This window comes from Populus nigra, chromosome 17 (assembly GCF_951802175.1).
Source record: "Populus nigra chromosome 17, ddPopNigr1.1, whole genome shotgun sequence".
NCBI lineage: Eukaryota > Viridiplantae > Streptophyta > Magnoliopsida > Malpighiales > Salicaceae > Populus > Populus nigra.
Genome location: NC_084868.1, coordinates 4617727 through 4750825, shown reverse-complemented (window position 1 = coordinate 4750825; position 133099 = coordinate 4617727). Strand labels below are relative to the sequence as shown.

The 133099-nt window shown below is 32.5% G+C and overlaps 6 protein-coding genes and 1 pseudogene across 10 annotated transcripts; 3 read left to right on the top strand and 4 right to left on the bottom strand.

The window, feature by feature from the left end:
* Positions 1–28796: 28796 nt before the first annotated feature.
* LOC133677225 (uncharacterized) lies at positions 28797–34275 on the top strand (annotated as a pseudogene).
* An 11571-nt stretch (positions 34276–45846) lies between these two features.
* On the bottom strand, positions 45847–58158 carry LOC133677203 (uncharacterized). Of its 3 annotated transcripts, none has more exons than XM_062099091.1 (21): positions 57069–58158; positions 56888–56965; positions 56573–56777; positions 56367–56475; positions 52283–52375; positions 51973–52047; positions 51624–51716; positions 51355–51447; positions 50275–50356; positions 50126–50199; positions 50001–50053; positions 49739–49789; positions 49297–49507; positions 49065–49122; positions 48746–48802; positions 48376–48621; positions 47047–47111; positions 46903–46959; positions 46726–46819; positions 46360–46500; positions 45847–46272 (listed from the first exon to the last, which is right to left on the bottom strand). In XM_062099091.1, the coding sequence occupies exons 1-21, from the start codon at positions 57804–57806 to the stop codon at positions 46141–46143; spliced, it is 2805 nt and encodes a 934-aa protein (XP_061955075.1). In that variant the 5' UTR covers positions 57807–58158; the 3' UTR covers positions 45847–46140. The 3 variants fall into 3 exon arrangements, with proteins under 3 accessions (XP_061955075.1, XP_061955072.1, XP_061955073.1); XM_062099088.1 differs by having other exon boundaries at positions 49739–49905; positions 50140–50199; XM_062099089.1 differs by lacking the exon at positions 52283–52375 and having other exon boundaries at positions 49739–49905; positions 50140–50199.
* A 12205-nt stretch (positions 58159–70363) lies between these two features.
* On the bottom strand, positions 70364–72220 carry LOC133677085 (UDP-glycosyltransferase 73D1-like). The gene has a single exon (XM_062098923.1). The coding sequence runs from the start codon at positions 72073–72075 to the stop codon at positions 70594–70596; it is 1482 nt and encodes a 493-aa protein (XP_061954907.1). The 5' UTR covers positions 72076–72220; the 3' UTR covers positions 70364–70593.
* Positions 72221–83007: 10787 nt separating this feature from the next.
* Positions 83008–84306, top strand: LOC133676807 (expansin-A4-like). The gene is made up of 3 exons (XM_062098553.1): positions 83008–83239; positions 83564–83882; positions 83997–84306. Exons 1-3 carry the CDS (start codon positions 83008–83010, stop codon positions 84304–84306), a joined length of 861 nt encoding a protein of 286 aa, XP_061954537.1.
* A 4803-nt stretch (positions 84307–89109) lies between these two features.
* On the bottom strand, positions 89110–95075 carry LOC133676644 (uncharacterized). The gene is made up of 6 exons (XM_062098358.1): positions 94789–95075; positions 94540–94709; positions 90941–91080; positions 90311–90388; positions 90138–90212; positions 89110–89713 (listed from the first exon to the last, which is right to left on the bottom strand). Exons 1-6 carry the CDS (start codon positions 94938–94940, stop codon positions 89324–89326), a joined length of 1005 nt encoding a protein of 334 aa, XP_061954342.1. The 5' UTR covers positions 94941–95075; the 3' UTR covers positions 89110–89323.
* Positions 95076–119493: 24418 nt separating this feature from the next.
* On the top strand, positions 119494–122945 carry LOC133676852 (ras-related protein RABC2a-like). The gene is made up of 6 exons (XM_062098628.1): positions 119494–119954; positions 120408–120476; positions 120838–120903; positions 121667–121788; positions 121954–122082; positions 122481–122945. The coding sequence occupies exons 1-6, from the start codon at positions 119825–119827 to the stop codon at positions 122589–122591; spliced, it is 627 nt and encodes a 208-aa protein (XP_061954612.1). The 5' UTR covers positions 119494–119824; the 3' UTR covers positions 122592–122945.
* A 6526-nt stretch (positions 122946–129471) lies between these two features.
* Positions 129472–132604, bottom strand: LOC133676945 (uncharacterized). Of its 3 annotated transcripts, none has more exons than XM_062098762.1 (7): positions 132491–132604; positions 132078–132319; positions 130803–130894; positions 130631–130709; positions 130416–130510; positions 130010–130105; positions 129472–129928 (listed from the first exon to the last, which is right to left on the bottom strand). In XM_062098762.1, the coding sequence occupies exons 2-7, from the start codon at positions 132244–132246 to the stop codon at positions 129866–129868; spliced, it is 594 nt and encodes a 197-aa protein (XP_061954746.1). In that variant the 5' UTR covers positions 132247–132319; positions 132491–132604; the 3' UTR covers positions 129472–129865. The 3 variants fall into 3 exon arrangements, with proteins under 3 accessions (XP_061954746.1, XP_061954745.1, XP_061954744.1); XM_062098761.1 differs by lacking the exon at positions 132491–132604 and adding an exon at positions 132450–132465; XM_062098760.1 differs by lacking the exon at positions 132491–132604 and having other exon boundaries at positions 132078–132421.
* Positions 132605–133099: the final 495 nt, after the last annotated feature.

Sequence of the window (133099 nt, the reverse complement as noted above, 5' to 3'; positions counted from 1 at the left end):
GGAGGCAATTTATTCAATTCAATTTATCTTCCTTTCCATTATTTACTTGCTTTATCTATATATTTTCTTAATTTCTTTCTTTAATTTCCATTACATTTTATTTCTCTATAATTTTTATTTTTCTTAAACACTATCTTCTTTTAGGTGTGGTGGTAAATAAAATAAATAACTTTTTTTTAAAATTTTTTTTGAGATCTTGGTATCCTGACACTACGCTTGATTTTGTGATATTACTACCTCTCTCCACTCAAGATTAAATTACCAATTGTAGTTTCTCCTCGTTAAAAGAAAGAAATAAAAAAACATTTAGCTTGATTTATTTATAAATATCTAGATTGACAAAATAAATAGACCTATTTAGTGGGACAAGATTCAATATTTTTTTCCATCAACTAGCATATATGTTGTCAAGGAAGAATACATGTAAACTTGTTATTTTCACACTTTGATAAATTATCAATGCAAGTAATATAGAGGGCTTAGTTTTTTAGGCATGAAGAATTAAATATTCCTTCATCACCATATATTCTTGTAGGTCATCTAATTATTAGACATTATAGGAGAAGCATCTTTATTTTCTAACTCACCCCTATACCATAGAACTATTTTTGGACACAACCCTAACATTCCTTGGTAGTTTGTTCATGTTTCCACCTTTTCTAACAATGCCATCACCAACCATGGATTAATAGGTGGGTGTATATGTATTTCAAACCCAACCATCAACGAATCCCTTCAATAGGCCATATAATGTTTAAAGTGGTCACAACCATATATGAAAACTACTAGCTAGTAAGCTATGACAGCTCCTAAAGAAACATCTTTCTATAAGCTTTTAAAACTATTTAATTCTAATATGAGGGTCATTTAGATGGAGATGGAGAACACAATAAACACAACCTATCATAATTGTCGTGACATGCAAAATATTGAATGATGGATCTGCCTCCTGAAATTAAAAGGTGTTTGGGTTTAATCATAAAGTTTGAGGGAGTCACCACCTAGTATCACAATCACTAAAAAAACTATGGTTTGCGAGAGTTTAAGTAAGATACTAGTTGTGTAAGGAAAAGACGCATCAACCTCAATGCACCGTACCTCAAGTAAGCTACTATGTTGATTGATTGTTATTCTAAACGATGTTTCTATTTGTTGGTCTTATTTAAAGTTTAAGGTAGATCTCCCTTTATGAGAAAGCTTATACTTTATCAAGTTAAATCCTAAGCATTCTACGACCTAATTTTTAGCATCACATTTATTTTCGATTTTGTATCATTAATACTTGAGGGTATACTTTACAATGTAATTTTATACTCCCAAATATTAAAGTGTACAATTAAATCCTAACACTCCGAATACTAAACAAAATAATTATTGTGGGATTTTTGACATTTTGGGCAAACCCTGATGACTAAATAAACTAGTTACAATATTCATTTTGTATTTAGAACATGATAAAAATGTGATTTTTTTTAGAAGATATTCATAAAAAAAAACTTTAGCATATAGCCGTGTACATGAAAAAAAACATATTTGTTTGTGTTTTTGAAATAAGAGAATTTTTTGGATTTTTTTTGAAATTTTAGAGAAAAATCAAGTATTTTTAACACTGAGACTTTATCTTATAGTGTAATTCTACAACTAATATTAAATGAAACTCTTAAAGAAAAAAAACATATTTTTGAGTTTTCTTAAATAAGGGAAATTTTTTTTATTTTTTAGAAAAATTAGGTATTTTTAATATTGGATTTGTATCTTACAGTGTAAGTCTGTATCTTAATGTTATGCAAAACCAATAGGAAAATACACGAGAGACCCACAAATAATTCCAAAATGGTCCCTAAATCTTCCTAGAATTTTTTGAAATTTTCCAAGGGCTTATTTGGCTATGCACACAAATAAAGATAAATTAAAACTAAAGGGAAATGACTTAGGGTGTGTTTGCCAAATATACCTTTAGCCTAAAGTCAAAGACATTAAAAATTATTTAAGGGTGTGTTTGACAAATACGTCTTAAAGACCCAGACAAAGCTTTATTTGTTAAGGAAAAATGAGGTGTGTCAAACACGCTTTTAAATCTAGGTTGGACTTGTGTCAGCGACATGGACTAGGCCTATTGGGCCTGAGGCCTAAGCTCATGTATACAAGTTGGGCTTAGGCCCAACCCAACTTGTTTTGTTGGGCCAACAGACAACCTAACAAGCTAATCATTCTTTTTTGTATAAATGGCCTGGGCTTGGTCTAGCCCATACAACTTGATTACTGACCCAGCCTAGTGACCTTGTTGCATGTGTTTTATAGAAACGTGAATTATTCATTCATGTTCTGCCAAGGTTGCTGCTGCTGAAAGGGTAGCTTGTGCAAGCCATAATTCTAAGGAGAATAGTTGGAACAAAAAAGAAATCTGTTAATAAAGCAAGTCCCTGATGGTGGTGGATTTGTTGAGAAGTCTGTTGGTCACAATTTAAGAAGCTGATGTAGCTGAGGAGGAGTTATTACTGGCGTGGCTAATGGAGGGTGACGATAATAGTGACGAAGATGGTTTTAAAAGGAGTGGTGTACTATACCAAAAAGGTTTTGGTTTTGGTTTTGGTTTAACCACTGGTTTGGCACCAAAAGGGATTACTGATTTGAGTTGGATAATGTTTTTTAGGTTGGTGCAGGGGTCTTCTTTTGCTAATGTTTTTTCTCCTCCCGTTTGCATGAAATTCATCCCTATTTATAAATGATCAAAGAAGGACATGAGGTGTTTCATGGGCATGGTTTGTGGTCATTGATTTGCTTGGGAATCATCTTAATTGTTGGGCACAAACCAGCAACCTAATATTACAAAAGTAGACTGTAAAAAATGGGCAAATAAAAGGATTTAGTAGTTTATTATAGCGATGACATGTCGTCTGACACTAGTATTAATTTGTTTTTTTACTTTTGATAACCAAAACGACGTTGTTTTGATCCAAAACACATTGTTTTGGTTAAAACAACATTAAAACATACAGTTTTATTTAAATGAAACGGTGCTGATTTTTTAGGTTTTCACCTAAATTAGGTCATTGACCTTTTTTTTTTAATTTCATCCTCCATTCTTAAATTTAATTAAACCTTTAATTTGATCTATAATTAAATCAAATTGGCCTATGAAAAGTCTAATTAAGTCTTTATGCTTAATTTTTATGCAAATTCATCAAATAATTATTTAATTTGACATTGTATTTGCATTATATTTTGAAATTAGGTATAATTAGGTTCCTGATTTTTGTCCCAAAATCTCAGTTTGGTTCCTCTATGCATTTGAAAACCTTCCCAGCCTACTCTTCCAAGTTGCTAATCTTTTATTTTATTTTTTGTTTTGAATTTTAAAAGAAAAAGCTAATTAAGGGGAAACCAAAAATTAGGTTATGACAGTTGCCCCGCTCTACAATACTTACAATAAAAAGTCTCATAGGGGACTTTAAATAGTAAGATTGTAAAGAAGAAAAGATAAGAGATTGTGAAGTTACTACATCAAGAAATTATTAATCCCCCTAAAAGTGTCAGAAGTGAAGGCTTGAAAATGCACTCAGGAGAAAAGAGATAGGACTAAAAAGTGTACTATTTAGTACATGAGGGCTAGAAAACTCACTTAAAAAGGAAATAGATAGGGCTAGAAAGCACATTATCAGGTGTGTGAGGACTAAAAAGCACACTCAAAAGAAAATAGATAGGGTTAGAAAACGTATTATCTAGTACACAAGGGCTAGAAAGCGCAATCAAAATAAACGAGATATGGTTACAAAGGACATTATCTAATGGCTAAGGGCTAGAAAGTGCACTTAAAAGAAAATGGATATGGATACAAAATGCATTATCCAGTATTGTGAGGGCTACAAAATGCACTCAAAAGAAAAGAACACATATATACTAGAAATTTAGAGAGATCAAAAACAGGAAATATTGAAATAGAGAGAGAAAGTGAAGAAAAAAGAGAAGCTTTGAGAAAATCTTGACAGGTAAACTTTTAAAACACACTTTATAACTAGGTAAGGATCTTAAGAGGTTGACACGACCAAAAGATTGACGTCTTCTTTCAAGTGTAGGAGTGTCGAAGTAATAAATAACCCGGTAAGACCGAGGTCGAATCACAAGGAGGTTAACTGTATAAACTACAAAAAAAGAAATAGATAATAACAGAAAAGGAGTTGAAGAGGTTAACAGTGATATTGATGTAATGATTAAATAAGGATAAAATAATTGTCAAGGTTAGAGGATCCACTAATGGTATTTCAAACAAGTATAGTATAAATTCTTTTTATTACTCAACTGGAAACCAGACACAAAGGAGGTTCCAATCAGATTAAATTTTTTTAACATGATTACATTAGTTATCTTATTCGAATAATACTAATACTTGTAAATGTTGTTAGGTATTCATGATTATAACTTATGTTAACAACAAATCAAGTTCTTTTCATAGCACATGTGTCGGTTATACCATACGGTTGGGCTATGAAAGTGCCAAGTATTTCTTATACCAAGGGTTGTACAATATAAATATAAATTAACCATTTAACAAGCAAAGTATTAAAAGTGAACAAGATAACAAATATAAAATATGCTAGTATCAAACATTAAAGTCCATGTTGAGTTATACTATACTTATTCTTACACCATTAGTGTAACCTTTTCACCTTGACATAATAAACTTAGCTAAACATAATGAAAGAGAAGAACATAAATAAACAAGATAAGAACATAAATAAGATATAAGTTAACTAAGTAAAGGAAAGGAAATGAAAAGCATAAACAAGAGATTAATATAAACAAAACTTAAACACTGCAAAAATATAAAGACAAAGCAGGAACATGATCCTGATCTGAAAACCAAGATGCCTAAATGCATGGCAAATGCCTCCTTTTATAGGTCAAATTTTGGAACTATTGATTTGATGACTAATTGTTGAGTGGGTGGCCACATCTTAACTTGGTGGCAATCCTTATCTTCTTTTTTAACAAAACATCATTGGTAACGTCAAAATTTGAACAGATTTTTGTCATGAAAGTTCTAGGAAATTGTCTCAGCTTTCCAACAAAAAATGAATCAGTGTATTTGGACTTCTAGAACTCGAGATATGAGCTGAACAATGTCTGGGCTGCTGGACAGATTTGAACTTCTCCATTGTTGCTAAGATTTGGACTTCCAAACAACAGAATTGAGTCTTTCACTTCTGATGAATGTTTTAAGCATATGTCTTAGCTTTCTAACCATATAAACCAAATTGAAATCCAAGATCAACAGCTTCAGATATTAACCAATGATTGAACAGTGTTCTAATTTGGACTGAACTAGCATCTCTTTTCTAAGCTTAACCCTCTATTTGTCTTTTTAATTTCAATAATTGAACTCATCAATCAATCCTTTGATTTATGTGATAGGCCTGCATTTAAGATGAACATTTACCACAAATTAAAGGTATCTTATATTATTATACATGTTATTATAAAACATGCTCTAGTTAAGGAGTTATTAATACTTCAAGTGCAAAATGATGATATAAAACCTTGATAAAAATACACTTTTAAGTACTAATCACAGGTCGACTTTCAAAACACACTTTGTAACTAGGTAGGGTGTTTGGAACTCCCTTGTATCAATTTGAACATGAGTTAAGTGATTTTGAGCAAAAATTGATCAAAATTGAATTAGGGTTCTTGAGATGAAATTAGAGGAAAAATGAATTTCTTAGAATTTAGGTTTTAGGATCCTTTTAGGTTGTTGTAGAAGTGAAATCATGTTGAAGTAATAAATAAATTGGATGGGTAGTGAAGCCTAATGGCCAACCATTGAGAAACAAAAAAAGGGAGGTTTAATGTGTTTGTGTTATTCTTGTAAATTGTATTGAAATTATGATAACTAAACATATGGATTACAATTTTGATGAATGGTTCTATGTTTATGTGATGAAAATAAATTTTTGATGTTTTAGGGATATAATACTTTTGAAAAATTATTGAACTTAAATTGAGTTTTAGTGGTAATTATGCTTGTAGTTGTGTTTGTAATTGAAGCAAGGTGAAATAGACTTCATGTCCATTTATATGTTATATAATTTATGATAATAGGAATTATATCAAATAAGTTGAAGAAGAGAACTATTACAAAAGATTCTAGATTTTTGTGCTATAAGAGAATTTGAAACATTTAATATTGAGCAATTAAAATTTACAGGAGATATTGCTAAGGAGGTACTGAGACAGGATCCTACACATAGAGCTTAGACGTTAGGTAATTAATTATGTTCTATTTAGAATTATTAAAACATCTTAGTTAGATTCTTTATTATTCAATTGATTTATTATCTGATGCGAGATTGTTGCCCTATTTTGGGCTGAATGATCAATTCTTTGGTTTAAGAGCTAGTGCCATGTTATGGGCTAGATGGCTAATTCCCTAATTTAAGGATTAGTGCTTTGTTTTAGGCTGTGAAATTGGATATCCTGAATAGGATTAATGCCTTGTTTATGGGCGATGAGGACGTTACCCTATATGAGGGTCAATTGCCGGATCCGAGTTATGGAGCAAATCTCTTGAATGTTCAAGGAATTATTGTAAAAGATGTGAAGAAAAGATGAAGAGGGATTATGTTAATTTTTAATTAAATTCCTTATAGATGTGTACACCTTAGTCTACTCAATAAATTCATTAAATTGTATTGGAAAACATTATGTCTCATTAATTAATTATTTTATGGTATAAAATAAATTCAGGATTCTCACAATTTCGTCAAGATTAATAGATGATGAAACCCTTGCATTTTTTGTTTTATAAGAATATTAATGATGTTGCATACTATGTGTTGCCACCTAATTTTTTATCCTTTTTTTTTGAAATTTTTTGAAAAACCCAACAAATAGAACAAACAACAAAAACCTAAAAAAATGTGTTCTTGACGTATTTGCAACATTTTCAGTGTGATTTCCAAAGAATTTAATTTTTTTTAAGAAAGTCTACTTTCAAATACATTCAGTTGTTAACGTGCGTTTTGAGTTTACGTTGATGTTGCTTTTTTTTTAAAAAAATCAATATACCACTAAACTGACCCTTTTCACACATGTTGCTCCACTTTTGGTAGTAGCAGAAATGACCATTTGAAGAAAAAATAATGAGAGATAAGCAAATCTAAAAAGGAAAAAGAAAGAAAATGAACCGAAGTTTGTTGTGTTTGTTTCTTGCTTTTACATGTTCCCTTTTATTACACCATCAACATAGGAGTGAAGAGGAGAAGAAGAGTTGGCCGATCCATATCATCATGCGACTCCCAAGACATTGGAGCATCACTTGCACACGCCATCAGCTTCAGTGGCACGTGAGACCCACGTAAGGTTGTCAAAATTATGAGTTGACTTGTAAAATCATACGATTTTACGAGTCAACATATATATAACATGCAAAATTGGGTTAAAAACTTGAAAACTAGCAAACTCGATCAAACTTCTTAACTAGATTAGTACTTAAAAATGCATTATATCAAGGTTTTATATCATCATTTTGCACTTGAAGTATCAATAACTTCTTAACTAGAGCATGTTTTATAATAACAAGTCTGATAATATAAGATAGCTTTAATTTATGGTAAATGATCATTTTAAATGCAGACATATCTCACAATTTAAAGGATTGATGATGTGATTAACTATTGAAAGTGAAATGATAAAGAAAAGGCTAAGCTTAGAAAGGAGATACTGATTCAATTCAAATTGAAACACTGTTAAGTTATTGAGTCATATCTGGAGCTATAGATCTTGGATTTCAGTTTGATTTATATGAATAGAAAGCTAAGAAATAGGCCTACAATGTTCATGAATAGTGGAAGACCCAAATCTGCCGTTTTCAAATCCAAAGTTTAGCCACAAAAGAGAAGTCAGAATCTATTCTGCAATTCAACCCAAACACTATTCAGAATTTTACTCATAGCTGGAGTTCTAGAAGGAAAAATGACATCAAATTTAGTGGGTGGAATGATAAGACAATTTCCAACAACTTTTATTGGACAACCTGCTCAAATTCTGATGTTAGTAATGACATTTCATCCAGACAAGAGATTGAAGGCTATCCACTACATCCACTAGAAGCACTACTCAATATTTTAGCCATATCTTGAGCTCTAGTGATCCACATGCTCTAAAAGTTTATGAGTGGAAAGATAAGATGATTGCCAACAACTATCATGGGAAACACTTTGTCAAATTCTGATTGCATCAATGTCATTTCATCCAGTTAAAATGCTTGAGTGCTGCTGTCCACCAAGTCCACTAAATCAATAGTTGGCCACTACATCAATAATCAATTACCAAATGAATAGTTCTGAATTTTAGCCTATAAAAGAAGGCATTTGTCATTCATTTAGGAATCTTGGTTCTTTAGATCAAGATCTTGCTCTTGCTTTCTTTCTTTATAATGTTCAAGTTTTATTCCATGTTATATTTTCCTTAATCTCATATTAATGCTTTTCATTTCCTTTACTATACTTAGTTAACTTATATCATTTTTATGTTCTTACATTGTTTATTTATGTTTTTCTTCTTCATAATGTCTAGCTAAGTTAATTATGTCAAGGTGAAAAGGTTTCACTAATGATGTTAGGATAAGTATAATATAAACTCAACATGGACTTTAATGTTTATATCCAAGAAAGTTTGCTATTAACATGTCTTATCATTTTTATCTTATTAATTCTTAATACCTTGCTTGTTAAATGGTTAATCTAGATTTGTGTTGTATAATACTTGGTACATCAAATACTTGATCCTTCGTAGTCTTCAGCCGACATCGTTGTTATGAAAGGAATTTGATTTGTTGTTAACATAAGTTAGCATCATGAATACCTGATAAAATTTATAAGTATGGTATTACATAAATAAGATGATTAATATGATCATGTTGATAATTTATAAAGAGTTTATACTTTACTTATATCTAATACTATTACTGGATCCTCTAACCTTGACATTTGTTTTTATCATTGTTTAATCTTCACATTTATCTTACATCTAAAAGTCCTCTTTAACCCATCATCATCATCATCGTTGTTGTTGTTGTTGTTGTTGTTGTTATTTATAATTTATATAGTTCACCTCCCTGTGGTTTGACCCCGGTCTTGCCGGGTTATTTATTACTTTGACACTCCTGCACTTAGGATAAGACTTCAACTCTTTGATCGTGTCAGTAAACTCGAACCGAGTTTATGAGTTTGACAAAAGCAAAAATATTAATTGACTCCACTTATGAAATAAGGATCAATGCTCTCTAGTAATGATGTAATATTTATTCCTCTTCCTCATGTACAAGTTTTTGCTTCTTTTTCTCTGCAATGATCAATCAACATCATTCTTGCCAATTTCTTTCCCGACAAGTTTACTATACCCTTAAATTGTTGCACCAACTGCTGTTTAGCTGTTGTGTTGCCATGGAAACTAGCAAAAAACCAGAGTTATCCTACTAGATCTCATCAGTAATAGATTTAATTGCTTATTGTCGTTATGAGATCTCATCAGTAATAGATCTAATTGCTTTGATTTTAGTACTAGTTATTCTACTAGATATGCTGCTAAACTGAATCTTCAATCTCACCATTCCTTCATCTCTATTTTCTGGGTTGATTTTAGTTTTCAATTCATTTGAATTTCTGTGTTTAACTTATCTGACCTTTCTTGGTTTGATTAGTTAATGGTTTTAAGTTTCTGGGTTGATTTTCAAGCTCTATGGTTCCACGATTCAGATCTAGTAAGCTTTGATAATTTCCTTGTTCATATAATCTATATAATGAATAAAATATAGAAATTTCTCAAAAATCTTAGCAAACTCCTTTGAACCATTCTTTGGAATATGTTATTTCAATCCTTTTGTTTGGGGCTAATAGGAATAGATACAATGGGCAATGGGAAAATGGAGTGTTGAAAGGGAATGGGGTGTTTGTATGGCCAGATGGGAGTTATTGTCATTAAAGATGGAATAATAGCAGTAAGGATTTGAAATGGTAGCAATTGAATGACACATTTTATCGTTTCTCTATTAAGTTCATGTGAATGGTAAGTCTTCATTTTCAGATTTCATGGAGTCTCAGAGTGCTTTTATTTTGAGCATATGACTCTGATGTTTTCTTCCATGGTGTTCTATATGGGCTTGTTTGAGCTGTGATGATATGGAATATGTAAGCTTAGAAGACAAAAGCAGTAATCTCCACCGCAACTAATATTTACTTTTGTAGGAATAATGAATTTTTTGTAGCAAGCTGTGATAACGTTATTAATGCAGCAACTGAACTCTCTCTCTCTCTCTCTATGTTTCACTGTAGGAATAATGAATTTATTTTATTTTATTTTAGTTATATTATTATTTATTACTTGACTAAAATTGTCAATATATAATTAGTTAAAATATTTTATTTATGATTTTACGATCCGAGTTTATATTGTATATTTTGTGTCGTGTTAAAAAAGTGTTTTTGATAACCTTGGTCTCCACTATTCTGACTGTCCCAAATTCTTCCAGTGTGCTTCTTGAGTTTTCAGGAATCTCTCTATTTTTCTTTCAACCCTTGGGAGGATCATTTTGCTAATTTTTGAATTTTTAGTGTGTGTTTTTAAATTATTGTTAGAATTTGAATTCTTAGTGGTATGTAAACATGTGTAATTTTTTGGTATGTGATTAATTAGTGAAAAAAGGGTGTGTGTATGTGTGTGTGCACATTTTATTTTATTTTTTGATTAAATAATTGTTAAGAAAAAGGGGGAAAATAAAAAAAATTAATTAATCCAATGTTTTAATTGCATATAACAAACAAGGATTTATGCTTATTGCATACGATCCAATCCTTACAAAACTTGCATTTTATTTATAAAAAGGAGAAAAATGCATATATATATTTTTTGTATTTTCTGTGGAATTTACAACAAGTTTTTAAATTTTCTTAAGGATTTGGCCAATATTTCAGTAACCTTAAAAAAATTAATTACTAAAAATTAATTATCAATAAATATTGGACCTACAAGTAGGCTTATATTTAAATATCAAAAGTTGACTAGAAAATTGTTAGGCTTATTTTGGTATTCATCAATTTTAATTTGAAGTATTTTTTTTTTTACCATAATATACGTGTTATAGAAAAATCTTTCGGCTTCCAGAATAGGTGAACCCTGTTAGCGCACCTATATAAACCCTTCCTAAAAGAATTGATTTGACTATACATGCCCATAATAAATTCAAAATGTCAGATTTATTCATGAGAGTAAATCTTTATTCTAAGCCATAAACAGACCATCGGTTAGGAACCCATCAAAACTTTAAACCATATCTAGATCATACAATGTAGCTTACCTCAGGTAAGGTGCAATAAGGGTGCTAATACTTTTCTTAACCACAACCAGTTCCTTACCCTTGAAATTTCTGATAAGATCAGTACATCCAGGTCTCCTAGTGACCCTAAACCAAACAGCTAAACAATAAGGTGTCTGATACGGATCAGCCCAACACCAAGCGTAATCATGCCAACGACCCATTGGAGGTGCCAATTGGGCCAATCACAAGAGCTAGGGCAAAGAAGCTTAAAGAAGCATTGAATGGGCTTGTTCAGAACATATGGAGCAAAATGAACCTAGATGGGCTTGAGAAATTTAAGGAGCATGAAGGGCAGCCTTTAATCCATCTAGTTCAGGTCCAAGAAGAGCCCAATTCATGTGGAACATGGGGTTGATGTGTCCGACCCAATACCAGCCTTGTTAGGCTTGTTTTTCCTAATGCTACAAGGATGAAAAGTCAGCAATTGATTCTCCTAATTAAGTAAGGAAGTTGGCCATATTTTATTCCTAAAGAGAGGAGGACTATTTAATGCTTTTCTTAACTTATGAAGGAAAGTAATTAAATCAGCAACAAATGAGGAAATTTTTTTTCTTATTTGTCAAAGTTAAATAAGGAAATCCAAGCTAATCAAGGACATCAAGGGGGGGCGGCAACACAAATTTTCCCAAATCAGATTTGTCCTAGTTTATTTGGGACTTCTTAAGGGTGACAAATCTGATTCTAGCATATTTAGCATGATAATTTTCAGAATTTTATTATTTTTATTATTTTCTTCTTAGTTTTTGGGTTATTATTACTTATTTGGGTCAATTGTAAGTGGGCTTCATATAAGTCCACCTAAGGGGGGTCCATTAGGGTTTTTTTATGTCTAGAGTCAGTATAAATAAAGGCATAACCAAACATGTAAGGGGACGCAATTTTCAGATCAATAAACTTCTTTGCTGCACTTATTGTGTGTTGGTGGGATAATCTCCCTTCCTTGATTCTCTAAAGAACTGAAAACGACTTATCGAAGAACAACTGTCTTCGTGGCATCATCCTTATACTTCTCATTCGTGAATCAATATTTGTTGGGTGGGGGTCTCTGTTTTCAATAGTGCTGGTGCCTAGGTACAAGTTATCTTTGTGTCACACTCCTACCAAACCTGATTTACTTGGCTTTCCAGGAATTGGTGTCTTTGCGTGTGGGTTGCGTGACCACGTGATCACGAGGTTCTCATCAGTGTCGAATCCTCGATCCCGATGCCCCGTTATACCATACGCCCATGTGCGACATAATGGCGACTCCACTAGGAAATTTTGTTTTTGACAGCATTGAACTAGGCTTTGTGTGTTTTATGTGGTTTATTTGAATTGATGTGTTTAAATTTTTGCATTTGGTTTTTTTGTCTTATCATGTTTTATCCTGCTCATACATGTATGTTGGATATGGATAAATGTCTTTATGCATTACTAGTTTATTTGTGATATATTGCTTTGGAATGCACACCCTATGAAAAATGATGCAACCATATTATTCGATAGTTTAACCCACATTTAACTAGTGTTTTGCCTATGTTTTATATATAAAATGCCTTGATATTCTTTATTTTATGTTTTGAAGGCACTTTTGGATGAAAGATGCAAAAAGAAGTAAATTGGAGATAATTGACAGATTTGACCTTCAGTCAATGTTTTGTGTAGAGCGTGAGCTCTAGAGGTTGAAATGAAGTGATTCTAGTGACATTAAAAAGCTAACATCCATACCTTTCAGGACATCTAAGGCAAGAAAATAAAATAAGGAAGAGCATGGAAATCGTAGCTTTCAAAATCAAATCTCGCAATCTGCCAATGTTGACCTTCGGCCATTACAACTTGAATATCTGGAGCTACAGAAGTCCAATTGATTCAAACTAATGTTTTTTGGATTCCTGACTCAAAGGTCTATAAACGCTCCAAATTTCATCCAGAAACGATGTCATATGAGAGAGATATGATGTTTCAAAGATGAAAATTAAATTCTGCCAACAAACAGGTTTCATGAATAAACGAGTCCAAATTACATTCCGAAGCATCTAAACCGATATTCAAGTTTTTATTTCAGCAATTTAGATCCTCCAAGTCAAAGCTTGAAGATTTCATGCAAGGCTATTTCTTCTTTTTTAGGAAAATAGTTATTGAAGTACTTAAATGTAAACTGTCTACTTAAGAGAGGACTATTTTGTAAAATAGAGACTAGGGTTTCCTATGATATAAAAAGAATGAGAGAAGAGGGGGGGGGGGCAGCCAGCGAAGAAGAGAAAAACACCCCTTTCCTCTAAGAAACCCTAAATTATGCATTCTTCCTTCTTTTTGATTAGTTGTTCAACAAACATGCAAGACTAAACATTTTTTCTTGGTTGCAAGGACACGGAAACCTTTGGATTTCAAGAACTGTGAGATTTATTTTACCTTTTCTTTTCAGTTTATATGATGAATATGTTTGTTCTTCTATGCTTATTTTTCCTATGATTGTTTATTTTAATTGTTAGAGCGGACTCTAAGTTATTATTGTAGACAATCTATTACTAAGTTTGATATCAAAACCGGAGTTGTGGTATATGAACTTGTAAAGCAACTGAGTTTAATAATTGTGGTGAATCTACGTTATTAATCTTAGGGAGAACATTCAATCAAATCAAACATAGACTGCGAACAGTTATGTTTTCTTGATTAATCAACTTATCTAGTTCTTAAGGCTGCCATTGAATTAAATTACTAGTGTGGACACTGTGGTTGTTTGATGGTTAGGGTTAGTTATACGGCGGATCCGTTAACTAACCAATGTTAAAAAGAGATAAATATTCAGAATATAAATTGATGTTTTGTTTCCATGATCAGTTCTGATTTCTGTAAGTGGATGTTTGCTTTTGACTAAGGTTTGTTCTCTTGATAATTTTCTGATTTTATTAAATTTTGTTTGATAGTTGTTGCGATGTCGCGGTCGCACAAATTAATTACCCTAGCTTCAAACACAACACACAAGATAGTATAGAGCAAGCAAGGGGTCGATCCCACGAGGAAGATTCAAGTCAGATTTTTATGCTAGATGATATGCAATTTGGGGGGGGTTGGACGTTATCTAGGCTAAAGCAAAAGAAAACAGAAAACTATCAAACTAAATTTAATAAAATCAGAAAATTATCAAGAGAACAAACCTTGGTCACAAGCACACATCCACCTACAGAAATCAGAACTGATCATGGAAACGAAACATCAATTTATATTCTGAATATTTATCTCTTCTTAACATTGGTTAGTTAACGGATCCGCCGTATAACTAGCCCTAACCATCAAACAACCACAGTGTCCGCACTAGTAATTTAATTCAATGGCAGCCTTAAGAACTAGATAAGTTGATTAATCAAGAAAACATAACTATCCGCAGTCTATGTTTGATTTGATTGAATGTTCTCCCTAAGATTAATAACGTAGATCCGCCACAATTATTAAACTCAGTTGCTTCACAAGTTCATATACCACAACTCCGGTTTTGATATCAAACTTAACAATAGATTGTCTACAATAATAACTTAGAGTCCGCTCTAGCAATTAAAATAAACAATCATAGGAAAAATAAGCATAGGAGAACAAACATATTCATCATATAAACTGAAAAGAAAAGGTAAAATAAATCTCACAGTTCTTGAAATCCAAAGGTTTCCGTGTCCTTGCAACCAAGAAAAAGTGTTTAGCCTTGCATGTTTGTTGAACAACTAATCAAAAAGAAGAAAGAATGCATAATTTAGGGTTTCTTAGAGGAAGGGGGCGTTTTTCTCTCCTTGGCTGGCTGCTCCCCTTCTCTTCTCTCATTCTTTTTATATCCTAGGAAACCCTAGGTCTCTATTTTACAAAATAGTCCTCCATTAAGTAGACTGTTTACATTTAAGTACTTCAATAACTATTTTCCTAAAAAGGAGAAATAGCCTTGCATGAAATCTTCAAGCTTTGATTTAGAGGAGCTAAATTGCTGAAATAAAACTTGGATATCGGTTTAAATGCTTCGGAATGTCATTTGGACTCGTTTCTTCACGAAACCTGTTTGCTGGCAGAATTCAGATGTCATCTTTGAAAAATCATATCTCCCTCATATGACATCGTTTTTGGCTGCAATTTTGAGCGTTTATATAAATTTGAGTCATGAATCCAACAAAATTGAGTTTGCATCAATTGGACTTCTGTAGCTCCAGATATTCAAGTTGGAATGGCCAAAGGTCAACACTGGCAGATTGCGAGATTTGACTTTGAAGGCTGCGATTTCCATGCTCTTCCTTATTTTATTTTCTTGCCTTAGATGTCCAGAAAGGTATGGATGTTACCTTTTTAATTCCACTGGAATCACTTCATTTCAACCTCTAGAGCTCACGCTCTGCACAAAACATCGACTGAAGGTCAAATCTGCCAATTATCTCCAATTTACTCCTTTTTGCATCTTTCATCCAAAAGTGCCTTCAAAACATAAAACAAAGAATATCAAGGCATTTTATATATAAAACATAGGCAAAACACTAGTTAAATGTGGGTGAAACTATTGAATAATATGGTTGCATCAAATACCCCCACACTTACCTCTTGCTCGTCCTCGAGAAAGGATAGGTAAAACCAAATTGAAGTTAAATTAAATGAAATCACTATGACTAATCTTCTAATCTCCCATCAATAACCAAGAATATATGCATTATAAACAAGAACACAATTAAGAAGGATAAAGAGTATAAATTTTCATGAATTTATTTACATGCAAACTTCAAAACTTAATTAATCGTCGGGATTTAAATGAAATCTATGCCATGCCAAAGTGATAGGTCCTCTCATTGATATACACTCCAACACTCACGTGTTTAGGGCTTATGTGTTTAAATCTCTCAAATTCAATCAATGAATATGTTCTACTATAAGCTTGCTCTTCAATCTCATCTCCATTAATAACATATTACAAACAATGCATGAATCAAAAGGTCTTATTTTCTGGTTGTAATGGGGCTAAGGTAAAGGTGAGGTAAAAGAGAGTAAAAGAAAAAGGTTCAAACCAAAGAAAGTAGAGCATTCTGAAAAATGATATTTCAAACAAGATATTCCATCGAAGCACATAAATTTTCCATCTTTAATCACCAATGCTTAACTTCTTTTGATTTCAAGCTTTTTCAATATAAAATCTTAAGAACATAAAGGAACACTTTTTTCTTTTTCTTTTTCTTTTTTCTGTTTTTTTTTTTTTTTACCTTTGGCAACTTTGCCCATCTTTTCATCAAACATCACTTCTTCTTTCTTTTCACATAATTTCCAACCATAATTCCATGAAATATCACTAGTATATGCTCTACTAATCCTTGGCCAAGGGAAAAGGAAAACATATATAAAGTTAAGGCTTATACATGGATAAAGCAAAGAAAAGATAAACAAGCTCAAAAGGGGTTTACTAAGGATAATATGCTTTAGGTTGGCTTTTTGGCTCAAATGGTTAAAATTCCTAATGCCTTTATCATCTTCATGTATGTATGTAATATGAATGTAATCTCAACAAGATATGAAGCAAGTTCTAAAGATACATATCATTGAAAGAAGGCACAATCAAAGAATATAATGTTGAAGGCTCAAAAGCTTGCATTGGTATAACACTATAAAGTCAACATGGCATATTCTCAAAGTCAATCCCTAAACCAATTAAACCTTAAAACTTGCATGCACACTCCTTCATTCGATTTATATCTTCATCTATCTCAACTAATTCTCATACATAATACTCATATTCTCAAAAACCAATGGGAGTTCAAAAGATCAAACATAATTTTTTTTTATTTTGAAAAATAACAAAGAAAACCAAAATTAGAAAACCAACATTCTCCCAATACCCCCACACTTAAAACATAACATTGTCCTCAATGTTAAAATAAAAGAAAAGGAATATTGGAGAATGACAAAAATAAAGTAAAATGCAAAAAATAAAAGACAAGGGAAAAAGAAAGCAAATCTGTTTTTTTTTTGTGCTGGGTTGCCTCCCAGTAAGCGCTTTTGTTTTATGTCATTGGCTCGACATGTTGCATGCTTATTCTTCATAGATTGGTTCAGCTAACTCCGCAGAAGCGGTGAGTTCTGTCGTCCAACCTTCATAGAAAGGTTTCAAGCGATGCCCATTGACCTTGAGTACTTTGTTGGTTTCTAAACTTGTAATTTCAACTGCACCATAAGAAAAAACATTAGAAACAACAAATGGTCCAATCCAACGAGAGCGTAACTTTCCAGGAAAAAGTTTCAAACGCGAATGATAAAGAAGGACTTTGTCTCCAACATTAAACTCTTTTCTTGTAATCATTCGGTCATGGAGACTCTTAGTCTTTTCTTTATAAATCCTTGCATTCTCGTAAGCATCATTTCAAATCTCTTCCAACTCTTGCAATTGCAACTTTCTTGCAATCCCAGCAGCATCATAATCCATGTTACATTTTTTAATGGCCCAAAAAGCTTTGTGTTCAAGCTCCACCGGTAGATGACATGCTTTTCCATAAATCATCCTATAAGGTGACATTCCTATAGGTGATTTGTAAGCAGTCCGATAAGCCCAAAGTGCATCACCAAGTCGTAGACTCCAATCTCGCCGGTTAGGTTGCACTGTCTTCTCCAAAATGGACTTGATTTCTCGATTTGAAATTTCAGCTTGGCCATTCGTTTGAGGATGGTATGCTGTGGAAGTTCGATGAGTCACATGATATTTGCGTAACAATGCTTCCATTGAACGATTGCAAAAATGAGTGCCACGATCACTAATGATAGCTTTAGGGATTCCAAACCTGTCAACTATGTGAGTCCTGACAAAATCTAAAACAACCTTAGCATCGTTAGTTCGTGTGGCTTTCGCCTCAATCCATTTGGACACATAATCAACAGCAAGAAGGATATAAAGATTGCCAAAAGAAGAAGGAAATGGACCCATAAAATCAATTCCCCAAACATCAAAAATTTCACTCACAAGAATATTTGTTAAAGGCATTTGATTCTTGTGAGTGATATTACCTGTTTTTTGGCATTTTTCACATGATTTGCAAAAATGATATGCATCCTTAAAAATAGAAGGCCAATAAAAACCACTTTCAAGTACCTTGTGGGCCGTTCTTTTTGCTCCAAAATGCCCACCACAAGAATGAGCATGACAAAAGGTAAGAATGGAATGAAATTCATCTTGTGGTACACATCTCCTAACTACTTGATCCACACAAAATTTCCACAGATAAGGAGTATCCCAAAAATAATATTTAGCATCAGCTCGTAACTTGTGTTTTTGGGATGTAGACAAACCTGGAGGGAATTCTTTGGTGACTAAATAGTTCACCAAATCAGCATACCATGGTCTTGTAGAGGAATGTAACACATACAACTGCTCATCGGGGAATGTCTCTCTTATTGTTTCGGTTTGTATATCCTCAGTCCTTAGTCGGCTCAAGTGATCAGCCACATGATTTTCGGCACCTTTTTTGTCTTTGATCTCAAGATCAAATTCTTGTAAAAGCAAGATCCACCTAATCAATCTTGGTTTGGACTCCTTTTTCTTCAAAAGATACCTTAAAGCTGCATGATCAGTAAAAACAATGACTTTTGTACCAAGTAGATATGACCTAAATTTTTCAAGAGCAAACACCACTGCAAAAAGTTCATTCTCAGTTGTATGGTAATTGCATTGTGCACCGTCCAACATGCGGGAAGCATAGGCGATAACATGCAAATTCTTCCCAATTCTTTGCCCAAGGACAGCCCCTACCGCATAGTCACTTGCATCACACATTATCTCAAAAGGCTCATCCCAATTTGGTGGTTGGATGATAGGGGCAGATGTGACACGCCTCTTAAGCTCATCATGGGCATCTTTACATGCTTGATCAAACACAAAATCCACTTCTTTGGCTAATAGTTTGCACAAGGGTGCTGTAATCTTTGAGAAATCTTTAATAAAGCGTCGATAGAAACCTGCATGGCCAAGAAAAGAACGAATTTCCCTCACGCAGGAGGGGTAAGGCAATGATGAAATAACATCTATTTTAGCTTTATCAACCTCTAATCCACGTGAAGACACAACATGCCCAAGAACTATTCCTTGTTCTACCATAAAATAACACTTCTCATAGTTTAAGACAAGGTTAGTTTCAATGCACCTTTTCAAGATCAAAGATAAATTTTCTAGACATTTATCAAAAGAATCACCATACACCGTGAAATCATCCATGAAAACCTCAATTATTCTTTCAACATAGTCAGAAAAAATACTCATCATGCATCTTTGAAAAGTTGCAGGTGCATTACAGAGACCAAAGGGCATTCTCCTATATGCATATGTACCAAATGGACATGTAAATGTAGTCTTTTCTTGATCCTCGGGATTAATAACAATCTGATTGTATCCACTATATCCATCAAGAAAGCAATAAAAAGACTTACCTGCTAGGCGTTCAAGCATTTGATCCATGAATGGTAATGGAAAATGATCTTTGCGTGTAGCAAGATTTAGCTTTCTGTAATCAACACACATTCTCCATCCACTCGAGATGCGAGTAGGAATGAGCTCATCATTTTTGTTTTTCACCAACGTGATTCCGGTCTTTTTAGGCACCACATGGATTGGCGCAACCCATTTACTGTCCGTGATGGGATAAATGACTCCTGCATCTAACAGTTTTAAAATTTTAGCTTTCACTACCTCCATCATAGGCGGGTTCAACCTCCTTTGCATTTCCCTTGTTGGTTTCACATTGTCCTCCAATAGTATGTGATGCATACACATTGAGGGACTAATGCCCTTGATGTCAGCTAAAGTCCATCCAATGGCCGTCTTGTGATCACATAACAATTTCACAAGTTTTTCCTCTTGCGTATTTGTCAAACCTGATGCTATAATAACGGGAAGTGTATTGTTTTCGCCAATGAATACATACTTCAAATTATCGGGCAAAGGTTTCAATTCTAACTCGGGTGCCTGTAAAATAGATGGCAAAAGCTTTTTATGTGAGAGTACTAAATCAACAAAGACATTACCATAGGGAACAGTTTGCAATGATTGCAAAGCCAATGCTGATTCGTGCACGTTTTGGGGAACACATATGTGCCTCTCCATCTCTTCTATCTCGGTAAAATCATAGCCATAGCTCAAAGCTACGCTTAATCCATCCTCACAATCAAAATCAAAAACTTGCTGCACACACTTATCAACTTGGTCATAGCATGTGATAGAATAAACATTGCTATAAGGATATTTCATTGCATCATGAAAATTAAATTCAATCTTTTCATCTCCTACTTCCATAGACAAAGTATCCTTACCACAATCTATCCTTGTATTGGCAGTTTTCAAGAATGGTCTCCCAAACAATATAGGAGTGCTGTTTGATGAATCACAAGAATCATGTTCCATATCAAGAATATAAAAGTCGCATGGAATGACCAAACTATCAATCTTAACTAGGACATCTTCTATCACACCAAGTGGGTAAACAAAACTACGATCCGCAAGTTGTATTATAATGCTAATTTTATTCAAAGGCTCAAGACTAAGAGAATCATAAACATGTTTGGGCATAACACTAATGGATGCACCTAAATCGCATAAAGCTCTTTTAAAACTAGCATTACCAATAACACATGGGATAGTAAACGCACCTGGGTCTTTTTGTTTCAAAGGCAGATTCTTTTGAACAACGGCAGATACAACTTCACCCATACTTACCGTTTCATGACCTTTCAGTTTGAAAGCTCTCTTAGTAGTACACAACTCCTTCAAGAATTTTGCATACTTGGGAATTTGCTTGATATCATCAAGCAAAGGAATGTTGAGTTCTACTTTCTTGAAAACCTCTAAAATCTCTTTTTCTTTGTCCTCTTTCTTTGACCTAGAAGAACTCACAGGAAAGGGTGGAATTGTTTTAAAACTGGAAGTCATTGATTGAGGACTTACCTTTAGAGTGTTGGTCGTGGTTTCAATTTGTGAAGGAGAAGGATGTTTCTTTTTTGTACTCAATTCAGTTTCTATCTCTTCTTCTTCCTCCATCTCAATTTGTTTCGACCTTTTCTCTTCAAGTTCTTTCCCACTTCGCAGCATGATCGCACTAACATTCTCTTTTGGATTCAATGCTTGAGAGGGCAATTTTCCATTCATTTGTGCTTCCAATTTCCCCACACTTGAAGCTACTTGCCCCATTTGCTTCTCCAAGTTGTGAATACTTGACCTTGTTTCCTGTTGAAAAGACATGACATTTTGTTGCAAGGTCATAGTGTTAGAAGCCAAAGTTTTCATCATCTCACGAAGATCATCACTGGATGACGACCCCATAACATTGGAGTTTGTGAATGAAGGGGGTTGTCTTGCTTGATAATTCTGTTGGGGCTGAAATCCATGGGGATGGAATTGTCGGCCTTGATTGCCTTGTTGAGGCTGGTTCCCATACCGTAGGTTGGGATGATCTCTCCATCCAGGATTGTACGTGTGGGAAAAAGGATCATACTTACGCTGAGGTTGTCCATTGAATGCTCCATCAACTGCATTAGCTTGTTCAATGTAATCTTCTTGCATTGTTGGGCACATATCTGAAGCATATCCTTGTAAGGAGCATATGCTACAAACTTTCACCTGCTGTACATTGCCACAAGCCAAAGAACGCACAAGAGAAGTAAGATCATTAACTTTATTCTCAAGGTTAGAAATACTTATCTCATTTACTCGTTTATTTGCAAAGTCTCCACGAGTGCCAAACTGTTTCGAGTTGGCTGCCATGTTTGAGATCAATTGGCGTGCAGCCTCGAGTGTCTTATCTACCAATGCCCCTCCACTTGCAGCATCAATGATACTACGGTCAGTAGGCATCAATCCTTCATAGAAATATTGAATGAGCAGCTGATCGGGTATTTGATGATGAGGGCATTGAATGCACAGTTGCTCAAATCTTTCCCAATACTCGGAAAGTATCTCTCCATGAGATTGTCGAATCCCACATATTTCTTTCCTTATGTTGGCAACTCGAGATGCTGGGAAATACTTCTCAAGGAAGATCTTCTTCATGCCATTCCACGTTCCAATTGAACCTGGGAGAATGGAGAAAAGCCATACCTTTGCTGCCCCTTTTAAAGAGAAAGGGAAAGCTTTCAACTTAACCTGTTCTTCATCAACTCCATTCGGTTTCATGCCAACGCAAACCATATGGAATTCCTTGAGATGAGTATGAGGATCTTCTCCTGCAAGACCATTGAAAGTTCGTAGCAAATGTATAAAACCAGATTTGAGCTCAAAGTTTACATTATTGTCGATGTTTATGCACAATGGCTGATTTTCCACGTTAGGAGCAGCAAGCTCCTTGAGTGTTTGTTGTCGTGCAACAACCATGGTGTTAAGGCGAGCTTCCTTTCGTAACCTGCGTAAAGTTTTTTCTATTTTGAGATCCAAATGCACTTGAATTTGATTAGTAGAACGGGTTATTGGCATAAATCATCAAGAAAATTCAAAATAAACCAACCACACAAGAGATCGAAAACAATGCAAATTGTACGAAAATCCTACGGTAGAAAACAAAAACTGCCTAAAAACCCTAGAAAACAGCAGAATTTGGCCTCGATAGGGTGGGGCTAGTGGTTTACCATTAGTCCTGTTTAGAACGTCGTTTCCCTTCAGGAAACAAATGGCCGATACCTAATTCCACCAAAAAATCTGTTTTGAACAGTACCGCTGCCGTAATGAACAGTACCGCAGCAAACAAAAATTCTGTTTTTTTTTTTCCAGAAAAAGAAATAACAATCACAGCAAATAAAAATAATAGCACAAGAATCAACTAAAATTACTTCCCCGGCACAAATTTGTTGCGATGTCGCGGTCGCACAAATTAATTACCCTAGCTTCAAACACAACACACAAGATAGTATAGAGCAAGCAAGGGGTCGATCCCACGAGGAAGATTCAAGTCAGATTTTTATGCTAGATGATATGCAATTTGGGGGGGGTTGGACGTTATCTAGGCTAAAGCAAAAGAAAACAGAAAACTATCAAACTAAATTTAATAAAATCAGAAAATTATCAAGAGAACAAACCTTGGTCACAAGCACACATCCACCTACAGAAATCAGAACTGATCATGGAAACGAAACATCAATTTATATTCTGAATATTTATCTCTTCTTAACATTGGTTAGTTAACGGATCCGCCGTATAACTAGCCCTAACCATCAAACAACCACAGTGTCCGCACTAGTAATTTAATTCAATGGCAGCCTTAAGAACTAGATAAGTTGATTAATCAAGAAAACATAACTGTCCGTAGTCTATGTTTGATTTGATTGAATGTTCTCCCTAAGATTAATAACGTAGATCCGCCACAATTATTAAACTCAGTTGCTTCACAAGTTCATATACCACAACTCCGGTTTTGATATCAAACTTAACAATAGATTGTCTACAATAATAACTTAGAGTCCGCTCTAGCAATTAAAATAAACAATCATAGGAAAAATAAGCATAGGAGAACAAACATATTCATCATATAAACTGAAAAGAAAAGGTAAAATAAATCTCACAGTTCTTGAAATCCGAAGGTTTCCGTGTCCTTGCAACCAAGAAAAAGTGTTTAGCCTTGCATGTTTGTTGAACAACTAATCAAAAAGAAGAAAGAATGCATAATTTAGGGTTTCTTAGAGGAAGGGGGCGTTTTTCTCTCCTTGGCTGGCTGCTCCCCTTCTCTTCTCTCATTCTTTTTATATCCTAGGAAACCCAATTAAGTAGACTGTTTACATTTAAGTACTTCATTAACTATTTTCCTAAAAAGGAGAAATAGCCTTGCATGAAATCTTCAAGCTTTGATTTAGAGGAGCTAAATTGCTGAAATAAAAACTTGGATATCGGTTTAAATGCTTCGGAATGTCATTTGGACTCGTTTCTTCACGAAACCTGTTTGCTGACAGAATTCAGATGTCATCTTTGAAAAATCATATCTCCCTCATATGACATCGTTTTTGGCTGCAATATTGAGCGTTTATATAACTTTGAGTCATGAATCCAACAAAATTGAGTTTGCATCAATTGGACTTCTGTAGCTCTAGATATTCAAGTTGGAATGGCCAAAGGTCAACACTGGCAGATTGCGAGATTTGACTTTGAAGGCTGCGATTTCCATGCTCTTCCTTATTTTATTTTCTTGCCTTAGATGTCCAGAAAGGTATGGATGTTACCTTTTTAATTCCACTGGAATCACTTCATTTCAACCTCTAGAGCTCACGCTCTGCACAAAACATCGACTGAAGGTCAAATCTGCCAATTATCTCCAATTTACTCCTTTTTGCATCTTTCATCCAAAAGTGCCTTCAAAACATAAAACAAAGAATATCAAGGCATTTTATATATAAAACATAGGCAAAACACTAGTTAAATGTGGGTGAAACTATTGAATAATATGGTTGCATCAATAGTTTTTTGTTTTCTTTTGCTTTAGCCTAGATAACGTCCAAACCCCCCCCCCCAAATTGCATATCATCTAGCATAAAAATCTGACTTGAATCTTCCTCGTGGGATCGACCCCTTACTTGCTCTATACTATCTTGTGTGTTGTGTTTGAAGCTAGGGTAATTAATTTGTGCGACCGCGACATCGCAACAAAAACACTCAGATAAATCCCATTATTACGATACTAGCAGAAATTATCTTAACACTCAACCATTGTAAGAGGGTTTGCAAGGGATCAATGAGATGTTATGAACAATTGTTATACATATGAACATTAGCCATATAGAAACCGAGAGGTTGATATTTAACAACTTTAGTGATCTAGTCAAAGACCATTGAATATAGTTAAAGAAGAGGAATGGAAGGAGAAGTGAAATGGAAAGCCCCATGAATGAGAGTAACAAATTACTTGATGAGTTGTGGGCAAAGATTATGGGTGCCTCTGATGGGAGCGACCAAATATGTTAGCTACGCATCCACTTTGGTTGTGAGGCAACTTAAAGGCATATAATATGTGCCAATGATGGCTAGGTTATCTTATTTTTTAGGGTTATTCAAGGATCAATATGCTTTGAAAGTTGTGAAAAACATCAAGCAAGACTGGAAGCTTCTGGTATTGGTCAAGAAAGAATCATATGGTTTGAGAGATTAAGTTACTAGTGAAAAGTATCCAAGGTGGAGAAATCTATCATTAGTCACTATCCTCATGACTTTTGGATATGAAGCCAAAACTTCGCAAGCTATTAAACCGACTAAAAGAAAAAAGGATTAACAACGAGGAAGAGTTGAGAGAACAACTAGAAAGACTCCAAATAGAGGTAGGCACCAGTAAAGCCCTTAAGATATCATTTGAGCCAGTAAAGCCCTCAAGATATCCCTCGAGGAACAAATCCTCACTAAAGAGAAATTTAAAAAATTTGTAGGGCAACAAATGGAGGAAAAGGATAATAAAATCATACCTTTAGAGAACAACTAGAAGGAGAAAAGGCAGCTAGAAACTAAACTGAGAAAGAGCGAGAAGAATTGGAAACATATTGGATGCAAAACAGTATTGAGCTAGAGGCTTTAAAAAACAAATTCAATGATTGCCAAGAAAGGGCTAATATGTCTTCAAAAACCTAAGTTGAATTAGACAGCCAAATTATGCAGTATGAAAGGCTCTACAAGAAGCATGTGATGTTGGAAAGTGAATTGGCTGAAGCTCTTCAAAATTAATTTGCATAACATAGAAAATGAGTTTAATCTACTAGAGAAAAAGCTCGATGAAGAAAACGCCAAGGCAAATCATTTGAAATAAAAGTGCGAACTGGTCGAGCACCACAACCAGATGATTGACACCAACAACAATCAACTGAATAGGAACAACATGTTCCTTTTAGAAACGATGAGAAACATGGATGAGCAGATTGACTTAGCCTCTATCTATGCCTGGAGAATCCACCATAATGCCTAAAAAATTAGAAGGGATGTTGATTAGTACTTAAAAGTGCATTTTTATCAAGGTTTTTATATCATCATTTTGCACTTGAAGTATCAATAACTCCTTAACTAGAGTATCTTTTATAATAACAAGTCTGATAATATAAGATAGCTTTAATTTATGGTAAATGCTCATTTTAAATGCAGGTATATCTCATAATTCAAAGGATTGATTGATGTGATTAACTATTGAAGGTGAAATGACAAAGAAAAAGGTGAAACTTAGAAAGGAGATACCAATTCAATTCAAATTGGAACACTGTTCAGTTATTAGGTCATATCTGGAGCTGTAGATCTTGGATTTTAGTTTACTTTATATGGATAGAAAGATAAGAAATAGGCCTACAATGTTCATGAATAGTGGAAGACCCAAATCTACCATTTCAAATCCAAAGTTTGGCCACAAAAGAGAAGTCAGAATCTGTCCTGCAATCCAACCCAAATATTGCTCTGCATTTTACCCATATCTAGAGTTCTCGAAAGCCAAATGATGTGACATTTGGTGGGTAGAAGGAAAAGACAATTTCCAACAACTTTCATGAAGAAGACCTGCTCCAATTCTAATGGTAACAATGACATTTCATCCAGACAAGAGCTTGAGGGCTATCCACCACGTTCACCAGCAGCACTACTCAATATTTTAGCCATATCTCAAGCTCTAGTGATCCAAATGCTCTGAAATTTTATGGGTGGAAAGATAAGATGATTGGAAACAACTATCATGAAGAGCACTTTGCCAAAGTTTGATTGCATCATTGTCCAATTATCCAGCCAAAATGTTTGAGTGCTGCTGTCCACCAAGTCCACTAAATCAATAGTTGGCCACTACATCAATAATCAATTACCGAATAAATAGTTTTAAATTTTAGCCTATAAAAGGAAGCATTTGCCATTCATTTAGGAATCTTGATTCTTCATATCAAGATCATGTTCTTGCTCTCTCTTTATATTTTTGTAATACTTAAGTTTTGATTTCATTAATCTCTTGTTCATGCTTTTCATTTCCTTTACTATACTTAGTTAACTTATATCATGCTTATGTTCTTATATTGTTTATTTATGTTTTTCTTCTTCATAATGTCTAGCTAAGTTAATTATGTCAAGGTGGAAAGGTTTAACTAATGGTGTTAGGATAAGTATAATATAAACTCAACATGGACTTTAATGTTTATATCAAAGAAAGTTTGCTATTAACATGTCTTATCATTTTTATCTTATTAATTCTTAATACCTTGCTTGTTAAATGGTTAATCTAGATTTGTGTTGTATAACACTTGGTACATCAAATACTTGATCCTTCGTAGTCTTCGGCCGACATCGTTATTATTAGAGGAACTTGATTTGTTGTCAGCATAAGTTAGCATCATGAATACCTGATAAAATTTATAAGTATGATGTTACGTAAATAAGATGATTAATATGATTATGTTGATAATTTATAAAGAGTTTATACTTTACTTATATCTAATACTATTACTGGATCCTCTAACCTTGATATTTGTTTTTATCATTGTTTAATCTTCACATTTATCTTACATCTCAAAGTCCTCTTTAACTCATCACCATCACCATCATCATCATCATCATCATCATCATTGTTGTTGTTGTTGTTGTTATTTATAATTTATATAGTTCACCTCTCTATGGTTCAACCCCGGTCTTGTTGGGTTATTTATTACTTTGACACTCCTGCACTTGGGATAAGATATCAACTCTTTGATCATGTCAAGTTTTTGGCGCCGTTGCTGGGGAGGTAAATTCTTGTATAAATTATAATATTTATTTTATTTTCACTTTTCACTTTTCTTGTATCTAACTTTTGTTTCTTTTTCTTTTGTTTTCTTCTTCATTTTATTCTCTTTTTGTATGTGCATGAGAGTTTGGTCACGTACATTAAGTGGTAGACTTTGTAGGGTATCCTCATCATTTTCAAAAAATATGGAAGAAGATAACCAATCACTTCATAATGAGAATAATCTAGTTAGAACATTAAGAGACCATATGAATCTAACAAGAACAAGTGCAACCTCATGTATAGTTTTCCCTCCTGATGCATCTCACTTTAATTTTAAGCCAGACATTATTCAACTTTTACCTTCTTTTCATGGCTTAAATCTAGAAAATACATACTTGCATTTGAGAGAATTTGAAGAAGTCTGTAACACCTATAATGACTTAAATTATAGCATCATCACCATTAGATTAAATCTTTTTCCTTTTTCATTAAAAGATAAAGCTAAAACATGGCTACAAAATCTTAGGTCAGGATCCATTCGTACTTGGGATGAAATGCAACAACAATTGTTAAAGAAGTTTTTTTCATCTCACAGAACAAACTCTTTCAAAAGACAAATCGCCACTTTCACTCAAAAACTAGGAGAAACATTTTACCAATGTTGGGATAGGTATCGAGATTTGCTTAATACTTGCCCTCATCACAGTTTTGAAATATGGAGATTGGTTTCACATTTTTATGAAGGGTTAACACTTAAAGATAGGCAAATGGTGGAATTGATGTGCAATGGAACTTTTAAAAATAAAGATCATGATGAAGCAATGGAGTACCTAAACTTGCTAGCTGAAACTGCTCAAAATTGGGACACTACAAGCAGTTATGAGGCACTAGGTAAAACTCAACCTCATACATCTAGTGGAGGTATGTACAAACTTAGGGAAGATCATGACTTCCAAGCTAAATTTGCATCTTTAGTTAGAAAAGTTGAGGCACTAGAATTAAAAAAAAGTGGTCAATTAAAAATTGTTCAAGACATTGTATGTCAAATCTGTGAAACGAACGAACATGCAACCAATGACTGTCCAACTTTGTCTTCTTTCAAAGAATGCCTTCATGAACAAGCCCATGCTTTAAATAGTTTCCAAAGGCCCAATCATAACCCATACTCACAAAGGCCCAATCATAACCCATACTCGCAAACATATAACCCTGGTTGGAGAAATCACTCAAATTTCAGTTGGAAGAATGGTAACAATAATACACAAACTTCACAGCCATCGTTTCAAGCACACTATAATTTTCAAAATTCTCATAGATATGCACCTCCTTATGCTCCACCTCCTAGAAGAAATCTTAAGGAAACATTGCATATATTCATTGAAAAGCAGGAGACAATCAACACTCAAAATGCTTAAACCATGGCAGATCTAAAAGATGCTCTTGCAAAATTCACATCTTCTCTTAGTTTTCAAGAGAAAGGTAAGTTTCCATCTCAACCACAGCAAAATCCCAAGGGGCAATACAATACAAATGCAAGTAGTTTCGTAAGCCAACACATGGATCAAGTCAAATCAGTCATCACTCTTCGCAGTGGTAAGGTTATTGAAAAACCCACTCTTGAACCTTGTGAGAAAGATGATGAGTTAATCTCCGAGGGTGAGGAAGGGATTGAATCTGAACATTGTAAAGAAAAGACTGATTCCTTGCCAGCACTTCCATTTCCTCATGTCATGACCAAACAAAGGAAAGTCAATCACAACTCTGAAATCTTTGAAACTTTCAAATAGGTAAGGATCAATATACCTTTGTTAGATGCTATTAAACAGATACCTTCTTATGCTAAATTTTTAAAAGATCTGTGCACTTTGAAGAGAAAACTGAATGTGAAAAGGAAAGCCTTTTTAGCCGAACAAGTAAGTGTCATTCTTCAGAACAATAATGCTTTGAAATATAAAGACCCTGGTTGTCTTACAATTTCTTGCTTTATTGGAGAATATAAAATTGAAAGAGCTTTACTTGATCTTGAAGCTAGTGTGAATTTACTTCCATATTCAGTCTTTTAGAGTCTCAATCTAGGTGAGTTAAAACCAACTTCTGTAACTCTTTTACTTGCCAATAGATCTGAAGGTGCCTAGAGGAATAGTTGAAGATGTGTTAGTACAAGTTGATAAATTCATTTATCCTGTGGATTTTGTTATCTTGGATACACAACCTGTTGAAGCATGTAATTCGATTCCTGTTATTTTAGGACGTCCGTTTCTTGCAACTTTTAATGCATTGATTAATTGTAGGAATGGATTGATGAAGTTATCATTTGGAAACATGACATTGGAGATGAATGTTTTTAACATTTGCAAGCAACCTAGAGATGATAAGGATTAAAGGAAGTAGACTTTATTGAAAAATTAGTTTATAATCAATTTCAAACTACTTCCAGTGAAAATGAGTTTAATGAATTTGAAGATTTGCAAATGGTTTATTTTCAGGAAGAATCAAAGGCAAGTAATTGGAGACCACAAATTGAAGAATTGCCACCACAATCAACTGAGTCTATACCTTCAAGTGTTCAACCACCAAAACCTGATTTGAAACCGTTACCATTCAATCTCAAATACTCATTTTTTGGAGAAAATAAAACTTTTCCAGTAATAATCTTTTCCAAACTTAATGCACATCAAGAAGGTAAGTTGTTACAAACTCTGAAAATGCACAAAAATGCATTAGGATGGACCATAGCTAACATAAAAGGAATTAGTCCTTTGATTTGCACACACATGATTTATTTGGAGGAAATTGCTAAACCCTCTAGAGAAATGCAACGAAGGCTTAATCCTAATATGAAAGAAGTAGTGAGGAATGAAGTCATTAAACTTTTAGATAATGGAATCATTTATCGTATTTCTAACAGCAAATGGGTAAGTCCTACCCAAGTTGTACCCAAGAAGTCTAGAGTTACTGTAATAACAAATGAGAAAAATGAGTTAATTCCAACTAGGATTATTACTAGTTGGCGCATGTGCATTGACTATAGGAAACTTAATTTAATGACTAGAAAAGATCCTTTACCTTTACCTTTCATGGATCAAATCCTAGAAAGAGTTGCAGGTCATGAATTTTATTGTTTCCTAAATGGCTATTCAGGTTACAACCAAATTGAAATTGCATTGGAAGATCAAGAGAAGACTACTTTCACATGTCCATTTGGACCTTTTGCATATAAAAGGATGCCTTTTGGATTATGTAATGCACCAACCATATTTCAAAGATGCATGCTTAACATATTCAGTGATATGGTTGAACGTTTTCTTGAAATTTTTATGGATGATTTTTTTGTTTTTGACGATTCATTTGATGATTGTTTGACTAACTTAGAAAAGGTTTTGAGCAGGTGTGAAGAGAAGAATCTTGTGCTGAATTGGAAAAAATGTCATTTTATGGTAACAAATGGCATTGTACTGGGTCATATTGTTTCATCAAAAGGAATTGAGGTTGACAGATCTAAATTCGAGTTAATTGCCAACTTGCCAACACCAAAATCTGTTAAAGATGTTAGATCATTCTTAAGACATGCTAGTTTTTATAGAAGGTTCATCAAAGATTTTAGTGTCATATCTAAACCATTGTGCAACCTTCAAACAAAGGAAAATGTTTTTGAATGGACTGAACAATGTGAAAAAGCCTTTGTTAAACTTAAAAGCTTGCTTACTTCTGCTCCTGTCATTCAATCTCCTAATTGCTCATTACCTTTTGAAATAATGTGTGATGCTAGTGATTATGTCGTAGGTGTTGTCTTAGGACAAAGAAAAGATAAGAAACCCTATGTGATTTACTATGCAAGTAAAACTTTAAATAATGCTCAAATGAATTATGCTACTACTGAAAAGGAATTACTTGCAGTAGTATTTGCATGTGACAAGTTCAGATCTTATCTTGTTGGCTCACCTGTTGTTGTTTTTAGTGATCATGCAGCTTTGAAATACCTTCTTTCAAAAAAGGATTCTAAGGCTAGATTGATACGATGGATTTTGTTACTTCAAGAATTTGATATCACAATCAAAGACAAGAAAGGCATCAAAAATGTTGTCGCGGATCATTTGTCAAGATTGAAAATAGATTCCACATCTGACATCACATAAATCAATGATTACTTTCCTAATGAATATTTACTTTCTGTTGCTACAATGCATTGGTTTGCTTATATTGTTAATTTTCTTGTTTCAGGACATTTGCCAGCTTATTGGAGCACCTAAGACAAAAGAAAGTTCTTGACCGAAGTGAAGAACTTTTATTGGGATGACTCTTATTTATTCAAATATTGTCCTGATCAATTATTTCGAGGATGCATTCCTGACAATGAGGTAAGTAATGTCATTAAATTTTATCATTCTGAGGCATGTGGGGGTCATTTCTCATCAAGAAAGACAACTGCAAAAATCTTACAAAGTGGATTTTATTGGTCCATCATGTTCAAGGACACGCATGCATTCTACAAGATTTGTGAAAATTGTCAAAAGTTGGGATCTATTTCAAAATGTCACATGATGCCTTTAAATTCTATTCTTGTCATTGAGATCTTTGATTGTTGGGTATAGATTTTATGGGTCCATTTTCTCCATCATCTGGTTTCTTGTACATATTAGTAGCAGTAGATTATGTTTCAAAATGGATAGAGGCAATTCCAAGTCGAAACAATGATCACAAAACAGTGATAAAGTTTTTGAAAGAAAATATTTTAAGTTGATTTGGAATCCCTCGAGCCATGATAAGTGATGGTGGAACACATTTCTGCAACAAGTCATTTGAGTCTTTAATGAAGAAATATGGAATCACACACAAAGTTGCCACCCCTTATCACCCTCAAACAAGTGGACAAGTAGAACTTGCTAATAGGGAGATCAAACAGATCTTGGAGAAAACAGTGAACCCTAATAGGAAATACTGGTCTTTAAGACTTAATGATGCACTTTGGGCTTATCGAACTGCTTATAAAACATCATTAGGTATGTCACCTTATAGACTAGTCTATGGGAAACCTTGTCACTTGCCTGTGGAACTTGAACATAAAGCTTATTGGGCTATTAAAGCTTTCAATTTAAATCTTGATGATGCTAGTCAGCTGCAAAAATTACAAATAAATGATCTTGAGGAAATAAGAAATGATGCATATGAAAATTCAAGAATTCATAAAGCAAGAATCAAAGAGTTTCATGACAAGAAAATATTGAGAAAAACATTCAATGTTGGTCAAAAGGTCTTGCTTTATAATTCTCAACTCCATTTATTTCCTGGAAAACTAAGATCAAGATAGAGCATTCCTTTTATTGTGAAACATATGTATCCATATGGGGCCTGCGATATTGAGAATCCGAATAATGGTAATGTTTTCAAGGTAAATGGACATCGTTTGAAAGTTTACTTTGATAATTTTTCAGTTGAAAATGACTCTATTGAATTGGGTGATCCTGTATATAAAGATTGATTCTTTTTCTCACATTGTTTTTGTGTTTTTTTTTTGTGTGACCTTTGTTTTGCTAGTTTCTCTCACCCCGGTCAAATGGTGGATAACAGTACTCTGTGACTCTTAAAGTCGGTTCTTTCAGTTTCCCACGATAACTGATATCTGTGTATATATTTGTGCAATTCTTTACTCTTTCTCCCTTCTTTCCATCTCTTTTCCACTTCTCATCTAAAAAAAAATGGACACCACTCTTGAAAAATTGAAAAAGTATTTTCCTGCTCTACCTCAGAATACGATTACCACAATTTACCATGCTAGATGTGCAAGATTACGATTGTTAATGAACCATGGAATTCCTGAAGATATTCGTTGGCTAATTGAAGCAAAGGTCCGATTATCAGGTGAGTCCTCCAATTCTTTCATTTCATACATGCCTAGAACTGGTAAAAGCACTTTTGCAAAGAAACGTCGTGCAAAACGGTTGCAAGTCTGTCAGAGATGTGCTAGATGGACTTGTAATGCAAAATGTCGTTCTTTAGGAATGGTATCTGTAAATCGTGAAGATAAAATACAAGTTCATTAAGGATGGCCTGAGTAAGGAGTCTTTAGATAATCTTCTGTTGACTCTTAAGACGCACCCTAGTGGAGATGTGCTCGTGCAATTCATGATTTATGGTCACAATTTCATAAGGAACATGTTCGATATAGTATTGGGAATCTGACTAAAAAAAGACCATGTTTGCTAGTTTTTAAGAAAATTGGATGGGAAGCATATCCCCAACCCATAAAGGGCGTTTAAGCCATTCTTGGACGTAAAACAAAGGGAAGATGTGAGCCACAATCACAACTGCTTGTACATACACATGTTTTTTAAATAAAAAAATAAAAGAGAGAGAGAGAGAGAGAAAAGAGAGAGAGAGAGAGACTCCAGCTGGCCTATATATAGGTGGTTTGATTGCTTTTTCAATTTCTCATCTATAAAATCTTCTCTTCCTTCCCTTCATTTCTATTCAACCCACACATTTAACAGATATCGAAGTGTATAGAAATGGCAGGTTCCACAAGTTCTTAAATAAGAAATAATTGTGTTTTCGGTGGATCCAGTCCTGGGAAAAAAAAAGAGTTTTTAGAATCAGCAAATCATCTTGGTCAGGTATTAACTGAGAGAAAGATTCATTTAGTGTATGACGGAGGCAACCTTGGGTTAAAGGGGGGGTGTGTCAATAGCTGTATTTTTAGGAGGCAGTCAAGTTTTGGGGGTCGTCCCCAAAGCTTTAGCAAAAGAGGACCTCCTTGGAAAAACAATTGGAGAGGAACTACACGTCTCCACAATGTCTGAACGATTGAATACAATGTTTAAACACGCTGATGCCTTCATTGCCTTACCAGGTGATCTTGGCACATTGGAAGAGATCTTTCATATTTCCTCTTGGGCCCAACTTCACATTCATCATAAACCTATAGGTTTGTTAAATGTTAATGGTTTTTACGATAAATTGTTGTCTTTTCTTGATCAAGTTGTGGAACAAGAATTTCTAACATCTTCAGCATGACAAATCATAATCTCTGCTGCTACTGTTGAACAATTGATTGACCAACTAAAATCTTTCATCCCTATCATTGATCCCTCCATGAATCGCATACATTGGTCAACTGAGGAAAGCCGTAAAAAGCTTAGATTGGATTTGAGCCTTCGTTTGTGAAACCTTGTGTCTTTTGGTTTTATTAATAGCATATTATTTTGTTTTGTTATTTCTTGTTTAAGTGTGTTTCAGGTTTGTCAGTGTTCGTTGTTTCAGGTGATGTCTTCTATACTATATCTTTCTACCTTAGGACATTCAGGACAAAGTCTCATTTTGGTTAGGGGGAAAGGGTAGTAGTTGATTGATACTTAAAAAAAAAATAACTAACTATATTTTCTATTTGCAAAACTATTGTTACTAAGATGGCAGAGTCAAGGAGTTATATTGTTAAAGTGACTAAGATGGCAGAGTCAAGGAGTTATATTGTTAAAGTGACTCTTGAGACGTATCTTAGTAAACATTTTTAACAAGGTCTATCATAATACTTCTTGAAATATTCAGGTTTACAAACTCTCGCATTATTATCAATTGATTCTGCTTATATACTAATTGAACAAGTATTCTTAAACCTTCATTTTCACACACACACTTTAACATATGATTGTGGGTCGCACATTGGATTATTATGTTATTTATGTTCTTTTGTTAAAGGTAACAACTAAGGGAGAGGGATAGTATATAATTTGCAAAAAAAAAACAAAAAATGAAAAAAATATATAATAATAATAAAAACGTAGATAAGTTTGGTTTCGTAGCCTCCCTAATATAAGCAATTAAGCCCGAAGGGGTGTTTTAACATCTAATACCCTAAAGTCAACTGACTTGGGAGTTATTGGCCCAACGCTTGTTACATGGGTTGAGGAGAAAAGCTTAAGGAAATCAAACATCGCACTATCTACGTATCAGTATCTGCAACCCGAGTTATTAAGCTCGAAAGGGGTGTCTCAACACTTAATGCCCTCAGACCAACTGGTCTGGGAGTCATTAGCCGAAAGCTCATTACATGGGTTAAAGATGCATTGTGTTTTAAGTTATATGTATATAAAAAAAGAAGAAAAAAAGAAAAAGAAAAGGATAATAATCTCAACCCGAGAAAGTTAACCTTCAACATTAGAACATAATATTGTTTTCTTCCAATAAAAGTCCCATCATCTATGTTTTCAAACATTTGAGCACATAAAGAAAAAAGGAGGTTTATTAATATTTTGTTTAAGAGGTATTGAGCAGATATATATAAATTTAATGAATGTTTATTTACTTGGATAGATTAATGGAAGTTAAATGATAAATGTCTTGCTTTGTGAAACTTGCAAATTGTTTTTCTATTTTAACGCTTTGATTACTAGGGACTAGTAATAAACTGGTTGGGGGTTGTGATTAGTACTTAAAAGTGCATTTTTATCAAGGTTTTATATCATCATTTTGCACTTGAAGTATCAATAACTCCTTAACTAAAACATATTTTATAATAACAAGTCTGATAATATAAAATAGCTTTAATTTATGGTAAATGCTCATTTTAAATGAAGGCATATCTTACAATTTAAAGGATTGATTGATGTGATTAACTCTTGAAAGTGAAAGGATAAAGAAAAGGCGAAGCTTAGAAAGGAGATACTAATTCAATTCAAATTGGAACACTGTTCAGTTATTGGGTCATATCTAAAGCTGTAGATCTTGGATTTCAGTTTAATTTATATGGATAGAAAGATAAGAAATAGGCCTACAATATTTATATATAGTGGAAGACCCAAATCTACCATTTCAAATCCAAAGTTTGGCCACAAAAGAGAAGTCAAAATTTGTCCTGCAATCCAGCCCAAACACTGCTCCGCATTTTACCCATATCTGGAGTTCTAGAAAACCCAATGACATGAAATTTGGTGGGTGGAAGGAAAAGCCAATTTCCAACAACTTTCATGAAGAAGACCTGCTCCAATTCTGATGGTAACAATAACATGTCATCCAGACAAGATCTTGAGGGCTATCCACCACGTCCACCAGCAGCACTACTCAATATTTTAGCCATATCTCGAGCTCTAGTGATCCAAATGCTATGAAAGTTTATGAGTGGAAAGATAAGATGATTGCCAACAATGTTTATGGGGAACATTTTGTCAAAGTCTAATTGCATCAATGTCAATTTATCCAGTCAAAATACGTGAGTGCTGATATCCACCAAGTCCATTAAATCAATAGTTGGCCACTACATCAATAATCAATTACCAAATGAATAGTTCTGAATTTTAGCCTATAAAAGGAAGCATTTTCCATTCATTTAGGAATCTTGGTTCTTCATATCAAGATCATGTTCTTGCTCTCTCTTTATATTTTTGTAATACTTAAGTTTTGCTTTCATTAATCTCTTATTCATGCTTTTCATTTCCTTTACTATACTTAGTTAACTTATATCATGCTTATGTTCTTATATTGTTTATTTATGTTTTTCTTATTCATAATGTCTAGCTAAGTTAATTATGTCAAAGTGAAAAGGTTTCACTAATGGTGTTAAGATAAGTATAATATAAACTCAACATGGACTTTAATGTTTATATCCAAGAAAGTTTGCTATTAACATGTCTTATCATTTTTATCTTATTAATTCGTAATACCTTGCTTGTTAAATGGTTAATCTAGATTTGTGTTGTATAACACTTTGTACATCAAATACTTAATCCTTCATAGTCTTCAGCCGACATCGTTATTATGAGAGGAACTTGATTTGTTGTCAACATAAGTTAGCATCATGAATACCTGATAAAATTTATAAGTATGGTGTTACGTAAATAAGATGATTAATATGATTATGTTGATAATTTATAAAGAGTTTATACTTTACTTATCTCTAATATTATTAATGGATCCTCTAACCTTAACATTTGTTTTTATCATTGTTTAATCCTCACATTTATCTTACATCTTAAAGTCCTCTTTAACTCATTATCATCACCATCATAATCATCATCGTTGTTGTTGTTGTTGTTGTTGTTTATAATTTATATATTTCACCTCCTTGTGGTTCAACCCCGGTCTTGCTGGGTTATTTATTACTTTGACACTCCTGCACTTGGGATAAGACATCAACTCTTTGATCGTGTCAGATGTCCATCAATTTCAACAAAGCATGGCTGAGACTGATTCTTTTCTTAGGGATATAGAAAATAAAGTATTTGCCTTTCTCCTTATAAACAATGATGATGATGATAAGCATTGGTTCAGATTAAATGTTCTCGATAGTTAAGAAAGGATTAGAACCTTACCCATTTATAAAGGAATGATGACCATTTATCAACCCAGGGTGTAGCTAATCCATTTCCAACATACATCATTATGCATAATCATACATCCATATGCATCAATATATATGAATTATGGAATCTACATGGCAGGTATTTGTTGTGATGTCGTGGTCACATAAATTAATTACCCTAACTTAACAAACAAGATAATTTAGAGCAATCAAGAGGTCGATCTCATAAGGAAGATCTAGTTCAGGTCTTTATGCTAGATGATTCAAAATTTGAGGGGGGGGTTGAGGTTATATAGCCTATACTATGGTAAACAAAATAAAATAATCAAGTTAAATTAAATAAATCTGAAACTTATCAAGAGAAAAACCTTGGTCTCAAGTAAACGTCCACCTATAGAAATCAAAATTGATCATTGAAACGACACATCAATTTATATTTTAAATATCTATCTTTTCTTAATATTAGTCAGTCAATCGATTTGTAGTGTAACTAACCCTAACCATTAAATAACCATAGTCCGCACTAGTAATTTAATTCAATGGCAACCTTAAGAACTAGATAGATTGATAAATCTAGACAATATAATTATCTGCAATCTATATTCAATTTAATTGAATATTTTTTCTAAAATTAATAGCATAGATCCATCATAATTATTAAACCTAGTCGCTTTACAAGTTTAAATATCACAACTCTGGTTTTAATGGCAAACTCAGCAGTAGATTGGTTTAGAATAATAATTAACAGTCCGCTATAACAATAAAACTAAACAATCATAGGAAATAAGCATATTCAAACATTCATATTCATTATATAAATTGAAAAGAAAAGATAGAATAGATCTTATAGTTTTTGAAATTAGAAGGTTTCATTATCCTTTCAACCAAGAAAAATAACTTAGTCTTGCATGTCTATCGAAAAACTAATGAATAGAACAAATGAGAACATAATTTCGAGTATAGGAGAAAAAGGTGGAGTTTTCCTCTTTTTTCTAGCTACCTCCTCTCTTTCTTTTTCTCTTTCTATTTATTTTTTAGGAAACCTTAATCCCCACATCCCTCCATTTGTATCCTCTAAAAAAAAAGTCCTTTCCAAAGTAGATAATTTACATTTAAGTAAGTTGGACTTGTTTCTTTACAAAACCTATCTACTGGCAGAATTTATATGTTGTCTTAGAAAATCGCATCTTTCTCATATGAGATCTTTTTCTGCTGATATTTGGTATTGATAAGTTCTAAAGTTAAGAATCCAAAAGTTTGCATCAAATGGACTTCTCTAACTCCAGATATTCAAGTCAGAATGCCCGAAGGTCAAAATTGACAGAATGCGAGACTTGTCTTTGAAGGTTGCGATTTTCATCTTTTTTATTTTTTATTTTTCTTGCAATATATGTATCGAAAGATATGGATGTTATCTTTCTAATTCTATTAGAATCACTTCATTTTGACCTCTACAACTTAAGTTCTGCATAAAACATTGATCAGAGGTCAAATCTACTAATATTCGGCATGAGTTGAAACATGGTCTGAATTTTATTTTCAATTTACTCTTTTTTAAAATTTCACATTCAAAAGTGCCTTAAAAACATTTAAAAAAAAAGATCACCAAGGAATTTTATATATAAAACATTAACAAAATACCAGGTAAATATATATAAAACTATCAAATAATATGGTTGTATTAGTATTTGAAATACAGGTCCTCCAAATCTGGTTTTCCCTTAAAGAGTCAAGAATTGTCAGTGTCTGACAGTGTTAAAGAGGATTTGCTTGACTTCCAATCCATAAGATTGTTATGGTTTCATTAAACTAGTAACAAAAACCTTTGTTTTACCATGAACTCAACTCGTGACCTATGCTCGGATATCATCTATGAAGTGTTAATGCATTCATCAATGGAGACTAGGGAAATGTAGGCTTCTTTCCAAGGTTTGCAACATGTTCACTTATGAATCCACTTTCACGAAGCTACACAACCAAAGAACCAACATTGTCTTTGGGTTCTTTGTACAAAGCATGATCAGAAATGAATATCATGTTTCCTTTGTTTCAATTGACACTCTGAAGCCCCATCCTGAAATATCATTTGATTTTCTTCCTGACCATGTGGAGATTGTGGCATTAACAAATCAAAGAGTGTTACTTTGTCATACATACTGTCGTGATGTGCACGACGTTGAATGACAGAGCTACCTCCTGAGAATGTTAAAGGGGGTCTTGGGTTTAATCATACAATTATGATTATGAAGTTCAAGAGTCGCCACCAAGTATTATGGTGTTAGGAAACCTAATGGTTTGCGATAGTCTAGTTAAGGAGACTAGTTGTGCAAAGGGAAGACGTATCACCTCCAGTACACCCTATCTAAGATAAACTACATTGTTGTCAGATTATTATTCTAAGTCGTGTTTTTATTTGTTGGTCTCATCTAAAGTTCAAGGCACATCTTCCTTTGTGAGAAAGTCTCTATCTTATCGGGTTAAATCCTAACCGTTCTAAAGCTTTAATTTTAGCATCACAATTATTCACTAGATACAACTAATTTCTAACATTTATTTCTATCAATCCATTTAAATTAATAACATAATTATGTATTATATTGTGAAATTCATGCCCCGTATATTAATTAAATAATTAATTTTTATGGGTTTTTTTTTGAAATTTTGGTCAAATCCTAATGGATAATCATAAACTGGTTACAATATCCATTTTGTATTTTAAAACATGATAAAAATAAAATTTTGTTTTTTTTAAATATGTATGAAAATTTTAGAATTTGGTTGTATGCGTAAAAACAAAACATCTTTTTTATTAAAAAAATAAAGTTCATTTTTGAAATTTTGAATTTTACATGGGGAAAAATAAAATACATTGATACCGAGTCCGTATCTTATAGTGTAAGTCTATATCCTGATATTAGACAAAATTGTTAGAAAAATGTGTGACGAACCCATAGATAATTTCAAAATGGTCTTTTGAAAATTAGCTTTTTATTTTTTTTACTATATATATATTATTTATTTATTATTTTTTAAATGAATGGGCTAGACCCAGCCCGAAATCCAGGCTTGGCTTGCCCAAAATGGGTTGGGCCAACTAACGGTCCAACAATCTTTTATCTTTTTTTATCTAAAACCTTCCGCAACCAACTTTTGCAAATTGTCAATCTTCTTGCAAATCGAAAGGAAAGAAAAAAGATAGGGCTAGAAAGTGTACTATCTGATGATTGGGGGCTTAAAGGCATAATAGATAAGGTTGGAAAGTGCATTATCTGGTATACAAAGGCTAAAAAGTACACTAAAAACAAAAAGAGATGGGGCTAGAACACTCGAAAGAAAAGAGATGGGGCTAAAAAGCGTAATATCTAATGATTGAGGGCTTAAAAACGCAATAGATAAGGTTGGAAAACGCACTATCTGGTATATAAGGGCTAAAAAGTGCATTAAAAAAGAAAAGAGATAGGACTAGAAAGTGTACTATCTGATGATTGAGGGCTTAAAGGCGCAATAGATAAGGCTGGAAAGCATACTATCTGGTATACAAGGGCTAAAAAGTACACTAAAAAAGAAAAGAGATTGGGCTAGAATACGTACTATCTTAAGTGATGAGGGCTTGAAAGTGCACTTGAAAGGAAAGAGATAAGGCTAGAAAATGTATTATCTGGTATACGAGGGCTAGAAAGCACACTCGAAAGAAAAGAGATAAGGCTAGAAAGCATATTATCTGATGGTTGAGAGCTCAAAGGCGCACTCAATGGATAAGGTTAAAAAGTGCAATAGTCGATATACAAGGGCTAGAAAGTGCACTCGAAAAGAAAAGAGATAGGACTATAATGCGTACTATCTTAAGTGATGAGGCCTCAATATGCACTCAAAATGATATAAGGTTAGAAAACACACTACCTAGAAGATAAGGGCTCAAATGTACACTCGAAAGGAAAGAGATAGGGCTAGAAAGTACACTATCTGAGTGATAAGGGCTCAAAAGCACACTCAAGGGAAGAGATTGGGCTAAAAAATGCACTATCTAAGTGATGAAGGCTCAAAGGTGCACTCGAAAGGAAAAATATATGGCCTGAATACGCATTATCTAAGAGACAAAGGCTCAAATGTGCACTCAAAAGGAAAAAGATATGGCCTGAATACGCACTATCTAAGAGAAAAAGGCTCAAAGGCTTACTCGAAAGGAAGAAAACAAGGCTTGAAGGTGCAATATCTGAAAGATAAGGGCATAAAGATGCACTCGTAAGGAAGAAGATATGGCCTAAATGCAAACTATCTGAGAAATAAGGGCTCAAAGGCACACTCAGAAGGAAGAAGATAGGCCCTGAAGGTGTACCATCTGAGAGATAAAGGCTCAAAGACGCTCTCGAAAAGAGAAGAGATAGGGCTAGAAAACGCATTATCTGAGTGATGAGGTCTCAAAGGTGTACTCAAGGGAAGAGATGGGGCTAGAAAGCACGTTATCTAGGAGATGGGGGCTTAAAGGCACACTCATAAAGAGAAGAGATGGTGCTAGAAAATGCATTATCTAAGTGATGCAAGCTCAAAGGTACACTCGAGAGAAATAAAGATAGGGTTAGAAGGCACACTATTAGAGATATGAGGGCTTAAAGACACACTAAAAAAATAAGGTTAGAAAACACATTATCTGAGTGATGAGAGCTCAAAGACGCACTCGAGGGAAATAAAGATAGGGTTAGAAAGCAAACTATCTGGGATATAAGGGCTCAAAGGCGCGGTAAAAAAAAGAGATATGGTTAAAAATGCATTATCTAAGTGATAAGGGCTCAAAGGCTCACTCGAAAAGAGATAAGGTTAGAAAACACACTACCTCGAAAATGAGGGCTCAAAAGAGCACTCAAAAGAAAAAAGATAGGGCTAGAAAATGTCCTATGTGGTATACGAGGGCTAGAAAGTGCACTCTAAAGTGTAGAATTGTAAGGAAACTTACTTGTGACGTGAGAATTCGCTCTCTTGTTCCTGGATCAATTACTTCAGTGCCACTTCAATTACTATAACAAAAGTGATATTCCACAGTACGAACATCTTTGCAAATCTTGTCAAGTTAATGTAGAGAGTCCAAGATGAGAGAAGAGAAAGAGAGAACTATTTTCTTTCAACAATAAAAAAACTTAACATTTCATATAGGTTATGTCCCTATATATATAAGTAGAGGAAACGATTACTTTCTTTAGTAACTCCTCTAAATACTTGGATCAGGCCTAACCCAATAACCAACATCTCTCACTCGCCCATTAAGGACTGAATCTATCTAATACATTATATTTTAAACTTACATAAGAATTTCAAACTTGACTAATGGATTGTGCGACCTGAAGCACATAGTGAACGAAGCTCCAATATATAAACCTAATACAAGCCATATAAGAGACATCGACCTCATAATTAGTTATTCCTTATAGTATACTAATATACCCCAAGTATTTTTAGTTACACATGACTGAATATAATTCAATCCCTCAAGAATTTCATACTCAATCCATCCTTACAATTACAAGTATTCTAAATCATATCAAATTTATTCAAGTGATATGATCCCAACTAGTGAATACAAGTTATAGATGTAGAACTAAAATTATTGTTTCTTTCCCACTCATATCAATTAGATCTGAATTAACTCTCTTTTATAAGAGTATTCCTTTAAGTCGAATCATTCCATGACCATAGGATATACTCCTAAAGTAGCAATCATTTATACATCACCTCTTGATACAGTCAAAAGTCACAAAAGGTAAGATTTTGAGATCTTAATATGATCTCTAGGATTTACATAATAAAGAAACATGAATCCATTCTTTATTCCTATAATGGTCGTTAGCACATGTAGTATGAATACATGATATAATGGAGCTTACTCTTTTCTTTTATGAAAACAAAGAGTGTATGTCGATGCTCTTCTTAACAATTAATTTTTTTAACATAATAGGAACAGACTCTATTTTCCAATTCTTGTACACTTCACCGTTAGCCAGCTTTTCACAAAGGATTTTGCAGGGATTTCATTGACGGTGTGTACAGACAATTACGACAGCATCTCATCCTTCACTTTGACTTTTACCTCCTCAATATGCTTTGTCTTCACATTCCAAAGCACTAATGTAGAGGTTTTGGGAAGGTTGTTTGGAGTGGCAGGATAATAAGTTCTTCCTTTTTTGGTCATCGCCCTTCAATCTTCGCCATTTTTGCTCCCCTTTTGATCTTAGTGACCCGCTTATAGTCATCTTTCTTTGGTTTATATTCAAGTCCAAATCTTTGGTCAACATATTTTAATTTCATCACATTGATTTGGTCTAGCATCTTAGTATTAGGATCATACCAAAAAGGATTCTCATGTTTCATGAAGCAATTGGAAGCCATCCTTAATATCATGCTATTTTTGAAATCTTTGGCCTTCTTAATATCATGTTCTCAGGAACTCACTCAGCATTCATGATTTCAAAGGTGTGAATATTCTCAACTTTGAAATTTTCAACCTCAATAGATGGTAGAGCCACATTTTTTATCATGGAAATTCTCTCTTCAGCCTTGATGATTACTAGCATCTCATTCATGATATATTTCAAGCATTGATGTAACAAAGAGGCTACCACTCTAGTCACATGGATCTATGGCCTTCCTAACAATAGACTATAGGAAGAATGGATATTCATTACCTGCAGTGTCACCAAGAACACTTGTGACCCTACATACAACTCTACTTCTAGGATCCCAATTATCTACCTCAGCAAGCCATCATATGCTCTCGTCATCATGGCACTTTGTTTCATGTGTGCCATCAATAAGCATTTATCTCGGCATGTACCGTGGCACAATGTTCCATGTTGAACAATTGTCAATTAGTACCTTCCTTATTAGGATATTTTTGCGTTGCATTGTGATGTATTGTAGTTTGTTATGTCCAGTACCATCAAAATCCAAGGTAAAGTAAAAATAATTTGAAGCCTGGATTCTCGTTGCTAGGTGCTTCATGGTTTTCAGGTTGATATTTTAAGGCATGCATGCCTTGTTTAGTACCTTTTTGTATAGATTTCCGACGTGGTTTGAAACTCAATATCTATATCACGGCAGGTAAGAAATGTATGGGCATTAAGATCACTTCGTGCATGTGGTGATGATTGTAGATTCTAGAAAAGAAAGGATGAAAGAGAATTGGGCAGATTTGAATTTAGGAAGGTCCATAAGCTAAGACAACAGACAGGCAGATTGTGGTAAAGATGGAAAAGAGCACGTAGTTGTCTTGCATGCGTTTTCCCTTTTTATGGTTGAAAGCAGAAGGTGCTACATAGGTGACGATGACAGACATTGCAGTTTATTGCTAAAACATGAAAGAAATGCTATGTACACGTCTGTTTGCACCGGGCAGACCGTAAACGGAAGGCTTTGTACACGTCTGTTTGCATCGAGCTTTGATACCATCCTGCCTTCGATTAATTCTGGAACGGACTTTCTCTTGGTTGTATCATTATCTGTTATTTTCTCAAAAAAAAAAAAAAGGAAAAACAAGATACCAATATAATCATGCCTTCCTCTCACTGGCACAAAAGTACATTGAATTTCAGCTTCAGAATCAAAAGTAAAATTACCAACTCAATTGAAAGAAATGAGAAAGCGGTAAGCCCAAATAGCTTCCGTCGAGGACTAGACATGCATATACTTCCTTCAATATCTAGCCTATACATCAATATGAAAAAATAAGATCAAAACTGTAGAAACTAAAAGATCAGCCGTCTTCTCCCTCTCACTAAAAATTAATATAAAAAAAATATTATATATATATATATAAAAAAAAAGGCTCCCCATTACTCCTTTCTACATAATCCTATGGACTCGATACTTTGATTAACAATTTTACAAGTGGGAACCGCTTTCTGTAGCATAGATGTCCCTTCAAATCGCACCATCTGGCAGCAGTTTTTTCTATATTTGCTAAGCTGCAAAGTAAAAATCAATTTCAGACAGGTAAACAATAGATTCACAACTATATTTAATTTGCGCCTTTCATTAAGAAACTTTCATACCTGCTCAGGTTTTATCTTCTGAAAACCAAATTTTTCGATCCAAATTGATTCGGCCTCTTCAGCGGCTGGAAGCACAAGATTCTGCACATTTAAAAACGCCAACAACTTCTCTATGCAGGAGAACAGTAATTGAAAGTATCCCTGAGAAAGTAAGCAAATCAAGATTCACAACTATATCACAATAGCTGAAAAGTATAATATATAATAATTTTGTGTTCTAAAAATTATTGGGGATTGGAGAGGCCTCAAAATACACAACTCCCTCCTGGAAAAAAAACGTTAAATTCAAGCTCACAGAAAAAGCTTAAGAGTGCAAACAAATGCCAGAGAAATAACTAAATATCAAGCCCAGCTGATTATCCTCACCTTGCCATGGTCACCATTCCTTGTTGCAACCAAGGGAAGTTCTGCAACTTCTTCCCCAAAAACTCTTAGTATACCCGCTGATACGATACATGAGCTGCAAAATTAGAGATTTAGAATTCATAAACATTTCTAAAGCTCCAGATATAACCAGCTTGGAGATACAAAACTATATCTTACTTGACTATTAACACTGCACAGTACATTCCCCCGTAATCTTGGCCCTTTGAGTTCTTACTGAAAAATAGTTAATGTTAATGGCTGCAGAATCTGGCAATGAAATGCTATGCTGTATATAATGGGAGAAAAAATATGAATGATTACCCATAAACCATCAAAGGAATAAGATCACGTCCAATTGTTGAATCAACTATAGGATCAAAACATTCCTGGAAAATAAAGGACAAAAACATCAGCTTAGCATATCTTGGTTACTTTTATTTGCAGATGAAGCATTACACAAAATACAGAAGCACATAAAAGGAACACAGAATAGAACTGCATTATGACATAGACAGGTAAGATTGTGAAGTAAATGATTAAATTTAACATTAACATTGTCACAGTTATAGGAAAAAAAATAATGCTTGCATGACACCATCAACAAAAGAGGACTTTGAAAACAAATCATCAAATTTCACATATCACTGCAAGCATGCACATGCAGGGATTTAAAAAGTGATAACAGCATCCTCCTAAAGAGCAGTCAGAGGCATGCATTGTTTATCAAGTTGGGTTGCAGCAGTCAGTGAGGATTGACAAGTTTCTGCACTGTATTTTCAAAAAGCTCCATAATTTTTCAACACGAGCACTTAGATCCTCTTTCGAAACTTATTGACAATCAGAATGATGATTATTAAAAAAAAAATAGATAAGATGGTTGAATCAAAAAATCAAAGAAATGATAATAAGCATGTTGACCACTAAAGATCAATGCAGGTTATGTTCTTAACGATACTCTTGCTTGCTTTAAATTCCTTCAATTAAGGATTTTGAATGAGAACAAAAGAAAGAGCGGGAAGCAGACGGAGAGGACTGAGTTTAGGGTTCTTCCCCAGGCATTTCCGATTCCCCACGCGATATTTCTCATATGTCAAGGACTGGTAAGGTTTGATGCCCAGATGAAGGAAAAATTGAGTGAGGGTGGCACATAGGAATTCTTTAAATATTAGAACACCAATGGACGGGAATTCTTTAAAAGGCAGTTTTAATTAAGAAAAAAAATCTGCCAGTGGATCATGATACCCGACTAAAAGCATCAAGACTTCGTGTGAAAGAGCATCATTCCTAAAAGCACTTTTTTTTTCCTTGTTAAACAGCATTTGACTGAGCATTGAGGCGAAAAGCACCTTGCACATCACAGCCAACGTGCTATTCTTGCATAGCAAGAAAACTATTTCCAAAAAGGACAGAAAAATAAATTCCATAATGATATTCCAGCACTCTTCTTTAAAGATTGAAACTAAGACAGAAACAAAAGATTTTCATATATTAGATTTGAAGTCCTCAAATTGGTAAAACAATAAAACCCAATAACAACAAAAATCCAGAATCCTGTCAACAGCTATTAATTTAGAGCAGCATCACCACTGATTACTATATTCAGGCATCAATGGCCAAAGAAATATTCCATAATACATGGACAGCACTTACTTGAAAAATAGAAAGAGCCCGTGAGAGTAAAAGCTTATTTTCTGGAGAAGCAATTTTTCCACTAAGAAGCGTCCATCTCACATCAACACTGTTACCGATGTTTAAACCTTTTTCCTCATGCTTCTTCTTTATATCATTCAAAAGAGAGTCTGGGAGGTTTTCAGCCCCACGAATGAGAAACTTCTGCAAAGTAGAATGGATCCTACTGCAATCCATGCAACAAAACCAGTTCCCTTTTGGCAGTTCCTGCCAAACAAGTAGCATCAACATGTTTATCCACAAATAGACTAGAATGTTCGCCACAGATGAAAATGAGTTTATGCAAATGATATCCATCTTAAAAGGAAAATAAGATCCTGTACGAACTAACCTTCAGATTTGCCATCTTATGACTCCTTAAACAGCCAACATGAAATTCTTTCTCACACTGGCACAGATCATAAATAAATAATAAGCGTACCAATCCTCTAAGCAAATTCAAGCAACAATGAATTAAAAATGTAACTCCATGTCCACAGAGGAAACAGAAGAATAAGATGACATGAAAAAGAGGAAAGCACCTAATCAAAAAGTGTACATCAAGTTAATTATACAGATGCATGCACTATTGACACAAAAGAACTTCCCCATCTAAATCATCCAATTTCAATTGCAACAAAAAAGAAGACATGAACAACTTTGAAAATTACCTGATCACAAAGTATAATTGTGCGTGGACCAAATCCAGATCTCATAAAATCATAACCTCTGCATAAAACAAATACTAAAGATATATCAAGCTACAACTAAGTCCAAAGGGATTAAAAGACCAAAAACCATATTTATAGCGACAACTTTTCATTACAAAATGTGTGGCGTGGGTCATGAGTTGTAACAAAGTAAATAAGCTCAACTATTCCAGTTTATCAGTGTAGCTATGACCTGCATAATGCGCATCCTGTAAGTTCAGCTTCTACATTTTTGACAATACGAAAGCATCTCTTAGTTATCTGTTCTATAGAATCAATTTCTGAAACCCTTCCAGCTGCGAAAGCATTTGCATTATGCTCAACAAACTTTTCCCTTTGGAACGTATTCTGGCAATGCTGGCAATACCAATCGCCACTGGGAACAGTTGATAGAGAAGCACATCCTACAAAGGCAATAAAATTGTGCAGTCAGGAAATCATCTAGAGGCAACTTACATGGTCTTATGAGATTAAGATGAATTGATCATAAAATGCAGAAGATCAAAAATTCAACCAAACCAGAGATAGGAGAGGGCTGTGTCCAGAAGCAGCTTTTAAGTTTCTTGTAGGTAACAATTTGATTAGTTAATCAGCAATTTAAAAGTTTTCTTATAACCTTTAGAATTTACATTCACCTTTATGGAAGGCCCTTGGGCATCCATCACAAAGCAGAAGATCCCCGCCATCTGCACAAATGATGCAGAGGTCATCATTATCCTGAGAAGAATACTTCCGACTTTTTGAGAGAGAAATCGCCAAGTCATGGAGCGATACGCCATTAGATGTGTAAATACATGCATAGCTGTGGGGTAAAAACAAGAAATCATGAAATTTTGTGAGGAGAAAAATAGCTCAAAATATAAAGGCAAGTCACATCTAATAAAAAAGAAGACTTACGGTTTTTTGCGAGTAGCCCATCCTGCATGAGCTTCGAACGTTGAGGGGCTGACCTGCACATTAGTCATAAACCATAGGTCCTTGACAATATGTCTGACAGATGATAAAGGAGTCAAGAAGTTTACCCAATAAGAACTACCTCACAATTGCAGCAATGACAAAGTATTCCAAAGCCCCTTTTATACCCGCCAAGCAATTTCTGTGCAGAAGAATTTATATTATTTACTATAAACAATAAGAAAGTAAAAGGATAAGAATATGTGATACTAATCACCTGCCCACGAGCATAGTATGCTAGTTCAGTTCCATCAGGCAATCCACCTTCCTCAAAAACCAATCTATGCAACCGCTGATCTCTTGAGAAAATAAGATACCAAGGGCCCGATTAGTAGCAATAACAGAAGACATAAAACACTGCTATGAGAAGAAACATAGTTTTGAAACCCGGACCGGACCGGCGGGTCGACCCAGGACCCGGCCGACCCAGGCATGGGACCGGTCCGGGTCTAAGCAGAAACCTGCCTGGGAGTTGGCCCGGCGAAACCCGGTCGACCCGGTGGGTCGACCCGGGTAAACCCGGCTGTGACCCAGCTTTTTTTTATATATACATGTATAAAGGTCACACGACGTCGTTTTGGCTAAAAGACCAAAACAACGAGATGAACAATGCACTGATGCAGAATTACTGTAATTGCCCAGGTCATCATTGCTGATGCAGATACCACAGTTAGTCAGTTAGGTATCATAATTTAGCTAATTCACTTATTTTTAGTCTATTAGTGGAATCTTTGAAAGCTCCTCTCTCTCTTGAATTCTTCGTCTCTCTGCTCCTTATCAAGTTATCCCTTTAAGATACACAACTTGGTACTAGCCCCTGTAATATATATTTATATATATATTTACTACTATATATATTTATATATAGTAGTAAATATTTTATTTTTTTTATCCTACTTAATTAATTTGAAACATTCAACTGGAGATGCTAGCTAGAAATCCTCAAATTTGAAAGAAGACATGTATGTGAAATCTTTCAAAGTAGATAGCCTCCAAGCCTTTGGAGTCCAAAGGCAACATGCATTATAGAGGGGGGTACTGTTGCGACCTTCTGCCTCACTGCTGCTTTACCAGTATATATAATTGAGGCTGTGCAAGGGTTTGTAATTAATTAAATGTTTTATATAGGTTTTTCTTTTCTTTTTTGGGTTGAAACGGGTTGACCCGGGTCAACCCATCTGACTCGTGACCCGATTACTAGACCGGGTTGGGTTTCAAAACTATGAGAAGAAACATTCAAGCCAAAAGCAAAGAAGGAAAGGAGAGAATAAGAGGGGAAAAGAAAGAAGAAACCAACTTTGTTGTTATTTTCCACTGATATGTCTTCTGTGAAGAGATGCCCGGTGTTGTATTTTTGAAGGACTTGGACAATAAAACTGACTTTGATATCCTGAAAAGGGACAAAAAGGAAATGAGTAAGCATAATTTTTAATGAAGACCATATCATATCACAACTACGCTTCTATGTTTCATGCAATTTAATAACCAAAACTGTTTACTAGCCAGAAAGAGGTGAAAGCATGACTAGACCAAACAGAATATCAACAAGATAAAAATGAAACAAACCTTGGTGAGATCTTCTTATACTTCCTTTTTCGTGGAGAGAGATGTACTGAAGCAACTTTGGATGGTTTTGCAATCAAATCTGGTTCTTCTGGTCTGAATTAATGCAGATTAAACATGTGTACAAAAAAGGATACTGACTTTAATGTACAAAAAAGGCACATGGCAAACTGCCAACTAAAGCATAAACTGAAATGCCACTTAAGAGTACAACCTAAAATGTTGTGGGACAGGTGGCTTTTTGATGTAACCATAAAGATTATGAACTTGCCCAAAGAGGAAAATTAAACCCTAAGCCAGAACACAATATCATAATAAGCAACACAACAGCAAGATAAAATAGGATACTGACTTTAATGTAATCTTGGATTGAATTCTTGAGGACACACGCACTGGAGCACTTTTGTTCAAATCTGTTTTTGAAGACCTGAAATCACAAAGATATGAATCTTATACACAAGGGAAGGAGTAGCTAGAGCAGAACAAGGAACACGGAGTACAACATCAGAACAAGATGACAATTAAAATACATCAGCATGTTTCCACATGCTTTGAAAACAATAACTAAAAAGTTGCTTAGCAGTTCAAAGCAAGAAGTTAAACATTTGCATTAATATGCTACACTGCAAACAATAAACACGACAAAAAAAAAGGATACTGACTTTCTTTTTTTCTTCCGTAGAGTATTATCTTGTGAGAAAGTAGACAATGAAGCAGGTTTGAAGTACTCCAAGGCCAAAACTTGTTCTGGTGAGCTGAAATAACACAGATTGTACTAAATGCAAAATAACCATCTAAAAAGCAAACCTTATTTGATAATACACACAGAGACATAAAATTTAAAAATAGAAAAATAGAAAAAGCTGAAGCCATTTACTGTATTAATGGCACTTGTCAGACGAGATGTATAATAAATACTTTTCATGCATGCATGGCATGACAAGTGGATTCTTTTAGAATCTTCTCCTAATATGTTTTGCTGAGTCCTATTTGAACACAATTAGCCAAGCTTAGCTCATGATTATTACACCTGGACATTCATGGTACATCAATGCACTAGAAATATTATGAAACAAGCAAAGCTAATTTATATATTAATTTACCAACTGGAAAAGACATCTAACTAGCATGTCAACTTGAACATCAGTTATGATAGTAAGATGAAGAAAAAGCCAACCAAAAGCAATCAGCCATCTAAAATCATTTGCAAGGAAAGCAGCTGGTAAACATATTTCACCAGCAATTACCCCATGTGTAAAAATACAACTTCAGCCCGTTTTAATGTTCTCTAGAAAAAGCTAAATTCCCTACAATAGTAGATCAAGTCTGACAAAAAGATGCACCACTTGTATTAATAGAAAAGATAAAACACAGAATTGATGCAAAACTTTCCATGCATGCATGACATGACATGTGGATTCTTTTAGAATCTTCTCCTAATATGTTTTGCTGAGTCCTATTTGAACACAATTAGCAAAGCTTAGCTCACGATTATTACACCTGGACATTCATGGTATATCAATGCACTAGAAATATTATGAAACAAGCAAAGCTAATTTATGTATTAATTTATCCACTGGAAAAGCATCTAATTAGCATGTCAACTTGAACATCAGTTACGATGGTAAGCCGAAGAAAAAGCCAACCAGAAGCAATCAGCCATCTAAAATCATTTGCAAGGAAAGCAGCTGGTAATCATATTTCACCAGCAATTACCCAATGTGCAAAAATACAACTTCAGCCCGTTTTAATGTTCTCTAGAAAAAGCTAAATGCCCTATGATAGTAGATCAAGCCTGACAAAAAGAAGCACTACTTGTATTACTAAAAAAGATAAAACAAAGAATTGGTGCAAGACTTTTCATGCATGCATGGCATGACATGTGGATTCTTTTAGAATCTTCTCCTAATATGTTTTGTTGAGTCCTTTTCAAACACAATTAGCCAAGCTGAGCTCATGATTATTACACCTGGACATTCATGGTATATCAATGCACTTGAAATATTATGAAACAAGCAAAGCTAATTTATATATTAATTTATCCACTGGAAAAGACATCTAAATAGCATGTCAACTTGAACATCAGTTATGATAGTAAGCTGAAGAAAAAGCCAACCAAAAGCAATCAGCCATCTAAAACCAATTGTAAGGCAAGCAGCCGGTGAGCATATTTCACCAGCAATCACCCCATGTGCAAAAATACAGCTTCAGCACATTATAATGTTCTCTAGAAAAAGCTATACTCCCTTCAATAGTAGCTCAAGTCTGACCAAAAGATGCACTGTTTGTGTTAATAGAAAAGATAAAACACAGGATTGGTGTAAAACATTAAAACATTCACAAATATTTTTCAATAATAAGCACGAAAATTAGGTCTCGTCAGTATGCTGGGAAGGTATCATGGCATCATCCAAAAGTCTTGAAAATGGATCCTACACCAAGGATTTTGAAGGTGAGGGAAGGCTACCTTGTAACCAATGTTGTCAAAGGCAAAAGGCGCTAAAAGGCGCCAAGCCTGTAAAATGCCCGAAGGGTTAGGTGCACAATCGAATAAACCAAAGAGAATGCTATAAATTAACAAAAAATATATATGTATAATATTATATTATATTATATTATATTATATTATATTATATTATATTATAATATAATATATAAATCTAAAATATATATCTTCCCAATTAAGATTAGATCATTAGAAAATATAAAATACCGTAACGTAGTCATATAAAATTATATTTTTCACCCTTAAAACAAAATAAGAAAATTTAAAGTAATAACAGTGTTGTCAAAGACCAAACCTGTAAAATGCACGAGGTGCTAGGCGCTCGCCTAGGCAGCGCTTCATTAAAATTCATCGCCTGAGGCTAATAAAGGCGATGTGGCCTCACCTTGCCTGTAGCGCTTAAGCAAGCACCTAAGCACCTTTTGACAACACTGCTTGTAATAGAAGCCCAACCATAGACATGAACAGGGTAGATGATGCACACTAATCAAAAGATTAACCACCACAAAGCTATGAGCATGGCTTAAATTTGCAATATGAGTGATATGCCAAACTTCACATAAAGCATGTCAATTGCATCGAGCAATACAGGCAATAAGAAATCTGTTTTAGATTGAGATCACAGTCACGTTTACATGTGCAGGCATTACATGACAGTCAAAGCTTAAGTCTGAAATTGTATTATGCAAGGAAGCGGCTGTTTGTACAAGTGAGCCATTTAAAGCATAATAATGATCCTAACATCCATTACATATTTGACTTCCGAAATCTGTTGCATGTTTAACATAACATAATATCAAAATCATTTGTGTAATAGTGACCTTTGATGTTTAAAGCCATAACTTCAAGTATTGTCAAATTGCCTGCTCTAGCATCCTGATTCTAACCATATAAATACAAGGATCACCTCAAACAGAGTTTATTTACTTATCCCCATCATAAAACAGACAAATTTCCACTGATGAAAGCATCTGCAAAATTTCTGAAGGGAATGTTTGCATACCCACGCACCCAAAATCAGGAATCAAAATATCACTCTTCTCTGCAATTAACATAACCAAAAGATATGAAGGCAAAACACAATTTCGCAAGAAGCACGCCAGAGACCCACACATTCCCGAAAGAACTTAATAAGAGATAACAAAGGAAAAACAAACAGAAATGAGAGCCTAAAGGAAGAGTGGGCATTAATAAAAACTGGCCAGATGTTATTGTGGGAATGTTTGCATACCCACGCACCCAAAATCAGGAATCAAAAGATCACTCTTCTCTGCAATTAACATAACCAAAAGATACGAAGGCAAAACACAAGTTTGCAAGAAGCACGCCAAAGACCCACACATTCCCGAAAGAACTTAATAAGAGATAACAAAGGAAAAACAAACAGAAATGAGAGCCTAAAGGAACAGTGTGCCAGCATTAATAAAAACTGGCCAGATGTTATGGTCTTCAGATTTATTATCCAACTAATTAAGATCAAGGATGGCAGGTTTTGACACCTTTTTAAAAGTAGGCACAAAACCATCTAACTTAGGATAATATGACCAAATGGAGAAAATTATGTTAGATGATGCATCATATATTCTAAAAAAGACATCTATTAACAGAAATGTGAGCCTAAAGGAACAGTGTGCCAGCATTAATAAAAACTGGCCAGATGTTATGGTCTTCAGATTTATTATTCAACTAATTAAGATCAAGGATGGCAGGTTTTGACACTTTTTTAAAAGTAGGCATGAAACCATCTAACTTAGGATAATAAGACCAACTAGAGAAAATTATGTTAGATGATGCATCATATATTCTAAAAAAGACATCTATTAAAAATTTTCGATGATGCATCATATATTCTAAAAAAGAAATCTATTAAATTTTTTCTCTAAGGTGATTCAAACATACCATGAAGCATGGACCACTAAAGCTTTTTATGAATGCCAAGAATAAATTATCCTACTTTCCTTATTGTAGTAAGCAAAATACAAAACATTACAATAAACAATAAATCAGAACATCATCATATTGAGCCTAAACTACCAGTTTTAGGGGAAAAAATAAAGAAAATCAGTAAACCTAGCTCACCAAAGCCCACGAATTACATTACTTTCATGAACTTAAACAACCAAATTTCAACAGATTAAAATAAAATTTGCAAGCTTAGTTCACCAAAATGCATGAATTAGAAATCAGAAAGTGCAGGAATTAATAGCTGCAACTGATAACCATTAAAAAAAAACACATACCTAGATATTATACTAGATCCAATAGTTAGGGTGGGATGCGATTCCTTTGACTCTGCACATAAGTTGCATAAAGGCCCAATTTTGCCAACACAAATAGAAGGAAAGATACCTACATCATTCAACAACCAAAGGATTCAACATCAAGAAGCTTTGGATATCCTTTCGATAAGAATTTTAATGAAATGAAAGAAAAGCAAATAGCTCACCTTTGCATCTTTTACAGGTGAAAGTTCTTTCCACTGGCAAACCACTAATGGCACTTTGAATAGTTGTTTCCAAAGAGTCCAAAGGAGCAGCCCTGCATGCATTCAATACATCAAGCAGGCTCTTCCCATTCTCAAAACATATGTATTGTGCCGCCCGTCTATATTGTTTGATAGCATGAATCTCAAATTGGGATGGTGGAATAACCTACATTAGTGACAATGCGACAAAAGAAATAAGCAAAAACATGGAAGGATCATTCAATATATGAAACCAATCTGGATATCAAACCACATAAGAGAAACACGAATACTCACTCTACGTCCATTGCAGAAAGCACATGAACACAAAATCCCAACATCTTTGATTGTGCCCCGAAGACCAAACGCCTGAAACTAAAGCACAGAAAAACAAAAAAGAAAAAATCATAAACCATCACTCTGCATTAAAAAAAAAGGATGTAAAACACTTGGGAATAGGGTGTCAAAGCAATTATACCTTCTTGCCACCCATGTAGACAACAGGTACCCCCTCAAGCAAACCAGTCTCAAACAGCTCTTTAACTGTCATTGGTACATTATCCAATGCAATCTTTTTGGACATTTTCAACTCTAAATTCTTCTTTGGAGGCGTCAAGGCACTCCCTTCAGCTATCATCTCCACATCCACTCTAGAAAGGGCTTCACCTTCAATAGCTTCTGGTCCTTCAACAGTAACCTCAACTGCTTGCAACTTAATCTTCAATTTTGACTTGGTAACCCTCTTCGGCCTATTATTACTGTTAGGCTCACCATTCTCACCAAAAACAACTACGGCCATCTCGTTTGCCCCTTTGATCGCCAGAGATCCCTTACTCTCATCTTTAAAAATCCCGTTTTCGACATTATTGCAATTGATATGCTCTCCAATTACAGTCTTGTTATTAACTTGACGACATTTAAAATTATCATCATTAATCGAAGCATTTATTGCATTTGCTACATCAATTTTCGATTCCTCTAAGCTCTTAATTCTCTTAATATGTCTATCATCATCCTCCGCCGCAATTAATTTATCACAATCATGATTGTTGTTGTTGTTGTTTCTAGTCTTCCTTCCTCGAGTATAGACAATGAAACCATTTACCTTAGTAACTTTGAACCTCTTATTGAGATCATCGTCAGATAGTTGAACACAGGAGGAACTCGACTGGGTCGTCCGACCGAGTGAACTCACAAAACCTAGCTCTCTCTTCATTCCTGCCAATCGCGAAAATCAAAACTGAGGATTAGAAGAACAAAATAAAACATGAAATCTGGAATTATATATTTTATTCTAGGGTTTCGGGGGGTGGAAGAGAGGAATTGAAAATGGAGAGATGTGAGAAATTAGGATTTTTGAATTTTGGTTAGGGTTAGGGTTTTATTGAGGGTTTGATTTCGAATTTGTCGATTTTCTAAGAGAGAGAGGGAAGCGCGGGGGGAGGGGAGGGGAGGGGAGGGGAGGCGATGAATGGAGGAGTGACCGACTAAAGAACGGAGGAGACAGTAGCCTATGTCAGGACCTGTCAGTAAAGAATTAGAATGCAACTACAGTATTTATTCCTGTTTTATTACTATTACAACCTCCCGCTTGATTTTTATACTTCCCTAACAACCCTATCTTTCCTTTTTTATTTATTTATTCCTGTTTTATGGGAAACCGCATTATCTGGTCCCTATAGTCTTTGATATTACTCATATTGCCCCTCTACTCCAACACGTTTCTTAATATAATCCTTCCGTTCAACTTACTACTATCAATTCTTGAAACGGAACCTGATGCGCCAGATAAAATGTCTCAGGAATTCACAAAGAATTGGACAACAATTTAATGGAGGGACCAAATTAAAAGGATTTATTGAGTAAAGAAACCAACCATATAAAAAATAGTAAAGGGCAATATTAATTAAGAGTACAAACACTAATTATATGATTAATCCTCATTTCTCCGCACGATATTTATACCCTATTTATTTTTATGTTTAAAAGCAATATATATCCACCAAGGAAATTAGAAAACTAGTTTTCCAGATTTTCAAATTTTCAAATTTATACTAAATTTAAAAAATGCATTGCAGAGGTTCTTCATAGTTTTTCAATACAAGAATTTAAATATTTTTTAAATAAAATAATATGAACAGTATAATTTATATACATATATAAGTGTTTTTTAGCAATGTAAAAGATTAAAATTATTTTTGTTATATTTTCATATTTAATTAGTATAATAAATTTAATTTTTATTATAAACTTAATATAAAGAAAAAAATTGAGTTTCAAATATAGCTTTTTATGATAATTTATAATTTTAATGGAATAATATTAGTATTATAATTAGATTATCACAAATACAAAATATTAAAATAATTATTATAAATTACAGTTTTGATTTTTTATAAAAAATAAAAATAGTTATAATCTTGCCATATCTCTATTATTTTTTTGTGGAGAAATTCATCTTTCTTTTTTAATAAATGAACACAATTTTTTCATTTTTTTATTGCAAATGAAAAACTAGAAGGAAAATAAAAACTCTAAAGATAGAAAAGAAAAATAGTTTTTTTTTGTTACCGAATTTAGTATTACTCTAAAAGATATGGATTTTTCACTGTGCAAGGCTCCACTGTTCATCCTCTCACACATTATTATGGATAGGCTGTGTAAAATTTTGTGTTTTTTAAATTTGATCACCGAACGTTTTTTCCATGATTTAGTCCTAATTGAAAACCAATTGATTTTGATTTTTTATGAAAAGGTGGGATTGAAAAAAGAGAGACCGAAATGAAAAGGGCATCAAACATGGGTGGCATGTCATAAGTCTCGCAGAAGATGCATTTTGGTCCTTGAACTTTAAAAATCACGTAGATTATATAATTTCAGTACCTCAATATTTTTCCAGTTTAATTTTTGTACAAAAGTTTATTTTTATTATTTTTTAATCTCTAGTTGAGAGAGAAGAGAGAGAGAGAGAGAGGTCGTCAGATTACAGCGATAGAGAAATAAAAGTATCGTTGACACCAATTTAAGCCACTAAAGCGGATGATATTTGTGTCAAATGGTTCTATTTGATGAGTGGAGTTCATAATAGGTGTCTTTTTACCTTTAAAGTTTATGAAAAAAACAAATTGGAGCTTGGGTTGATTTTTGGATTCGAGTTGATTTTAGTTTTTGGGGCGGCTTTTTTTATTTTTTGAGGTCATAGATAAGTTTATCTCGGTTCCTACAATATTTTATAAGTGTTTTAGGTAAACAATAGGTTGAAAATGGGTTTTAGGGTAAAAAAAACTTAAACCCCAGTTTTTCAACCATTGCAGTGACCGGAATCTAGGCAAATCAGATAACGTGTTATCTACCTCAGCAAGCGACACGTCGTCTGATTTTTAAAAAAAAAAAATTGGGGTTGACAACATGTTGTTTGCCCTAATTGCAAAAGTAAAATAAAATTAAGGGCCTGACCATGCGGGCCCGCCATCTGGCTTGCTAGGCCCAGCATTGCCTGGCCTTTACTTTTTTTTCTAATTTTTTTTATTTTTTCTCTAAAATTGTTTAATTTATATTTAAATTAGTACCCCTTCTCTCTTTCATTTTGTTTGGAGAGCATGTTTTAAATGACGATTATTTTTTAGTTATACATTTAAATTTAAAGAGTTTTTATGATTCATCTATGATTCTTTTTATCTTTTATATGGATGAACTTTATTTTTTAAAATAAAAAAATTATTTTCAGATAATATTTCTAATATATGTAGCCTTGCATGATTTTTTTCCCCTTTTATTCATGAAAAACATGAGCATATAGTCTATACAAAAAAACCCTAGTGTGAAGGTTCAAGACCTAACATAAAAGGTCTAACAAGCTTTGGAAAGAATAGAAAAGAGAAACAAGGAAGGAAAAGTTAAGAGAAGTAGCAGCCTATAACCAATAAGCTTAGAGAAGGTATAACTATATGAAAACTCAAGGGTGAAATCCATATAGCCTGGCTATTTATGTTTTTTCAATGTTTAATGTCGGTTTTTAATCTTTTTGGCATTATTTTTGTGTTTTTGCATTTTACGTGGATTAATGAATGAAAATGTTATTTTGATTGATTAATCTTGTTTTGAAGTTGTTAATGTTTTTGGGATGTTTAAATGGTATTTATGTGTTTGGTTTTGATGAAGTATATTAGTTTTGGAATCTGTTAAAGATAATAATAGTTGTTTGATAACTTTTCTAGGTTGTTAATCCATGTTCTTAATTTCTTAGTTTAGTTTGGGTCTCAAGTGTTTAAAAAGTCAATTTTGGATTGAGTTTTGATGTTTTTGTTGGTTGATAATAAGGCTGCAGTTTTGGAAGTTGAAATCTTATACATGTTCTTAATCATTTAAGGTTATTTGTTAGTGTTTTTATTCAAACATGTTTGTTTATGATAATGTAACTTGTTGGGGCTAAGAGAGCTTAGTTTGGAAGCCTAGAATGTATTTTTTAGGCTTGACAATGAATGTTGGATTTTTTAGGCAACCCTGGTTCATGTTCTTCATGTTCATCTGAAGAACATTGTCCCTGAGAGTAAAGATTAAGGGTTCTTGAGGGATTTGACATTTATGACCTAGTTAGAGTAGTTGAGATATGTTGATGCCAGATGTAGTGGGCTGCCTAAGAAGTCTAGGGTGCCAAAATTTTTAAAGTATATGGGACTGCAATGCCCTAAATACTTAAGGTCTTATCATAACAAAATGGAAGAAGTCATACACGATGAAAATTTACTTCTCCATTTCTTCCAAGACCTTGGATAACACGAGGGTCAAGAAATGAACTGATCTTACCGATGCTTTCTTGAAACAATACAAGTTTAATATTGACATCACTCTAAACTAAGCGAGCTTGATTGTGATGAAGAAGAGCAAAAAAGAAATCGTAAAGGAGTAAACTCATAGGTGGAAAAAAATAAGGCAATGTATGTACAACTATCTTTGTTGGAGAAAAAAATGGTAACTTTATTCGCCAATACTTTCAAGTCCTCATATTATGAGCATCTGATGGGTAGCTCCGCCCAATATTTTTATGATGCTATTGTTAATGGCGAGAGGATAGAATAAGAGATAAGAGTTGAAAGAATATTGGAACGTGCTAAGAAGAAGGGGTTTACTAAAAGGAGAAAGAATGTTGGGGTGAGCAATGTGGAAGGAGGGTATAAAACTAAAAAAGAATTATCAAACCCAAAGCTAATAAAACCAAAGCTACCAAACCCCGTCTTCCTAAATATGCAATATTAAATTTGCTAAATCTTTTCCAGTAAATTAGCCTATCAACCCGCTAAAAAACCAACCCGAAAACAATCCAAGAAAAACCTACCAAAGAAATGAAGAACAACTTCTGCCTATATTTATGCACTTAGAGGAAATGTATGCAAAACTGTTAAGCATAGGTCATATGGCTTTTCTTCCATTTCCACCATTAAAGCCTCCCTTCTTCAATTGGTACAAACCAGATCTAACATGTGGGTACTATACTAAAAACCCTAGCTAGAGTATTGATACTTGCTCAGCATTCAAGAGGAAGCTCTTTCAGTTGATCAAAACAGGGTGGATAACCTTTGAAGATGCCCCCAACATCAATTACAACCCTCTTCTTAATCATGCTTCCAGTAATGAGGGAGTAAATATTGTTGAGTTTGGAGAAAGAAAGAGAAGGTTTTAAAGATAATCGTGGATAAGTTGTATGACATGTTGATGCAAGTCAGATGTATACCAATAAAAAATGAATCAAATTCAAGGACAAGTGATAATTTTTTTGAGGTTCTACGAAGCAATGAGACATAACATCGATGAATGTGGAGAATTTCACTAAAAAAGGATGCAAATGATGACTTGTGGTCTGTTATAAATGGAGAAAGAGGAAAAGAATGATGTTGTAGGCTTGATAAGTTTCTAAGAAAAGAAAACAAAGATATGTAGGCTTCAACATACCAAGAGAGGTCCACCAAAGCTTGTCTTAACAAGGCATGTCGTTACTTACAGTAGGAACTATAATGCATTGGATCATAATTACATATATTCTCTCAATGTTGAAGGACCTGCTACTGAATTCTAGATCGAGATTGATGGATTAACTCGAAGTAGCAGTGTTTTATGTCTGAAGAACTAGAAAGGCAATGAAAAGCCAATTGCAAAGAGGTTGTAGATGCCATCAAAGATATGGAAATAAACAAACCTATAAGTGAGGAAGAAGCTAGTGAATTTTTAAAACTCATGAAGCATAGTGAAAATAGTATGGTAAAGCAACTGAAGAAAATCCTTGCTAGATTATCCCAGATGTCTCTTATCTTAAGTTCTAAACCCCATTGCAATACGTTGTAAAAAGTGTTGAATAAGGCATATGTGCTCCAAGATATGACCCAAAGCACTATAGAGCATCTAATTGGAAGAATCCATGCGACAAATTACTTATATTTCATTGAAGACGAGCTTGATGCTGGGGGAACAAGTCATAATAAACATCTATATATCACTGTAAAGTATAAGGATGAAATGCTAGTTAATTCAACGCATATGCTGCTAAGCACCATAATGATAAGGCTTATGATGGTTCTACAAGGCAAGTGTTGTGGGCCATTGAAATATAGTTTTTCATTAGCCCACATGGTTTTTTAGTAACTTTACAAGTGATGGACATCCACCCATTATACATCATATTTTTAGAAAGGCCTTGAATACACTTCGTTGGCGTCGAGGCATCATTCTTGCATTAGTGTTTGAAGTACATTGTGAATGGAACATTGGTGACAATTAAGGTTGAAGAGACCTTGGTAATAATACAAAATGTGGGATTTCCCTACATGGAAGTTGAAAGGAGCAAAGATTAAAATCTTTATGCTTTTAAAATTGTTAATGTAGAATGAGTACCAGAAAATACGGTATTGAAAAAACCAGTAATTTCTAAAGCTGTAGAAATGACGACCAAACATTTCTTAAAGCATAGACTTCATTTCTAATATAATCTTATCTTTGGGAATCTTGAAAGGATAAGTCTGATAAAGATAAAAATTATAAATAAGAGATTTAGACTTGACTTTAAACATCGAAAGAAAAAATTTTAAAGAGCTATTGATATCAAACGAGAAAAAAAGGCTGGCTATGCTAAACGAAAGGGATCTAGAAGTAGTACAATTGTTACCCCCTGATCTATGTATCATTGCCCAAAGTTGCTTATAATGCACTCCAAAGATATGATGGATGTCCTTACCCCAGGCTTGGTTGCTATGAGCATCTATATACTAAAACAAAATCATAGTAAGGTCAATAGCTGCAATAAGAAAGGAAAAGCTATGGAAGGAGAAGAGTTGCTACCGCAACTAACTGTTTACACTGTTGAAGGAACGTTTGCAAAGACCTTTAAGCAAAAGTTAGCAAGTGGCAAAAGGTTCCATAATTAAGTGACCCAAGAGGCTCTTGTGGTCTTCAAAAAGTAAATGAAAATGTTGTTCTAATGTGTTGTTTATGCTTTATATGTTTTTTTTTATGTGTTTGTCTTTGCTTTCATACCAAGTTGGCAATCTTAGCTCACATGTCAACATATGATTTTAATTGTAGTTGAGCCTTTCTTTTATCAATGAGATTATGCCTTTCCACAAATTTCCTTGTTTCTTTATCATTGTAAAATACACACTTACACTAAAACACCTTTCGCTTTCAGGAAATCTGAAAGCAGATTGTCCATAAAATCACAAGCATATTACACTAAGAATGAATGATCAAATTTTGATGAGTACACAATTCAATATAAGAAAATGAATAGGAAGATGATGATGTAAAAGAATTCGCTAAGCTATTAAAACAATCAGAATGAGCTTGGAAACCAGGAAAAGAAGAGTTAAAGACAATCAATGTTAGTACAAGGCAGGATAAAATAGAATTGAAAATAAGGACTATAATCAATGCTAGTAAAAGGGAAAACTTGATCTCACTGCTACGCGTGATATGCCTGATTTAGATACTAATATTATAGTACATAAGGTGCCATTAAATGAAGGAAGTATATATGTGAAGTATAAACTACGAAGAACTCGTCCGGATATGGTGCTCAAGGTGAAAATCGAGATAGAAAGGCAATGAGATGTTGGTTTTTAAAGGTGGTTAGGTACCCCCAATAGGTATCTAATATAGTGGTAGTTCCTAAGAAAGGCGACAAAATAAGGGTATATGTAGACTATAGAGATTTAAATAAAGCAAGCTCGAAAGACAACTTCCCTTTGATACACATTGATGTTATTATTGACAATGTAGCACGAAGCTCAACATACTCCTTCATAAATGGTTTCTCGAGGTATAATTAGATCAAAATGGCCAACAAAGATAAAGAAAAGACAATCTTCGTTACTACGTGAAGAACCTTTTGCTATAAGGTAATGCCATTCAGACTAAAAAATATTATGGCTAATTATCAAAGGACAATGGTAACTTTATTCCACAATATAATGCATACAGAAATTAAAGTGTATGTGGATGACATGATTGCTAAATCTAAAGAGGGAGAAGATGTTGTTAGAATCTGTAAAAGTTGTTTGAAAAATTGAGAAAGTATAACTTGAAATTGAACCTTGTAAAATGCTCATTCGGGGTAAAATCTGGAAAGCTGTTAGGATTTAAGTTGACCCCTATAAAGTAAAAGCAATCTAGGCCATGCCAGTTCTTAAAACACAAAAAAGTAAGGGGGTTATTAGGTCGTTTGAATTACATTGCTCGGTTTATATCTCAAATGACAGTAACTTGTGAGTCAATCTTCTAACTCATTTGAAAAAAAATCCTGGGGTATGGAATGAAGAATGCCAAGAAACTTTCAATAAAATCAAGCAGTATTTGTATTGTCCATCTTTGTTGGTGGCTTTCGCATCTAACAGACCGTCGATTATATATATGATAACAACCAAAAAAGCAATGGAATATGTACTCGGGCAATATAATGAGTTAGGTAGAAAAGAGAGAGCAATTATTATCTGAGTAAGAAGTTCACAAATTACGAGTCCATATATATAATGGTAGAGAAGCTTTGTTGTGCACTTGTATGAGCTGCAAAATGATTTTGATAGTACATATTATATTTCATAACTGATTTCAAAACTAGATCATATTAGATATATCTTTGAAAATCTTTATTTATCAAGCAAAATAGCAATATGGTGGGTGCTGTTAGTTAAGCATGACATAATGTACATGAAAAGAAAAGCCATGAAAGAAAGTATTATTGCTGATCATTTAGCAAACAATGCAATTGAAGATTATAAGCCTTCACATTTTGATTTCCCAGATAAAGATGGGCTGGTAGTAGAAAAAAAACCCAGACTAGTGAACAATGTATTTTGACAGAGTAGTAAATATACATGATAATAGGGTAGGAGCAATGAAAATTTCTCCTAACAGAAAGCAACACCCTATTTTGATCAAGTTGTAATTTGAATGCACCAATAATATGACCGAGTATGAAGCTTGCATCATCGGATTAGAAGTTGCATTAGAGTTGAAGATTAAAAAAACTTAATATCTATAGAGACTTAATGCTAATAATCTACCAAGTTAAAGGAGAATGACAAACAAAAGATAAGAAGCTAAGGTCATATCAAAAATATCTATCCAAACTAGTAAAATAATTTGACGAGATAAAATTCATTCATATGGGAAGAGAAAAAAACCAATTTGTTGATGCTCTGACCACTTTAGCTTCCATGACCATAATCGATTATGAGAACATGATGCAACCTATAAGTATTGAAGTTATGAATTCTCTAGCCCATTACTGCTTAATCGAAGGAGAAATGGATGGGAATCCATGGTATTATGATATCAAACAGTTTATCCAACACCATAAATATCCCTTGGGGGCATCCAATACATACATGAAAACCCTATGAAGGTTAGCAATGGAATATTACCTCGATGTAGAAGTGTTATACAAGAGATCATCTGATGGAACATTGTTGAGATATTTGGATGGGATCAAATAAAAAAAGGTGCTCAAAAAAGCTCGTGAAGAGATTTGTGCAGCTCATGCTAGTGGACATATAACGGCTTCAGGGTATTTATGAATGGCCATAGAAAGGGATTGCATAGAATATGTCAAAAAATACCATAAATATCAAATGTATAGTGATAAGATAAATATGCCTTCAGCTCCTTTATTTAATTTGACATCTCTATGGCCATACATATCAAATGTACAGTGATAAGATAAGTATCAAATGTACTGATGAAATTAGAACTTAAAGAAGCTGATTGGATACAAGCAGTTAACTATGATCAGTGAAAAAAGGTTAGCTACAATTTGTCATCACCAGTTGTATAAAAAAAGAATGGCTAAAGCATATGATAAGAAGGTCAGACCCAAAATATTTCAGGAAGGAGATTTAGTACTGAGAAAAATCTTACATCTACCTGGTGAAGATTAGAGTAAGTGGGCACCCAACTACAAAGGCCCATGTATAGTAAAGGAAATGTTCTCCATGGGAGCTCTATTATTGATAAGAATGGATAGAGATGACTTGCCTAAGTTTGTGAATTCTGATTCTATAAAGAAGTATTATGCATAGTGTACTCATCTTCTTTAAATCAATAAAGTTTGGTCATTCATTCTTGTTACATCTTGTGTATTTTATAAATGATCTTAAAAGGCTCAACAAAAAAACCTTTTTTGAAAATCTTTTTCTCTTAAACAAAGATTTTCAAGATTTGACTTTAGATAACGATTTCAAGAAAAGTCAATGATATGTTAAGAGCAATGATTCACCAAGCAACTCTATAACCCTTTTAAGTAATAATCACATAGTTTCTCATCTTACCTAAGAATCTCTCATGAACCTTGAAAATTAAAAAATTAAGGATTTCTTCAACCTCTTCTAAAATAAAAATAAAATGTAAAATTTATAAAAGATTAGCGATTTATCTTAGCCAATACAACTCAACTTAAAGAGTTCTTGGTAATTTTCCTGAAATTCTCCTCTTCCTTCTTCAAACTCAAAGCTTTACCTCTCTACTGGTTTTCCTCTCTAACTTGTTTTTTCTTAAGGATTTCCATCTTGGATGGGTCTTCTTGGATAAAAATCACCCTTACACACTTTATAAGCCTAACAATTTGAAAGACTAAACACTAATTTGAAGAAGAAAATGAGCAAAATAAGGTTTCCTCTGCTTTTTTAAGGGTTGTCTGCCAAAACAGTAGGGAAGAGTTGGATTTAGACAAAATTATGAAAATGTCATTAATAAGTCCTTTTTTTTTGTATTTTTATCTAACTACTCATAATTTTTAGCTTGATATGATTTAGCCTAACTTTGATTGCTCTGAAATCTTAACCCAAGATAGAAAAATATGTTAGGAGACTACTTATATAATTTCAGCTCGATCCAACGATCGAATTGAAAGATATGATTGATACCATAAAACATGACTATAGATAATTTAACGCTAAAAATCTGAATTTTGCGTACCATTTTATTTACTTACATCATTATTATTTTTAAAATAATTCATTGATGACTCCCATCTATAACCATCACAAAACTTTTCTCAAAGTTTTCACCACTTTCTGTCATAGTTGCGTGATTTTACATGAGGCTTATACCAACGATTAATGTTTTTTGCACGTAAAATTATGCATTATTTTTCTTAGAATTACACTCTATTATTATTATTGTATCAATTTTTCTTTCCCTAATTTATAAAAATTTTCCCTTAGATAATTATTTTACCCGATTGGGGAATTTACACAATTCATCACTAGGTTGACGTTCTGCATATTGATTATTACTTTATTTTATTTGAAATTTAAGTTAAATTACTAAAAAAACTGCATCCCCATCTATAACAAATTTACATCTAAATTATGATTTTCCAATTGAAATTTACCAATTGTTTGCATTGAATTACTAGTTTTAGGTTGGGTTTACATCATTTACATTACAAAATCTAGCCTTTGTATTAATTTTGACCATACCATGATGGAAACCTACTTTGATTTCTTCATTGATGATATCATACCAATAACATATGAATAAAAAGACCTACTTTTATTATGCTTGTTATGATGCTGCAATTCAATAACCTCTTCTAACTTCCCATAATAATCAACTTCAAACTCGTTAGAAGTTGATCTCTTAACACAAACTCCACTATTATAGATCTTTCTATCCTGACCATACTCTTCAATATAAAAAAAATCCACTGATAAAATACTCGAAATAACACTTGACCTTTCTTTTAAGACCCAAACATAGTAAATTCAAACTACCAATAACATTCTCTCCTAATTGATAAACCTAATAGTTGATTACAACCATTAATAGTTAATGAGAAAGATTTAATGAATTTAAATATTATGAGAGATATGAATTATTAACAAGTGCTTACATGTGTTCTAAACAACATTGCAAATTGTTTATCTTATAATTGGAAAAATTACGATTTAGTTAGATGTAAATTTTGAGATAGTAAAAATTGATGATGTTGCCTACAATGAATTTTTCAATCTATCAATTTATGAGAGGATGAGAAAAAATATTTAAAAATAACATGTTAATATTGTACTTGCTGAATAAAAAAGGTATCAATTCATCATTGTTAGATAACACATAAATATGTTCAGTCCAAATTCTATTTTGTCAAGTATTTTCCCCCCATTGTATTTTTTGGTACATGTCATCCAGGATAGGAAAATATTGACAAATTCTCAATTGAAGGCACTTATTCACCGTCATCATGTCTTGGAACACAATTGATTTCTGTTCTCAACTGAGGCTCAAAATAGTTTGAGATAAATATTGAGATCTCTTCAACAATATAAGTCTCATATATTAAAGCTTTAACATGCATTTTGTTTTTAATTTTTTTTTAGGTTGAATAAGTATATGCATGAAATTAAATGAATGTTTTAAATTTAAAAAAACAATACATTAAAATTTAATTAGAACGCATGTGTAATTTCTAATATCTTGAATAGATATATCTATCTGTATTGGACAAGGCCTTTAACGTTTATCTCAAATGATAAATATATGGGTAGATACTCTATTAAGTAGAAGAAGAATTGAGAGAATATTATCTCAAGTTCATAGATTGTCTGGACAATATTTGTTTCAAGCCTTTCCATAAATTAGGCATGGAACTTATCCAGATTGGCTTTGATTATTTTTTTAAAATTTATTCTGTTATGCACACATCAACAATTAATATTTTGCAAACTTTGACCTATTTTTCACTCTTAATCTATCATAAAAGTTTTCTAAATAATATATTGTCCATGAAATAATTCTCAATTTATTATGAAACTTGTTTATTATAATCAATTTATTACGAGCAATTCACAAGGCGTGGAAGGTTATTATTAAATAAACATAATTTATTTATTTTCGTAGGAAACCTTTTATAAATAAGAGTATTTTTGTAATCTTTAAATAAATTAATACACAAGATGTAGTAGTTATCAATGGTTAAATTACATTAGTTATTATTTCTCATCTAATTTTTCGTTTATTGATTTTTTCCTTTTTAGATAAAGAAAAGAAGTGAAATGAATTTCAGAACAATTATTTTAAATGAGTAGCTAAAAAAGATCGGAATTCTAGAAAATCAAATTTAATTTTTAAGTTTGCGTGATGGGGGCATGCATTTTTCACGAGTATGAGGATTGGACTTCTAGAAAATCAAATTTAATTTTTAAGTTTGCGTGATGGGGGCATGCATTTTTCACGAGTATGAGGTTGAATTTAAGATTTATTATTTGAATCAAACGACCATATATCGACATCTGGAGAGAAAATTTGAAATTTTATAATCATGGTTAATGGCATTGTCAAAACCTAACACGCCTCATCAAATACCCAGAAATTTCCTCCTAGCAACCTGACGACGACGAACATATATTATAATTATAAATTTATAATCAGAATCATCTGCATCACAAGACAAGAAAATCCACTCATATATAATACTTATATAAAATGCGATCTAGAGCTTTAGGTCCAATCTCCAACCATATCTAACCCTTATTTTGAGTTTGTTGCTTCGTAATATCTTGGATTAAGAATGACAAGTTGAGGTTGGAAGATCCACCTAATTCCATAGCCTTATTTGCCGATTTTCCAAGTTCAATTGCTCTCTTCCTCCTCTTCTTGCTTTCTTCTCCACCTGCATCCATCAACGTAATTACTGCCTTCTTGACCTCATCTTTCTTCACCAACACTCCGACTTTCTCTTCTTCTCCCCATCTCACTGGAACCTCGACGCCTACTCGCACGCCGATCCTTAAAATCTCAACAATTAGCTTCTCATTAAGGAATTGCTCAGAAAATTGAGGCCATGTTATCATTGGCACCCCCGAGCAGATCCCTTCAACTGTAGAGTTCCAACCACAATGAGTTAAGAATCCTCCAATTGATCTATGGGACAAAATAAGGACTTGAGGAGCCCAGCCTTTTATCAAAAGCCCCCTTCCTTTGATCCTTTCTTCAAATTTCTCCTTCACGAACCATTCCTCTAATTCAGAACCCTTCTCTCCAGTTTTCACAACCCAGATAAATGGTTGTTTAGATGCTTCCAAACCCAAACCTAGTTCTATTAACTGTGATGGCACTAGGCGACACAGGCTACCGAGGCAAGCGTAAATAACCGAGCCCGGCTTCATTGAGTCAAGCCACTCCAAGCATTGTTTCTCGTCAATTGAAGCCTTGTTGCCTCTCTCAAACTTATCTAAGTTATTCTTGTTACATAAAGAAACTGGTCCAATGCACCATACCTTCTTCTTTAGAGCCTTCGTGTACTCCTCAGCGCAACCATGCTCCAACTCGTCAAAACTATTAACTACAACCCCATAAGCTGTAGATTCAGCCTCTTGCATCTTGTTGCGGACGTCGTCCAAGTCAGGTAAGCTAACAAATGCTCCCGGTAGCTGAGCCTTTGTTACCTCAAAACTTTGTGGCATCCCTGGAACAACAAAAGGTTCTGAATCTGAAGTAACTGAAAGGTGAGCTTTGTGAAGCCTGATATTATGAGAACTCAACAGAGAAAAGCAGCACATCCCGTGAAAAACAATCCGGGGGATGTTGAAACGTTGAGCGGTTTTGGATGTCCAGGATAAACACTTGTCTGATATTATGCAGCTTGGAGGAGGCTTCGCATGTTCAAGAAGGAGTTCTAATGGCTGTTGCAGCCTAGCGACTGCAACATAGAATTTCTTCAGCAGGTCTCTTGAAGGTAACGTGTCAAGATTCTCGAGGCCGATAGGGAGCCCAACTTCCTCGCATGGAAACCGTATCTGTACAAGCCGAATAGGGAGCCCAGATTCTCTTGCTCTATCAATGATGGCCTCAAATCTTGATGCATTGTGAGGCGTGGTGACCAAGCTTACAGTCACACCTCGCTCTGAAATGAGCCTGGCCATGTCTATCATAGGGATCATGTGCCCTTGTGCCATAAGTGGGATCAACACGAAGTGCAGTTGGCTAGAGACTGGGGGCGCCATTACAGCAGAGCTGGAAATGGTTCTATGTGTGCAAAGTGGTGAAGGGAAAAGAAAAGGAGTATTGTCATATGAATGATTTGCGCTCCCATGTTGCCAAGTCTTAATTATTTTGAGCTTGACTTTGAATAAGTCATCAACGCCCAGTTCTGATTTCATATTATATAGCAAATGTATAATATATTTGTGAGAATAATGTCCTCTAAATTTACTTCCTTGACCCATCTCCTTGGATTTTTCTTTGATTGAGTCAATGCATGCATACCATGATTTTGAATTCAAGCCAAGGAGAAGCGGTGCAATCACATATATGCATGTTGCCTGTCGTTAATTAATTACCCAACCTACTCGCCCCAGTAACCAATATCATGGGCTTGTTTTTCTAACTACTACTCTAGATTTTTCTTTAATTGGGTTTATATATTCTTTTTCTTGCCATTTTTTTTAACGGAGCAGTAAAAACAAAAGGGTTTTTGTTGTATAAATGGACAAATGATTGAAACTTGTACTTCTAGGTAAGATTGCTAGTGGAAGTTAGAGGTTGGTCGAGCAGAATCATCATCGTCCCGACCATCTCAATTCACCGCCATAGTTTGTCGATCCCTGAGAGTAATTGACTTCCTGTTCACTCGTGGGCTGTGCCCTTATTGTTAATTATTCCCTCCACTAAAACTGCGTTTACAGAGAATATAAACTCACTTTTAATGCCACCTTTAATAATTATAATCTCTTCTTACTTAGTTTCTCGTGAATTTGAGTGCTATAGTGCCGCACAAGAACTTTGCATTAGATAAAATATATAAAACAAATCACAAAAAATCTTACTGTTGAAAGGCCACTGCAAGATTTAAGAGAGAAATTAATAATAAAATAAAATAAAAATTTAGTAAAAAATCATGTGAGCTTTAGCTTGTGCTGGCATGGCAGGTCAACCCTTATCGCATGTAACGCTGAGTTGACGTTGACCAACTCCATTTGGTTCCACCAGTAAGACAAATTACATGGCGCCAGTTTTTTCAAACTTAAAATTTGGTTTGATTGACTCATTGCTGCCCTGGATAGCGTGCCACACGCGATACCCTGTTTCTTTCCTTCTACTTTTAATTTTATATATTTTTAGCATGGAAGAACACTTGTTTCCATGAGTTTTCCTTCCCTCCATCGATGATGTTTTTTATAATTCTTAAAATAATAAAAATCAAATAAATTACATGATGTTCTGAGTAATTTTTTTATATATAAATAGGCTCCTTTTCTTCTCTATTTATTTTTTGTGTGTAATGAACAGTCAATTGGACACTTTTTTCTTCTTATTAGTGAAGGTTGATTTGGCACGCATCTTTAACAAAACAAGAACTTAAAATGAGATTACTCGCATGTTTAGGAGTGTAATTGCAGTTGTTTTTTAAAGTATTTTTTTATTTTTAAAAAATTATTTTTGAGATCAGCGCATCAAAACGATTGAAAATATACAAAAAAATTAATTTTTAGCAAAAAAATAAAAAAAATTAAAAATTTTGGGTATAAATTAATTTTAAAAATATACTTCTTTTCTTGTAAAATAAATAAGAGATGATCTCATGAATGTGGGTATAAATTTCAATCTCAAATTATGAACGGCTTGATGCTTAATTCTATAATGGGCTCGCCATTTAATTCTTGATATAAGTTCATTTTTTTCCTAACCTTTTAATAATTTTAAAGATATAACTATTTAACAACTTTTTATTTATATAAGGGGTAATTTTGATTTTGTTGGTATGACTTGTATTCTAAACTCAGCAATTTTATATATTTTGTGTTTATTTTTAAAAGATAAAATACTAATTATCTAATGTGGGATTTTGGATGTTATTTCAATGTACTATGATTTGATTTTGTATTTTTTTAATGCAATAAATGATATTTTTTTAATGATATTTTTTCATTGAAAATATATTAAAATTATATTTTATTTAGATTTTTTTGTTTTCAACATTAATACATTAAAAATCATTGAAAAACACTTAGAAAAACATTAATTGAACAATTTGAAAAGCATTTTAAATACCAAGTTGAACCACAAAAACAAATACTTTGATAGTCAATTTTCATAATTATTTATGAAGGTAGGAACCCTCATAATTTCAAACCCGTTTGAAAGAGCGATAGCTTATGTTTTTGGATGCTATTTAAAAGTGTGTTTGCATTGAAAAAATATCAAATTGATATTTTTTAGTGTTTTTTAATGATATTAATGTGCTTATATCAAAAACAAAAAAAATAAAAAAATTATTTTAATAAATTTCTAAGTAAAACACTTTTAAAAAACACCATGTATCATACTAACATTGAAATTAGCACACAATCACAAGTCATCAACTTATTTTTTTTAAGTTATTAAAACACTATACAACATCGGTTTATTTTGTGATTAAAAAACACTTTTGTAAAAAATTAATTTTTTTTATGTTTTTATATTATTTTGATATGCTAATATAAAAAAGAAAATAAATTTTTTTTAAATAATTTTCAAATAAAAAATAATTTTAAAAACAGTCAACCGGCTCTAATTAAAGCAAGCTCTAATGACTGATATTTTTTTTTGTATTTGTTTTTGTTTGTTTTTGTTTTGGTTGAGAACGCTCCATGCTTACTCTCAGCTCAATCCCTTCATCGATCGTGGGAGCCACCACCTGTTATAGAGTGAATTCACGAAAACAGATGCGATTGTTTCTTCTCAGTTACTATAATTTTGTTGTTTTTTTTTTCCTTCTCAAACGGAACAACTGAAATAAAAATATATTTATTTAACAAAATAGATTCTAGAACAACATTAGCTGTGCAAGTGAACACGCGCATATGGGCGGTTGAGCATGCGACTGTAGGGAGAAACGAAAAAATCAGCTCCGGATTGCGGCTTGACTCTGTCTCCTCTTCTATTTCTCTCTCCCCCGTATGGTAAGGCTTCATTCATGTTCACCCCTTTCTCTCTTCCTTTCCCGACTTGGACGACCCTCACTTTCACGTTTTGGTCGATGGATATGTCGTTCTCCGCAATTTTGCTCATTATCACTCTTTTTTAAAAAATTATTTGATAAAAAAAATATTCTGATAAAACGGGACAATTTAATACATGTCATAGTTTTCATGTGAGATATTTAAAAATATCGTGTTTGGACATTATGATAATTAAAAAAAATCAAGTTTAGAGACTGTAACATCTATCAAACTCCAAACTAACTCTAACTAACCCCTAACCCCATCTAACTCCCAACCTAAACCCTAACTTGAAACTCATATATGTAAACCCTAATTCAAACCTTAAACCTTAACTTCAATCATAACTCTAAATTAACTCTAATTTAAAATCCAAACGGTTAAATATTTATCGTAAAAAATTCAATACCTATGCCCACTAGACTCAAATCACCCTGTAATTTCCACATAGACTGTAGATGTCTCAACAAGTACGTGTAACCCACTATTCTCCCCATAACTTTAATGATTATGGTTTATCTTTATGGCTCTTGAATTTTTTTTTTCTTTCTCCATAGATAGCCTAATCAAAAGGACAATCATTTTCACCCCCACTTCTTAATCTTTATCCTGATACTTGTATTCCTCGTTATAGTGGTTATCAAAGAGGTTATTGTATAGAAATTTGGTGCCCGAAAGCGATTCCTTGTAACTAAATCACCCCTCTGGTCACATTCCTTACACCACTCCAATCTATAGATCTTGTTGATGTATTTTTCTCCCCTTTATCCAACTTGATTTTCTTATTAGACCCGGCTAACAGATCCGTTTCTTCAGGTGTGGTTGCCTTTCTCTTACCCTCCTTTGTTTTCTCCATTATGTCATCTAGTAAGAACATAAACCTATTGTTTTCTATCTAATTTTCTTATACAAAAAATAATTATCTAATTTGGATTACCTCATAATAAATGTTTATAAGAGAGTAAAAGTAACTATTAGTTCTTAAGGAGTTTTACTTTAATAGAAGGAAATAGTTGTTATGTTGATGGCTTGCCGTGTTAAATTCAATTGCTTGCTCTCAAGTTAAAAGGTGTTTATTTTTGTGGTAGAAAGTGTGATGTGGTTTGACCACAATCAATGAGTGTTTGATAAACATTAAAAAGCAGGTTTTAAAAAGTGGGACCCATGTCAAAACTATGTTACAACCAAAAGCATGCTTTATCTACCTTTAAGATTCATGTGCAAAAAAGGGATTGAAGCCAGAAGACCTTTTAATTCTTTATTAACCAAAATACCCCTTTGTCTTATTTTCTCCTCCTTACTCTCCCAATAACCTAGTGAAATGGTTATTCTCATCATCCATATTTTTTAATCTCTTCACCAACCTCTTCCCTTCTTAAAGAACCTTTATTTACAGATTTTATTCTGCTCTTTTTTTTTATAGCCACAAACGATTGCAAAACACAAAAACCACCATCAAATCTTTTTTCCTTAAATCCTATGATCCTTTTTTTTATGTACAAGCAAGTGTTTTTTGCAGAAAAATCTAGATAAATTTTGATTTCAATGTGTCTTCAATTTCATTTAAACAATCCTAGCTCTGCCCTACAATTAGAGACTTGCGATAAGGGAGATATGTCTTGTAGAATTGAAGGCTCAGCAAGGCAGAGTGAGCTGGGAGATACTTTGCCAATGCAAATGGATGGTAAAGGAGGCTGGGCTGGTTCTACTTACCTTATGATGAATTTATTTAAGGATATATATCGATCCTCTCTTGGAATATTCATGGGGCTAGTAATATTCGTGAGGAACACAGATGATGACCTCATCAGGCTAGATCTTGATTTACGAAAAGAATATAATGAAATCCTGTAGCCAGAAGAATTATTATGGTTCCAAAAATCTAGGGAGAAGTGGGAGCGCAATGTTTATAGAAATACTAAGTATTTTCACTCTCTCACGAACATTATAAGAAGAAGAAGAAACCACATTTGTGTACAGATGATGCAAAACTGCAGAAGTAAGCTGTTAACTTTTACAAAAACCTGTTTTGATGCACATATCCAGTTGATATTTCTACTATAGATGGAGTGGATGTTCCAAAGCTGTCGCAGAGGGGTGTTGCTGATTTACTGAAACCAGTGACCAAAAATGAGGTTTATGTAGCTTTTTTGAGTATGGATTCTCTTAAATCTCTAGGTATGGATGGCTTCCAACATTCCTTCTTCAAGATTTATTGGGATGTGGTGGGAGATGACGTATGGAGGCTTGTTCACATGGCGTTTGAAAAAGGCAATTTCAACTGTAGGATCACAGAAACACTTGTAGTCTTGATCCTTAAGGAAGAAAGGCCTACAAACTATAAGCAATTTCATCCAATAAGCCTTTGCAATGTAATTTACAAGCTAATTATAAAGGTGTTGATCAACAGGCTGCATCCTTACCTAGATGCTCTTATTGGTCCACTTCAAAGCAGTTTCATTCCTGGATGTAATACAACAAATAATGTCTTAATTAATTGCTCAAGAAGTGTTGCTCAACAAATAATGCATAAGACCAGAAGCAGGCATGGTTGCTTGGTTGTGAAGATTGATCTTGAAAAGGCATATGACAGGGTAAATTAGGATTTCCTGCAATTAATTTTGGAAGAATTCGGCGTTGTCAAACAACCATTTCAACCCAGTAGTTTAAGTTGTTTAAATAAGATCTCAAGATATGATTTATATTATTATCTAACACATTCCCTTAAGTAAAAACCCTTTGAGCTTGAAACTTACACAAGTTCATATTACCTTGTACTTAATTTTTATCAAAAAATAGATATGATGAGGTTTGAACTCGTGACCGCTTGGTCATTAAGACTTTGATACAATGTCAAAGAATCATCTCAATCCAATAACTTAAATTATTTAGATAAGATCTCAAAATATGATTTATATTATTTTCTAATAGGATAAATATTATTAGATTGATTAAGTTTTATTTTCGGTCTCCAACTATTACTCTTCTTTGGAATGGCTTGAAAACACATGTATTTTTTTTAAGCCGTGGTTTGCATCGAGGAGACCCACTGTCTCCTTATCTACTTGTGATGTGCATGAATAAACTAGCATGCTTAATTAACAAAAAAAAAAAAAAAAGTGACAGATAAAGCCTGGCAACCAGTTTATGTTTCCAAGGGAGATCCATGAATTTCTCATCTATTTTTTTTTTGCGGATGATTTTCTCTTGTTTAGAAAAGCAAGTAAGGCTCAAATGCGTACTCTCGTTAATATGTTACCAGCAGAAAAAGAAGAAGAAGAAGAAGCTAGTCTTTTAAATTCAAATTAATATGACAGTTGCAACATTCAACGCACTATTTCATTTATATTCCTTAGTGCGCCGTTTCAATTAGCTAATAGGCTTCCTTTCAATTTGCTTTACACACCGTTTTACCAAGGACAAATTATTCTGTGTTCCTGTATGTTCTGGAGAGTAATTTTAGAGGAGTAGCTTGACTATATAAGTGTAATAGACTTTGTCTGGCAGCATGAAAAAGAATGACACTCTTGGAATCCAGGGAGCTTAACAACTTTCTCTATCCTTCTAGCAACCTACTATAGCATCCATTGCTGGACCTTGAGAGTAACTACTCTTCTTCCCACTCCCGTCAGCTAATTCTTTCATAGCAACTGCTGCATCAAGCCCAGATTGGCACTGTAACGATCGCACTCGTAATAAGTGGTATTTGAGCAGACTATCCATGAACTTTAACCATGGCACTAGATACAAGGGCAGCTAATTTCAAACGTCTCGAGGATTTCATAGACACTCTCAAGCAAGAAAGTAGTCAGAAGTATAAGCAATTAGTAGACCTACTAGACTATACCATTGAAAACCAAGGGGATCGGACTATTAATATCAGGAGCATGATGAGTGTCATGTCACCTTGCAAAGACTCTCTCTCAAGTCTCTAGTGGTTCTAGCCAAGGCAAAGAGAAACACACCAATAACCTGGATGGAGCTGATTCAAGAAACAAGGTGTTGTATGAAGACAAAATTCCAGCCTATAAATTACACAAACCCAAACATTTTTTTTTCCAATATTCAATGGAGAAACAAGGTGTTGCATACTACTTCTATGGTTGAAATGAAGGCCATAAGACGACGCACCTTCTATTTTACTCTTAGAAAAGTTAAAAAGGAGGACAATATATGGCCTGCCATTAAACATTTAAAAAGTAGACAAAGCCAGCGAGGGGCCACTTTTCTTTGCCCTAGGCGCCGACCTCTTTTATTTGTTTTTCAACTTCTTTAGATTCTTACAAAAATTCACTTTAAATAAGATATTTAATATTATATTTAAATTATTAGTTAATTTTTTCATGGTTCTTAAATAATATTCAACTTTAACAATTTATTTTTTAATTATTATATACCTAATATGCAAAAATAAAATAAAATTACTCATGCATATTTAATGAAAACAATTTATATTCTTTTATTGTTTTGATAGATTCTTGAAATGCTTTTATCATATTATTTTATTTTTGTTTTTAATCACTAAAAACATATTGAGATGTTATTTTTATATTGTTTTATTACAGCTTACCTTTGAGATCATAATTTATTTTTATTTAAAAACAGTGAATACAAATAAAAAAAATATGATTATGCTAAAACAATAAAAAGATGTATCAATAAAAGAATGAAGTTTAGATTAAACAAGTGCATTTTTCTTTGTGCATTTTTCTTTCTTATTTCAAATGATTGAAAATTCTAACAAACTTTTATTGTAATTGTTGCAACCTTCATTCAAAAAGTTTTTTGCTGATAAAAAATAATTGGTTTTTTCTTGGATAATATATACTAACATGATATGTAGAATTTTTATAATAATTTTCTCATTAATATTAAATAAGAATAAAATATATATTTTCTCTTTTCTCATTAATATTAATTATAGATTTTTATATAAGTTTTTCAAATTTGTTTTTCTCGTATTTGCTTACACAATTGTAGAGAAATAATTGATTTATAATTTTTAAAATTTTTAATTGATACATGTTTTCTTGATCATAATCAATTTTTGCTTAAAACAATTACCTGAATAAGAAAATTAGTTTTTTTTAAGAATTATATGCATTTTCCTTTTTAGTTCAAATCATTATATTTTTCTTGATTTTATCAATGAAAAATGATACTATAGAAAAATAACCATTTTATTGTCGAAACAAAAACAAATTACATGAGTTAGAGATGTTTTGAAAAAACCACATTTCTACTCTATGATTTTGTTTATTGTCTTTCATGTGAATGTCAATTTTTATTATCTTATGATTAAATAAAAATTAGATTCTAAAAAGTTAAGTTATTAAACTTGTCAGCTACATGACGACTTAGGTTATAATTTGAGCAAACTAATCTAGTTTAACTCTAACCAATCTAAAATATTGATGTTTTATTTTCTTTTAATAAAAAATGCTTATTGATTTTTCTTTTATTTTTTTAAATCATTTTTTGACTATTTACTAGATAATTGATAAACACTATGCTGCAGGTAGCTAGGAACAATGTTTTTTTTTTTTTAACATAAAAAAATTATACAAACATTACTAACATTTAATAAAATAGATGCGTATGTTTAATAGAATAAATTAGTGGAGCCAAAACACGAGAGTGCCTGCCGTTTCTTGCAAGGAGGCCATTTTTTTTTTCATGAAACACAATCCATGGAGGATAACATGAGACAATAAATGCTGAAAAAAATCTTAACGCTAATCACAGACTAAGTTGTGGAGTTGAGAAACAGATATGTATATGAAGATCATTGATCATGAGTTGTAGGGAGCTCTTTAATTTCTTAAAAAAACATTGTTTTTCTAAAATACAAAGACAACAATATAACTTTATTTTTATAAAAATTATTTTTTATTTAATTATATAACAAAAAAAAATAACCGAAGTAAAACAATCAAATATAATTAAAAAAATGGTTATGATGGGCTCTACTAAAAGAGAATGCTTGGTAATATTAAAAAAATATTTCTATAAACTTATTTGAAAATAAACTAAAATTTAAATAGTATTTAATAAAATAAAACTTAAAATACATCCTTAATTAATTTAATAATTTAATATATTTTAACTTGATTAATTTTTAAGAAATTAAATTGAAATTGTTGGAAAATCATAAAAAAAAATAGGTGTACAGGTATAAGCTTTTTTTTTCTTTTTTAAATTGGGCAAATAATAATTTTTTTTAATCTTTTTAGATGAAGCATCCTCGACAATGACAAAAGGGCGTTGTCTGCATGCTGAGTTACCAGCATCGAAGAGGTGCTCAAAAATTTGGGCAAGAGTTTCACTTAACACACTAAAAACGACTCTTATATTACCCTCAATAACAAACTTCTTAACTCAGAAAACACCAAATTGATTAAAAATATAAAGTTAAATTGAAAAAATATTTCTTTCAACCTTTATTTACTTTTTTCAATTATATAAAAGCATAAAAACACCTTAATAACACTTTTGATATCAAAAACATTTGATATCAAATTTGATTATTTTTATTAACACAATCGGAGTAAATTACGTTTATTTTTTTTCTCACTGCTCTCTTTTCTTCCTTCTCACAATTAAGAGATTAAAATTTGTACAAAATAAAGTTTTGAACTACAACATATAATTGTTAAACTAAAAGGATAAAAAAAATTTATAAAAAATCTTACTGCTGCCGTTTTACCTAGCATTCAACTTTGATTTCCTTATTTTTATTTTTATTTTTATTGCTTTCCTCGTTTCTATTATTATTTTTATTTTAATGTTAATGTTAATTTAATATAAATGCGAGTGTGCATATATGCTTTATAGTTTTGAAATTTGGTCTGGCTGGTTGATCTAAAACCCGACTAACTCAAAGCTGAAATTGAGGGAATTGGCACAATTGAAATTATTCCACATTTTGAAATAATGTGGAATTGGCACAAATTTTAATGGGACATGAACGGAGACGATTGAAATTGAGTTTCTATACTGTTTTTACCGATGCTCAGGGCTCCCCAAACTTCCATAGACATTCATTAGCAAGCAATATTTTATAGAAGAAAGCATTCCCCAAACATTTGCTTATTAGTTTTGCTGATTATACATCATTCCCTCTCCGGGAGAGGTCATTCACATCTTTATCGCATGCACTTCTTATTCTTCTCACACACATGTATGAGAGATCATTATTTAACACGTTTTTTCTACTATTTTAAATTAGCTAGAAACAAAAAAAAATGTTGTTTGTTGTATTAAACCTGTTGGTATTTAATTAAGTTTGAATAATTTCGTATAGAGTTTAATAAGTTTGATTACATTGGCATATATATTTGATTTTTGAGGCATATATATATATATATATATACTTCTTCAAGTTTGTTTCGATTGCTGGCATGTATTGTAAATATCGACATCTGAAAATATACAGGAAAGCTTGGGAGCACAAAGGGAGTTGAAAGTAAGCAGAAGATCATCAGATTATAGAGTACACCAATTAATTTTCCTGTTTTACATTGTGGTTGCTATTACTAGAGGAAAAAAGACGTTAAGAGAATCGGTTTGCTGGTCGTTATCCCACTTTTTTTCTGCGGTGTTGCTCTCTAAACATGGGCTGAATCAGGCTGAGAGAGAGAGCGCCCAACAATGGCCAAGCATGAAAGCAGGAATGTTACAAAAACATTTCATGCTTCTAAAAACCGGAAGGCAAAGAGCCAATGTCGTGCCTCTCCTAGCGGCCTCATCGTTCACTTAGATACTCTCTAATATTTCCTAATTAACCCATATATATATATTTAGGCACAACAAACTTGCAAAATCTTGCACTTTATATACCTGTTGCCCCAGAAGGGATATAGCATAACATTTTTGACATATCGAGAGATAGAAATTATATGTATCAAAGGCTGTGCCAACTTGTTTTTTAGTAGTTTGTTTTCGCCAGCATATATAATGGCATCGCCATTGAAATCTATCTTAGCAACGTTGCTGCTTTTAGCCATTGCATTGCCTGATTGCCAGGCAAAATCTAAACCTTCCCTCTTAGGGAAACAAGCCATTCACCATGCAATTGGACGACAAGCCAACCACATTGAACTTCCCAAACGCCATAAACCAAAGTTCCGGCCAGGCCCGTGGAAGAAAGCTCATGCAACTTTCTATGAAGGCGGCTCAGGAACATTTGGTATTGATGCCTTCTTTTCCCTTTTTCCTATATTTTTACCCTACTTTAATCGATGATCTTGCTCACCTTACAAAACGACCAAATCCAACCTCCAATATGAAAAAAGAAAAAAATGGACTTTTCTTAAGCGAAAATTTCATTCAATATTGTGAGGCTGCCTGCCAAGAGCAGTATGATGAGAACATTTCTCTATATTTTCATAAAAAAATGGATTGTAAGAAAAAAAAATTCATGTCCTCACGCATCTGACGGCATTAATTGTAACTACAACTAGATTATTTTCATTGTTCCTGGACTAACTTATAAAAAAACATTTTTGTTCAGGGGGAGCATGCAATTACAAAGATGTTGCAGGCGAAGGCTATGGCATGAATACAGTTGCACTGAGCAGTGTTTTGTTCAGAAATGGACAGGCTTGTGGTGCTTGTTTCGAAATCAAGTGCGCTGATAGCCCTCAATGGTGCAAGCTAGGGCAGCCATCTCTCTTTGTGACTGCAACTGATCATTGCCCACCAAATCCATCTCTCCCAAATGACAATGGAGGCTGGTGCAATGTGCCACGTGAGCATTTCGATATAGCCAAGCCTGTATTTAGTCAGCTTGCTGGGTACAAGGCCGGCATTATTCCAATCCAATATCGCAGGTCATATATATGACTTTTCAATCTTTTCCCATTTAGCAAAATTATACCATTTAGCTGGCCAACTAGGATGGTTGGGTTGAGTTTCTTAATTAAAAGGGTTCATTTTCCCTGCAGGCTTCCATGCAAAAAGCAAGGAGGTATTAGATTCACTATATTGGGGAATCCTTGGTTCTATCAGGTCATTGTGTGGAATGTAGGGGGAGCTGGAGATGTTGTTAGTGTTCAAGTGAAGGGTGATGACAAGCTCAAGTGGACGCAAATGGAACGAGATTGGGGGGCAACTTGGAAAACCAGTGCTATTTTGCATGGAGAGTCGCTGTCCTTCCGTGTTAGAGCAAGCGATGAGAGATACTCGACTTCATGGCATGTTACCCCTAAAAACTGGCAATTTGGCCAGACATACGAGGGCAAGAACTTCAAATAGAGTGCAAAAAATATTTCGGAAGGGAAGTTATTTGTGTCCTGGTTGCTAAATACGTAACGTTTGCAGGCCATGGACATATATACACATCTGGCTTTATAATAACAGAATCAATAGAATTCAGCATATAGGCTAGATTTATTTATATTTACGGCCATTGTAGTGATACTGACTACAGAAGAGAATGGCGATCCAACTGGCATCAATTGTGTTTACAAGACAATGTGAAAGTTTTTTTTTTATTAGCTTTGTTATCCACAAAGTTTCCCCATCCCTTCTCTTTTTGTTCTTCAAGTTCTCCGTTTATTACAATAATCTTTATGTTTCCAATATCATCAATACATCATCCTCTGGATTCTTAATCAAACATAAGGTAGACTTGATACAATGCTGTCACGTGTAAACCTCTCCTTTTCAGTGCAGATACGTGATGGGAGACATCCAAAGTGAAGCAGAATTATAAACTGAGCGATTGATGAAAGAATAAAACGAACTAGCACGCTCACCACATTTCTGACATCATCTCAATCCAGAATTAAAGATTGATGAATCATCAATTTTAACCTAATTTTTTTTATAAATTGAAAAAGGTTTTAAAATGAAATGGGTTTGGCTTGTATTTAATTGATAGGCAAACTCAAGATAATATGCGCTTGAAAAATATACTAAATTCAATGCAATATAGATTTGGCGAATATACTAGATCCAAAACACTTGGGTTAGTCAATCTATTAAACTTAAAGTAACATGAGATCTGGTGAGTATATCAAACTCAAAACACTTGTAAATGCAGAAAATTAAAAAAAAAACAATAAAGAGAAAGTTGTGAATAAAAAAAAAATAGTAAAACCCTCTAGGAAGAAAAAAAGATAAATTATAGGAATTGAATATGTTGTTAATATATATGTGCCCTCTAACCAATCAATTAATTATATGTGGCATTGACTTTGTTGTAAAAATATATATTTTATTAATGAAGTCATTCTTTATCTTTAGTATTTATTTACATTTGATTAATGAGTTAGAAGTAAAGATAAAGTGTTTGGTGGAAAAATACTTTGTAAAAGAAATTATAAAATTGTTATAATTATGATGATATTTATTACATCAAAATATTGTTCCTAAAAGTTCCAGTCAATGGTCTACTAAAATTAAATATTAATTAGAGTTGTTAAAACTAATACATATTATTTTGTGCCTTTATGAAATGAAGTAATTATTATCATAAGTTAAGGTATTAGTGATACTTTGAACTAATATATAAGTACTATTTAAATGACATTTATATTGAACTAACATTCATGATAATTTCATATGGAGAGATTAATTGTATTTATAAAAAAACTCACATGAAAGTTTTGTAAGGAATCCTCATACTTAAGATCCTTGTATTATTTTATATAGGGAATACCATGTTTTAATTCTAACTACACATTGTCTTGATCAATGGTAACAATTATATAAATATTAGAAATAACATAAACTATATGAAGGTTTTGAATTATTTACAAATGATTCATCACACTAAGTGAATTAGGATAATTTTTTCATATATTTTACTGAGAAATTGATCACTAAAAAGTTAAGTCAAATCACATATGACTTTCATAATATTTGATTAATCATAACACTTTGTGAGATGTTATACTTTGCTAGATGTTATACTTCCAATATAAATCAATATATTTATTGAATTAATAGTAAGTTAATTTTTTTAATTTATTTAATAATGTTTTTTTACAAGATTTAGATTTATATTTTTGTTAACATATTATGAACATAATAGGTCAGATACATTAAAAATTATTCGTAAGAAATTAAATTAAGATGATTAATCAAGTGGAACTTGATTGTAAATAAGTTTTAGAAATCGAAGACTATAATATAATTAATATATAAGATTATAATTTTAGACCTAGAAAAATAAAGTAAGAACTTGATTGCATAAATTTGTAGAACTATTCTTAAATAATATATGTCATATTTTTCAAGAGGCAAAGTGATATATTATCATTAATAGGTTTATCAGGGTTTTTTTATAAATAAAATATTATGCCTCACATTTTCTGATTGATGATTAGAGAAGAAGAAAGGAAAAGAAAAAAAAGAACTAACACTCAAGGCATAACACTTTCTCTTTTCTAAAAAGGTTTATAAAATTTTGATCTTGTGGTTTGTGTGAATTACTATTAAAGACCAAACAATTGAACGACTTATGGTTTACAACAACTCAACCTTGAAAAGTTGATCAAATCCTAAAAAAGGATCTGATTTTTAAATAATCTTTCCATAAATCCTAAATGATCCTAGATTGTTTAACGGGGTTCTAGTGACTCATGAAAAAAATATAAGGTTATTATGTTGGTTATGTTTATATATTTCAAGAAACACAACATATATGGAGATGGTTATACTTCACGGTAGTTGGTATGACTTATTTACATTGTTATAGTGTTAGAGTTTTATGTAAATATTTAAATATTAGATAAACATATTACATGATAAATCATAACAGAAACTAAACTTCTCATTTATTGATAATAACAAGAATTTTAACTAAGTTAAACTACTTGGTAGTTTAATCTATCAAGAACTCCTGATCTCTTGATTTGAATAGGATTGTACCTTATGGTTATTTGCATACACTCAAACTCATGCTCTCAATCGCTTCTCTTCGATTTATTATGACTCTTGATTGTCTGACAAACTACTTCTTAAAAATCCAAATTAAAACTTTTTAAGCTTTATCAATCTCATTATTTATGGTCTATTGTAGCTGATGAAGTTCAAAAATCCAAGAGCATAAAATAAAAGATTATTTGGTGTTTAAGATAGTAGTTGATTAATATGTTAAAATATTTGGATTTTTAGGTTATAAATACACCATGAAAGCTTTATATTTTTCAATTCTCTATTCCCTTTATATTTTAAAAGATACTAATTTTACAATAGGGGGATCTTTAAATCCTCTAATTGGAACTCTTTTCTTGTAGGTATTTAAAATCTTCTTAGTGAATTTGGAGTTTATTAAATTAAGAAGAAATTCAAATATTTTAACATATTAATCAACTACTATCTCAAAAGTTCTTGGATTTGTGAACTTCATCAATAGCCTTATTATTTACGATCAATTTTAGTTTTTTTTTCCTTACATGAAAATAAACAATTGTTTGTATTTAGTCAATATATGAATGTCTTTTTTTATGCAAAAATCTCATTAAATATGTATATTAATTACTCTTTAATTTTAACTTCTAAAATTCATTTTAATATTCCTTTTAAAATAATAAGAAGAGATTAAAAAGACTACACAAAAAGAACTCAATATTTTAAGGATTTTATTGTATCTGTAAAATTTGAAGAAAATTTTAAGAATTGTTTTTTTCAAAATTTTTCAATAATTAAAATTTATGAAATAAAAATTAAAAAGATTTGAAAATTCTTGGCGAACATTCTTAAACATTCTCAAATATTTTAATGATCGAGTATTTTGCAAATATTTTTTTTATTTTTAGAAAATTTAGATTTTTAATGACTTGAAAATTATTAAACATGTATGTTTTATAGAAAAGCATTTCCTAAAATGTGATTGTCTTATATTTTTTTTATTTATTAAAATCTTTGATTGTTTTTTAAAAAATCATTTTTATACAAGAAAGATTTTCAAAAATTTTGATTTTCTTCAAACAATTGATTTTTTTTTTATTAAACATTTTCGTAAATTTAAATTGGTATTGATCTTGCAATTTAGTACTATTGAGTTCAATTGACTAAATTTTGCAAACACAAAAGAAGATTGATGCGATCCAACCATCAAAGGATCCATTGGAGGTTTCAGTTGGTTCAGTTACTAGGCTTAGAGCTAAGAAGTTCAAAGAAGCTTTCAATAGACTTCTTAAGATACATGAGTTAAGGTGGACTTCAAGAGGATTTGTAATAATAAAGAGTAAGCCTTGATTAATCTGATTCATGTTCAAGAGAGGCTTGTTAGTGGAACTAAGACTATTACACAAGGATTGGGAGAAGAAAACTAGATTCAGACAGTTTGACCTTTCATTACTCTTTTAGTCATAACTGGAGTTACATATCGAATTTTGATGTGATTTTAGTTAGGCTGGAAACTAAACTTCCATACATTTCCAACGGTACATGACACACCTTCTAATTCATTAAGACGAGAGAGAACCATCTGTTTTAAGTTGGGTCTTGCTGCTGCCAGATAGAATGCGGAAACAACAAACTTGTCTTATTTAATTAGTTGGACAATCAAACTTTAATTATTTTGAGATGAGACAATTTATTTGGGTTTTAGACTTGTTTATTTTGTTTATTTTAATTAGTTTGGGCTAATTTTAGCTTGAATTAATTATTATTTAAATTGGGTTTATGTGAAACCTATTAGGGAAACTAGGGTTTTGATTTAAAGTATAAACTCTTTAGAAATAATTTTAGGGTAGACTTTTGATAATATTTTCAGCATTGTAGCTGACTTTTGATTGCTCAATCTTGATTCTTGATTGAACTTTCAACTCTTTAAAGAATTGACCATTCTTTGTTGTGAATTTATATTTCTTTTGCTCGTCTTCAGGTGTACGCATTGTGATCGTCTTCAGGTGTACGCATTGTGATCGAGTTGGTTTATAGTCTTGTTGTCTTGGAACAAGTCTTCCATTGTAATAAATTCATTCAAATCTCAACAAACTTGAGTTAGATTAATCTTGGGTTCACAAATACCATTAAATTCCACTAGGGTTCGCAGCAAAGATTATATTGTAGGAGTTAATTTGTGATACAAACAAATGTAGCTACTACGAAGGTTAATCCTATGTTTAATAATATAAAATTATCCACCGTTAGTCTTTCTTAGATTTGCCCCGTTGACACAATAAATACATTTTTGCTGAGCTTTGAGGCCATGAATTACATAATACATTCAGATCTTCAAACAATCATCCATCAATTGAGTCCAAGGACTGTTTGACTACATAAATGTCCTAACGAAAACATAAAGCTACAGAACCTACTGTCCCATGTTGGGAGGTAGCAGAGGAGGACGTATTGTCTGGCCCTGCATCTGTTGCCCAGGAAAACCATGGGGAGGCAGCATTGATGAGGGCCTGCCTGCCTGAGTGCCAGGTGTGAAATTCACCATCGCACCACCACCACCAGGAGGTGGAGGTGGGGCAGGTGGAGCTCCACCTGGAGGCATAGGCCTAGGGCCATTAGCCATGGCAGGAGGTGGAGGAGGGGGTAATGATGCAGGCATCGGTGGTGGTGGGGGTCTAGATCCTGCTGGAAGTCCTTGTGGTGGCAAGGGCGGTGGTAGTTGGGAAGGCACAGTGCTGTTAGCTGCAGCAACAGATTGAGGTTTGTTCGCCTCTGGTGGCTTCAATTTAAAATATAACTGCAACTGTGCATTAGACATCAAGTCAGATATATTCACAAATAACTTAGATGATCAATTTATCTTTAAAAACATATTAGAATTTAATCTAAAGGGGCCACGAAGTTGGTACTAAAATCCTCTTGTAGGTAACCTTTGTCCACTCAATTTATGAAGATGTAGTCACTAATGGAATCTTGAATGCAATCACACCCAAAGGAGTGAAATCTAGAAACGATCCACGTCTCTTCATGTTTTTGGTGCAGACAAAGTTACACAAGACACGAGTGAAAATCCGCAAAAGACTGCTTCAATATAACATTAACATATGGGATTCAAAGGCTTGACGATCAAAAGACATATCAATACTTCAAAATAACATTAATACATGTGGTCCGAAGGCATGACAATCAAAAGACATATGAAACAGTTCAAGAATCAAAATACTAACCGTGAACATCTTGGAGTCTGGATCCCAATGTGAGAAGAACTTCGGAGTAGATTTGTCAATTTCTGTGCTAGGAACCTGAAATTGTAAAATAAACAAGCACAAATGATAAATATTACTAGAACTAAACATCAACTTACAAGTAAGAAACATTTAATTACCATTTATCAGTATACCTTGAAAGCGATTATCTCATAAGGTTCTGCAGAAAATAAAAGATACTGAAACCTCTTATCATTGGCCTCGATTCTCTGCATCCACGACAACATACACTATGTTAGAAAGATCTGATAATAGTTTTTATTCACCAGGAGACAAAAATAAGAAGAGGGGGCCAAGATTAGTCGAAGGATAAAAAAACCATTCATCTTGAGAGCAATGAAAGATTTAAAAACATAAAATACTAAGTATTTTTTACCATAAATCAGTGAAGACACGTGATGAAAATTAGCGGGAGTTCATAAGAGTTATGAATAACTTAATTTTATATCATTTGCTTTTGACAAACTGCTTAAGTTGCCAAATATGTTCGGCAACAATTTTATAAATAACACTATTGAGTTTCTATCACTTTGTTTTTCTTTGATTGTTATGGATAACACTTTTAGTTTCTCGTTTGATTATTTCAGTTACAGTCAAAATCAACAATCAAAAGTCAAGTTCTTAAGCAAAGGCTGAGTTGTAATTCACAAGTAATTTCAACCAAATAAATTTTTGGTCACTAAACATTTGACAAGGTAATAGATCAATGGAAAAGAAAAGTAAAAAAAAAAAAGTTATGAGAAAAAAGAAAAGGAAATTTCCTGTTCATAAGATGACATAAATCGATGTCTTGGCTTTGTATTGTCCTCTATCTCAGGATATTCAATCTGGAAGAGAAGAGACCTCTGCTTTGTCTCTGGATCAAATTGCTTTGTCACCCGATATCCAGGCCTGCCAATTTTGACTGCTCAAAGACCAAAAACATAAACTCTTTACTTTATGAACCAAAAACAAAAACTATTTACTTTATGATCAAGTAACCATTTATTAGTTGCTAGTCATTAAACAAAATGTGCATCTATTCATTTCATTTATTAGTTGTTAGTCATTAAACAACCCCAACTACCCAAATTCAACATATTGTTCATTGCTACATGACCATTCTAACAATTCAACTTACACTACATTTAAAGCCACCTTCTAACTATTTAAACTACTAGATTTCCAAGTTTTTTAAAAAACACGGCAATCTTTCCCAACTTCAATATCACCTCCGTCATTCTTGTTGACTTTTGGCACACTTGCTTTCTTTCACCCTTTTCCTCCTTTGTGAAAATTAATTTATAGCTCATTTCCATTTCAAGTACCAACATTTATCAAATACAACTGCTTATACATTGGTGTCATTCATGCCTTCTAGACTAAGCCTTCCTATTCTTGCCATCTCTTATACAATTATGTATTTTACTTTCATTTTCTATTTGAGTTGACTCATAAAATTCAATGAATCATATTGAATCAAATCAAATCATGATTGAATCACACAATTCATGAACATCTAAGATCCCTGCATGATTCACATCGGTTTGCACGTGAATTTGTATAATTCTAACAACCATGCCCAAAAATACAATGTCCCAACTAAGCAACCTACAGACAAGCTCATCTCCACTATATATTGGTTATACAGTAGAAATTTCCTAGCTTGCATTCTAAACCAGGTCACACATACATAGTTATCAGTTAGGAAGTTCAGAACCAATATGCAGTCTTAATCAACTACTCTTTTTGCAGAATAAGTTCAGATACGAGGAACACACATCAACAAGTAATAAACAGATAGAAATTCACACAAATCTCCAAGAAAAAACTGTGATTAGTGCTCGACAATAGAGATTGCAACATCGAACCAATGTCTTAAAGTAAAATTCATATCTGTCAAATTTGCCCAAAACAAAAGGCTTTCCCATTATTTTCAAGTTGGAAGTTCTATAAAATAGTGTTTGGTTATTGTCTCTAAACAGAAGAGACAGGGATGGTGATGGTGACGGTGATGGTGACGGTCATGATGTGCAAGAAATAGTGAATGTTGTAGTGTTATGTTTAGTTAAAGAGACGAGACAGAACAAAATGAAAATTATTATATTAATTTTTTAATAATGATATTCATTTTCTTTCATAATATTCAAAACTTGTTCATTTAGTAAAAAACATTCTTATACTGTTTTTTATATAAATCACTCTTTGATTAATTTTATTCAATTTATTAAAATATTAATTTACTTTAATTCATTCATTTTTTAATTATTACAAACTATTAAATTATATAAAATAATTTATTGTTTATTTTGAGCAGCTAATTTTTCCATATTAATTTGATGAAACAAAAACCAAAATTTTAATACAATTACATTCCTAAAAAGTATCTTTAAAATTAATATATTGATAATATAGTGATTCATCTATTGAAACTGATCGAGAAGTGATCAATGGATTGTATCAATGCATTGAAAAATTAGTTTCTAGTAGTGATGTTCAAGATATAATCATGAGTGAGTTGTTAGTATACAAGCAAGCTAAAAGACTCTTTTGCAATTCAATCAAGAAACACAAAGTCTCCAGGTGATATTTATTAATTTCTTAAAAAAATTAAAGTTATTCATTTATTACATTCAACCCTTAAAAATTTAAATTATTTGTTCATAATTTTTACAGCTGAATGGTGGAGCTTGTTTGGAAGTTCCACTACAAATTTACAAAAATTAGCTATCAAAATCTCGAGCTTAACTTGTAGTGGGTTGTGAACGTAATTGGAGTGTGTTTGAACATGCAAGCACTTTGACTTTTTATCTTATTATTCTTTTAACATAAAAAAATGAATTGATCTTTACTCTATTGTACATTGTAATTCTACAGATTCACACAAAGAAAAGAATCGACTAGAGCACAAAAGATTACAGGATTTAGTGTATGTTAAATACAACTAGGCACTCAAAGCTCATCATGATTTGAGGAATGTTATTGATCCTATTTCCTTGCAAGACATTGATGATTGCAATGAATGGTTGGTTGGGATGATGGGTGCCAATATAGAGAATAATATTGTAGTAGATGATGAATTGGTGTTAGATGGAGACACTTTAACTTGGGGTGACGTGGCAAGGGCAACTGGAGCTGGAGAACCAAGAACCAATACTAGACAACTGAAGAAGTTGAGAAGTATAGGAACATCAAGAGCTAGAACTACACATAAAAAGGGATTAAGTTCTAGTTTTAAACAAGTACAATATGGTTTACAAGATGAAGATTTGGATTATAATCATGAAATGGAGGATATAGAGGACTTAAGTGAAGGACAGGAAAGCATGGATGAAGATGTTTTTGAAGATTAGTGAACAATAATGATGATATTTAAGTTTGCGTTTTAATCTATTTGGCTACTTGCTATTTTAAATTATCTTCTTTTGTTTTAAGGGTGAAAAATGTAACTTTATATTTGGTATTTTATATTTTGAATCAAAATGATCTAATTGTAATTGGTATATATTTTAGATTTATATATTATAATATTATATTATATTACATGTAATTTTTAAAATCATATAGGTTGAGCGCCTTGGTTCATTCGGGTGAGCGTCTAGGCATGCGCCTAGCGCCTCGGGCATTTTCCAGGCTTGGCGCGTTTTAGTGCCTTTCGCCTTTGACAACACTGCCTGAGACAGCAACCAAACACCAAGGATGGACATTTTTAAGTTGAATGGAAAGTTTGAGCCCTAGACCACTCATAAACAACAACTTCCACAATACCCTTGACATAATAAAGCTATAACAACTGCGAGCTAAACCATATATGAAGATACAGTACCACTGGATATTTTCCTTTCCACCAAACAGCATTACTGTCGGCATAGGTTTGAAGTATAACTAAACCCAAGTTCCAAATTGAATATTTCTAGTCAAGCAATGCAATATGTGTAGCAGAAACAAATCCTAAGAAACCACTTTTGGTTCTAAATCGAAGCCTTTAACTTGTCACCTAAAACCACAAACAATCAATCTCAAGAACTTGACCCATTTGCTTTCTCTTTTTACTTTTTCTATTCATTCACAATCTTTTTTAACCTTTGGCCTCAACAAGCTACCACTGTTTATTTTCCAAAGCTTTTTCATTAGATCTTAATCTTATAAGAATCAACATAGTCCATGCAATATGTTTTACTTTGAACTCAAAATATCACATTAAGGAGATTAATCAGATATATACTATTCCATTTTTCAGCACCAAACCAGTCAACATAGTTTCTATCAACTACATGTAAAAACGGAAATTAGACAAAAAAAACTCAGCACAACCTAGAAAACCCTCTGTGTGTGTGTGTGTGTGTGTGTAAGAGAGAGTCAAAAGGGATAGAGAGGGAGAAACCTGTCTTGCGAATGTTAACTTTGCGCTTATTAGGCTGAGGAAGAGCAGGAGCATCCTTAGCCTCGCGAGCAGCTCTCTTAGCCAAATTGGTCTGATGCCGCTTCCCTTGAGTGTGAGCCAAGTAGTTCCCTTCATTGTTGTGCAAAGTCAGACACAGCTTACACTCATAACTACAAATACCTCAAACAAACAATTAATCAATCATGTTAAAAATAAAATACAATAAAAAATTACAAAACTTTACTATACCTGCCGAGGTGGTTGCGCATGAAATAGGGATCTTTTGCCAGATCGATTGTCTCCAGGGCAAGACGTCGGAGACGCTCGCGGCGGTCGATTGCCTCGTTCTGGGCGGAGGCGGCGCCTCCGCTGCCTGGCTTCGAACCCCATTCTCTATCCATTGATTGTTTTGATTTCTGCTTCCTCTCTTCACTTCTCGGAGCGTGAGATAATGGAGGTCTTCTTGACGCCTTTGCTCCCGCTCCCAAGCCGAACTTATGACACCTGCTATTTCTTCCCCTCTCTTCTGTTTTTTATTCCCGTATTATATAGTTTGGAATAAACAAATCAATCCTTTCATTATAATTATTATTATAATTATTTTCTAGAAGAAAAAAAAAAACCCCTTCACTTTGGTGTCTAATACCTTATTTTTCTTAAAGCGTTTCCACTAATTTTAATTCTAATTCTAATTCTAATTATATGTCAAACTGGTTTTATAACATATCTTTTTATATAATAATGAGGGTATTCAATTAACTAACTAAACTTTTTTTAATTATCAAAGTTGTTTTAGGTCAATTTTCTATACAAAAAATGTTGTAAAATATTAATTAATATTTAAAATATTAATATATATTTGTTGTATGAATTTTTTTTATTAACGTGGGTGTTCAGCCAGTTTATGTGATTTTTAGGTCTTTTTTTAAAATAGATTTTTTTTTAATTTCATTCTTCAACATTTGATTAATTGAGAATTGAATTTCATAAATTATTTCAATTTGTTTTTTATGGGATTAACTTGATCCTATGATTTGAATCGCGGATTTGATAATTTAACTCGAATTAATTGAGTCGATCTAATATGTTTATTTCTCAATATATATATATATATATATATATATATATATATATATATATATATATATCATCTTGAAAATCTTTTTAGTCAAACTATATTTTTTAAAGGTAGTCTGAGTTATCTTTCGACTCGTCATATTGATCATGTCACATTGGGTCAATCCCACATAGTTTAAATTCTTTTCTACTAGAGAACACGTTAGCAACACCTAATTTTTTTACGTTAAAAAAAATGATTTGACCCGCAGTATAATGCAGACAATGAACTAGTTTATTATCTAAAAAATCAAAATAACAGGAACTTGCTAATGGTGTTTCATTGCTCATAAGAACAATGGACCACCTCCTTTTTTATAACTTTGATTAATTTTATTTTTTTCTTGGCTTTTTTTTTCAAGTTTTATCCTTCAATATTTTATAATTTTAAATTAGTCTTCATAATTTCTTTTAGTTTTCTTGTTATGACGTAATCTAATCCCAAGCAAACATCTCGATATGTGATTAGTGCTCAATTTTATGAATGTTTAGTTTTGTTCTCATATAATTAAGTAAAAAAATAGTTTAAAAAAGACAAAGTTATTAAACATAATTGAGTCTATGACATTATCACATGTTTGGTGGGTTAACTTGGTTTGATTGGACCTAATTGAGTCTATGACATTATCACATGTTTGGTGGGTTAACTTGATTTGATTGAGAATTTGCCTTCATAATTGGTTTTCATTTGCTTTCTATAGGGTTATTTTGGTCTCAAACAATTGTCTCGGCATGAGTTTGGTGCTTAATTTTATGAAAATATATTTTTTATCATATAATTAAGTAAAAAATAGTTTTAAACAATAAAGTTATTAAATCTAATGAAATCTATGACTTGGATTGCAAGTTTGATTGGATAAAATGTGAAGTCAAGTCAATCCAATATATCATAGTCTCAATAATTTTTTAAAAAAAATATGTTATCTTGAAATTCTTTTAAGGTCGAACTATATTTTTATTGATTGTCTAAGTTGTCTTTGAATCAGCTAAAGTTAAGTGGGTCACGTCAAAATAACCTTCACATTGTTCATTTTAAAACAGAGGCTAGGCAGAAAATCAAGTCGAGAGCTTTCAATGTTGGCCTATTGGGCCAAGTTTAATGACAATGCAAAAAACTTTCATGTGGACAGGACATTTATTTACATTTAAAAAATTTCTCATACTAAACTAGTTCCCTATTTGGTCCATGTTCTTACGTTTAATTTGAAACTTCTATTTTAAGGTAATATAAGTCATATCCACCTTATATTTGTGTAGGCTACATGAATTTTTTCATATATAAATTTCTACCTCGCATTCATGAGTGTCCATCATATCAAAATCAATTTCTAATCTTTAGGGTTTACCTACTTATTTAGTTTCACAATTTTTTAATTGTTAAGGTATTTTTGAACTAGGACTTTAGAGAAAAACATGTTAAAAAAATGCATAAAGAATATTATAGATTCTTATTAATCAAAACAACAAGAGCTTACACAAATGGGTTGCATGGCTTATAAAAAATTGAAGAATGTTCAAAGAAACAATAGGGTTCAAAATGCTAAAAAAATAGTGGTTTTCTAAAAGTTAATGTTTGGTAAAGTGAATTCAACATTTAATGGTTCTATGCTACCTAGCATTCATTTAATTTGACATATTATAAAATTGAATACATAAATTATTATTTTTTCTGCCTATATAATAAATTATAAACTCTATAAAAATATAGAGTATAAAACCTATTAGCTTAATTAAGATCTTTAGGGTTTTTGAATCCATCACTATGAACAATTCTGCTACTCCCTAGCAAACACTCTTGTTATGAAGAGTGAGATAAAAAAAAAAAAACTAGTTTGATAACTATGAACATTGGGTAATTGTTAGTTTAGCGATCTTTTAACGATTACATAAGAGATCCAACAATTGATGTTTCTTAGAAGAAAAAAGTGTATTGTTGTCTCAAAACCACTCTCATGCAAGAGGGGTGTTTCCTCTCAAATAATATCACTTTAGCATGCCTCAATCTCCTTAAAATTTATTCTTTATGACATGATATATTTATTTATATTTTTTTTATTAGGTGAAAAAGTCTTGATGATCGATCATCATCAATCTTTTAATCAATCATTGATTTTTTAATAAATACATTATTTATTCTTCACTTTTCTTTTCAATGATAAGAAACTATAATTAGAAATTTAATCCTGAATAGAAGCAAATAGTGGCCTCGTTAGTCAAACAAAATGTAGAGTTCTAAACTTAACCCTAATAGGTTTAAAATAGAAGACAGTTTGCTTCAAAATTATTAGTGAACAACTATTATTCTTAATTTTACAATTGATGGATGAATTATTTTTCGTATAAATAATGCTCCTTATATGCCTTAATTTAAGATAAATAAAGGAATATTGACCTATCTTTTTATGTTTAAATCAATTAACAAATCAACCAACATAAAATATCAAGCATTATTCTTCTAAAATGTCAACCATGTTTAACTTTCTAACATGTGTATTAATTAAACAATTTCAAAATTAAATATTTTCTAGCTTTAGGTGCAACGTTTAGGATTATAAGAACTATAATGTTTAAGTTATAATGAATTCACCAATTCTTCAATTAATACCTAACTCTCTTTTTTTCCAAATACCCAATTCTTATCAACAAACACTAAATGTTTTCTAAACAAAGAAAAGAATCAAGAACCTTAAACTTCCATTACTCTTCAAACATTAAAAATGGCATCCTCAAGCTCTGCTCATCAAAAACCTTCCCTTGTCACCCATTTTCAAAACTATATTGATTGTATCCCCTATGTAAACTAGTCCATTATCATTAATGCACCAATGAATATGACTAAAGAATATCTTTATCCATACTAAGAAGAAATCCCACAAGAAGGAGATAGTATATCCCTTGGAAGTTATTGCTACCTAAATTTTGACTTAATTTTTAATAATTTTTTGAAAAAAACCAAAAAATCTAAAAATATGTTTTTAATGTATTTGTGTCGATTGCGGCGTCTTTTCTAAATAATTTAAAATTAAAAAAAATATTTAATTTTTTTAGTGATGTAATTGCAATTGTGGAAGGAGAGGACCAATTTGAAAATTGAAAACCCTCTCACCAAGCAATCCATCTTTTTTTAATCAAATGGTCTACAATCAACTCTCTTAATTCAAGGGTTCATTTTTCTTTGTTTTCTCTCCAAGTTAGCAAATGAATAGTTGTGATTTATTCTTGAAATCCAATGGTTGATCATGATTTGTTTTGCCTTCAAGTCAAAGAAAATTTTCACTTATAAATAAGTGGTTACACAAACAAAAAGAAGAGGGGCAAAAATTTAGGGAGAAATTATGGGGGAGACCAGAAAATAAAAGAAAAACAAAAAAATATTTATATATTCCACACTCTCTCAGCTCACATATATTCCTAAAAAAAAGACATGATACAAAAAACCCTAGACCTAATTAACTTAGACCAGCCATCATCACCACTAGGGAACCAATCACACCAGTCAATCAAACCCTCCATCATCTTCCTCAACGCTCAGCCACCAAGAATCCAAAAAAAAAACCCTAGACCACTACCTCCTCCACTACACGCCAACTTACCACTCACCGCCCACCGTGTCCTTCGCCAACACCTATTTATTTCTCAAAACCAACAAACCCAGCAAATCACCATCACAAGAAGACCCAGTCATTATTGGAACCAACCTCTTTGACCTTTCCTAAAAACCACCAAAACCATAGCTTCCCCAACAGAAGTCTTTCCTTATAAGCTGCCAGTAGCACCACCAGCAACCCCAACATCAGTTTCCCCTCTCAGTTACCACTAACCCAGCTTCAACAAGAGCAGTAGTAACAAACCCAACTGTCATACCCTACCATAAGCCTCGATCTCTCCTCTGGTTCCCCCCAAAATGACACCTATTTTTTTCATCCTTCATCCACGATGTTTTCCTCTCTCTTTCTTTTTCAACTACTACCGAGAATCGCACATGTCAACTCCTCCACATCTAAAACGATGTTGTCTCAGCTTCTCTAGTTGGCCATAACCAAGTAAGATCAATAACATTATATGACATTATAGTCGTAGCTGATTACCAGACTGTCCTCCTCCATCCATAGCAACAACAACAATGATATATCCTTTTGCAACCCACAATAAACACCACAATACTAGACAACCTTCATAATAGACTCGTAGCTGTCTACAATAGAAAAGAATAGTAGATGAAAAACCAGTAATGAAGGAGAAAGAAACAGATATGAAAGAGAAAGAAAAAGCCTAGAGAACCAAAACTTTGCTTATGGATTTTTCTATCTTTGCAGGTGACGATGAACTTCACCGCTAGTATAGTAAAAAAAAAAAGAGGTAACACTGCTCTAGATCCATTAGGTATGGGCCTTCCATAAGCGGTGTCATGTAAACCCATGCCCCTCCAATAATGGGGGCACGTGGAACCCACGTGTCGTCGCACTGTTTCTCTATTTCTAGTACCGTGTAACAACCTCTCCAAGCTATCCTCAGCCTTTGAAAAGTCCATTTTAGGATTTAGATGATTTTTTATGTCTTTTTGTTATGATTTGTGGTTAATTACAATGTTATGTAAATATTTGTAATTTGTATAGGTGTGTGGGTTAATTAGTAAAAAAAGATGGGTGTTTATGTTTGTATTTTCTTATATGTTTTTTAATGTATAAAACTAAAAAGACCAAAAAAAATGAAAGTTTTAATTGCATACGATCAAGTCTCTCAAAAATATAAAAAATCATATCGTTTAGTATTTTTATATGAAAATTCAAAAATACATACTTGCATGTATTTTGGTATTTAATAACTAGTTTACTAAATCCATGAGAATTTGACCAATATTTCAATAGTCAAATTTTAATCACGAGAATTAATGGTTAATATTCTCGTAGAGTTTGTTGGACCTACAAGTAAGGCTGATATTTCAAATATCAGGAGTTGATTGGAAAATTCTCATAATTATTCTAAATATACACTAATTTTAATTGAGAGTATTTCTCATCGTAACATACAAATTACAAAAAACTTTGTTTTCATAAGAATTTATTTGGGTACACGAGCCAGTGATAAATTCTTAACACCGGATTTATTTACGTGAATAAATCTCAATCCTAAGCCACAGATAGATCATCGATTAGAAAATCATCAAAACCTTTAAACCATATCAAATCACATAAATGAGCTTATCTAAGGTAGGGTGCGCTAGGAGTGCTAATATCTTCCATAGCCACAACCAGTCTCTTACCCTCAAAATCTCTAATAAGACCAATATACTCGGGTTTCCTAACGACCTTGAACCAAATAACTAGGTGGCGACTCCAATAACCCCCCCAACATCGTGCATCCACGTGCGACAAAAGTTAAGAGAGAGACTTCCACTCAATGATGACCATGTGAATCTTAACATATGAGGAAAAAAAATATTTGACTTGTTATAACATTTTCATTCTAGATTATGGCAAGTGGTTGGATAGAATGCAATAACACTTTGGCAAAGAATAAAAATATTATAGGTTTTCTAAGCAATCTAATTATCCAGGATTTTCACCAAGATGAATAAAGAATTTCTTACCCTTTCTCACTTATGGTCAAAGTCCAATAATTTATTCTTATTCAAATATGAGATGCAAACCATCTTTTTATTTGATTTGGTATTAATAAGAGGTATATACCTAACATGTGGGGAGATTTGTGCCTCTATATAAGTAGTTACAAGTCAATTTAAAGACGTTCTAATGGATACTCCTAAATATAATGTACTGTTTAGGAGAAAAAAGAAAAAAAACAAATTTTCCGTTATAAAGAGAATATGTAGCCTTTTATTGCACTAGATATATAGATATCTAATATGTTTTAGGTTTAAGAAGCCAACCACATATATACCAAGCCACATATATAGGCCATAAGAAGAATGCAAGCAAAAATGAGGATGACCCTTTTATTATGAAAGGTAATATTTATAGAATCTTATGGTGCATTAAGGTATAACAACTGTCTATTTTCAAGAGTTTAGTAATATTCAATAAACCTTAGACCCCTAATTAATTTATATAGGGGAAAGTTTAATGAGGACCCCTTTCCATGACTTTTTTTATAAGGTATATAGAGACCTTTCTAGCCATGATAAATAAGTATGAGTGATTTATTCATGGATCACATAACATTATTGAGAACAAGAACTAGGTGGTTATTGATTCCTCAACATCAAAAGATCGATATTGAAGGGGAAGATAAAATTATAGTTTAGAGAAGTATTTTAAACTATAAGGATCTACATTTTAGGCTAGTAATAAATCTAGCTTAAAGAAACAATTATTTTTCTTGTGAGCCCTACAACCTCTATTTCTCAATGTATTACACCATGAATAAAGATGGTCCAGATAGAGTGATTTTTTAGAATTTAAAAGAAATGAAGAATGTGACAACAGTGGTAGAACATGACTTAAGATACTGTAAAGTGAGGAATTTCTCTATAGATATGGATCATCAGTTTGGGTTCTTCTTCTTATACAAGTTATGCTTCTATTTTTTAATTGATAAAAAGATCAAGGTTAAGTGTCTTGTTTAAATTAAATTCTTATGCTTATGTTACTTCTTTGATACTTGTACTTATCATTTTCCCTCATTGATTTTAAGTACCAACTATTGAATTTGCTACCATTCATACCGTTACTTCTACTACTTTACAATTACTTCTTTTACTCTACCATATGTTAAAGTTTGATCTTTTTTATCATTTTTAAATAAATCTTTATAACCTATAATTGCTTTTCTTTCAATCCATGAAGAGCTTATGAGATGCGTCTGCTATCCACTAATTACCCACATCCCAACATGGATGCAATCTTAGAAGGACAATCCTTTTTAATTAGTGACTTTGGCATGAATAAGGTTGATGAAGAAGAAGTACAATGAGCTAACATCAACGCGACTTCTAAAATAGAAATTATAGAAGGTGTTTCTTATATTGATAAAGTCCATTTGATACATGAAACTCTATATTATTATTATCTTAGCATGAGGTGGACTTGGAAGGAAACCTAATATTATAAGAAGAACTTATACTAGTTGTTGTTTCACCTCTTATTAATCAAGAAATAACTATTTATTATGAAGATGTTGGTCCTTCTACTGTGTTTAAACAAGACTTAGTTATGGGTGTTAAGAAAATTGTTATGGATTCCCCTTTCCCAAGTCAAACATAATCTACTATTATTAGTCTAGTTTACTCTTATTTAGTTTTAAGTAATTTTGTATTAAAACATCTTTTTTTAAAATACTCTAGATGACTTGATGGATCTTCTATCTTTTAAAGCTAGATGGGAGATATCCATCCTAGAAGCAAAATCTAAAGATGAGCAGTGGAAGAAAAATCTACAAAGGATTGTTAAGGAGGTTTAAAGCTCCTAAAATAAAGAGTAACATCTTTAATGACTAGAACATTATAGAGCATCTACAATAACTTTTAAAAAAAATTGTATCCTAAAGATTTGAAATATCAATAAGTCAAGATACATGAGAGAGCTTGAAATAAATTCAAGAATGCCTAATTTTCTCAAGTCCATAAAGTATTTGCACTAGAGTTATTGATTAGTAATGAAGCTAAGATTTAATATGTTGTAGAAAAATTTATGGGAGGAAGAATGTACTATTTCTTAATAGACCTGTCTTATTATGAAGAAACTCTCAAAGAATATAAAATCTTATGAAGTTGAAGCAACTTAGTTGAGATAAAGACAAATAAAAATTTAAGGGCTACTGTAAACACCCAAAAAAAAAGTAAAACCAGAAATGAGTCCACTATCACTGTCGATTTCTGAATCAGGAGTGACATAGTTTCATTGCCTATTTCTGAATCAGCAACGACACAGTTTTTTTAGTGCTGATTTTTGAATCAGCAACGACACTGTAAAATCCAACAAAAATTAGTGTTGGGCCAACCTATCCTAGGGGAGAATTGGAACAAAAACCAACCCAAGAATAACCTAAAATAAGGATAAGAACAACCTTATTCATCACCCAAACACCCCATCTTATTTAAGAGGGGGTATAAATACAAAGGAGAGAGAGAGAGAGAGAGAGAAGGTGACTCTTCCTCTCCCCAAGGTCCAACTGCAGGCTTCTAGAACAACCCCTTTCTCCTTTCTAAGAGAAAACTAAATTGAACAACTGCATGCCTATCTTTCTCGAGAGTAGAGTGAGAAGAGATTAAAAGGAAAGAGAAGTGACGAAACTTAGAGGAAGAAGCCTAAACCTCCTTCTAGAACCACCTACAACCATTGCTGCAGCACAACCCCTCCTTCTCAAGGAGAAAAACTGAACACAACCAGCCTGCATACAATCTTCCTTGAGAGTTGAGTAAGAATTGAGCTAAATGAAGAAGAAAAAAAACAAAAAACAATGGAGAAAGAAGATCCTAGAGGGCCAGTTTGACAATAGGTGAGAGAAGGAAGAAACTGGACTAAAAGAGACGAACAAACCACCAAACCTCTTTATAGAGCTGTTGAGAACCATGAGGTATAAACCAAAACTCTTCTCCACAATTCTTGTGATTTTAAAACCATCAAGGAAGATGAAAATCCCAACTAAATGACCTAGGATTTTCTAGCAGTTGCTAAGCAAAATTTGACTAGGAAAAGGAATGAAAGTAGGGCTAAGTATGAGGCCTAATTCCTGAACTTACAGCAAGAGAAATGAAAAATTTTGATTGAATGCAAAAAAAAAAACTTAAAGAGATGGTCGGCCATAGTAAAGGCTGGATAAAACACGGATTAAAGGGATAAAATGCAAAGATGATGAACTTATTATAGTTGCTTAATTATGTGAACCAAAACAAAACTCATGCTTGTGTTTATAACAATTCTACGTTAGTCGTAAACCATATGCGCCGACAATTTCAACGTCAGTCGGAAAATTGTGTTGCGTTGATGATTTCTTAGTCAGTAGTGACTCAGTTTTTGTCAATGATTTCTGAGTCAGTAGTACCCTATGTGGGATGGTGATTTATGCCAAGTATGTTGTTCCCAGCAAATCAGTTTCGCCGTTAAATTGTGTTGTCAACAATGAATCAATTTTTCTGTCGAATTTGTGGAGTCGGTAGCGAATCAGTTTCGTTGTCGAATTGTGGTGTCAACAACGAATCAGTTTTCGTTGCTGAATTGTGGTGTCAGCAGTGAATCAGTTTTCGCTGCTGAATTTGTGGAGTAGCAGCGAATCAGTTTCGCTGCTGAATTGTGGTGTCAGTAGCAAACTAGTTTTCATTGTCAAACTATGTTGCCAGCAGCGAATCAATTTTTGGTGTCAAATTCTATGTTCTAGTGAATCAGTTTGCTGACGAGTTTACATCACCAGCGAACCAGTTTCGCCGATGATTCTTTATTCTAGCGAATCAGTTTGCTAATGAATCTGCAACACTAATGAACTGGTTTCCCTAATGAAGTTCTGCAGCAAATTACATATCAGAACTGGTTCAATGATTAAAATAATTGCATTGTATGATTGTAATATATACATGCTAGAATGTGAAGACATGTGCTCTTGAAATTTGTATGGTGTGAGTTGTTTGATTACCAAAATGCAAATGTACTGATTTGTGACCATTGATATGTTAGGTGGTGCAACCGGACAAGGACATCCCACGAAAGGATCAGATAGGTGACTTCCACCTTCTTTTAGCATAACATTAATTTATGAAATGAATTTATTACGAAGGATCTATTGTTGTGCTATATGGAATACTAAACTGTCACAAATGGTTGTATGAGAATTACAAAGGATCTATTGTTGTATTGTACTGAAAATTAACTATCATGAATAGTTGTATGAATATTACGAAGGATCTATCGTTGTATAATACTAAATGTTAATTGTCACGAATATTTGTATGAGTATTGCGAAGGATTTAATGATGTGTTATGCAGAATGCTAAATTGTTATGGAATGCTTGTTTGAGTATTACAAATGATCTATTGTTGTCTTATACTGAACGTTAAACTATTACGAAACATTTTTGCGAGTATACAAAGGGTGTAATATTATGTTATAGTGAATGCTAAATTGTTATAAATTGTTTGAAATGTGTATTACAAAGGATATATTATCACGTTATAGTGATTTCATAAACCGCCTATGAAACGTTTGATTGGTTGATGATTAGCTTTGGCTAATGGCATCCGAGATGGATGGGCGGGTTATGATTGTTAATTAGCTTCAGCTAATGGCATCCTACAAGGATAATTGGGTTGCGTTTGATGATTAGCTTTGACTAATAGCATTCTAAAAGGATAACCGGTTTGCATTTGCTGACTAGCTTCAGCTAATGACATCTTGGAGTGATGACCGGTTTGAATTCAAGGGATAGTTTCAGTTAACGGTATTCGAGATGGATGACCAAGTTTGATTATTGTAATTAACCTTAGTAATAGACGAATTATTAAGGATGATATTACGTAAATAAGGAGAAATGAAAGAATTGTACTCCTTGGGGCCATAAATGAAAAGTAACCTTAATATTCCTTTAATTATCCATTTCTATGTTTTTAAATTATTTATAACACTTGAAATTATCTTGTGTTGTAACAGGGACTTCACACCAACAAGGAGCGTAAGGAAATCTGTTCCATGACTCACCTTTTGAAAAGAACTATATTCACTTGTTATCGGCGTTATGTATTTTGTAGGAATAGATGTACTAGTTGTATAGTTACCATTCGACACTTTTGGAATGATTGGTATTGATAGTTGCAATGAAACACTGACGTGAATGTATGGACGTGAAAACATGATGTTATGAATTCATGTAAATGGTATTCCTTTTTGAGGATTTTGTATGGTGAAATCACTTAAGTATTGTACTACACTAAGAAATAAATTATATTACAATAAACCCCTGAATACCGTTGCAAGAATGTGTATTGTCATTATTTATAGGATGTTGATTTACATTACCCTAAGTAGGTTGTGCCTTACAAATGAATGGAACACATTTATAAACTCACAAAATGATATTGTGAAATCATCAATAACCCAATGACAAAAGAATAAATAAATTTCACCACCATTTTTGGCTTTGAAAAAGCGGGGTTGTTATAATAACCTTAGATACTAGAGCTTCTACAAATAAAATAGAGATAAAAGTCATAAGTCATGGAGAAGTCCGTATTCCTTCAAGCATCCAAGGATATTACAACGGTTAACTTAAGACAATAACAAGCATCAAGGAAGAAATCTATACAAAACTTTCAACATGTAATTTCATCTTTAAAAGACTTAGGGCTAGATTTAAAAGGAATCTGTCATAGGCTTTTTGAAGTGTAATGGATAATTTTTATTATATTAAATAATATTTGTTCTATTTTTCAAGATTTTTACAACTTCATGTATATAACTAAATTTCTTATTTCTATATATAAATATATATTTATTTATGTATGAAATCCAGATTTATAGCTATCTTTTTGTTAATAATTATTCTTTCTCTTTTACACTGTTCAAAAATATTTATTCTCTAACCATCTAACTAGTTGTACATAATAATCAACTTAGATTTTTGTTATTGAGAACTGACAATTAAAAAAGTTAATTATATAACAAGAATAGCCTAATTATAAAGCCCTCGAACAATATAGAGATAAAGTATTTTCACACTTATGATCTTCAGGACAATCCCTTAGTTTCCTTAGGAATCTTAGATATTATTGTATTTCTTATATACGAGTAATATATTTAACCATTAATCGATAAAAGAAATGCAACTCTTCATCTTAGTTTGCTAAATGAGATGCATCTTCTCTAAGAATTTTTGTAATGATGTATGATCTTTCCTAATTAGTAATATAGTATTCCACTTTAGATCACCTTCACATAAGCTTTTTTTTTTTTATCAAACATGTCTATTATTTATCCTTTCAGCCCTCCATTTTGTGAGTTAACAAGTGATCTAATACATGAAGTTTTACCACTTAAAAATCCTTTAATTCTACAGCATAGCATCATAACTATAAGTTAAACTATACAGTTTCTAAAATAATTTTCTATGAAGGCTTGTATACTTATAATACTTTTGATAATACATTATTCCAAGTCTTAGAATTATTATTTTACTAATTTCTATATATTAAGGATTAGAGTTTTACTGGTCGACTATATTTACTTATTGGTCTAGGCATAATAAGAAGTAGAATGAATTATTCTAATTTCATAGTCATATACAAATTTTTCATATCCTCCCCAGTTAATATTGTCTCTTAATCAATACTAATTGTTTCCAAGAGTCCAAATCTATGGATAATTTATATTTTAGTGAATTTGATCATAGTTTCTTGATTGATCGATCAATAAAGGGATGGCTTCAACTTACTTAATAAAGTAATATGTGTTGCACCTGACATCGCGGCGGCCTTAAAAATAATATTTCCTAGAAAGAACAGATTTCTAACATCTTGTTCTTTGATGGGGAATGGTCTTGTTTAAAGAGTCGCCACCTAGTATTATGGTTACTAGGAACCCTAACTAGTCAACAGAGATTATATGGTTCAGGACTGGTTGCGTAAAAGAAAAGATATTATCACCCCTTAAATGTCTTGCCTGAGGCAGACTGCATTGTTGGGTTTGCCTTAAATTGCTAAATGTTTATTAGCTTATGCTATGATAATTTGCTTATAATATTCCTGACTCTGGTGCTAGTGAATATTCAACTACGGATACTTCCAACTCTAACGTTGGTAAATATTACGTAGCTATAAAATAAATTTAGATCAATATTTTTTTTATTTCTGACTCTAGCGTTAGTGAATAAAAAAATAAATAAATTTATTTTTACGCATGCACATAGTTTTATTCTGTTTTTTAGCTAAATGAAATAAAATACAATACAATGAAATAAAAATAAATTTAAATTAGTATTTTTATTCCCGACTCTGGCGTTAGTGAATAAACCAATAAAATAAATTTATGTTATTTTTATTCATGCATAAACATATTTTTTTATTTTTTTATTTTTTTATTTTTTGGGCTCGACCTTGCTCAGCCCATATGGGTTGGGCTAGACCTAGCCAAACCGGCCCGGTCACTGGCCCAAGCCAATGACCCGGCTGGGCAAGATGAAGCATGCATGAACTAAATCACGCGTGCATGAGCAGATAAAGGAAGTGAATTAAAATGAAAAATGAGGAAAGAGAAGCGTACATACCTAGTTCTGGAAATCTGAAGACAATAGCAACAATGGTTCTGGTTTTGGTGGCTTTCCTCTGCTTTTGCTTTTCTTTTTTTTGCTCTGCTTTGTTTTGTTTCCCAATGTTCTTCCATCCTGCTCCTTTGTCTCCATTTCGTTCGTTCCCCTGGCTTTTTTGTGTTCTCACTCCTTTATTTTTTGTTCTCGGTCACCCTCCCTCTCTTTGTTTTCTTACTCTCGTTCTCTTTGTCTCCTGCATTTTTTTCTCTTTGTCTCCTCGGTTCTGCTCTTTTTTTCCCTTCTCTATTTTTCTTCTCTGTGAATTTACGCTTTTTTTTTGCTCTATTTTCCCCTCTGTTTTTTTTTTTTTTTTGCTTCCTTCCTTTGCCTCTACTCAACCTTTTATAGAGCCAGAGAGCTTGCAAAAACTAGTTCCCCTGTTAATCAATCCACGAGCGGGATCGTGGGCAAAAGGCGTGGTCCATGATCGGATTGAATTGCTGCGGATTTCCCTATTGAATCGGTTGCCTCCGCGCGAAAAGGAAGGGATGATGAACAATGCTTCCCAACGGTGCCGTTGGTATCCTGGAAAATGACTATTTTTCACTTTGGTCCCTGAACTTCTGACATTTATCAATTAGGTCCCTGATTCCATTAATTAAATAATTTCAAGTCCAATTAAGTCCCCATATTTCTAAATTATGTTGTCTTGGCCCAAATTTCAATTTATTCCTCATTTTTATCATTTCACACAAAAACAGAAGGAGTCAAAATTTGGGTTATGACAATATGTTACAACTAAGATATAATAATACTTTTGTCAATGATGCCATTTGTTTAGCCTACAATAATTTAACTATAATATTAAGATTAGTTGATAGCAAATGATATACTGGGCCAAACTATTGGTATGAGTGATATCTTTTTGCATAAGTAATTTAATCTTTAGTTATGTCTAACTAATGAAAGTTATATTTCATGATTAGTCATCTCATCTTGATTCCACGTTGATAACCTTTACATGGTCTTTTATGAACTTCATTTATGATTAATATTTTTTTTGTTCCAAAATATTTGAGTAAAACACTAGTTTTATATATGTTTTTTAGGACAACATAATTCATCACTTTTAATTTAAAAGATCTTGATACTTTTTGTGAAGGATCATTCAAATAACAAAATATTTAGGCAAAGTCATGCATCAAGATGAGTTCAAGATATGATCAGACTTTAATTAATATAATTCACGTAAGAGAAAGAGTTTAGAAAGCCTAGTAGTTTGTGGATTGGACAAGGATAAGTGGTTTTGGGCTTATTGTTTCTAATGCTTAGTTTTACGCTAACAAGCATAACTTTCAATTAGACTATTAGATCAAGCTAAAATTTTACTAGAAGATTCTAAAGGCCTTGTTTCCAATAGGATTGAATTTTTGTAGTGATCGGACATTAGAAAGTCTTTGTGATAAAGCCCAAATGCTACTGTGTAAGAATTTCATTGTTTTTCAGGTTGGTTTAGGATTATTTTTCCCATGTTATTTAAAAATTTAATGTTATTTTTAAGCCTTGTATATGATGTTTTACAAATAAGGTTATTTAGCTTGTATTTAGTTTTTTTAGACTTGGTTTTATTTTAGAATAATATTGTTTGAGTGCAAGGTTACTCATATTCTTGATTCTTCATCGAACTTATCAAAGATTAATTGCCTTTATGGAATTCATTCTTATAATTTCAATTATTAATTCTTTATAATCAATAGGTTGAAATCTTTCATCCAATAACTTTGGTTTTGTCTTAATACAACATTGATCAATAATATTTAGAAATAATGCTTTAATGAAAAAGAATCTCATAATTATAATCACTTTATAATTTCCTTTGCAAAATACTTGCCCCAATGACTTTATCTTTATTACATACTCGTTAATCAAACATTAATGAATATTAAAGATAAATAATGTCTTTACTAATAATAAATATATTCTTACATGAATAAAGTTAGTGTCACATATAACCAATTGATTGGCTACCAAATATATACATTAAGATTGTTTAGGCTAGGTTTCTCATCATAACTCCAAACAAAATAATCTTTATAAGTATGAGTAATGATACCAGATTTTAAATATATTCTTCTAGAAAATAGTCTTTTATAAGTTAGTTTACGCTCATCTTTAATTTCTAAGTTGATTTATGTTAGTAGATCATAAACTTTAGCTTTTCCATCATCTATATTTGACGGTGCTAGAGGAAGACTTGTTATATCAAACATGATTGATTGATCATCTTTGCTAAACTTTAATGAATAAATTTTGTTCTTATATATGATATTATTGTTGTTAACCTTTCGCAAGACTTTATATGGGTAAATAAGTTATCGTGACTCATTTAATCCTATATTTCAAACTCTTGACCAATGTTTTCCAATTATAAAACACTTGACTTAGAAAGTCAATTGTTAATGGTCGTATTCACAATGTTTTCTACTTACAAAAAAAATCAGTAGACAACTCATATGGTTGATGCCCATGAGCTATACTGCACTAACATCTACCCTATAGAACCATGCATCTACCATTTCTAAAATCACCATCAATGGCTTATGATCAGCTTTGAAAATTTTAATAGATCTATTAGGTAGCAAACATATTAAGACTTGATGTAGTGAAGATGAGACATACTTGTTGACATGTGTCCAATCTCACATAAGTAAGGTGTTATAGTTTGTCTTTATTTCGACCATGAAGAAAGCTATACTAGAAGTCCTAGACAACTATTAAATCCATTTTTTTGTACTCTTGTAGTATCCCTAACTCCTGTAAAATCTGACATTCCTACTTTAGAAGGAAACATATCAACTTTTCTATAACCAATCTTCTTGATTAATGAAAAAGGCATTATGTTGAGCATTGCACCATTATCGACTAATACCCTGCCCTTTATATTAATACACTATTGAAACTGGTTATTTTATACAAAGGTTTAATATGCTTGCCCATGACCATTGTTAGCTTAAGAAATTTTAGACTTAACCCCCAATTGATCACATTCTAACTAGTTGATTTTATAATTTCTACTTTTTTATCTGCATTATCTTCACAATCACTATTAAGATAGAATAATTGGTTACTAGAGTGAAAATACTTTCTTGATACAATATCATTATGGTCACTCATCTTTACTATAGAAGGGATTTCCACCATGTCAACTTCTTTTATTGCATCCTAATCATTTATTTATTACATCAAAATTGCAAACTCATTGACTTCTTCATTTTCACATTATACACTTCTTTCAGAAAGGATGGTTGTTCTTTTTTCTAATATATCTCATTCTAAGAAGGCATCATTGTCATTTATAAAATCAACTTATTTATTAGGTTGTGCATCTTTGTCTGTATAAACTTTCGTTGATGCAAATTTAGACTCCAAGTTAATTTGGATAGTACTGTTGTCCTCAATTTTATTACCTTGTTTAACTGTTACTATACTTATGATAACATGAAATTTTTCTTTAGTTTAGGTAAGTTCCCCAATTCTTTTAATATGAATGCCTCCCTTTTACTTCTTATAAGTGATCTTATAGCTTGGGTGGCATGGTTTTAGGTCATTGTTATACCAATTATTTTCTTTGCTCTAGTTTCTAAGCTATTAGCATAGTATGTTGAACAATTTTGTATTGTTTTTCAAGCTCAATATTTGGATTACCTTGTATATATAACCAATACCTTTGTTTTGTTTTTTTTTTGTCATGGTCGTTCACTTCTTTCATATTTCTTTATTATTTTCATGATGACCTACCTTCTGAGAAATTTTCTTAGAAATTTATCTCTTAATCTGTTGAGGATTTGAAACGATCTTCTAGGTGGATGAAGATGACATTTGACTTGGCATCTTCCCTACCCTTTCTGCCAAAGGCTTTTGCTACATAGTTACCATGTTCTTAGCATAAATTAACCATTGCACATTATTGTTGGCTTGTTTTGGTGCAAGTTTAGGTTTATTTTTTTTTAACACTAATTGTTTATATGATCGTTAATAAATATTACATTTTAGAAATTTAACAAATATTTGATTTTGACCACATATTAAAAAAAAACTCGTTTGACTTTAAATTATGAAAACATACCACTATTTTATGTATTATTTTTAGGCAAAGTATTTTTTCTTGGAAATAACTTTCTTGATTTTCTCATGTTTGACTACATTGAGGGAACTAGTTAATGAACACTTTACGATTCAAGAAAAGCATATGTTTTAGGTGGAGGAAGATGTTTTCTAATTTAAGAGATTGGAAAACATTACATACACATATAATATTATAGAAAATAATAATTTATAAATATATTTATATATGAAATAATATATTAGGATATATTAATAGACAATATAAAATTATATTAATCTGATATATTGGAGCATATAATACTTTAATTTAAATAATATTGCTAGAAAATACATTTGAATAATATTTTCCTTAATTTAGTTTAATTTGAAAGAATATTTATTCATAGATTTGATATCTTGAATACTTATAATCAAAGGAGCACATTATCAAGAACGCACAGGTGAGGATACCCAGGGACGGCTTCCTCTTACTGTACACAGAAGCATATAAATAATTTGATGACTAATTTCATAAGCATGGCCAGCGTATTCTTCACAGAAGCAAAGACAAAAAGAAAATGGGCAGTGGTTCCACACACATGGCCAAGGATCCCAATCACCAAACTTGGTCTGCAATCTTGAAGAACACAGCAATGCTGAACGTGCAAACATGGAGTCCACAATTTTAGGCCAAAAGCTTATGAAATTACAGAGATTTTGAGGAATAATTTCCTGAACACAAAATTCAAAGGTGTGATTGTGGTAACTGTTGCTATCGTCATGTTGGTGAGGTGCTGCCTTCTTCGATTCTTGAAGAAAGAGACGCCCAACAAACTCAGCCCACCGATGGGGGACCGAAGCATTTGGGTTCTTCTTTCCATGCTCCGTCTAGCTTTGTTCTGTGAAGGAAGCAAGACAATCAAGTGTGGTAAAACCGACGCAAAGGTTTTGGTATCTAACACAAAGCCATCATCAAGCTGTAAAATTGAAAACTTTCTGGGTTGAGCCCATAAACAAAACTCGCATTCCAATTGCTAATTTTAGTTCAAAAGAAAAGGGGAAAGGATATGCTATCAATAAAGTTGTGGGCAGGCGCTTCTTTATTAAATTAAAAATATAAAAAAAAAATGAGAAGTTACTATATCACCAGAGATATTTTACTATTTATTGAAATAGTCAAACGATAAAATTGTTCCTACCTTAAAAAAACTTTGTTGTCTTTTTACTATGAGATAATTATTTTTTATAAATTATATAAGTTTATATTGGTCATTTTATTTTTTATTACACAATAAAGTCATTAATACAATTCTTGATCAAAAAAAATATATAATACCTATTACTAAGGTCCGTTTTGGTTTTTTTTTTTAAATAAAATATTTACTTTGATGCTTTAAAATAAATAAAAAAACAAAATAACTCTCATAATGTTTTTTTTTGTCATTTTATATTGGTTTTATTATAGATTTGAAGGTTAGTCATAGGTATTTTAATAATTGACAAATATTAAATATTATTAAAAAACATTTGTTGGCAAGTGCAACGTACGCACTAACATGTGGACGACCCCCTCATCATTTGAGCAATGCTTGTGGGATCGACCAGCAATCAAACACTACCTTTCAATGTGGTGTTTAAAAGGTCTCAGTGCTCTTGACGTGTTAGTATGGTGCATGTTCCAAGATTTCTATTTGTTTAGCATTGACAACCATTTCTTTTTCTCCCTTTCTTCTCTCTCTTTCCATCTTGATTTTCACACCACCCTCTTAAAAAACCCATTACAACCCTTTAATTTTTTTATTCTTCATATTTGGTTCCTTTTCATTTTATTATATTTTTTTTTATCTTGAATAGTTTATAAAATTGGTATGCTTTTTAAATTTTACCCCTTAATTTTTTTTATTTTTAAATTTGATTCGTATTCTTTTGATTTCTATTTGTTTTGTTTGAAATCATTTTTTAAATTGATTTTGTTTTACGATTCCATCCTCATTTGTTTTTTTTTCCTATCAAATTCGATCCTCATTTTTTTATTGTTATTTTTTTTCTTTGACAAGTTTTTAAAATTCATATTCTTAAATTGGTTTGCAAATTTTTTTTTATTGGACCTAAATTTAAGGTTTCATGGATTGCAAGTTTTAAATATTTGATCAGGTTGAAGATGTTTGTCATAATTTGCTTGATTTTTTATTTTTCTTTGTCCAAGCTAATTTTTTTCTTGTTTCATCCTTCAATATTTATTCAATAAAACATTGTGTTCTATTTTTTCTTTAGCTTGCTCTACGTGGAATTTTTTATTGGTCTTGCAAATGACTTGGTTATCTCGGGACTTTTTATTTATCATTTTTTGTTGGTTTTTTTTATAATTATTTAAATTGATATTTTTTATGTCATCATTCAATATTTGAAATGATGTTTTTTTTTAAAAAAAATTGTAAGGTTAAAAGTCTTTCTCTATTTCATCCCTCTTTATTTTTATTTTCTTTTTCTTTTGAATTTAGTTCTTTTTTTTATTGCTATTTTTTTTATTTGAGATCAATTTTTGAATTTTTATTTATTTATTTATTTGCTTTCTCTAGGATTTTTCACTAATTTTTAAAATAACCTGGATTTTCTTGAGTCTTTTTAATTTGTTGTTCTATGTTGGATTTACTTTGACTAATCAATATTAAATTGGCTGAGAATTGAGTTTCTTAATCTAACTTGGGTCTAGTATTTAATGGTTTGCGAGTTTGAAATAAATTAACTGTTTTTTTGTCATTTCTTAAAATTTATTTATTTCAATTTCACCATTCAACATTTGATGTATTGAAAAATAGTCTTCATGCTTTTTTTTCCTTCCTTTCAAATGATCTTTTTTTTTTTTTTTGCTTTTCTTTCTATGATATTATCCCAATCTTATATTCATAATCATGAAGTTTATCAGTTAACCCGGTTTAACTGAGTTTTTTTTTTTTAGTTTTACCCTATAACATTGAGTTTTGTTTATGCTTTAGATGGTCTCATGTTAGGTTCTTTTTAACTTTTTTCATAGCTATATTTTGTCATTTTATTTATTATTGTTGTATTTTTTTAATTCATATTATTTAAATTACCAATTGATTCAATAATTCAAATCTCTATGTTTAGCATTTCTTTTACATCGAAAAAAAATTAACCGGCCCGCAGCAAAGTGCAATCCACAAATCTAATGATTTTACGCAAATTATAAAATTACACAGGTTAATAATGCAATCTTATTACTTTTTTTAGTACTTATGTTTTGTTTAGTAATGTAATTCAACTCGTTTTTAAAATATTATTTGTTTAAATAAATATCAAATTAATGTTTTTAAATGTTTTTTGATAATTTTAATATGATGATGATAAAAATTAAAAAACATTGTCTAATGAAGTGCTATTATTATTATTATTATTATTTAAGCTTGTCACATTTATTTGAAAAAAATAACAAAACTAATTTTCCTGAATAAGAAAAATAAAAACAGATTTCTTTTGAAAAAAGAGTCCAACAAAACGCACCACTAATCCCTAAAATAAATTCAGCAAATGGGATGCATGGAAATGAATTTTATTTATTTATGGCTTCGAGGACACTCCCCTCCGTAGCTTTGAACGGACCCTTGTCGTGTAGACCTTAACACTTTGCCCAATCACCCATGACAAGACCCCGTCACCTAACGGTCGGAGCGTGTAACCACGCTCGTTGGATGGGAGACAAACTCCACGTGCGACCGAGTTTAGACACAACACGGTGTTCCGCGAAAACGGCATCGCATCTCGGGACAATAACTGAGAGAAAATGAGCACATTACTCCGTGGTCCCTAATTTGCAAACCCGATTATAACCTTGTCCCTAATCCGCAAAAACGACCTGATTATAACTTAGATTTTAATGAAATTTTATGTTTGGAAAAAACTTTATTGTTAAGAATTGAATTCTAAATAAATTCAATCTCTAAAAATACTATAAAAATAAATTAGAGATTGACTCCTCTTATTTACAATTTCAAATAGAAAAATTTTAATATTAAAATTGACTTTTTTAAAATACCCATCTTTTTTTTTTAGAAACTTTTGAAAAAATGAGATAAGTTAATGAGAGTAATAGATAAAATAAATTAAATTAAATTTTATCTCATTCAAATACATGAATTAAATCTATTTATTAATTAAATTCAAATTAAACACTGTAATTGAATTCAATTATAGTAGTGAATTGGTCTAAATAAACAGTAAAACATTCATTTATTTTATTTTTAAATTGCAAACGTACCTCTCCAAATTTAATTTCTTAGAGAAAAAGCAACACCTCATAGGTATAAAAAAAACTAATGCTTTCTATGATTATTTGAAGTCATTATAAATATAATTTTTAATTTTTTTGAAATAATATGAGATATGTATTGGAATCAATACATGTATATATTAGTTTGTAATCATTAAAAATGGTTTTTCTTTCTGTGAAGTAAATAATTTATTTTCCTCTCTTTTCTTTCTTAAGGTAACAAGCTACCCCTTTTTTTATTTTTTTATTTTTTTTTATTGAAGTTGCACTTCATTAGCCTACCTATGACAATTTTAGAGAAATTAATCAAATTATAAAAAAAGTAAGATAATTTTTTACAACATAATAAATGATTTAATTTAATAATTCGTAATCACTTACTTTTTTATTTTTTTATTTAATAATTAACATCAGTTTATTTAAATAAAAAAAAAACAATGCGCTTCGAGCTGTAATTATATGATAGTTTTAGCAACTAATATAACTAGAGTAAATGGTTAACTGACCAAAAAAAGATGAATTGTTACACGACAACACATTTTTAAATTATGAAATCCAAAAGGATATTACAATATAACTCAAAACACGTGGGTTGTTTTTCTACTATAGAGTCAATTACTGTTCATACACACACACACAAACAAGTAACACTGTCATGCACTGTGCATTTGTTAAAAATTCATTTTGGTTCTCAAGTTTTTTTTTTTTGCTATTTAATTCTAATTGAAGAACAATTAATTATGATTTCTCAGGAAAAACTAGGGTTGAAAGAAGAGCTACTTGAATGAAAAATGTGTCAAACTAAGATGGCGTGTCATTAGTTTCAATAACAAATACAATTTGATCTTTGATCTTTGAACTTAAAAAATAATGTAAAATATACAATTTCAGTATCTTAATATTTTTCAAGTTCAATTTTGGTACAAATATTTTATTTTTATTATTTTTCAATTTCTAGTTAGAGAGATGAGAGAAAGAAACCACCGGATTACAGTATTAGAGAGAAAAAAATATCATTGATACTAATTTAGACCACGGAAACAGTCGATATTTGAATTAAATAATTTCATTTGAGTAGGAAAGTTTATATTAGTTTTTTTTTTTACCCTGAAAGTCCTTGAAAAAATATATCTGGGTTTGGTTTGATTTTTTATTTTGGATTTTGGGGTGATTTTTTAACTTTTTAAGGCAAGTGATAGGTTTATCACAGTTTCTAAAGTGTTTTCTTACTGTTTTGGGTCAATAATAGGTAAAAAACGGGTTTTGGATAAAAAAACTTTTGAAGCTTGATTTTTCAGTCACCATAGTGGTTGGAATTTGACAACATCAAACGATGTATCATCTGATTTTTTTCAAAAACATTTAACCCCAGTCATTCGGGCTTTCCAGGAAATACCGAATGCATGCCTTGAAGAAATGGGGTAGGTAGGCTAGCCTTGTTCGCCAAGGTCCAACAACGCTTGACCTTTTTTGTTTTGTTTTCTATTTTTTTCAATTAATTTTTTTTATTTTTTTTCAAAATTTTACTTTATTTGTATTTGTATTAATATGTCTTTTATTATTATTATTATTTTTAGGAAGTCTCTGTTAAATGATAATTATTTTTTGATTATGTATTTAATTTTTGAAAAGATTTTTCTTATTCATCTATAATATTTTTTTCTCTTGTAAAGATGAACTTTGTTTTAGAGAGGAGAAAAAAATTATTTACTGATAATATTTTTAATATATGCATGCTTGTATACTATTTTTTTCTTTTTTTATTTTATTTAATCAATTAATATGTGTCTATTTTTATTATTATTGGATTGAATAAAAAATTATTTTAATAAATAAATATAGTAAACACAACTAGATAATATATTCCGTCTTGTAAGATTAAATATATTGATCTACATATATTTTTAAATTTTTTAAATTTTAGTTATTATTTATCGTTTGTTTTATTTATTTATTAATACATATCATGCTCAATTTATCTAATTACATATGCATAATTTTTTTTAATTTTCATTTAAAATTTTTTTAACTACAAAACATATCAAAAAAACCTATATATATATATATATATATATATATATTGAAAACAATTATCTAACTTGCGATGAAACTCAATCAAATATCTAGTTATAATTATAACACCTTTAAATAACTATAAAAAATGGCTTAGAAAAAGACTATGGTCAATGATGCATTTTGCTGAAAAAAAAAGAAAAAGAAAAAAGAATAACGTTGGTGTCAGTCAGGTGTTCTGTTTCTCTCCAGTGAGCTAGCCGTTTTGTTTAGCCTCTCTCTCTCTCTCTCTCAAATAACCAACATTGATGCCATTACTTTTCTCTCCTCAATTTCTTCTATAAATTCAACTCAGGCATTTCTTTCTTTTTAACTCCGTGCTTTTCAAGAGAGAAAAATACAAGCACAACAGTTTTGATCATCATTATAGACAACGCAGATACAGTCTATATTTTTTTCCTGAAAGGAATTTTTAGTTTAAAATTGTTTTCAAACAAAGTATACTTAATACTAAAAAGAAAAAGAAAAAAAGAGAGACAATAAAGGGCTTTGTTTTTCGGATTGGAATAATAAGAATGGGATCCTCTTCAGGATCATATGATCTATCATTCAGGATCTTGTTGATCGGTGATTCTGGGGTTGGCAAAAGTAGTCTTCTTGTCAGTTTCATTTCCAGTTCTGTTGAGGATCTTGCACCAACTATTGGTATTAATTAAAACTTCTCTATCATTATTTTGCTTTCTCTTTACTGTTACATGGTTTTCTTAGCTAGCTAACAGTGTGTAATGCCTTTGGATCTATCTTCATGGGTTGAAACTTGTTCAGTGATTATGAAACATGGTACCCAGTTTTGAGTTTCTGCTTTTTGTTAATTGCTCTCAATTAGCGATATTAAGTTCTCTTTATTTCTTATGATTTATTAGATGGTGACTGTTATATAGTAAAACCTGTCTTTGTCGACTACAAGTAGCCGGGGCCTTATTTTTATGTTGACTCCTTCAATGCTTAACCAAGTCAATGTGTGATTAGATGTTAATCATTACATAGAAAAGGGAGTCTCGTGATTTCTGCCTAGAACTTCAATTGAGTGATCAACTGAATAATTGAGTTCTCTATGATGAATATGCATTGAGATTCTGTCTCTGCTTTTTAATGAAGGTGTGGATTTTAAGATCAAGCAGCTAGCAGTTGGAGGAAAGCGATTAAAGCTGACAATTTGGGATACGGGTAAGTAATGAAATCACAGTATTCTCTTCTTTCTGTTTATATATGTTTCCTGTTGTCTCTGTAAAACTTTTTTGTCTCTATATTTTGACCTTATGAGCTGAGTGATGGAGCCAACAATGTCAAAGGATTCTTAAATAGTGATCTCACTAATTTGTAAGTTGCTAGCAATGTAACAGTGGGATATCAATTATAACACAGAAAATTTAGAAAAACTGTTTTCTGTTGAGACATGGAGTGGCTTTTCTGGCTTCAATAAATATAATTTTGTTTTTAACCCATGTTTCTGTTAACATTAATGATATCAGCCATTTATGTTCCAGTATGTGTAATTTGATTCATAAAACCATTATGGTTCTTGCAGCTGGACAGGAGAGGTTCCGAACACTGACTAGTTCTTACTACAGAAATGCCCAAGGGATCATTCTTGGTATGAAACAAACACTATCCATCATGTGATTTTGTGATGCTGCTTGCAACTTTCCTTTAATCATCAATTGGCATTAGTGCAAATTCCTTTTATGGGCATGAAAGTCTGGTAGCAATATTTGAATCTAGCTGTCATGTTAACTTCATTTCTAAGATGAAATCTATATGTCTATGTTGTTCAAATTTTTTATATTGCTGTACATATATCATGCTAAATATAGACTATCATATTTCATTTATAATAGAAAATGGTCGGTATTGTATCACATTCCAATTTTTTAGGAGATTGCCTTAAAATTTAAAGCAATTCATGCAGCTTACAAGTAAGATAGATGGAAATTTTTAACCCAGCGCATCCCAGACAAGTCTACAAAGGAGGGGGGAAGTGGTGCTTTCATCTTTTCCTTTAAATCTCTTTAACGTAGTAGCATACTGATGGCTTTGTCAAATGTATCATGAATTGATCATACAACCAGCTTCTGCACATGTGTCATGCCAGCCTACCAGAATTTCTGTTATACCATCTAGCTCATTTAGGGAATCTACTTTTATGGTCTTGCTCGTCATTGTGGTTGGACGAATTAATATGAACTTTAGCATGCTGAAACTCATTTGATTGTTTCTGTCATAAACATGCTAGTGACTATAACTCCCACCAGTGCTCTTCCAATTGTTAACTGATTATTGTTTTGAGAAAATCTTTGGAAGCAAACTCTCATTGTTTTGACTGCCCAATCAATAACTGATATCTTCTCTGATTACAGTTTATGATGTGACAAGGAGAGAAACCTTTACAAACTTATCAGACGTGTGGGGTAAAGAAGTTGAGCTCTTCTCCACAAATCAAGACTGTGTCAAGATGCTCGTTGGAAATAAAGTTGATAAAGTAAGTTTTTTGTTTTTATTTTCTCAAGAGGGATAAACTAGTTAACAGAAGGTGATAATATAACTTTGATGCAAGCTTAATGTAGACCAATGCAGTATAATGAGTGCCCTACAACTCCCTTTTATTTCTCTTGATATTATTGCTCCATTTTTTCCATGATTTCAGGAGTCTGGAAGGGATGTAACTAAAGATGAGGGGATGGCTCTTGCTAAACAGCATGGTTGTCTGTTTCTTGAATGCAGTGCGAAAACTAGAGAAAATGTGGAGCAATGCTTTGAAGAGCTGGCATTGAAGGTACTATCGAAGACTGCATGCTCTGTCTGGCAAATATCATTCCATGCCATAATCACAATTTAGATTTTTGCCACCGTAAAAGAGTAAATGATTTGTTAAAATAAGCAGAATTAAAATAGTATATTGGTTTGCAATTGGAGCTTTCATGCAACGTAAATTCATGCTTGACTGTCTGGTATACATGTCCAGTTTCATTTATTAGTGTAAAATATTACTCAGATAGGTTGATGTCTCCTAATGAAAACATCTATTAAATTATTTCCTTGTTGCCATTTCTCTGATAGAAGGATTGGTCCGCTTTATCTATGAGCAGGATGCCTGGGAAAACAATCCCAAGGGAAGCTTCTCATGTACCTTTTCTGTTCTTGAAACTGAAATTTAATGATTTTGTGTTTTAGATAATGGAGGTCCCTAGTCTTTTGGAAGAAGGATCTACGGCTGTGAAGAGAAACATTTTAAAGCAGAAACCAGAACACCATGTAGCTTCTAATGGTGGCTGTTGCTCTTAAAGGCTGTAACAGAAGTGGCCTCTACATGAGAATCATGACTTACACATCAATAAAAGTCACAAATAGCACTTCTGATGGCGCCTGTACATTGAATTTCCACCTTAACAAATCATGGACAGATCGTGTATATGGTAATTGCTTTCCTTGTTTCTTTGTGTGTGTGCTGTTCCAGTTTTTAATGAGTTGCCTTAGCCACTACTGTACCATTTCATTGTGGAAATTCAGGCACTGAAATAACATATATTAGCTTGTGTAAATTTGTTTGCCTTTGTTTTTATTGGCCAATCTTTACTCATGTCTAAAAGAACAGTCTATGTTCTATTGATTCAGTTATTGTGAGTTTGTATCTTTGTATTCAGGTGGTTACAATGATCATAATATAAGTAATATGATCAAAAATAATTTTAGACCTAGCCAATTATCTCTTATATTATTAGTACTGTATTTATTATATTAGGGTCTATTATGTAAAGTCTATTAGAGTTGGCTAATGTTAGTTGTCTACATCCTTGTATTTATGTATATTTATTATTTAAGAGAATAAATAATAACAATCATATATAGCCAATCAGTTAGTTATATATAACATTAACTTTGTTCATGAATATATATTTAATTTATTAATAAAAATTTATTTATCTTTAATATTCATCAAATACTTGATTAATGAATCCAGAATAAAGATAAAGTTTTTGGGATAAAAATGCTTTGCAAAGGAAATTATAAAGTTATAATTATAAAATTCTTATTGTATCAAAGCATGCTCCTAAAATATTCCTAGTTGATGTTCTATTAAAATTTAATATTAATTAGAGCTGTTGAGACTAATACATATGATGTCATTTTTTTTGTGAAAGAAAACAATTGTTCTCATAAGTTGACGTATGATGGATACCTAGAACTAATATGCAGGTGCTTGTCAGATGACATGTTGACTGAATTGACTCGCATGAGAATTTCATATGAAGAGATCACATGTGTCTATAGAAAGACTCACGTGATAGTTGTGCAAGTAATTCTTAAAACTTGAAATTTTTAAGTTATCTCATTGTATTATGTTTTCATCTTGCTACACATTGTCCTAATCAAGTGTAACAAAGACGAGTATATATTGGGTGTAATATGAATAAATGAAGGTATTTAAGTAATCAAGAGAAGATTTATCACCTTAAATAAATTAGAGAAAATGTTGCATCTATTTTTAAATAATATCGATTTGATTGTAAATTCTTAAGTAAGGTGAAATGAGATTTATAAAAAGTTTTAAATTTTATTTAAAGAATCAATAATTATAGTGTTGTGAACAAATATGATTTGATATAGTAGACACAATCTTTGTTATAATGTTTAAATTGAAATATTATTGATGAATGAATAAAATTACATTAAGAAATTAGTCGCTGAAAGGTTAAGTCAAACCACTTATACCTTTCGTAATATTTAAGGGATTATGATATTGTACTTGATCTTCAAATATAAATCAATCAGTTATTGAATTGATAATAAATTAATTAATTTAATTCTATTTTATTTAGGATTGTTATTTATATTTGGGTTAACTTATTAAGGAACCCAATAAGCCATACACATAAGAACCATTAGTTATAAATTAAAATGGGCTTATTAATCAAGTATGACTTAATTATAAATAAGTTTTTGAAATTAAAGACTAAAGTGTAATTTATAGAAAGAATTACAATTCTAGATCTAGAAAAATCAAGTAGGGGTTTAATTGAATAAATTTCTAAAATTAGTCTAAAATAATAAATATGAATTATTTAAGAGGCAAATTGATATTTTGTTATTTATAGGAATTTTAGATTTTCCTATAAATAAAAAGTTATGCCTCTTATTTTCAGTGGATGGTGAAAAAGTTGAGTAGAGTACAATATTAAGATACTTAAAACACAAAAGAGAAGAACTAAGGTACAACAATTCTTCTCTCCAAAAAGGGTTCAAGAGATTTCTCACTGGTTGGTTTATGTGGATTATTGTTAGAAGTCGGACAATTAGACGATTTGTGGTTTGCAGTAACCCATCATTTGAAGCAAATATTCAAAGCCAAAAATAATATTTGATCTTCAGGTAATTTTTACATAAAATTTTAAAACAACTTTAGATCTATCTGATGGAATCATTGGGAATCCTAAATAATTTTAAATTTAATATTTCCGCTGCATCTATATATTTTGGGAAACCCAACAACAAGTACAAGAATATAGTTCACAACAATTTCTTTCTTTTCTCTCAAACTAATTCTCTTCATTGTTATATTATGGTATCAAAGCCTATTGCATAATTGCATTCATGACTATTTCAAAAAATCAATCTCCTACACAAATCTCTTTTAAATCACAACCCACAACAAATCCTAGTTTAGTGCCACCACCCTCTTACAATTGTAATGGTGTTAACTCCATACCACTAAACCATGATAGTCATAACTTTCAATACACTTATCACTATCTCTTTCTGAAACTTACAAACAACATCAATATCTTTTAGAAAGCACAAGTTCAACACTTTCTGATAAGTCATGGCTTATTGAAATTCATTGATGGTAGTGACTATATCTTACCAAATCACATTCTTTGATAATACCATAGAAATCAATCTAGCTTATACCATATGAGTACAACAAGATCAAGTACATAGGAGCCCACTAATTGCCTCCATCTATATTGAGGTACCGTGTTTAATTATATGTTGTGCCATATCTTATGTTGTTTTGACCATTCTAACATTAACACTGCCTCTTCCTCTATTAAACCTATTATGTCTATACATTTTGCCTTGATTGAACTATGTTAGAAACCTAATGAGAGTGTCATAATCTACTTTCAACATGGAAAGAACTATAATGATGAACTTATAACTATTGGTAAACCTCGTAACTATTGGTAAACCTCCTTATCCTTTAGATTTAACCTTTACCTCTTCAAAGAGCTTCATGTAGAGTTTAAAAATCTTGTAACTACTCTTACGACTCAAGCATAACCTATATATTTTACTAAACTACACTATTTACTATTAAGCCGTGAGTTTATCAATAAAAACACTTTTCATCAACTTTCTATTTTGATAATAATTTCTTCGTGATCATGAGGGGTTTAACAATTGTGGAAGAGGTTATCAATAATGTGGTCATGGTCCAACCAATAATACCTATCAAAATCTTGGATCACGACAATTTTGGAATTAGTCCAACTCACAATCATATTTATGATGTCAATTATATAGTAGTTGGGATCATTTGGCCACCTTTTGCTCTCTTTGGATCAATCATAAAGGCAACAATAATGATCAGTATAGAGGTGGGAAAAGATTGTAGTCAGTTGGCTTAGTAAACTCAATAGTGTAAATAGATTTAGCTAGTAGTTTTGGTAGTCCTGACTCTCTTAATTGGCACCCAAATATTAGAGTTACCCATCATGTCCCTTTAAATAATACTATTATAGTTCAGATCACCTTAAAGTGGGGGCTGATAAGTGTTTTTTAATTTATGCTATTGGTTATTTTAATATTCTTACACTTGTTTGTATTTTAAATTTATCATCTATCTTATAAGTTCATGATATAATAAAGTATTTACTTTTTGTGCTTTAATTTGCTATTAATAATAATTTCTTTTTTGAATTTCATGATCATTTTTATCTTGTCAAGGATTGTACTTCAAATGATATCATTTTTTTGACACTAATAAAGATGTTCATCCTTAATGTTTCTTCTTCTTTACCCAATCCTTGTACCTTTCTTGCCGTCTGTGTGTCACCCAAACTCTGGCATTGTCATCTTCACTAATGTGTATTATGTCATTTAGTTTCCAATAAACATTTTCTTATGTTATCATTTTTTTTCAATTTCAATTGTACTACTTATCTTATGGGTAAATCTAGTAGATCAGTTGTACTTCCTTTAAAACATGCGAGTACTAGTTCTTTAGATTTAATATTTAATAATGTTTGGGGTTTTTCCTCCATTTTCTTAGTTGAAAGGTACCATTATTTTGTTGTTTTGTGGACTATTTTACCAAATTCTTTTGGTTTTACACTATACATGTTAAATTAAAAGTTTTTGAAATTTTAATTTAGTTTTAAAATCTTACTGAGATTCAATTTTGTATTTGTATCAAAAGCTTATAAATTGATTAGGGTGGTGAATTTCAAAAACTTCATATCTTTGTTTTCTCCAAAATTTTAGTATTCTTTATAATGTCACTTGCCCTCACACTCATGAGTAAAATAAAATTATTGAATGTCGTCATCAATGTATCATTAAAATAAGACTTGCATTTATTGTTTAAGCATTCTTGCCATTTAAGTTTTGGTCATATAACTTTGAAACTGTTATATATCTTATTAATCACATGCTAACTCCAATTCTATGTTTTAACTTTTCGTTTAAACTGTTATTTTGCTTTCATTATGAATACAGTTTCTTTAAAGTTTTTGGATACTTATGTTTTCACTATTTTTTTTTTCATATAATCATAATAAAATGACTTTTCATTTCTTACTGTATCTCTCTATGTTTATTATTAATGTATGAACATTCATTCTCATTATATCTACATTGTTCGTCATTATATTTTTCTTAAGTCATTCTTTTTATTTTTCAATTTCTTTAGTCCAAATAATGTTTCTTTTTTTAAAATCTTCTTTATAGTAGATTTTTACTTATTTTATTGGGTCACCCTATCTCTTTTTAAGCTTTTTTCTAATATTGCTTATTAGTTTGTCTCTTTTCTGCCCATTCTGCAATGAAAACCAGCATGTTGTAAGTCTCTTTACTCTTCTTCTCCCTCTCGTTGTGTTGTCACTCACTTACTCATGTCTTTTTCACCCTTATCCTATCACCCTTGGCTTGAATCTTCTTGCTAATGTAAGTTTTATTTCCATGTCGTCTATTTTTACTTCTAAATCTTCTTTTAGCGTTGAAAATCAACATCATATGATTTTACAACCTTGTCATGCTCATCCCCTAAAAACCTTTTAGCATCCTTCAATTTTGTCCTCGAATCATCATCTTTTATTGAGGTCAAATGATATGATAAGTGGCAATCTATTATGATTGCTAACATTTATGCATTTGCTTCTAATGACACTTGATCCCATATGATTTGATTATAAATATGGTGGGTTGTAGACAAGTATACAAGATTAAAAGCAAGGCAAATGAGACTTTTAAGCTTTACAAAGCATGTTTGGTGGCTAAAGGTTATCATTGATAAGAAGGGGTTGATTTTTAGGAAATATTTAGTCTAGTGGTAAAGTCTTAAACTTTTTAAACAGTGCTTTGTATTAGTGTTACTTAGAGTTAGTCGACTCATCGTCTTGATGTACACAATGCTTTTCTTAATGGATTTCTTGATACAAATGTGTTTATGGCTTAACCTCATAGCTTTTGCAATCCTCAATTCCCAAACCATGTTTGCAAATTGAAATGTTCTCGTTATGATCTAAAATAGTCAACTCATGCATGGTTTGATTGGCCCAGTCAATTTTCACTTTCTTTGGAATTTCATAACTTCAGAATTGATACTTGTTCATTCTTTGTTTTGTTGAGGCTATAATATTTCTATTTGTTTATGTTGATGAAATTTTACTTGCAAATGATAATCTTGTTTTTCTTCAGTATTTTATTACTCTTTTGAGAACTGAGTTTGTTATTTATGACTTTAACCTATTTTACTATTTTCTTAGCATTGAATTTTCTTCCATTACAAATTGTTTGCTTCTTTCACAACAATAGTACATTGTTGAAATTACGAAGAAAGCTAGAATAGTAGTGTAAACCAATTGCTACTACTATTGTAGTGGTTCTCCTTTATCCAAATCAATTAGTTACTCCACTCAAACCCTACCCAATTCAAACAATTATAGGTGCTCTTTAATATTTTACATTTACACAATCTGGCATATGTTTTATAATTAATAAAGTATGTTAATTTATGCATTCTCTCATTGATATTAATGGGTAGGCAGGTAACTGCATTTTATATTATCTACCTGGTACTTGTCTTTTGGTTTACACTTAACTCATTAGAATGATCTCTCTTAATGACTTTAACGATTCTAAATAGAATAATGGTATTGATGACTGAATGTCTACTATAGTTATGCTATTTTGACCAAAACTTTAGCTCTTGAAAAAATAGCAAACAATGCTTTGTTGCTCGATTTTCTACAAAGTCAGAGTATAAAACCATTGCTAATGGTGTTGTGGAATTACTACAGGTAAAGTCTTTATTTCTTGAATTTATTTGATAGCCAATCCAATTTTCCATAACATGTGGAGATTGGTTTTCACTTAGTTCATGACATTATCTCTAGCAATTATATTCAGGTTCAGTTTATTGCTTCTAATAAGCAGATTGACTATGTTCTTTATGTTTCTGTTGATCAAATTGATGTTCACACTAAATCACTCTTATCGTCTCAATTTATTTTTCTACAATCCAAGTTGAATATTATAGCTTACCCATTCAACTTTTCAAGGGAGTATTGAAGCAATATGATCAAATATCATTTTAGAAACCGGCCCAATTATGTGTTGCATTATTAGTCTTGTTGTGTCTATTATATTAGAATCCATTAGAGAAAGCCAATTAAAGTTAGTTGTCGTGTGTGTGTGTGTATTCACGTTCACATGTACAAAGTTATTATTTGAAAAAAATACAAGACAACAGCTACAAGATTATAGCTCATCAATTTCTTCCCTTTCTCTCTCTCAAACGAACTTTTCCTTTCTCCCAAGCTAATTCTCTTCATTGTACGATTACATAATTCTTTAGCCAACCATGTAAACATCGAATGGGAGTGCTAATAATCGGGATTTCTTGATCCTCTTCGTTACTTTGGGGTCACTGCAGTGACTAATGTAGTATAAAAGCAGCAGGAATTGATATGATATTCCATGTACTATAGATACTTCCAGTTTTTCCTCAACCATTCCTTTCCCTCGTGTCTCGCCAAACAAAACATTGCATGATAGGCATGTAATGTTCAAAAATACATGTATTGTCACTTTCTGGTAACTTAAAGCTATATCACTTGCCTTAGGAGTGCATACATTAAATGCTTTAGATGGTAGCCTTGTAATGTTATTATCTGAAATGGGTTCTCCAACAAGAAGCTGTTCCAAGATTAAGTAGCTAGACTCTAAAGAAGCCAACAAATGCAAAATGCAGAGCCAACGAAAGAAAGTTTCATCCAACAACCATTAGGTATAATCTTGTGTTTGGGCGAGGAAGCTGAAGATGGTCATGAAGAAGCTCATCCGGCCGATTCCAAAATTCTGTGCGCTTCAGTATCTGGTTCAGATAGTTCGCTTGGAGTCTGCCATAGCAATTAATTAGTAACAGGTACAAGACAGAGATGAGAAACATAATTTTCATAATGAAATCAATGGTTACTAACCTTTCCATAAGAGTTTGCTGTTGTGGCGGAGGCACCAGAAGCCAGCAGCAATCTAATAACATCGGCATGTTCACCTCTTGCTGCATGGTGAAGAGGCTGCAAAAGGGTTTTAATATCAGTAATCACGAGGAAGTAGACAATGTTTGTTGGGGTGGGGTGGGGGGTTACAACACAGCCAACAGCTATAGGTCCAAATTATACAGTCATTCTTGGAACCCTCGTCAGCTCCCACTAGATGAAGGACCAGGCAAAGCCAGCAATGCATCAGCTGGCCCAACACAGCATCCTCAAAGAGATTAAAAAGAAAAGGAAACAGAAATGATATAATTTCTTTTGCAACCTATTTTCTAAGAATGAGGCTCCAACCGAAACAAAAAAAACCATTCAATTTATTATTGGAACTTACAGTATCACCCTCATCATCAACTATCTCTAGCATCCTTTTCACACGCTCTGCACTATTAGCACTGTTCACCAGAAGCTGGACTATCTCAGTAAATCCTGCAGCATAGAACAAGGGAGGTGAGGTGGAAAAAAGAAGAGAAAAATCAACATTAGTTTAAATAATTTCATCGTGAAAGAATACGGAACATGTTGATGATAATTATTTCTTGTTCTTACCCCCTGCGCAGGCATCATGCAAAGGAATCGCCCCTTCTTCATCCTTGGCCTCCAAGTTTGCTCCCCTTTCCAGGAGTAGCTACAAAGGAAAGTGTAAATAATTTGTACTACTGTTTAACATTATAAAGCACCACTGAAAAGCAGCAAGAGAGAATAAATTGAGTCAACTAACCTGGACACAGGGACAGTAGCCATACAGGCATGTCAAATGGAGAGCCGTGTCCCCATCTTCCACTGGTTCATCAATGCTGCCATTCAGGTTATCTGAATCAGAAACTAAAGCATGAGCGAGAAAGATCCTATTTGACTCTGTTGGCATTTCATTGTCATGCGATGATGAAAACGAATGAAATGGAAGTTGGAAACTTTAAATAAAACATTTGTAATTTCAAAGTTCTGATTTCTAACTTGTATAGTGGAATGGGTTCTGCAAACATCCTCCCTAATTCTAGAGATTTCTAGACAAAACTTGTAATTCCCACTCTTCCATTACTTTCTACTTCAATAAGAGAAAAAGCTACCCTTTCACATTTTGTATAAAAAAGCTACTCTCAAAGCCTTGAACCGACAGCCTCTTGGCTGGAAATCCAAAAGATTTTTATCATTTTACAAGTCAATGCCATTCTACAATATTGTTTTATAACCTCTAAATTATGTAACAAACCATCATCAATCAGACATTTTGGAGAAACTTAAACATCCTGCATAGAGAAGCTAAGAAAAGATCTCCATCAACAGCAATATACTCCTTTAATCTCATGAAAAATCAAAGAATGAAATGTTTGATGTTTGATCATGCTCAAGTTCAAACTCCAAATCTTTACGAATCCCATATTCCAAATATTCAATCATGCAGCTTCGCTTTTGGGGTTTAGCTTTGTCAAGTTCTAGCATTATAAACACTATTGGCGAGCAAATGAACCCATTATCGAACTCTTTCATAAAGTTATTTCCATTATTATCGAAACAATAAACCCAAAGATCTATCTATCAGATACAGAAACAGAAATTCAAAGCCACAAGTTAAGGTAGCCTAAATGCAGGCAGCAGACTAGTTTTTTTTTTTTTTGCAAGAACATGACCACCGAAGGAGATAATTTATATTATACAGCGTCTTCAGCAGATCAAAAGTCGGAATATAGACGCGCAAAGGATTTTTATTCAATTTATAAGCAACAGCACTATTGCTGAATGGCATTCAATAGAGATTGCTATTACTGCTCAGTTTACTCAAAATCTTCCAAACTCACCAATAACTAATCCAAATATTAGAACAAAAACTCGGCCTCGATGGCTTCTTCTGTCACGCCAATCCCAATTAACAAGTAAACTCTTGAGAAAAAAAGAAAAAGAAAAACAGTTCATCTAAATTCCAAGAACTAGAATTTCAAGCAAATAATAGAAAAGAAAAGGAAAAGAGAGAAGAAGAGAAGGTTATTCATTTCACCTAGAGCATAGCGAAGAGCGTCGACGTCACCGGTCTGAGCGGCGCGGGCAAGGTCACGGAGGTGAGGAGGAATGTCGGAATCTTGGTCAACTAAGCCGTCTCCCTCAAAGAGAGCATTGTCTTCTTCGTTCTCTTCTTCTTCCAGTAGATTGTCGCGGTGTACTGCCATTTCTTCTTCTTTCTGTTGTTTGTTATGGCAAACCCTCCGTGTCTATGGTGTTGTTTATCTCTGCCCCTCGCGTCTGTGAAACAAACACAGGAAGGTGGAAGCAGACGATTAATATACGAAGAAGGGCTTCAAATTCAATAAATAAAGTTAAACTAAATTAAAAAAACAGAAGAAGGTGGCATTGAATTTATTTGTGTTGTCACTTGTAAGTGGCCAAGAGATCAACAAAAGTGGGCCTTCTCACTGGGACTGGGAAATCGATGGGCACCGAAACCACCTTCTCATTGGGCAATTAATGGGCCTAAGAACATATAGAAGAAGATCGGAACTCAATTACTTGTGGTGGTTGCTATGAAATGATCCCTAACCTCTCTCCACAGTCGAGTTTCAAGTATATTTCCCTTCTATACTTCTCATGCCGATGGGGCATCGATTTTATCAAGGACGGATAGACTAAAGAAAGTACACAAGATATTAACAAGAAGCGTTAAAAAGAGGGTTAAGATAGTGAAGAAGGAGCAATTTGCTCTTCCATCTTCACTCAGTAGTACAAACCAGTTCAGCCATTCTACTTATGTTATAGCTCCCATTACCAGTATTCTTAATGGCAAATCAATTACTCTATCTATAGATTTTGTTTCCAAAAATACAAAGACACAATTATTGTCATTTTTTTTTATCAACAACTTAAAAGGTACTAAATATGTTGAAAACTTAGAGAAACATGAAGTAAATACACATGAAGTAAATGTGAAATTCAAAAGACAATATAAAGTCAGAAATTAAACTAACTAAAATAAAGTTAGAACAAGTTGGAATTGCATACAAGGTTGTAGTTGATATCAAAGATGAC

Excerpts from the sequence above, each read along its gene's own strand:
- LOC133676644 (XM_062098358.1), bottom strand. The coding sequence starts at position 94,940 with ATGGATAGAGAATGGGGTTCGAAGCCAGGCAGCGGAGGCGCCGCCTCC. Across the intron at positions 91,081-94,539 it reads AGTTAACATTCGCAAGACAG|TCAAAATTGGCAGGCCTGGA; the intron begins GTTTCTCCCTCT and ends GTCTTTGAGCAG. Across the intron at positions 90,389-90,940 it reads GATTTATGTCATCTTATGAA|CAGAGAATCGAGGCCAATGA; the intron begins CAGGAAATTTCC and ends TTGTCGTGGATG.
- LOC133677203 (XM_062099088.1), bottom strand. The coding sequence starts at position 57,806 with ATGAAGAGAGAGCTAGGTTTTGTGAGTTCACTCGGTCGGACGACCCAG. Across the intron at positions 50,200-50,274 it reads CATACTATGCTCGTGGGCAG|AAATTGCTTGGCGGGTATAA; the intron begins GTGATTAGTATC and ends TCTTCTGCACAG. Across the intron at positions 46,273-46,359 it reads AGAAGATAAAACCTGAGCAG|CTTAGCAAATATAGAAAAAA; the intron begins GTATGAAAGTTT and ends TTTACTTTGCAG.
- LOC133676807 (XM_062098553.1), top strand. The coding sequence starts at position 83,008 with ATGGCATCGCCATTGAAATCTATCTTAGCAACGTTGCTGCTTTTAGCC. Across the intron at positions 83,240-83,563 it reads AGGCGGCTCAGGAACATTTG|GGGGAGCATGCAATTACAAA; the intron begins GTATTGATGCCT and ends ATTTTTGTTCAG. Across the intron at positions 83,883-83,996 it reads ATTCCAATCCAATATCGCAG|GCTTCCATGCAAAAAGCAAG; the intron begins GTCATATATATG and ends TTTTCCCTGCAG.
- LOC133676945 (XM_062098762.1), bottom strand. The coding sequence starts at position 132,246 with ATGGCAGTACACCGCGACAATCTACTGGAAGAAGAAGAGAACGAAGAA. Across the intron at positions 130,710-130,802 it reads GCTACTGTCCCTGTGTCCAG|CTACTCCTGGAAAGGGGAGC; the intron begins GTTAGTTGACTC and ends TTTCCTTTGTAG. Across the intron at positions 129,929-130,009 it reads CAGCAAACTCTTATGGAAAG|ACTCCAAGCGAACTATCTGA; the intron begins GTTAGTAACCAT and ends TTGCTATGGCAG.
- LOC133676852 (XM_062098628.1), top strand. The coding sequence starts at position 119,825 with ATGGGATCCTCTTCAGGATCATATGATCTATCATTCAGGATCTTGTTG. Across the intron at positions 119,955-120,407 it reads GGATCTTGCACCAACTATTG|GTGTGGATTTTAAGATCAAG; the intron begins GTATTAATTAAA and ends TTTTTAATGAAG. Across the intron at positions 121,789-121,953 it reads TTGGAAATAAAGTTGATAAA|GAGTCTGGAAGGGATGTAAC; the intron begins GTAAGTTTTTTG and ends CCATGATTTCAG.
- LOC133677085 (XM_062098923.1), bottom strand. The coding sequence starts at position 72,075 with ATGGCGCCCCCAGTCTCTAGCCAACTGCACTTCGTGTTGATCCCACTT.